The sequence below is a fragment of the Saccopteryx leptura genome, chromosome 9, assembly GCF_036850995.1.
Source record: "Saccopteryx leptura isolate mSacLep1 chromosome 9, mSacLep1_pri_phased_curated, whole genome shotgun sequence".
In the NCBI taxonomy this organism is placed as follows: domain Eukaryota; kingdom Metazoa; phylum Chordata; class Mammalia; order Chiroptera; family Emballonuridae; genus Saccopteryx; species Saccopteryx leptura.
The window spans coordinates 71,201,654-71,327,365 of record NC_089511.1 but is presented as its reverse complement, the minus strand read 5'-3'; the positions used below and the strand labels follow the sequence as shown (position 1 = coordinate 71,327,365).

The 125,712-nt window shown below is 43.0% G+C and overlaps 2 protein-coding genes, 1 non-coding gene and 2 pseudogenes across 3 annotated transcripts; 3 read left to right on the top strand and 2 right to left on the bottom strand.

Moving 5' to 3' along the window:
* The first annotated feature begins 3,606 nt into the window (after nucleotides 1–3,606).
* Nucleotides 3,607–32,026, top strand: NPFFR1 (neuropeptide FF receptor 1). The gene is given in 11 exon segments (XM_066350231.1): nucleotides 3,607–3,615; nucleotides 3,695–3,851; nucleotides 3,854–3,937; nucleotides 4,098–4,157; nucleotides 4,160–4,201; nucleotides 6,088–6,187; nucleotides 28,227–28,339; nucleotides 28,342–28,382; nucleotides 30,959–31,286; nucleotides 31,289–31,505; nucleotides 31,891–32,026. Coding segments are annotated over 11 exon segments (1,287 nt in total).
* Nucleotides 32,027–44,943: 12,917 nt separating this feature from the next.
* LOC136381597 (U6 spliceosomal RNA) lies at nucleotides 44,944–45,050 on the bottom strand. The gene has a single exon (XR_010747090.1). It is a non-coding gene; the product is annotated as a U6 spliceosomal RNA (small nuclear RNA).
* A 2,718-nt stretch (nucleotides 45,051–47,768) lies between these two features.
* Nucleotides 47,769–104,862, top strand: PPA1 (inorganic pyrophosphatase 1). The gene is made up of 11 exons (XM_066349064.1): nucleotides 47,769–47,991; nucleotides 50,572–50,630; nucleotides 71,297–71,350; nucleotides 72,297–72,416; nucleotides 74,900–74,986; nucleotides 75,816–75,942; nucleotides 98,773–98,900; nucleotides 99,155–99,240; nucleotides 102,095–102,164; nucleotides 103,888–103,930; nucleotides 104,514–104,862. Exons 1-11 carry the CDS (start codon nucleotides 47,928–47,930, stop codon nucleotides 104,543–104,545), a joined length of 870 nt encoding a protein of 289 aa, XP_066205161.1. The 5' UTR covers nucleotides 47,769–47,927; the 3' UTR covers nucleotides 104,546–104,862.
* On the top strand, nucleotides 78,871–81,762 carry LOC136381093 (insulin-like growth factor 2 mRNA-binding protein 3; annotated as a pseudogene).
* On the bottom strand, nucleotides 91,704–93,384 carry LOC136381019 (DNA-binding death effector domain-containing protein 2 pseudogene; annotated as a pseudogene).
* Nucleotides 104,863–125,712: the final 20,850 nt, after the last annotated feature.

Genomic DNA, 125,712 nt, shown 5'->3' with positions numbered 1-125,712 from the left:
CTAACTATCAATTACAGGAAATACAGGAGACAGAGAGGAGAACATGTAAAATGACACCATGAGAAAGCAATCAACAAAATCCAGTTGGTGAGAAACTCTACAAATGACCCAGTCATTTATATGACAAATAAATTTGGGGATGCGAAAGAGACAGAATGAAAACCTAGAAACTAAAAGAGAATTAAGAGCCACATCGACCAAATTCAGTGTGGAGATGGTGATAGATTTTACAGTTACAAACCTCAATGAATCATATTTCCTATATCCACATACCTTTTGCAATGTAATGTTGCCATTTCTCCTATCAAGAGGTGGTAACTATTTCACCTTTGGCTCAAATCTAGGCTGACTTCATGACTTGCCTTGGCCAACACAATGTGGTATAAACGATGATGTAAAAAATCTGGAGCCTATGTCTAAAGAAGGTTGTAGCTTCTTCTCTTGCTGTCTTGAAACCCTGAGACCACCAAGCTGTGCAGAAGCCCAATATAGCCTCCCAAAGAATAAGAGGTCATGTGGAGGACACCAAGACACCCCAGCACTAAGCACCAGTTCATCTTGAGCCTTCAGCCCTGTTGAGCCATCAGATGACCACAGCTGTATGAGGGTCCCAAGAGAAACCTGCAGAAGGACCAGGCAGACTGCCAGGCCACAGTGCTGACTACTACAGTTTGGAGTGGTTTACCACATAATAATAGATAATAGAAACAAATACTATTTGGATACTCACTCAAACCAATTATTTAAAAAATTATGTTACAATCAGGAAATTCTGAATGCTGAACGATGAGTAACTGATAACATTATGTTATAATTGTTAATTTTGTTAGGTGAGATAAGATACTGTGGTCATGGTTTTTTTTGGTTTTTGTTGTTTTTTTAATTTAAGTAAAAGGATGGGAGATAGACTCCCACATGTGCCCCGACCAGGATCCACCCAGTGACCCCCATCTGGGGCAATGCTTGCAACTGAGGTATTTTTAGCATCTGAGATGGAGGCTCCATGGAGCCACCCTCAGCGCTCGGGGCCAATGTGCTAGAATCAATCGAGCCATGGCTGTGGGATGGGGGTGGGGGTGGAGAGAGAGAAGGAGAGAAGGGAACGGAGAGGGGAGAAGAAGCAGATGGTCACTTCTCCTGTGTGCCCTGACTGGGAATTAAACTCGGGACTTCCATATACCGGGCCGACGCTCTACCACTGAGCCAATCGGCCAGGACCAGGTAGTTTCTTTTTTTTGAGTCCTATTTTTTAGAGATGCAAACTGAAATATTTATGGATAAAAAGAAGTCATGTGATATTCACTTCAAAATAATGCAAAGAGAGGTAGAAAGTATGGTGAAACAAGATTGGCCTTGAGTTGATAATTGCTGAAAATGGCTGAGGTTCTTTATATTTTTCTTTCTTGTGATGTTGATTAAACTATATACTCTCTTGTATATGTTCACTGTAATGTTCTCTTTTGTTCATGTTTGACATTTTCTGTATGAAAATAAAGATGTTTGGGTGCAGTTAGATGCCTCTGGAAGGGCCTGTGCAGGGGAGTGCTATCTCCTACCTACTGTGCACTGGAAGCTTCCAGCTTCTCCACCTCCACCCACAGTCCCTCTGCTCCCCACCAGAGTCCCTGTGGCACTTTCTGGTCCCTGTGGTCTCCCTTGTGCCAGCTCTTTGGACCTGCTCCCCTTCAGGGTCTCTATTCTCCAGGTCCCACGCAGCTAGTGGCTGAGCTTTGCATGCGACGGAAGACTCTCCGAAGACCCTTAGTCCCCGGGATCAGGCAGCATTCAGTCCCAGAAGAAGGCAAGAGGAGACTTTGCGAGACAACATTGTGAATCACTACACTTAATGACTTCTCAGGGGAGCTGGGGCTGGACACTGAACCATGTTCCTTCCAAATGTGACTGAAGAAACACACTCTGAAGCCTGGGACTGATTCTGAGGCACACTGGGGACTCTGCTGCACAGCCCTGTGCCGACCGAGCAAGTCACGGAGCCCTCTGATTCCAGTTCTCCCATTTGACATGAGGCTAACCTCTGTCCTGCTTGCCACCTGCAGTCGTGGCAGGGTTCAATTAAATAGCAGACATGGAAGTGCTGTGTTGGATGCTATGCAAGTGAAGCAGCAATTCCCATGTGGGAGAAGCGGACAGAAGGGCGGTCGCCTTGGCTCTGGATGGCCTTCTGGGGTTGCAGTCACTCCTTTCATTCCCCCTTTCTCTACTGCCTTCTTGCTTTTCCCAACTAAAATTCCACGGAGGAGATGGTGAGGATGGACATCAAAGATTCTGAGAGTCTAACAGTCAGGATCCCAGAGGAAATCAAGTGGTGCACTCGGAAAGGGTTAACTGGGAGGGTTTAACAGAGGGACTCTACAGGGGGCAAGGGGAGGACAAGAAGACCAGTAAGGGATGGTGGCATACCCCTGGGACGGGCAATCACAGGAAGCTATCTGTGCAGAAATGGAACAGTGTCACTGTAGCCACACAAGAGCTAGAGTGAAGAGAGAGAGAGAGAGAGAGCTAGCATCATGAATGATGAGTCACCTAACAGGAGATGTGCCCATAAGCAGACAGCGCCACAGGCAGAAATGGGCCAGGCAGGGAGGAAGTCAGGAGACAGTACTCTCTACCTTCTGTCTTCTCCAGCCCTTCTGTCTCCGTTGGTGCTTTCCATTGGCTGAACCCAGTCAGAAATCAGAGGGCAAGGCAACCTGGGAAATGGAGTCCTTATAGGTCAGCCTCTGGGGCAGAGTGCAGGGCTGAGAAGGATGGAGCATAGATGGGGCAGAAGGGGATTGTTCACAAATGAATAGCTGACATTGGGAAATGAGTAGCGGGAAGGACAGGGCCACAGGTGTGAAATCAGGGTTTGAGTGGCTGTGGGTTGGAAGTCTTAGATGCAGTTTTTTTGGTTTTTTTTTGTATTTTTCTGAAGCTGGAAATGGGGAGGCAGTCAGACAGACTCCTGCATGCTCCCGACCGGGATTCATCTGGCATGCCCACCAGGGGCGAGGCTCTGCCCATCCGGGGCGTCGCTCTGTTGCGACCAGAGCCACTCTAGCACTTGAGGCAGAGGCCATGGGGCCACCCTCAGTGCCCGGGCCATCCCTGCTCCAGTGGAGCCTCGGCTGTGGGAGGGGAAGAGAGAGACAGAGAGGAAGGAGAGGGGGAGGGGTGGAGAAGCAGATGGGCACTTCTCCTGTGTGCCCTGGCCGAGAATCAAACCCGGGACTTCCTCACGCCAGGCCGACGCTCTACCACTGAGCCAACTGGCCAGGGCCTTGGATGCAGTTTGAAGCGGAGTTGAGGCCCTGGCTGCGTGGCTCAGAAGATAGAGCATCTGCTTGACATGCAGACATCCCGGGTTCAATCCCCAGTCAGAGCACACATGAAAAGCGACCATATGCTTCTTCTACCCCTCCCCCTTCCTCTCTCACAGCCAGTGGCTCAATTGGTTTGAACATCGCCCTGGTGCAGAGGATAACTCAGTTGATTCGAGCATTGGCCCCAGACGGGGATTGTCGGGTGGATTTCAGTTGGGGCAAATGGAAGAGTCTGTCTCACTATCTCCCCTCCTCTTACTTAAAAAAAAAAAAAATTGAGCTCATGATCGGGGTACTAGGGCATATTCAGGGTTTGGAGCACAGAAGGTTCTCATTTGTGGTGAGAAGTCAGTCATCTCTTCTTCGCCTAGAAACCTGACCCATATGCCCCTTTGCTCCTACAGGAGCCCTTGCAGTCTCCCAACAGCAGCTGGCCCCCAAGCCATATTGGGAGTCACGCTGAGGCTACCTCAGCTGCAAACTTCACCTTCTCCTCCTATTACCAGCACTCCTCACTAGTGGCAGCCATGTGCTCATCTTCCCCCTCTGCATGGTAAGCAATACCCTGCTCAGCTTCATTCCGCTCAAGAACCAGCACATGTTGGAACGCTGAAGTCGCTGGTTCAAAACCCTGGACTTGCCTGGTCAAGGCACATAGGGGTGTTGGTGCTTCCTGCTCCTCTCCCCTTTTCTCTCTCTCTCTCCCTCTCTCTCCCCCCTCTTTAAAATGAATAAAATCTTTAAAAAATTTTTTAATTAGAAAAAAAGAACTAGCACATGCACACATCACCAACATGTTCATCCTCAACCTGGCTGTCCGTGACCTGCTGGTGGGCGCATCTGCATGCCTACAACCCTTGCGGACAACTTCATCACTGGTGAGTGTCGGCAACGGAGGCAGTGGGAGTACCTGCCCCTGAAGTCATTGCCGCCCTGGTCTCGTGGCCAGGATGCCATTGTTAAGCTCTCAAGACAGTCTTGTGGCTAAAGGATTAGACTAGAATAATAGATGTGATGAATTAATCATTTTCTTTTCCAGACATTGTGTGACATGCCCTTCCTGCATTCTCTTAATTAATTCTTACAACAATCCATTGCGTGAAGTATGTATTTTTATTATCCCTACTTTATCAATGAGGAAACTGATACTCAGAGTGATTACGGACGGGTCTGTAGTTACACAGCTAAGTGTCAAGTCCCACATTCTCACAACTACACCATTCAGTCTTACTCTCCCAGGTAGCTCCCTTAGGCAGAACCAGAACCAGTGGGAAGAAGTGGTAGGGAGGCAGGTTTGGTCTGAATAAGGACCTAAACATTCACCTATTTGAGCTGTTCTCTGAATAAAAGACAGTTTGGTCCCACAGATAGTGAGCAAACTGTCACTAGGAGTGTCTCAGTAGGGACTGACTGTTTAGCAGGGATTTTTTGGAAATTGCAAGCAGAACTAGACCACCTGACCACTAGATTCCTGCCTATTCATCTACCCTCAGAAATGTAAATGTCAGAAAGATGACTCTGTCATCTACCCTCTTCCCTGTTTCAGAATAAGGCTCCGCAGACCCTGGGACTCTGGATTTCCAGAGCTATGAGGACCCCTAGAGGTCCGAGCCTGCAGGTTCTGAGCCCAGAGCCCCATTCACAGTGACTTACCTGACTTGGGGTGGAAGAGTCACAGTCGTAGTTTCTATAGGTTCTGGAAGCCAGGAAAGTGGAGCCACAGCAGCCAGTTCCCCTCAGGTGTACTGGCCCTGCCTGATGGGACCTTTACTCATGGCTGAATCCCAAGTTCTTTCAGGGCTGCTGAGCACAAATTGTGCATCTTTCTCCCCAACACACTGAGACACACACATATACATGCGTGCACACACATACAGGCACAGACACAGGCACACGAACACCCCACTCAACAATGACATGGTGAGCTCACGGTTGATTAAGGTGGTTTTGTTAGTCCTTTTCACATGCCTAAACTTTTTAAATTGTTTGAATAGATATCGCACCCACATGGTTCAATAGTCAAAATCTCCCAAAGGTGTCCAGTTTACTCAAGTATGTATATAAATGTATACAGATTCTTAATAGAGAGAACCAGTCTCTTTTTGATGGGTATTTAGAAGTTGTTTCAAATAAAATAAAACTTTATATGGCTTTTTCTTTCCCTCCTTCCCTCCCTCCCTCTTTCCTTCCTTCCTTCCTTCCTTCCTTCCTTCCTTCCTTCCTTCCTTCCTTCCTTCCTTCCTTCCTTCCATCCATCCATCCTTCCTTTCTGTCTTTCTCTTCCGTTTGGAACACAAATGGAGATCGTTGAGTTATTCACGCACTGTTATTCATGGCACTATCTGACTTCACTCTATTGTGAAGCCCCTTGTTAATTATTTATTTGTTCCCTTCTATACCCCTACCCCACTTCAAACCCCCTTCCCTGTAGGCAAACATTCTATTAAATGTAATATGTGTCTTTTTGTTTATATGCATTGTGACTGACTGCACTGGACTGGATATATCCAAAGCTCATGGAAAGAAATCATTGGTTGATATAAAGACTGTCTCTCTAATAGTCAGAACTGCCCATGGTGGTACGAGATGATCAGTTCCTCTTTCCTGGAACTGTGTAAGCAGAGATGAGATGAGATGAGATGACCACCTGTCAGGACATGGAGGAACGATCCAAGCCACAGAGGGACTAGCTTAGATGGCCCGAGGTCCTTGACCCTTTGTGGGTGAGACATCTCTTATCCTGTGGCTGCCTCTGTCATTGCAGGGTGGCCCTTTGACAATGCCACATGCTAAATGAGCAACGTGGTGCAGGGCATGTCTGTATCGGCTTTTGTTTTCACACTGGTGGATATTGCAGTGGAAAGGTGCACGGGTTCCTGACTGGGTTATCCTGGGTTCACTGGGCCCAGCACTGTGTCCACTCCTGGGAAGGCTGGGGCTGCTCTGTGGTGGGTGGGGCTGAATCCTGAGCCACACAGGGTTGCTAGAATTGGAGAACCTGCAGAAGACACACGACCTCCTTTCAGCAGGCTTGGAAGCAGCTCCTAAGGAGGTTTAGTAGGAATTCCTGGGGCCTATGTGGAGCTTGAAGACAGTCCTTGTTTTTTGGGCAGCAGGATGCTACCACTCACGACTCTGTGTGTGTGTGGGGGGAGCAAGCTTAACAGATGGGTTCAGTATGGCAGGGGAGTAAGGGTGTACCCCTGCTCTGTTACTCCATCTCCATGGCTTCCTTGCAGTTCCCTGACAGGCCAGGCCCTACTGGCTCCCCACCTTCACCCCGTCACCAGCTACTTCTGGTCTTTCAAGCCTCAGAATCCACCGGATTCTCTCATAAGCATGGAAAGGCCCAGGAGGCTTTGCAAGCAATAAAACCCTGACCTAACTGCAATAAGTCCTCCTTCCTCTCAGTGAGCCTCTTCACTAAGTTACTTAACCAATCTGAGCCTCCAATTGTCGTCCGTAAAATGGAAAATAGCCCTCAGGATGATTGGGAGACTTCCGTGAGCTTCTGATTGTAAACCTGATGCATACTACTGGGCACAGGGTCCAAATACCAGCTATTAATATTATTTTATTTTTTTCTTACCTCATGCCCAATTCCTTATCCTCTTCCTAATACAGGCACTTCTTAGCTCTGTCCTTTCTGTTTATTTATTTTTATTAAATTTATTGGGATAACACTGAATAATAACATTATATAAATTTCAGGTGGCCCTGGCAGGTTGGCTCAGTGTTAGAGCATTGGCCCAGTGTGTGAAAGTCCTGGGTTCAATTCCCAGTCAGGGCACACAGGAGAGGCAACTATCAGCTTCTCTACCCCTCCCCTCTTCCTTTCCCCTCCCACAGCCATGGCACAAATGGTTCGAGCAAAGTTGGCCCCAGGCACTGAGGATGGTTCCATGCCCTTGCTTCAGGTGCTAAAATAGCCTGGATGCCAAGCAACAGAGCAGTGACCCAGATGGGCAGAGCACTGCCTGATAGGGGGCTTGCTGGGTGGATTCCGGTAGGGGCACATGTGAGAGTCTGTCTCTGCCTCTCCACCTCTAATTTAATTTAAAAAAATTCAGGTGTACAACTTTATAATGCAAAATCTATATACTCCATTGTGTGCTCACCACTCCAAGTCTGGTCTCTAGTCTTCTTCCATCACCACATATTTGACCCCTGTTACCCTTTTTGTCTTCCCCCCACCCCTTCTCCCTCTGATGACCATGATTCTGTTGTCTGTATCTATAGGTTTGTTTGTTGCTTTTTGTATAACATCCCCAGTACGAGTGATATTATGTAGCACTTGCCCTTTTCTGTCTGACTTATTTAATTCAACATGATGCTCTCAAGCTCCATCCTTGTCGTTGTAAATGGCAATATTCCATTTTTTATAGCTGAGTAGTATTCCTTTGTATATATACCACTTCTTTATCTTATCTGTTGAAGGACACTTTACATTGCTTCTGTGTCTTGGCTGTTCAACTAATACTGCAGTGAACATATGGGTACATATATCTTTAAGAATAAGTATTTTCAAAATTTTGGGGTAGATACTCAGAAGTAGAATGGCTGGGTCATATGGTACCACTATTCTTAGTTTTCTGAGGAACCTCCATACTGTTTTCCCCAGTGGCTACACCAACTTACATTCCCACCAGCAGTATGTAAGGGTTCCTTTTTCTCCACCTCCTCTCCAATATTTATTTCTCATTGTATTGATAACAGCCTTCTTAACAGCTGTGAGGTGGTACCTTGTTATGGTTTTGATTTGCATTTTCCTTATAACTAGTGATATTGAGTATCTTTTCATATATCTGTTGGCCATATGTATGTTCTCCTTGGGGAAAGTGTCTATTCAGGTCGTCTACCCTATTAATGTGGTTTATCACATTGACTGATTTGTATATGTTGAATCATAGTTGCTTCCCTGGAATAAAACACACTTGATGATGATGTATTATCCTTTTAACATATTATTGTATTTGATTTGCTAGTTTTTGGTTTAGGATTTTGCATCTATGTTCATCAAAGATATTGACCTGTAATTTTTTTTGTGTGTGTGTTGTCCTTGTCTTGTTTTGGTATCAGGTTAATGTTGGCCTTATAAAATGAGTTAAGAAGAATTCCCTCTTTTCAATTTTTTGGAAGAGTTTTTTTTTTTTTTTTTTTTTTAAATTTTATTCACTTTTAGAGAGGAGAGAGAGAGGGAGAGAGAGACAGAGAGACAGAGAGGAGAGAGAGAGAGAAGGGGGAGGAGCTGGAAGCATCAACTCCCATATGTGCCTTGACCAGGCAAGCTCAGGGTTTCAAACCAGCGACCTCAGCATTTCCTGGAAGAGTTTGAAAGAAAGATATTAAATCTTTAAATGTTTGGTAGAATTCACAAGTGAAGCTGTCTGGTCCTAGACTTGTTTTTTGGGAGGTTTTTGATGACTTTCAATTTATTTACTAGTGATTGGCTTATTTAGGTTTTCTGATTCTTCATGGGTCAGTCTAGGCGGGTTATATATTTCTAAGAATTTTTCCATTTCTTCTAGATTATAAAATTTGGTAGCATATAGCCTTTTATAATATTCTTATATAATCCTTTGTATTTCTGTGGGGTCCATTGTAACTTCTTTCTCATTTCTGAGATTTTTCTTGTTGCTTAAAGTACATCGATAATACTACAGCTTCTCTCTGTGTACTGCTTTTCCTGTCTCCCCAGGAATTTTTGGTGTGTCAGATTGCCATTTTCATTTGTCTCTATGTATTTTTAGATCTTTTCTTTATTTCTCCTTTAACCTAATAGTTGTCCAGTAACATGTTTAATCTCCACATATTTGTGGTTTTCCCAACATTATTATTATTATTTTTTTGGTATTTTTTTGAAGTGAGAAGCAGGAGAGGCAGACAGATAGACTCCCGCATGCACCCCACCAGGATCCACCCAGCATGCCCACCAGGGGACGATGCTCTGCCCATCTGGGCCATTGCTCTGTTGCAATTGGAACCATTCAAGTTCCCGAGGCAGAGGTCATGGAGCCATTCTCAGCACCTGGGCCAACTTTGCTCCAATGGAGCCTTGGCTGCGGGAGGGGAAGAGAGAGACAGAGAGAAAGGAGAGGGGGAAGGGTAGGGAGGCAGATGGGTGCTTCTCTTGTGTGCCCTGGCCGGGAATCGAACCCGGGACTTCCACATGCCAGGCGAACACTCTAATGCTGAGCCAACTGGCCAGGGCCCGCAACACTATTCTTGTAGTCAATTTTCAGTTTCATACTCTTTTGAGTGGGAAATACGCTTGGTATGATTTCAGTCGTCTTAATTTTATTGAGATTTATTTGCCCCAATATATGGTCTACCTTTGAGTATGTTCTGCGTAAACTAGAGAGAAATGTCCAGGGTCAGTGGTGGGCAAAGGTAGGTTTACAGTTGTTCATACACAAAACAGAATTTATTCTTGTATTATTATTTATTAATTATTGTATTATTTTTTATACTAACAACTGTAAACCAACCTTTGCCCACCCCTGTATATATATATATATATATATATATTTTTTTTTTTTTTTAATTTTCATTTTTCTGAAGCTGGAAATGGGGAGAGACAGTCAGACAGACTCCTGCATGCGCCCGACCGGGATCCACCCGGCACGCCCACCAGGGGTGAGGCTCTGCCCACCAGGGGGCAATGCTCTGCCCCTCCTGGGCATCGCTCTGCTGTGACCAGAGCCACTCCAGCGCCTGAGGCAGAGGCCACAGAGCCATCCCCAGCGCCCGGGCCATCTTTGCTCCAATGGAGCCTCGGCTGCAGGAGGGGAAGAGAGAGACAGAGAGGAAAGCGCGGCGGAGGGGTGGAGAAGCAAATGGGCGCTTCTCCTGTGTGCCCTGGCCGGGAATCGAACCCGGGTCCTCCGCACGCTAGGCCGACGCTCTACCGCTGAGCCAACCGGCCAGGGCCACCCCTGTATATATTGAGGTGTTATGTCTTAATGAATTGTCCCCTTATAAAATGTACATTTTTGCCTGACCAGGCAGTGACGCAGTGGGTGGAGTGTCGGACTGGGATGCGGAGGACCCAGGTTCGAGACCCTGAGGTCGCCAGTTTGAGCGTGGGCTCATCTGGTTTGAGCAAAAGCTTGCCAGCTTGGCCCCAAGGTCGCTGGCTTGAGCAAGGGTTACTCAGTCTGCTGTAGCACCACGGTCAAGGCACATATGAGAAATCAATCAATGAACGACTAAGGTGTCACAACAAAAAACTGATGATTGATGCTTCTCATCTCTCTCTGTTCCTGTCTGTCTGTCCCTATCTATCCCTCTCTCTGACTCTGTCTCTGTAAAATAAATAAATAAATAAATAAATAAAATGTACATCTTATCTCTTGTTTACTTTTTTCATTTTAAAATCTATTTTGTCTGATATAAGAACAGCTATATCCACTTTTCTCTGAATGCCATTTGCTTAAAGTACCATCTTCCACCCCCTACTTTGAGCCTTTGTCTTTGTTTCTGAGACCCTGGATCTCCTGGGCAACATATAGTTGGGTCTAGTTTTGTTTTGATTTTAAATTAGAGGAAGGGAAATAGAGAGAGAGACTCCCACATGTGCCTTGTCTAGGATGCTCCTGGCAACCCCCATCTGGGGCGAATGCTCGGACCAACCGAGCCACTGGTAGGGAGGAGAAGAGGGAGAGAAAGGGGAGAGCAAGGGGAAGAGAAGTAGATGATTGTTTCTCATGTGTACCCTGACTGGGGATTGAACCTGGACATACACATGCCGGAAGGCCAATGCTCTATCCATTGAGCCAACTGGCCAAGGCCTGGGTCTTGTTTTTTAATCCATCTTGCTACTCTGTACCTTTTTTATTTTTTATAAGAGAGACACACACAGAGAGAGACAGAGAGAGGGACAGATAGGGACAGACAGACAGGAAGGGAGAGAAATAAAAAGCATCAATTCTTTGTTGCAGCATCTTAGTTGTTAATTAATTGCTTTCTCGTACATGCCTTGACCGGGGGGCTACAGCAAAGTGAGTGACCCCTTGGTCAAGCCAGTGACCTTGGGCTCAAGCTGGTGAGCCCATGCTCAAGCTGGATGAGCCTGTGCTCAAGCCGGCGACCTTGGGGACTCGAACCTGGGACCTCCGCGTCTCAGTCTGATGCACTGTTCACTGTGCTACTGCTTGGTCAGGCTCATAAATCACTCTTTCTTATACTGTGTTCATTTCCAAATTGCAGAAGTTATAGTCTTTTATAAAAATGCTTTTTTCCATTTAACTCTTATGTTATAATTAAGTTTCTAATATTCTATTTTGAAATAGAGTTGCAATTTCCTACTTCTGTCTGTCTGTCATCTTCCTCAAAGTTTTGTATACTTTCATATTTTTGTTTCAGGTAGAAGAGTTCCTCGCAACATTTCTTTTAATGCAAGTCTTGTGGTGGTAAATTCCCTCAGTTTTTGTTTGTCTGGAAAAGCTTTTATTTCACATCTAACAGATAAGTTTGTTGAATATATTATTTTTGGCTGGTGGTTTCTCGCTTTCAATACTTAGAATATTTCACTCCACCCTCTCTTGGCTGGTAAGATTTCTGCTGTAAAAAATCTGATCATAGTCAAATGGGATTTCCTTTGTAGGTTACAGGTTTGTTTTTTTTCACCCTGACTGCCTTGAAAATTTTTTCTTTGTCATTAAATTTTGAAAATTTTAATACAATGTGTTTTGGAGAAGGTCTTTTTTGCATTGACATATTAGGTGTTCCATTAGCTTCTTGAATTTAAGGATCCAGCTCTTTCCATAGGTTTGGGGAGTTATCATTGATTAATTGTTTGAATTGGCTCTCTGTTCCCTTCTCCTCTTCTCCTTCTGATATACCCACTGTTCTATGTTGCTCTTTCTAATGGAGTCAAATAGTTCTCACAGAGATTTTTCACTTTTTTCTTAAACTCTCAATTCTCTCTTCTTCTACCTGAGTCATTACTAGATTTTTATCTTTGAGCTCACTAATTCTCTCCTCCATCTGGTCTGCTCTGTTCCCAGTTCTCTGATGCTTTCTTCATCTCATTTGTCGAGATTTTCTTCTCATTTGTTGAGCTCCAGAGTTTCTCTTTTTTGTTTGTTTGTTTGTCTTTTTTGTGTGTGACAGAGAGGGAGACAGAGAGAGGGACAGATCGGGACAGACAGACAGGAAGGGAAAAAGATGGGAAGCATCATTCTTTGTTGTAACACCTTAGTTGTTCCTTGATTGCTTTCTCATATGTGCCTTGATGGGGGGGGTACAGCAGATTGAGTAACCCCTTGCTCAAGCCAGTGACCTTGGGCTCAAGCTGGTGAGCCTTGCTTGAACCAGATGAGCCCACACTCAAGCTGATGACCTCCGGGTTTCAAACCTGGGTCCTCTGCATCCCAGTCCAATACTCTATCCACTGTGCCTCTGCCTGGTCAGGTTCTTTTGTTCTTTTTTATAGTTTGAATCTCTTTGGAAAGTACTCTTTGTTTGTTGATGTTATTTTTGAGCTCATTAAACTGCCTTTCTGAGTTTTCTTGTATATCATTGAGTTTTTTCATATTGCAATCTTGAATTCTCTGTCATTTATCAATCTTTCATGTCCTTAAATTTAGTTTCTGGACACTATTAATTTTCTTTATTCTTTTTTTTTAATTTTAGTTATTGATTTTAGAGAGGGGAGAGAGAGAGAGAGAGAGAGCGAGATGAAGGTGAGGAGTGGGAAACATCAACTCTTGATAGTTGCTTTTCGTATGTGCCTTGACCAGGCAAGCCTTGGGTTTCAAACTGGTGACTGTGGCATTCCAGGTCAATGATATATCCACTGTGCCACCACAGGTCAGGATTTTCATTTTCTTTCTGAGCTGCCTTGTTACCTTGGTTATTTATGGATTATTTTTCTGCCTGAGCATTTGAGGTAGTGAATTCTTTTTTTCCCTGCACTACTGACACCTCCAGAATTATGGTGGGGCAGTGTTGCCTCAGTTGTGGAAAATGCCATATATTCTTCAAGGAGGTGGGCATCCCTTTGTGTCTGAGTGGCCTCAGTCTCAAGGTACTACCCTCATGGTGGTATGTGGGGAGTGCTGGGGCTCTGAGATTGTGAGTTTTCTGTTTTTGTTTTTTGTATTTTTCTGAAGTGAGAAGCAGGGAGGCAGAGAGACAGACTCTGACATGTGCCCAACCAGGATCCACCCAGAAAGCCTGCTAGGGGGCGATGCTCTGCCCGTCTGGGGCATTGCTCTGGTTGCAACTGGAGCCATTCAAGTGCCAGAGGTGGAGGCTATGGAGAAATCCTCAATGCCTGGGCCAGCTTCGCTCCAATGGAGCCTTGGCTGCGGGAGGGGAAGAGAGAGATAGAAAGGAGAAGGGGAAGGGTGGAGAAGCAGATGGGCCCTTCTCCTGTGTGCCCTGGCTGGGAATCGAACCTCGGACTTCCACATGCTGGGTTGGTGCTCTACCACTGAGCCAACTGGCCAGGGCCAGATTGTGAGTTTTTTGTTCTGCCTCCTTGTCACCAGAAGCTACCAGCCACACTGTACTATTTGAGGTATCTCTGCTTCCTCTACCAGGTCATACCACAGTGGGTGGAGCAGGGTGGGCAGGGGGAGGCGGGTTTGAGAGTCTGTAGCTTTGCCTTCCTACAAGTAACAATGGGTCCTAATCTGCCGCTGCTGCCAGAATGCTGTGCCATATCTCTGCCTAGGTTTAGCTGCAAGTGGAGCTGGCTACTGAAGCAGAAACATTGCTTTTGGCCCTCTGTGATGCCAAATGTGAGCTGCAACTCAACTACTTCCTTCCTACCACATTAGCTGGGGCCATGGTGGGTGCCGGATGGTACCTGTAGCCCCCATCACCATCTTTTTCCCTCCACCTAGCCTTCCCTGCTTCTTCTGATATGTCCACCTTCAGATGTCTTGAAGCGTGGATCTCTCAAACATGTTTGTTTGTTGAGCAAGGAAGCCTCTGTTGAATTATAGTTATCTGACTTGTTGTAATTTTAAGAGGAGAAACCAAGGGGTCTCCTCACTCTACTATGGTGTTGAGTCTGCTCTGTCCTTTCTAGAATCAAATGTCCTTATCCTAACTTGTTGCATCTCTGCTTTTATCAAACACAATCTTTTATAACCCAGTGATGTAGGCAGCTGGGGTGATGGGACTGGGTTCCTGTCTCTGGAAGGCTACTGACTAGCTGGGCAATTGGGAGAAGTCCCTCTTTCACTGATCTTCATTTTGTAATCATGGTTAATGATTTGTGAATATGCAACCTCTTCCCATGGTGTTTGCAATATTTTTCAATTTCTTATCTCCTCCAGGAACCCTTTCTGGTTTGCCCCAGAATCCGACTCCATCCATTAACTGATATTTCATTGTAGCCAGTACTACATGCTTTCTGGCAATTTCTTAAGTGTGTAATGTTATGAAACCAGTAGGCCAAAGTCTACTTTGATTGAGACACCAAGGCATAAGATAGGCCATGGGAGAGGTAGAAGGTGCTGTCAGGCAGGGAAAGGGTGGCCAGGTGGAAGGGCGAGACACTGTTTGGTGAAGCGGAAAGAGCACTTGGCTGGGAGTCAGTTCTAGGCCTGTATTCTAGTACAGGTTCAATCCCTAAATTGTGACATGACCTTCCCATACTAATTATATTGGAATCTTTAGCTAGGAGAACTGGGCACAGGTATCTCTTAAAGTGCTTCAGGAGGTTTTAATGCTCAGTGAGGGTTTCTAGCTGCTTATTTACATGGCTTACTGGAGCAAGACAAAATTGGGTTCAAGGCTGGTCCTTGCAATTTGCTAGCTATGTGACCTTGAGCCAGGTGGTTAGCAGCCCTGAATCCCAGTTTCCTCAAATATAAATTAAGAGTTGTGAGGCAGCTGTGTTAGGCTTGCTTGCTGGTTTACCAGCTGCAAGCACTTTGCCTGATTGGTGAGTGTATGGCAGTGCCACATGTGTATGGTCTATATAAAGCTATGGGTGCTTGAACTCAGGGGGATTGCCAATGGTGGATTGCCTTTCTGCCACTGTGAGGGGCCATTCTGCTGTTTGTTTGCCTGAGAGGCGGTTTCCTTTGACTGTGTGCTTGTCTGCCATTGTGAGACTTTATTAAATGGAATGGCCCAACACTTTCTGGCTCTGAATTTTCTTTGCCATCTGCCCAAATCCAATGTGAACCAGCCTGGCCTTGGCCACCAGCATTACAAGGGTGTAATAATAATAGTCACTGTTGAAAAATGACAAGATGGCGCAGGAGTAGGCGGACATACCAACATCCACCTCCCAGAACCAAAGTGGATTACAAAATAATTTTAAGAACTATCATCTGGAAAAACCAACTTTGGACTAAACTAAGAGGACTTTTCAACCAAGGAACACTGAAGAAGCCACACCGAGACTGGTAGGAAAAGCAGAAATGTGGAGAAGGCTGCCCAGCTCCCCGGAGTGAACGGCAGCCGGGAGAGACTTGCGTGGCAGGAACTGAGTTTAGCAGAGAGGGGAGGGTCCTGAGTCCCAGGAACAAAGCCCTAGCCTGCAGTCCCAGAGCCTAGAAGAGGCGTATGGACAGTATTTAGCTGGAAACAAGTCAGGATACTGTTTGTGAGAAAGAGACTGATTTCTCAGACCCAGGATTCTTCTTAAAGGGACCACACAGAACACCTCTCTCACAACCACTCACCCCGGGCTCTGGGGGATGGGGAAAGCGGAGAGTACCAGAGTAGCAGGAAGAGAGTGTAATCTAGGAGGCACAGGGAGAAACATTTTGGGAGACAGACACCCTAACCCCTGGGATGAGTCACTCCCCAAATCTGAAGCAAATATTTCCCCTGGAAACAGCAATACCAGCAAATGGAAGCAGGACACCAGCCAAACAAGCTCTCCCATGGCACTCAGAGCAGAGTCACTTAGAAGGAGAGAGCTTTCAGGACTACAGCAGTGAGTATTAGGGTCTAAGCTGCAGCGCCCGTACCCACACGGCTGAGGGCTTGCCAGATGGCAGGCGGCAGTGGGACATGGAAGCACGGTTCTGTCAGCAAGGGCAGAAGCCGGCTGGACACCACTGGGCCCAGGTGTGAGCTCAGACTTGCCCGGCTGGGGAGGAGAGGGCGTGCAAAAGCGGTCAAGCCCTGCTGCCGGCAGCCTGTAATCCAGCCTGCGGGGAGAAGGGCGAGAACCCCGGTAGGGGTGGAGACCAGCCCTTGAGCAAGAGCACAGGAGCACAGCCTTGCCCCACCCACAGAACCGAGTCTAGTGGCTTGACTTGGGAGCCGGCTCCTCTCACAGGGGTAGAGCCAAAAACCCAGAACAGGCAGAGTCCCGCTACTGAGCATGGGCATGCAGTCCCACATGGCCTGTGGAGCCAAGGCTTGCAGCCGTCCCACGAGCGGGCTCTCCCTACAAGGGTGGGGTGAAAGCCCGGAAACAGGCAGAGACCCGCAGCTGAGCAAAGGTACTCACCACTGCCCTCAGTGCCGAGCATAATGCCACCCACGGGGGTGGGGCAAAGGCCAAGGCCACCAAGGCTTCTTCACCCGAGCACATGATCACAGCCACTCCCATGAAGGAGAGGTGGAAACCACAGCAACAGCCCCAGTGGGCAGGCACCGGCAACGCCCATACAAAAATGCCCTAGGCAGCAACAGCAGAGGGGGTGGTGGGCCTGCAGACAGACCACACCTAGGGAACAGAGGCCACACCCAGTGGACTCCAGTGACCAAAACCTTTCTTTACACAGAGAAAATGAGAAGGCAGAGAAATGCAACACAAATGAATCAAGAGAAATCCCCAGAAAAAGACCTGAATGAATCAGATATAACCAAATTACCAGATGCAGAGTTTAAAATAATGATTGTTAGGATGGTCAAAGATATTAGAACTACAATAGATGGTCATTACGAACACCTAAATAAAGAGATAGCAAATATAAAAAAGTACATTGAAATAATAAAAAAGAATCAGTCAGAAATGACAAATACAATATCAGAAATGAAGAACACAATGGAAGGAATTAAAAGCAAGATGGATGAAGCTGAGAATCAAATCAGTGAGTTAGAGGACACAATAAATAAAGGCATGGAAGCAGAGCAGAAAAAGAAAAGAGACTCAAAAAGTCTGAGGAAACTCTAAGAGAGCTCTGTGACAACATGAACAGAAATAACATCTGCATCATAGGGGTTCCTGAAGAAGAAGAGAAAGAACAAGGGATAGAGACTTTGTTCAAGAATATCATAGCTGAAAACTTCCCTCAATTAAGGCAGGAAAACATCTCACATGTTCAAGAAGCACAGAGAACTCCATTAAAGAGAAACCAAAGAAATCAACACCAAGACACATCATAATTAAAATACCAAAGCTAAGTGATAAAGAAAAAATATTAAATGCTGCTAGAGAAAAAAAGGCTATCACTTACAAAGGAGCCCCCATAAGGATGACTTCCGACTTCTCAACCGAAACACTTGAGGCCAGAAGAGAATGGCAAGAAATATTCAAAGTAATGCAGAACAAGAGCCTACAACCAAGACTACTCTATCCAGCAAGGCTATCATTTAAAATTGAAGGAGAAATAAAAAGCTTTCCATACAAAAAAAACCTCAAGAAACTCACTACAACCAAACCAAGGCTGCAAGAAATGCTAAGGGGCCTGTTGTAAACAGATCAAAGGAGAAAAAGAATATGGCAAAAGAGGAATACAGTTTTAAAAAATAAAATGGCAATAAACAATTACATATCAATAATAACCTTAAATGTAAATGGATTAAATGATCCGATCAAAAGACATAGGGTAGCTGCATGGATAAGAAAACAGGACCCATACATATGCTGTCTACAAGAGACACACCTTAAAACAAAAGATGCACATAGACTGTAGATAAAAGATGGAAAAAAAAATTTCACGCAAATGGAAATGAAAAAAAAGCTGGGATAGAAATACTTATATCAGACAAATTGGACTTTAAAATAAAGACTATAGTTAGAGATAAAGAAGGTCACTATGTAATGATAAAGGGAGCAATCCAACAGGAAGATATAACCATTATAAATATCTACACACCTAATATAGGAGCACCTAAATATATAAAGCAGACTTTGATGGATTTAAAGGGCGAGATCAACAGCAATACTATAATAGTAGGGGATTTCAATACCCCACTAACATCACTAGATAGATCTTCAAGAAAGAAAATTAACAAAGAAACAGCAGACTTATTGGAAACACTAGATCAACTTGATTTAATAGATATCTTCAGAACCTTTCACACTAAAACAGCAGAATATACATCCTTTTTGAGTGCTCATGGTACATTCTCTAGAATAGACCACATGTTAGGGCACAAAAGTGGTCTCAACAATTTTAAGAAGATTGAAATCATATTGAGCACTTTCTCTGATCACAATGGCATGAAACTAGAAATCAACCACAACAGAAAAACTGAAAAATACTCAAACACTTGGAAACTAAATAGCATGTTATTAAATAACGAATGGGTAAACAATGAGATCAAAGAAGAAATTAAAAGATTTCTAGAAACAAACAATAATGAACATACATCAACTCAAAATTTATGGGACACAGCAAAAGCAGTCCTGAGAGGGAAGTTCATAGCATTACAGGCATACCTCAAGAAGCTAGAAAAAGCTCAAATAAACAACTTGACCCTACATCTAAAAGAACTAGAAAAAGAATAGCAAGTAAAGCCCAGGGCTAGTAGAAGGAAGGAAATAATAAAGATCAGAGCAGAAATAAATGACATAGAGGCTAAAGAAACAATACAGAGGATCAATGAAACCAGGAGCTGGTTCTTTGAAAAGGTAAACAAGATCAATGAACCTTTAACCAGACTCACCAAGAAAAAAAGAGAGAGGACTCAAATAAATAAAATTAGAAACGAGAGTGGAGAAATAACAACTGACACAACAGAAATACAAAATATTGTAAGAAAATACTATGAAGTATTGTATGCCAAAAAACTAGACAACCTAAATGAAATGGACAAATTCCTTGAAACATATAACCTTCCAAAAATTAATCCAGAAGAATCAGAAAACCTAAACAGACCAATTACAACAAATGAGATTGAAACAGTTATCAAAAATCACCCCCCCCCCCAAAAAAAAGTCCTGGGCCTGATGGCTTCACAAGTGAATTCTACCAAATATTCAAAGAAGAACTAACTCCTATCCTTCTCAAGCTATTTCAAAAATTTTAAGAGGAAGAAAGACTTCCAAGCTCCTTTTATTGTTTTTTTATTTTTATTTTTTAGAAATAAATTTTTATTAATTTTATTTGGGTTACATCAATAAATCAGGGTACATATATTCAAAGGAAACATGTCCAGGTTATCTTGTCATTCAATTCTGTTGCATACCCATCACCCAAAGTCAGATTGGAAGATTTCCAAGCTCCTTTTATGAGGCAAGCATAATTCTGATTCCAAAACCAGGCAAAGACAACACAAAGAAGAAAATTATAGGCCAATATCCCTGATGAATTTAGATGCTAAAATCCTCAACAAAATATTAGCAAACCGGATCCAGCAATATATATAAAAAAATCATACACCATGATCAAGTGGGATTTATTCTTGGGAGGCAAGGCTGGTACAATATTTGCAAATCAATCAATGTGATTCATCACATAAACAAAAGGAAATAGAAAAACTACATGATAATTTTAATAGATGCAGAAAAAGCATTTGATAAGATCCAGCACCCATTCATGACCAAAACTCTCAGCAAAGTGGGAATACAGGGAATATACCTCAACATGATAAAGGCCATCTATGACAAACCCACAGCCAACATCATACTCAATGGGCAAAATTAAATGCAATCCCCTTAAGATCAGGAACAAGGCAGGGGTGCCCCCTTTCACCACTCTTATTCAACATAGTTCTGGAAGTCCTAGCCACAGCAATCAGACAAGAAAAAGAAATAAAAGGTATCCAAATTGGAAAAGAAGAAGTAAAACTATCATTATTTGCAGATGATATGATATTGTATATAGAAAACCCTAAAGTCTCAGTCAAAAAACTACTAGACCTGATAAATGAATTCAGCAAGGTGGCAGGATATAAAATTAATACTCAGAAATCACACTAACAATGAACTGTCCGAAAGAGAAATTAAGGAATCAATCCCCTTTACCACTGCACCCCCAAAAATAAAGTACCTAGGAATAAATTTAACCAGTGAGATTAAAGACTTGTACTCAGAAAAATTATAAAACATTGATAAAAGAAATCAGGGAAGATACAAACAAGTGGAAGTATATACTGTGCTCATGGTTAGGAAGAATAAACATCATTAAAATGTCTATATTACCCAAAACAATTTGTAAATTCAATGCAATACCAATTAAAATACCAATGACTTACTTCAAATATATAGAACACATATTCCAAAAATTTATATGGAACCAAAAGAGATCACAAATAGCCTCAGCAATCTTGAAAAGGAAGCATAAAGTGGGAGGTATCACACTTCCGGATACCAAGTTATACTATAAGGCCATTGTACTCAAAACAGCCTGGCACTGGCATAAGAACAGGCATATAGATCAATGGAACAGAAGTGAGAACCCAGAAATAAACCCACACCTTTATGGACAACTGATATTTGACAAAGGAGGTAAGAGTAAAGGCAGCCTCTTCAACAAATGGTGTTGGGAAAATTGGACAGCTACCTGCAAATAAATGAAACTAGACCACCAACTTACACCATTCACAAAAAGAAACTCAAATTGGATAAAGACTTAAATGTAAGCCGTAAAACCATAAACATCTTAGAAGAAAACATAGGCAGTAAGCTCTCTGACATCTGTCGCAGCAATATATTTGCCGATTTGTCTCCACAGGCAAGTGAAACAAAAGACAGGATAAACAAATGGGACCTTATCCAACTAAAAAGCTTCTGCACAGCTAACAACAATAAGAACAGAATAAAAAGACAAACTACACAATGGGAGAATATATTTGACAATGCATCTGATAAGGGGTTAATAACCAAAATTTATGAAGAACTTATAAAACTTAATACCAGGAAGAAAGACAAACAATCCAATCCAAAAATGGGCAAAAGAAATGAATAGACACTTCTCCAAAGAGGACATACAGATGGCCAACAGGCATATGAAAAAATGCTCAACATCACTAATCATTAGAGAAATGCAAATTAAAACCACAATGAGATATCACCTCACACCAGTCAGAATGGCGCTCATCAACAAAGCAACACAGAATAAGTGCTGGCGAGGATGTGGAGAAAAGGGAACCCTCCTGCACTGCTGGTGGGAATGCAGACTGGTGCAGCCACTGTGGAAAACAGTATGGAGATTCCTCAAGAAATTAAAAATCAAACTGCCTTTTGACCCAGCTATACCACTGTTAGGAATATACCTCAAGAACATGATAGCACTGTTTGAAAAGAAGAAATGCACCCCCATGTTTATGGCAGCATTGTTCACAATAGCGAAGATCTGGAAACAGCCCAAGTGTCCGTCAGAGATGAGTGGATTAAAAAGCTTTGGTATATATATACTATGGAATACTACTCAGCCATAAGAAATGATGACATCGGATCATTTACAACAACATAGATGGACCTTGATAACATTATACTGAGCAAAATAAGTAAATCAGAAAAAACTAAAAACTATATGATTCCATACATAGGTGGGACATAAAAGTGAGACTCAGAGACATGGACAAGAGTGTGGGGGTTACAGGGTGGGGGGGAGGAGAGGGAGGGGGTTGGGGGAGGGGAGGGGCACAAAGAAAATTAGTTAGAAGGTGACGGAAGACAATTTTATCAATGTCACCCCATTAAAATTAATCAAAAAAAAAAAAAAAAGAATTTGTCTCACGGCTAATTCAGGCAGTTAGAAGAATAGTATAAAGATGCTAATTCTGCTTCTCAGGCCACATCCTGCAAAAGGGGCCCCAAGCAAATTGGTGATTTGGCTACTCTGATTTTGCCAATTGGATTTAAAAAATAAATAGGTCAAGAACGCCCTGAAATGGAACTAACAATACATGAGCATAAATTTAAAGGACTTTTAGATACTAGAGCTGATGTATCTGTTATTGCTAAGTTACATTGGCCTCCTTCCTGGCCCACTCATGCAGCAGCCACAGAATTATAAGGTATAGGGCAGAGTAAAACCCCTCAACAAAGTTCTAGTTTTCTTTAAACCTTATTAAATTGGTAAGATTAAGAAGGTCATTCTGGATTTTGTCAGTTCTAATGGTTTAGTCAATACTCAGATGCTTAATCGGGGATTTTTGCCCACCAAGGGACTAGGGAAAGAACAGCGAGGAATTCTCACCCCCATAGAAGTAGCACCCAATACCAAAGGGTGTGGATTAGAATATCAATATTTTACATAGTGGCCTTGGTAGCTCCTGCTGCCTCAATAATGCATTGTGCAGACCCAATTATCTGGAAATCAGATAATCCTGTATCGGTAGACCCACGGCCCCTTTCTCAAGAGAAACTTAGGGCAGCTGCTCAATTAGCACAAGAGCAGCTACAGCTTGGGCACATTGAACCATCTTAATAGCCCATGGAATACACTTCCATATTTTGATCTTGTTGCTTCCTGGACTATCAAGGGGCATAGGCGACCCTTACAGCTTATAGGTTTTGAGCCTCAAAATTATTGTTGTTCCTTCTTTCAAAGGATCAACAACAATGGCTCTGGGAAACTTCCACTAAATGGCAAATCGCTCTTGCAAATCAATGGACAACTTTAGACTGAAACAGTCAACTTTAAATCAGCTCAAAGACTAGAATTATATGCCATTATCATGGCTTTTCAGCATTTGCCATATTCCTCCTTTAATCTATATACAGACAGCAAATATTTAGTTATGGTGTTTCCACTATAAAGACAGCGGAATACAATACAATACATTTTTAATTATACAATACATTTTTAAATAAAATATATATTTCCGATGGCTTTAGGCGACCCCTGTGTTTTGGTCGTTCGACCCCCGCTGGGGTCGCGACCCACAGGTTGAGAACCGCTGATTTACAGTAACCTCTTGTCGGGAGCCGATCTACAACTGCTGGCTGACAAGGTCACAGCGGGAGAAGACCCACAACTGCTGGCTGACAAGGTCATAGCAGGAGAAGACCCACAACTGCTGGCTGACAAGGTCACAGCAGAAGAAGATCAAAAACTGCTGATTGACAAAGTCACAGCAGAGAAGACCAACGGCTGCTGGTTGACAAAGTCACCGCAGTGAAGACCAATGGTGACCAATGGCTGCCAATGGCTGCGGGTTGACAAAGTCACCGCAAAGGAAAGGCACAAAAACGATACTTCCCCCTTTGACCTTTTTGAATTAATCTGGCCTTGTATCCCCCCTTTTCTGGGTGTGTGCTATCATTTATGTACAGGGATAATAGTTCCGTGCTTTCCCTGTAGATTCATAGTAATTTCTTTGGAAATGAGACAGAGGGTGTGAGTTCCACAGAAAAGCCTGTAAGCCCCTTGAACTGGGCTCATAGACATAAGAGGCTGGCTATGATATCCCTCGTAAAGAGTTAAGTTTGTAGGAGAATTTCTTCTTATTAATCATGTTAGAAAGAATAGATTGTGACTTTGAATAGGTAGGAAACAGTAACTATACACAGAGCACATTTCAGCCTTCACTTAATTCATCACTTTACCTCCCTAGCCTTTTCATGTGGTAGAGTAAAGAAACTTTCCTTTCTTCTTGCATACCTGACCTGCAGGTAGTGGAACACTCTGAGAAGAATAAAGTTAGAACTTAACTAGTATATGAATAGACAAGGTAGAGTTATTAATCAGTACTGACCTTTTGGAAATTTGTACCAATATTGTTATTGCTGTTCAAGTTATTGTATAATTAATTATACTTTTTTTTTTTTTCATTTTTCTGAAGCTGGAAACAGGGAGAGACAGTCAGACAGACTCCCGCATGCACCCGACCAGGATCCACCCGGCACGCCCACCAGGGGCGACGCTCTGCCCACCAGGGGGCGATGCTCTGCCCATCCTGGGTGTCGCCATGTTGCGACCAGAGCCACTCTAGCGCCTGAGGCAGAGGCCACAGAGCCATCCCCAGCGCCCGGGCCATCTTTGCTCCAATGGAGCCTTGGCTGCGGGAGGGGAAGAGAGAGACAGAGAGGAAAGCGTGGCAGAGGGGTGGAGAAGCAAATGGGCGCTTCTCCTGTGTGCCCTGGCTGGGAATCGAACCCGGGTCCTCCGCACGCTAGGCCGACGTTCTACCGCTGAGCCAACCGGCCAGGGCTGTATAATTATACTTTGAATGACTTACCACCTGATTTATAGTTTATAGAAATGAATTAACTGTTACCTAGAAAATGTAACCATAGTGAAACAAAAACAATGATTAATCAATGTATTCTGAATACCATGTGATTGTAACTTAGTGTGTGTGCATAAAAAGAAAGCTAGACCAGCATTTTGGCAGAGATGCCTGGCAGTAAATGCTAACTAGAGAATAAAGAGAAAGAAAAGAATTCTGCTCTCTCACTCAATTCGCGCCGACACCGTCTCTTCCTGTGGGACCCCTGGATTCCCCCCGGGGCTGGACCCCAGCAAACTCTGTCAGAACAGGAGAGGCTGCTAAGCAGGTTAAAGCTCATTGTCTGTATTCATTGTTCTATTTTTGGATTTCCTATACTGGTTAAACTGACAATGCTCCTGCATATGGAGCAAAAGCATTTACTGTATTTTGTCAAACCTTTCGAATTATGGGTATTTCTTACTATCGATAAAGTCAAGGTATTATTAAAGTGTACCCAGCAAATATTTTAAGGTCAACTTAAAAAAATTTAAAAGGGGGAGTCATATCCTGAAACTCCTACGGGTGTACCATACCATGCTTTTTACTTAAAAAAATTTAAATCTCTTTTGAATGCTGATGAACAGGAGACACCAAATCTTTTTCTCCTGCAAACTTCTACCTTCTTTTATTTGATCCAGCTAATAACACTGTTTTGTCTTTTTCCAAATAGCTCCAGATATACGGAAAAGGTTTATATAGGCGGATGGGGATCCTCAAACCCCTCAGCGAGATCTTCTGAGCATGGCTTTTAAGGTACCAAGCGGCAGAAAAAGCCCAATAGAGATCAGGTGAACTATCAGCTTTTAGGATATGCCCTTAAAGGCTCCAATGCCCCAAAGGAGTCTCATAGGATTCCATCTGGGTCCTGCTTCCATAGTGAATAGGAAGGTCATTGAACTAACGCCTGCCAGGCTTACATGCCTTTGCTGTGAGGAAAAAGGGACACTGGAAGGTAGGCTTCCCCCTCACTCCTCTAAGGGAGGGTTCAGTCTCTTCCAGCCCTGCTCCAGCCACCTATGACCTAACCTTGCCCAGAATGCTGGGGTTTGCCACTGAAGGCTGAAGGTGCCCAGGGCTGTCGGCCCCATCTACGACACTGTGGACGAGCCTAGGATATTTCTTCCAAGAAGCAGGTAAACTGATCTCACTTGCACAAGGGCCACTTAACTATGTCTTGCCTGAATAGTCAGGTTTTTTATTCTTCCCTCGAAGATCTCTGTTGTGGTTGTTGATAGTCCTATTTTCTGCTGCTTTGCTTAATATATATATAGTGTTTCCTTTATTCCTCTTACCTCAATGCCCCACTCATATTTCAGGCTGGGACCTACTCCTAATTTAGAGCTCTCTTTCCCCCTTTTGCCAACCTCTATTATGAATTACCTTTTCCACTCAGTTTAGTGTATCCCAAGGTTCTCTTTACCACACCACAGTAGCAGAGCTCCAGGGAAAAGCAACCTGGTTTCATCTCTCCAGGCAGAGGAGAACAGAAGCTCCATCTCCACACATGCTGCAGATGGCTTTTCCAGTCTACCTGAATCATTACCAGCTAGAAGCAGCGGTCACTGGGACTTGGACGTGAGCTGCAAAGTATAGAATTGTGACAACAAGTCCAGTGCTGTGCGGTCTTTTCCTGGATGTGGACTTTTCCTGGATTCCTGCTCCTTGTGACAGCTCCTAACGGTCTGAACTGGGGTTGGGTAGCATTTGCAGGGATTTGGAATGGTGTTGGTGTCAACTTGGACTTGGTGGACATGTTAAGGACACTACTCTTTTATGGATTCTTGCTGTATTGGCCAAGAGTTTGCTTAAAGGCTTTAATCACTGTAAAAAAAAATAGAAGACTGGATAAAGAAGATGTGGCACATATACACTATGGCAGGGGTCCCCAAACTTTTTACACAGGGGGCCAGTTCACTGTCCCTCAGACCGTTGGCGGGCTGGACTATAAAAAAAACTATGAACAAATCCCTATTCACACTGCACATATCTTATTTTAAAGTAAAAAACAAAACAGGAACAAATACAATATTTAAAATAAAGAACAAGTAAATTTAAATCAACAAACTGACCAGTATTTCAATGGGAACTATGCTCCTCTCACTGACCACCAATGAAAGAAGTGCCCCTTCCAGAAGTGCGGCGGGGGCTGGATAAATGGCCTCAGGGGGCCACATGTGGCCCGCGGGCCGTAGTTTGGGGACCCCTGCACTATGGTACACTACTCAGCCATAAGAAATGATGACATCGGATCATTTACAACAAAACGGTGGGATCTTGATAACATTGTTCGGAGTGAAATAAGTAAATCAGAAAAAACAAGAACTGCAGGATTCCATACATTGGTGGGACATAAAAATGAGACCAAGAGACATGGACAAGAGTGTGGTGATAGCGGGGGGGGGGGGGGGGGGGGGGGGTTTGGGGGGGGAGGGAAGGAGGGAGTGGGGGAGGGGGAGAGGGAGCGGCACAAAGAAAACTAGATAAAAGCTGACGGAGGACAATCTGACTTTGGGTGATGGGTATGCAACATAATTGAATGACAAGATAACCTGGACATGTTTTCTTTGAATATATGTACACTGATTTATTGATGTCACCCCATTAAAATTAATAAAAATTAAAAAAAATAATAATAGTCACTACTGAGATGATCAATTGAAGAAATGGCACAGACTTGTCCTAATATTGAAGGCACTGTTGGCAGGACACTGGGCAAGAGGACAGCCTATTCTGTAGGTTCCCAAAGTTTTGTGGAGAATCCTTAAATAGCTGAAAATTGTTTTCTTTTCTTTCTTTCTTTTTTTTTTTTTTTGTATTTTTCTGAAGTTGGAAACAGGGAGAGACAGTCAGACAGATGCCTGCATGCGCCCGACCGGGATCCATCCGGCACGCCCTCCAGGGGGCGACACTCTGCCCATCAGGGGGTGATGCTCTGCCCCTCCGGGGCGTCGCTTTGCTGCGACCAGAGCCACTCCAGCGCCTGGGGCAGAGGCCAAGGAGCCATCCCCAGTGCCCGGGCCATCCTTGCTCCAATGGAGCCTCGCTGCGGGAGGGGAAGAGAGAGACAGAGAGGAAGGAGAGGGGGAGGGGTGGAGAAGCAGATGGGTGCTTCCCCTGTGTGCCCTGGCCAGGAATCGAACCCAGGACCCCTGCACGCCAGGCCGATGCTCTACTACTGAGCCAACCGGCCAGGGCCGAAAATTGTTTTCTTTGACACACCTACTGAATCGGTTTACTTGAGGACAGAATGCGCAGGCTGATTGCTATGTGCCAGCTAATCAGTTTGCCCCCAAAAGTGTGCAAACAGAATTCCTGTTTCTCACCTGCCTGCAGCTTCCTCCTCCCCTCTTTCTTGTAAATCTTTTCCCACCTTTTGTTCCCTTGCTACTGAGACCAGAGCTGACTCCTCACAGGAGAGACCAATTTGCTTGCAAACTAGCCTAACTGACATCAGAGCTATTCTCTAACACTCGCAAAGGTGCGATGATGAGCGTAAAGTGCCACACCTGCCAGCCTTTCCCAAGGTTAGCTCTCACCTGGGAAGACTGGGACCCACCTAGACCCTTGCTCCTCTTTTCTCCCTTGCTGCAGACCCTGCTGTCTCATGCACCCTTTCCGTGAGAAGATGAGCCTGCCAAAGGCTCTGGTCACTGTGATGGTCATCTGGGCCCTGGCCCTGCTCCTCATTTGCCCCCGAGCCATCACATTCTTACACATGAGGAGCACCACTTTGTGGTGGACGCCCATGTGGGGAAGCTGTGTTAGCCTTGCTCGTGGGTTTACTGGCTGCAAGCACCTTCCCTGATTGGTTCGTGAGCACGTGGCAGCACCATGTGTGTATGGCTTATGTAAGGCTATGGGTGCTTATGCTCAGGGGGATTGCCAATGGTGGATTGCCTTCCACCACTGTGAGGGGCCATTCTTGCTGTTTCCTTGCCTGAGAAGCAGCTTTCCCCTGCCTGTGTGCTTGTCCGCCATTGTGAGACTTTTTTAAATGGAATGATCCATGCTTTCCGGCTCCGCAGTTTCTCTATTGTCTTCCCGAATCCAGTGTGAACCTGCCTGGCCTCAGCCACCAGTATTACATCTAGCATAGTGGGCAGGATTCGGAGCAGGTTGGTTTGGAGTTGCCAACACCCTTGAGGGGTGGAATAGAGGAGTGGCTGTTCCCAGTGGCTCTCCTGTTGGTGACCATGGGCTGGATGCTTTTTACAATCCTGTGAGAAGAAACTAAGAGCTCTGTGTGAGAAGCTGAGTGAGGTCAAAAGCTGCAGGATAAGCTATAGGCTGAGCACCAATGACAGTATGCACTAGAGCAAGAGCTGGAGAGGGAGGCTGACCAGGTCTAAGAGCTGCTGTGTGAGGTGGAGGCTGAGCACCAACAATGCCTGGAACTGGAGCAGTCTCTAGACAAGGAATTACAGGTTCACGAGTTGCAGTTTTCCCTAGAAGCCGAATGTTCACAGCAACAGCTGTTGGAGAAACAACTGTGGGTTCAGGAGCTCAAGTCTGAGCTTCAGGCCAAGAGCCAGAAGCCACAGTAGCCAAAGCAGGTGCAAAAGACAGAGCTGCATTCCTGCCAGTGGAGTGGCTTTGAGTTGGCAGGAGCAGGCATTTCTGACTCCTCTTCTTCTGAGGAGGAGGCTTGGGCTGCAACCCAGGGAGAGCTGATGGAGTTGGGGGCACAATTCAGGCAGAAACCCAACAAGTTGCTGGCAGCTTGCTTGCTGCAGTTGTGGGACATAGGGGTGGATGGCATCATGCTCTCTGGAACAGAGATAGACTATAAGGCTGTGAAGGCTGCTGCCTTTGCTGCCCCCTTACTAACAGGAGAAATGGGCCTATAAAGATTACCTGAACATAGATGTGGGTAGATTTGATAGCTGCCAGGGCAGGTAGGGAGAAATTAGATAACAAGCCTAATAAAGTCTTGTTGGAGCTTTGGTGGCAGCTTGAGTCAGAACAGAGGTTCCAGCTGCTGAGAAAGTGGGAGAAGCAGGTGGCCCCGGCATCTGCCAGGAAAATGGCTGATGTTCAAGTTCAGCTAAGAGAACTGTCAAGGCAGCACAGGCCTTGAATGTTTTTCACTCCACCAGGCCTTGTGAGCAAGGACCTCTGAGGGGTTTGGATGGAGCTCGTGGCAATGGACAGAGCACTTACGGAAATGTGCTGAGATCTGTCAATAAAGAGCTATATGGCTAGTTGCCTGTAATGGACTTTTTATTTTGGTGATTTGCACCAACAGCTGGGCTGTTTATCATGGACTGCTTCTCACCCAGTTGCAGAGACGCACCAAGGTCACTTTCCTCAATGGACATGGCCCTGAATTGTACTGGCCCCCCACCTATGATGAGTGGCCTTGTTGGCACCATGTGGTAAGGGGTTAGAGGTGGGCCTCCAGTTAACTCGCTGGGCAGAGTGCTCAGGGAGACATTGTGAAGTGCACCTTTGTAATTGTCATTTTTAGTATGTACCATATTTCCCTATGTATAAGACACTCCCTTGTATAGGATGCACCTTACTTTTGGGGCCTGAAATTGGGGGAAAAAATGTATTACATAAAGTTATTGAACTCAAGTTTTATTCATCATAAAATTCATACAACTCCTCATTGCTGTGCGAAAAAGCGGGAAATGCAAGGAAAAAACCCTACAACCACTGTATAAGACACACACACACACAGTTTTTAGACCCCAAATTTTTGGGGAAAATGTGTGTCTTATACATGGGGAAATACGGTATATAATGTACCTATTGTGAGGCGAGCAACCCTAAAGCTGTGGATGTGGGGCAGCTGTGTTAGGCTTGCTCACAGGTTTACCCGCTGCAAGCACTTTACCTGATTGGTGCGTAAGTGTGTGGCAGCACCACGTGTATGTGGCCTATGTAAGGCTATGGGTGCTTTTGCTTGAGAGATGGGGGATTGCAGATGGCAGATTGCGTGCCCACCACTGTGAGGGGTCATTCTTGCTGTTTCTTTGCCTGAGAAGCAGTTTTCCCCTGCCTGTGTGCTTGTCCGCTGTTGTGAGACTTTATTAAATGGAATGGCCCTAATGCTTTCTGGCTCCACAGTTTCTCTACCATCTGCCCGAATCCAGTGTGGACATGCTTGGCCTAGGCCACCAGCATCACAGCCCACAGCTGCACCTGCCTTGTCCTGGCCTGAGAAGAACACGTGCCAGGTTTGTGCCACCCGGCTCTTCTTGCACAACTACCTGGCACTACTCACGGATGCTCATCACGGTCATGTACGCCCTCATTGCCTGCCAGCTTGTCAAGGCCTTGGCTCAGCTAAGTGGCAAGGAGGCAGCCTCTGAGGGCAGGCAGGGCCCAGTCGCAAGGCCCAGGTGGTGCACATGCTGATAGTGGTGGCACTCTTCTTCACACTGTCCTGGTTGCTCATCGATTCGAGGAAGCTCAGCGAGCCACAGTTGCACCTGGTCACCATCTATCTACTCCTTCCCTTTGCCCACTGGCTGGCCTTCCTCAACAACAGTGCCAACTCCGTTGTCTGCTGCAGTTTGCAGGCTGCCCCCTGTGTCAAGCTCTGCCCACCATAGCGCAGGAGCCACAAGAAGGCCTGCTTGGAGCAGCCCCACGGGCTCCTGTCCACATGGGTCTTGGTGAAGGTGTAACCCAGCAACTCCGGCCTGCTTCTGGGTCAGCTCCCACTGTGGGAGTCCCCAGGCCTGGCCACCTCCTGCTGCGCTATGGCCACGTGGCACACTATGGCTTAGCCTGGGAGGGTCCTGGCTGCTCCCATCTGCCTCTCACCATACCTAGTGATATCTTCACTACCACCTCCCCCCGCCCCAGACAGAGGCCGAGGAGGGGAAGGGGAGATAAGTTTCCCCAAAACCCTTCTGCGTGGTAGATGCTCGAGTTCTCACAACAGTTTGGGAATAGGCTTTCCTTTCCCCTTCTAGAGAGGAGAGACCGAGACCTGGGAAGCCGTGGCCAGTCCAGCCTCTCAGCTGGAAATCTCACGACATGGCTGGTCCCAGTGCCTCTGGGATTTTACCATCTCCAGCTGTCTCCAGAGGGGCCGGGAAGGTGGAGCACAGTGAAATGTGCAGATGCTAGTCAGGCTGCTGGACAGAAGCGAAAAGCAAAGCTGGCCTGCTCATTTGATGCTTTGTGTCCATGTCCCAGAGTCCCTCAAGTGTTACTGGAGACACTCGCCTTGACTCCATCCAAGGGAAAATGGTGAGCCCATCCTGCCAGCTTCAGGTAGGTGTGTCTTCTTGGTGTCCAGGGCCAGTTACTCCTTTCCAAAGGACTACAGCAGGACTTCCCACCTGAACAGTCGCAAATGTGACCTGAAGAGCCCACACCAGTACGTGCTGGTGCTCTGGGTCTCTGCCTCTGGGTCTGAGGCCTGTGGGGAGTAGGGGATGGGTGGCTCTGTCCTCCCTTCTCTCCTTATAAGGGGCCCACCACCATCAGGCAAGAACTTATACTGTGACAGGCAGCTAGCTGCAAGGCCACAGGAAGGTGTCAGTTTATTCATGAACGGGAGGAACAGAAAGCACTGTACCTTTTCTGCCTTTGGAAACACCTCTGTTTTCTTGGGCAAGCACAAAGCCTTCCCAAGGCCTTTTTCCTGCTCACTCCCGGGAGTGGTGGGGAAAAGGTGGCAAACCAAAGCTGGTGTGCCCTTTGGGCCTCTGGGAGGACGAATACTAAATCCTTCCCAATGTGAATAATTCGTGCTCCCTAAAAAGAGTTGGGGGCCAAGAGGTCTGCTGTATACTCTGACTCTCATCCAGCACGCCTGCATCACTTTGGAGAAAATTCTCTCCAGAAAATGGGAGGAAATGGAATGGCCTTGGTCAGGGGTCCCCAAATTTTTTACACAGGGGGCCAGTTCACTGTCCCTCAGACTACTGGAGGGCCAGACTATAAAAAAAACTAGGAACAAATCCCTATGCACACTGCACATATCTTATTTTAAAGTGAAAAAAACAAAACGGGAGCAAATACAATATTTAAAATAAAGAACAAGTAAATTTAAATCAACAAACTGACCAATATTTCAATGGGAACTATGGGCCTGCTTTTGGCTAATGAGATGGTCAATGTGCTCCTCTCACTGACCACCAATGAAAGAGGTGCCCCTTCCAGAAGTGCGGCGGGGGCCGGATCAATGGCCTCAGGGGGCCGCATGCGGCCCGCGGGCCGTAGTTTGGGGACCCCTGGCCTTGGTGGTTCTTCCCTGGCTCCTATAAACTGCAGTAACTGGATATTTTCCCCTCACTGCTGTAGAAAACACGGCGCTGCTAGAATTTCAGGGAATAAAAAGGAAACACTTCTAGGAGTCTGGGCAGAGAATGGGATTCTAAGGCTTCCATTTCCTTAACCTACACACGGTGTCTTAACTTTGTTTATTCCACTTGACTTACAGATGTAGGGGCAGAAGAAAATTCCTAAACAATTGTGTAATTCCTTCTCAAGCAAGTCCCCACACAGTGTCTCCTTTGATTCATACAAATAAGGAGATGTTGTTGCCATTTTATAAACAAAGTAACTTCAGAAAATAATTTAATGTTGGGTGGGTGATGGGCACACAATTAAATCAACAGTTCAAATGCAATAGAAATGTTTACCTGAAACCTATGTACTCTTATTGAGCAAAGTTATCCCATTAAATTTAATTTCTAAAAAAAAAAAAAAAAAAAAAACCCCCAAAAACCAAGGAGAGAGAACAAAGTAACTGAGGCTCAAAGGGGCCAAGAGTACAGGCCACAGAGGGGCAGGGTTTGGAGTAGCATTTGTTTTCTGGTGGTTTCTCCTCCACTGTCTCCTGCCTCTGAAGGACAGTGGATTGGGGATAGAGGAAAGGAAGGCTGGAAATTCCCACAAGGGTTTTCTGCCTCATGATGAACCAGAATGCATGTGGAACCAGCATCCCCACCCTCTAGCACTTGGCCTGGGAAATGAGTCTATTGTGTTGACTCTTTTAATATCCGGCTTGAACTGCTCTGTGTACAATGTCTTTAAACACATGTGCTGAGCAGGGTGCCAAGATACTGAGGTCCTTCCTGACCCCACCCAGTCCAGGTATCTGGGGTGATGGATGAGGGTCCGGGAGAGGGTGTGCCCTCTTGGCACTCATTAGCTAGTGCATGTATGGCCCCCATTCTGGTGCTGTGTCAGTATAATGTGTCACATAGGCCAGAGAGCTCTCAGCTACTTCATGTGAATAACTCTGACTCCAGGCTCTAAAAATAGCCCAGTGAAAAGGTCAACTCAAACCCAAATGCATGTCCCTGTGGGTGGAATCGGTCCAGAGACACTGGTCATTTTTCTGGAGTGTGTTTCTTCGTTCGCATAGCCTCCCCAGCCACAAAATCACAGCCTCAACAGTGGGGGGAGACTGGGATGCTCACCCAAGCCAACCCTTCCACCCAAGGCCCTTTGTTTTATTTCTCCCCAAAGATGCCATGCTTTGAAAGATAGTGCCTGCCACAAAGACTATGCTAGGTCGTAACTGAGATATTTTGCTGTTATTCTTTTTCATTTAAAAAAAACAAAGGCTATGCCTGCCCATTTAAAGATTTTATTTGGATGGTAACAGGCTGACTTGATGCTTTTAAATGGGGGTAATGCCTCATGGGTACCTGTGGAGTGTTTGGTTTTTGTATATGTTGTCAAATATACACAATATAAAATTTGTCATTGAGGATGCATCTTTTTTTTTTTTTTTTAACAGAGTCAGAGAGAGGGATAGACAGACAGGAACGGAGAGATGAGAAGCATCAATCATTAGTTTTTCATTGCGCGTTGCAACACTTTAATTGTTCATTGATTGCTTTCTCATATGTATGTGCCTTGACCGTGGGCCTTCAGCAGACCAAGTAACCCCTTGCTCGAGCCAGCGACCTTGGGTCCAAGCTGGTGAGCCTTGCTCAAACCAGATGAGCCCGCGCTCAAGCTGGCGACCTCAGGGTCTCGAACCTGGGTCTTCTGCATCCCAGTCTGACGCTGTATCCACTGTGCAACCGCCCAGTCAGGCTAAAATTTGTCATTGAAATGGTTTTGAAGTGTACACTTGAGGGGCACTAAGTGCCTTCATATTGTTGTGTAATCATCACCACTGTTTCCAGAACTTTTTAAAACATCCCCAACGGCAGCACTGTACCCATTCAACAACTCCCATTTCTCCCAGCCCCTGAAATCACGACTTTACTCTCTGTCTCTATGAATTTGATTATTCTACGTACCTCATACAAAAGTAGTCATATAATACTTGTCCTTTGTGACTGGCCTCTTTCACTTAGCATAAATAACATCTTCAAGTTTCATCCGTGTTGTAGCATGTGTCAGTACTTTGTTCTTTTTTTTATTATTCTTTTGAGAGAGAGCAAGTGAGAGAGAGAGAAAAAAACATTGATTTGTTGTTCCACTTATTTATGCATTCATTGGTTGATTCTTGTATGTGCTCTGATTGGGAATTGAACCTGCAACCTTGGCATATCAGGACTATGTTCTAATCAACTGAGCTACCTGGCCAGGGCCACTACTTTGTTCCTTTTTAAAGCTGAATATATTCCGTTGTATATGTATATGCCACATTTTGTTTCTCCACGTGTAGTAGGAAGTTAGATAGGCATGAGTAGAGCAGGAACAGCGGGCCAGGTGCACAGGCTCACCAGGGTGCAGAGCCCTGGGTGCCTGGCAACAGACAAAACTACAAGCCCTTGAACAACCACTCCTTTAAGCATTAAACCCTTGGGGATGACATCTAGGCCTTAGCTGAGTTTCATCTCCAAGCCCAGAAAAGCAGCAAAACCAGACAGATTGATGCCATGGCTGATGTCAGCACCAGCTGCAATGACTAATGTCCCCTGCCCTGGTGCTGACCAATCAGTGAAGACCACAATCCTTAGGAGACACTGGGAAAGCTGATGAATATTCTATTGAGATTCTTCCCTGAGACCTCAGATAAAGCCCTCAGGATAAAGGACCCAGGGAGGCTCAATCTATGGAGCATGAGCCCCCCCCCTCCACGCTCTTCTCTTCACCCCTTGTTTTCCCAGGGTATTCTCTCTCTCTCTCTCTCTCTCTCTCCTCTCTCTCTGTCTCTCTCTCTCTCTCCCCCTCTCCCCTAAGCTCCAAGGACCCTTCTTTTGCTGTAACTTGTTTCCTGAGCCCATTTCTTCCACAGCTCACTTCTGCCTCTATGACTTTCTAAATAAACTTTCTCATATAATTTGAGTCTTGGCTCTGAATTCTTCTATTAGTCAGAACTCAGGAACTGAGGTTGCTACCGAGGCTAATGCCTAATGCCATTTTTCTCACTGTTAACCCACTCATCTGTCAATGGATGCTGGATTGTTTCCACCTTTTCACTATTGTGAATAATGTGTGGAGTTTGAAGATACTGGAGTTTTAAGTTTCTGAAAATAGTGCCTGTGTGAACCCTAAGGACAGAGACCCCAGGTTGGGAGCTGGAATTTCTCCCAACCTAGCACTTATGGGTGACAAAGCAGTCTCTGAGGGAAGCTATGGTTGTCTCCCTCCCCCATGCCCACCCCAGCTGTTCTGAGCTCCTCCTGGGCTTTCTTTCTTAACTTACGTGGCTATAAAATGTTATGTTCTCTTCATGGGATCATATTTGATGAAGCTATTTTTATAAGTATAGTTTCATTACATTCACCAGAATCCTATGTCCTGCTACCTGGGCCCTGTCAGGGGCCTAGCCCAGCTACACGAGGCAGGCAAGGGCAAGCAATGCGGACTTCTCGGGACAGTTTGTCCTCTGCCTACGGTCTGGTCAGGTCTCCTAAGGTGACTACCCTTTCAGAGGTGGAAAGTTCGGAGATGAATTGGATGTATGATGGAGGAAGAAGGCCAGTGGCCTGTTGACACTCTGTGCCCCCACGCCAGAGGGGCTCTTGGAGGGACTCTGTGTCCTGTCCTGTCATGTACAGTTTGAGAGGTCTTGCTAATCACGGGCTCCACTGATGAATGGCCTCTTGACTTCACCAAGACCACGCAACACTCAACAGACCAACATGAACTGGAGGCGGGCGCCCGGCCTGGACCCCACAAACCACAGTCTGCCCAGCCCTAGGCTGAGGACTTTCTCTTGGGGCCTGGAGGACGCATAAGTTGATTTGGGATGGAATAGAGGGCGGAGTTGGCAAGGTGGGATGAGAGCCCCCCATCATTAGTCTACTGTGTATTCATCCAAAAACCAAGGTGTGAGCCAAGCTGAGGACTAGAGGGACAAAGCATTGCTATTAAGCTCTGTACTTTCTTGCATCCATTTCCTCAGCTCACCCCTCAGAAGTGCCACCAAGGAAAGATAGATGGGAAGGAGGCGTACTAAACGGGCTTCCTTACAAGCAAACAATGTTGAATCAACAATAGATTCCTTGTTGAATAACTCAATTATTTATGTTTATGGCACTTTATTGTGTTTTTTCTTTCTCTCTCTCTCAACAAAAGCACTAGATAATTACTGTGGAAATTTGGCAAAATTTAGATAGGCAAAGAAACAAAAATAAAAAGCACCCAAATCCCTCCATAAGAGGTAAGTAAGCATAGCCAATCTTTATACATATCTACTTATATGTTTAAAATGTTTGTAACAGCTTTATTAAGGCATCATTTGCATACGATAAAATCCACCCATCTCAGTGTATTAGCTATTGGATACAGTTGTGTAACCCCCATCACACTCAAGCTATTTCCAGCCCCAGCGCGCTCTCCCTCCCAGGAGCACCCCAGGCCTTTCCCCTCTGCTCTCCTTCCCCCACAGGCACGCATCTCCTAAGCACTAAAGTTCCCCACAGACTTGCAACCAAGGGAGCAATAGGCAGTGGCAGCTCGTCCCAGGCTGACCCCCTGAACCTGTCCCCAAGGTCCCCTTTCCTTTGACTTCCCAATGAGCCTGGGCAGCCCCACTTAGGCTCTCCTGTGCCCATCCTTGTTTCACTGTCCCTAGCTTTAATAAATGTACTCTCAAAATAAAAAAAATAAAAAGATATTTCCAGCATCCCATCCCAAATTCCCTGTGCCAGTGTGCCTGCCCCCACTCCTGGTCCCAGACAACTACCCATCTGATGTTGTAATGTCATAGCCACAGAACCACACAGTGAACAGCCTTGAGCTGTCTTCTTTCACTTAGCTTGACATTTGTGAGATTCATCCCACGAGAGCACGTATCAGTAGTTTGTTTCTTTTTATTTCTGAGTAGTATTCCATTGTGTGGATGTATTGCATTTTGTTTGCCCATTCATTAGTTGATAGACATTTGGGTTGTTACTAGTTTTTATAAATGTGTGAATTATAAATAATGCTGCTATGAACATTCATATACAAGTCCTTATATGTATATGTGCTTTTGATTCTCTTGGGCAAATACCGAGGAGTGGGTTTATTGACTGTATGGTAGTGTGTAGTTTGACAGTAGGGAACTTCTAAAGTGTTTTCCAAAGTAGTTGTACTATTGTGCATTCCCATCAGCACTGTAAGAGTTCAGTTCTTCTTGCCATCATTTAGTAGTATCAGTCTTTTAAAAATTTTCCTGATGATTATTGATGTTGGGCATGTTTTCATACCCTTATTGGTCATTTTATATTTTTTGTTGTAAAGTGTTTCCAAATCTACCGTTTAAAATTATGATTTTACTATAGACACTTAGTACAAAAATTGCCTTAAATCTAAGAGGAACTTATCACTGATAGATGATTTTTAATCCTTAGGCCCTGGCCAGTTGGCTCAGTGGATAGAGCATTGGGGCCCAGTGTGCAGAAGTCCCAGGTTCAATTCTTGGTCAGGGCACATAGGAAAAGCGAACATCTGCTTTCTCTCCCCATTTTTCTCCTTTCTCTCCCTCTTCTCCACCTGCAGCTAGTGGCTAGATTGGTTCAAGTATCAGTCCTGGGCACTGAGGATAGCTCCGTTGGTCCCAGTGCTTCAGCCTCAGGTGCTAAAAATAACTCAGTTGATTCAAGCATTGGCCCCAGGTGGGGGTTGCTGGGTGGATCCTGGTCAGGACACATGTGGGAGTCTATCTCACTATCTCTCCTCTCACTTAAAAAAAATTATGAATGGGTTTAAAGTAAGATAAGAGGATAAAATGTGATAGATGTGAGAGGACATTTTTTTTTAATTTTTTTAAATTTTATTTATTCATTTTTAGAGAGGAGAGAGACAGAGAGGGAGAGAGAGGAGAGAGAGACAGAGAGAGAGAAGGGGGGGAGGAGCTGGAAGCATCAACTCCCATATGTGCCTTGACCAGGCAAGCCCAGGGTTTCGAACCGGCGACCTCAGCATTTCCAGGTCAACACTTTATCCACTGTGCCACCACAGGTCAGAGCAAGAGAGGACATTTTAATAGGTGGTTAGGAATGGCCCTTCTGAAGAGGTGACATCTGCATACAGAAATGAATAAAGTGAAAGAAGGAACCATGTGAACTGCTAAGGAAAGAACAATCCAGACCAAGACGATCTCATGTGCAAAGGCCTTAAGTTAGGAGGGCGATCAATGTAAAAGGAATTAATGCATATCAATATGGTACTAATTTCAACAATTATGTTTCTGGTCAACTCAAAACATTTACTGAGTTCCTGTTAAAATCCAGGCACAGGCCTAAGAGTTTTGTTATTTATTTCTCACAACAGATCATAAACTCCATGAGGACAGGGGCTATGTCTGTTTCACTCAGTTTTGTGGACTCAGATCTAGGACGTTGCCTGGTACATAAGAGGTACTCAGTAAATGGATGAAATAATGAAATAAACAGGTATTTATTATTATTCCCATCTTATAGATGGAAAACCAATGCTCCAAGAAGTTAAGTAACTTATTGAAGGTCATATAATTAGGAGGTGCTGAAGCTGGGATTAAAATCTCAGTTCATCTGACAAGGAAGCCAGGTTTTTGCCTCTCCCCCAAACTGCTATGGATTCTCTTTCCTATATTTGGGAAACTGAGGTTCAGAATAAAAGAAAGAGGCTGGATGGAGGTCCCCTTTAATCCTAAAAATAAAACCAGCTGACCACAGGCTCCAGACTGCTGGTTTGGCCACCAGACCATATTTCCATCATATTCAGTGGCTTCCAAAGGTTTGAGGTGGAAAGAATACCCAAAGTGTAAGTAAAAGGTGTGAATTTAGTTTGACCCAACACTGTACCAAGCCTTCAAGGCAGCAAGGGGCTGAAAGAGAGCCTTTCCATTCTTCTGCATGCGGTCACTGAGGGGCGAAAGCCGCCCAGCTGGCCGAGCTGTGTTCTCTTGCTAGCTGCAGTGCCCAGACCTTTGAATCCCGTCACCAACAAATGCTGCTGTTGTCATGTGCAAGCATGACATGTGGGTGGAAAAACCCACACTTAGTGATTTGGGCAAATTAGTTTGTCACATAGCCAGTGGAGGTGTTAAATCACTCTCTGTTTGAGAAGTAATCGCTCCCCACCTCACTCTGTCTCCTGCTCTGCAGGGAGGTGAGAACAGCCAAAGCCAAGCTGTTCCAGTGGCCGAGCCTCCTACGTTTATGTGTTTTGACCATCTCCAAGGAAGAGCATTTTGCATAGTGTATTTTGTTCTCAGAGTGTCACCTGAGGGTGCCACCTCTAATGATCATAATCATCCCCCTTTATTCTCCTCCAGTCCATGTCTTTGCTATAAATTATGGAAAATAAACTCATTATGAAAGAACTTGGTGTTTACTTTTTATTTTTGTCACATTAGTAACTTTCCCCCTTTTGTATCTTCACTCTGAATAAAAAGTTTCCAGGCAAAACAGACATCCTCCCCCAAAAAAGGTATACAATAGGCTGTTACCAACGACATAACTGCAGTATTCCCATTTTACAGATGGGAAACTGAGTTGCGGAGAAGTCAAGGCATTTTCTTGACATCCCCAAAGCTCCTAAGTGGTGAAATCAAAACAAAATTTTAGGGTGCAGTGCAGTGCTTTTGACACTAAACCGAATTACCTAGTTAATTAGTGATCCCCTTTTAAAATGTGACAGATTAGACAAAACTTAATTATGGCATGTATTTGCTCAACAAACTTGATGTCTGTTGAGTCAGAACATGAGGGACCTCCCCACAGTGCAGTGAGCAGAGTTAGAAAAGAGAAAAATCATAACATGCACTAATACTTTTCTGAGGGAGTACTGGGTTGGCCAAATGAGCAGTGGAACAACAGCCCGCGTGATGTCAGAAAAGGGTTCTCATGAAAACTTGAAATAATTTTGTTTTAAAGGCTGAGCTAGAGACAACCAGGTAAAGAGGATAGTTTGAAGCAGATAGGTGATGCACTCGGATCTTTCTCATTAAAGCTCACTCTGGCAGCAGACAGAGAATGACTTGCAGGGAGACGGAACTGGAGACCAGGGAAGCAGGAGCTATTTGTGCGAATCCAGGTGAGAAATCTCAGGATTGGCTGAGATGAAGAAGAGGCACAAGTTTAAGAGATATTTGAGAGATCCATGCAGTATTACTTGTTAACTGGTAGGTTGTGGGAGGGTGGGTCATCATCTAGGATGCTTTTAGTTGCCATTAATAGAAATATGACTCAAATCAGCTTAAACAAAACGAATATATCAGTTCAAAGACTAGTAAGTGCAAACGATTGGTTGATCCAGTGGCTCAAAAATGTCATCAAGGACCCAGGTTGTCTTTAACCCTCTGCTCTGCCATCTACAATGCAGCTATCAAGAGATAGAGAACGAGAGAGAGAGAGAGAGAACGAGAGAGAAAGAAAGTGAAAGAGAATATCTCTTTTTATGACTTTCTCCTAAGAGAACAAAGTTAGTTCTCAGAAGGAGTCAGCAAAATTGGGTGAGGTATCCACTTCTGAATCAAACTCTGTGGCTAAGGAAATATGTTTTGAATCCTATGTTTTTCAATGGGATTCCAGAACAGTTAAAGGGGCTAGATTTCAAAGGTTGATTAGGCCAATCAAGATCCCAGGAACTAGAGTCCATCTCCAATCAAATTAATCTGGAGGAGAGCGTGAAGGCTGTTGGGAAGTTGTGTCAATTAGAATGTTTTTCAGCTGCAAGGAACAAGAATACTCTGAATCAAACTGGTTTAAACACAACAACAACAATGCCATGTGAGATAATAATCTCACATACTTTTCCACTTGGCATCTTCATCATAGGTTTATCTCTATTACCTATAGGCTACCTCTCCTCAGGTTGTAAGACAGCTGGTGTTGGCAAATGCCCTGAAAGTATCCAACAAAGTAGAACATGGCCTCTTCCACTGTACGTCTCATAGCAGCAAGAGAACCTTTCCCAGAAGCTTCTATCACACCTCCCCTTACTTAACCAGAGTCAGAACTGTATCACATACCCACAACCAAACTTGGCAAAGGGAACAAAACCACTATGATTAACTTAGATTGATCAGACCCTCCCCTGGGGCCGAGATGGCACCCAATTCCCTGAAGCACATGGCCATGCAGGTGTAGGTCGGTGCATCTGAAAAACAAGAGAGTCCCATTGGGAAGGAGAAAGGGAGTGTAAACAGGTGTTATACAGGCTACTGCAGAGGTTAACCAGGAGGAGCCTAGGGGAACTTCCAGGTTGACTGACTGGGTAGTTGTGGCACCGTTAACTGAGATAGAGGACTCAAAGGGGGAAAGGCTGAGCTCATTTTCTGACTTGGTGAATATGAGATGCCAGCCAAGCAGATAAATCCAGAAGGTAGCTGCATATAAGGATTGACGACTGTTTCTTCTTAAGCCCCCTCTTCCCCTGGTTTCCAACACACCACGGTGCCACTTTGTCTACCTCCATGGCAATCCTTCTCAGAGGCCTTTGTGGGTGCTTCCTCTGACATCCTTCCCTGGATTATTGGGATTCCTCAGGGTTCTGTTCTAGGCCCTCTGCTTTTAAAAATTATTAGTATATTTTTTCTCCCATGACTTAAATTGTCCAAATCAATGACTTCAGCCAACCTTCATTTCTCTTCTGAGTTCCAGGCCTCCTATCTAACCACACACTGGGCATCTCTATTTGGAGTTTAGTCTTTCCCTACCCCCATAATCTCTATAAAATTTTCTCCATTATTTGATCACTTGGAAGGCAAATAATGTAGCAAGTAGCTTGTGATTTTAAGCAAAAAGTTTTAGAAACAGATTATTACTAGTGTGCCTTGGTTGCTTTTAGCTGCATTTGACAGGATTATATAAGAAACAGACTAGCTTGGAAAAGAACTGGGCCCTGGCCGGTTGGCTCAGTGGTAGAGCATCAGCTTGGCATGCAAGAATCCCAGGTTCGATTCCCGGCTAGGGCACACAGGAGAAGCGCCCATCTGCTTCTCCACCCCTCCCCCTCTCCTTCCTTTCTGTCTCTCTCTTCCCCTCCCACAGCCGAAGCTCCATTGGAGCAAAGATGGCCCGGGCGCTGAGGATGGCTCTGTGGCCTCTGCCTCAGGCGCTAGAATGGCTCTGGATGCAACAGAGCGATGCCCCAGAGGGGCAGAGCATCGCCCCCTGGTGGGCATGCCGGGTGGATCCCGGTTGGGCGCATGCGAGAGTCTGTCTGACTGTCTCCCCGTTTCCAGCTTCTGGGGAGGGGGGGGGAAGAAAAGAACTGGCTCTCTTGTAAGCAGGGATGAATGGGAAAAGAGAATCAGAAGTTCCAGGAATGACAGGGTCGAAAGATGCAACTGTTGTTCATCTCCAACCAATAAAGGACAGAAATTGAGAAATGTTTTGAGTAATAAGGCTGATTACATAAGGCTCCTTTTAAAACAGCCTGGGGACAGAGACCAGATCAAGGGCATGAACAGTGGCTTCCAGTATGTTGTTTGTTGGATTAAATGGTTCAGGGAAAATAGACTAAGAACATGCTATCCACTGGAGGATTGCTTTATAAGTTCAAGTTACCTTAGCAATTATACCTAGACAGGGGCATGTCTTGAAAGAATTGTATGTGTGGTGACTAGCACATGGAGCTGACTACAATCAGATAAGTAAAACATTTTCCAAGTTTTAAAGAGAGTTGTATAGCCTAGGTATACCAGCTGGAGTTAAAAAATCATACTGCTAGAGAACAACTTTTGGGCTCCCAGAATTCTGTGGACAAAAAAGAGCTGAAGGGTCAGCTCCCAAGGAGTATATATTTTCCAGATGTGGCCAAGAAGGATAATGGGGGAAAAAAGGACCTTCCAGAGAGTAAAGCCAAGAACTATGAAGAACAATAATAGGGAGTTATTCCCAGAGAGCTGAACTGAAACTCAATCAAATAATGCTTTTTACACCCAACAGGATTTTGAAATTCTAAGAATGTCCCCATTATTTTTATGAATGAGAGGGTTTATTTCAGTGTTTATTCGGTCGCTTGTTCAACCAATTCATATTAGGTATTGATGTGGGGGGGGGCAATAGATAACATTTGTTTCTCTTTAAGTTCATAAGTATCTGGATCAAGAGGAGCTATATTTTGACATAATGTAGATACTATCGTGAGAAATGGAACTTTGACTCTGATGTCATGGTTGGTTGAGAGTTTTGGGTATCACTTTCTGTAGGGAGAGTGAGTGTAGTTTTCATTCCAAAAGGGGATAAATGAATAATTATGAACAAGAAAGTAGACTGATAAAAGAGTCATAATTTTTTTCACGGTCCATCCCAACCAAACTAATGTATATCAGTAAGTGACAAACCATCAACCAGTTGTTGTAGCCCAAAACCTAGAATTCATCCTCATATCCATCTCCCAAATCTTGTACTTTGTGCAACCAATGGTCAATTTCATAAATTCTGTCTTGAATATAGCTCTGGACTCAATCTTCTCTTTTCCCACCCAAATCCAGCACCACCATCATCTTTCACCTGGGTCATTGCAGCAGCCCTTATTTTCCCTGCCTCTAGTATTGCTAAACCTCAATCCAGGCTCCAAGCTGCTAACAGAGTCATTTTTTCCCCCCTGAAGTTAGAAGCTGGGAGGCAGAGAGATAGACTCCCACATGTGCCTGACCGGGATCTACCCAGCCTGCCCACTAGGGGGCGATGCTCTGCCCATCTAGGCCGTTGCTCCATTGCATTCAAGTGCCTGAGGCGGAAGCCATGGAGCCATCCTCAGCACCTGGGCCAACTTTGCTCCAATGGAGCCTTGGCTGCAGGAGGGGAAGAGAGAGACAGAGAGGAAGGAGAGGGAGAGGGGTGGAGAAGCAGATGGGCGCTTCTCCTGTGTGCCCTGGCCGGGAATTGAACCCGGGACTTCCACACGCCAGGCCGACGCTCTACCACAGAGCCAACCGGCCTGGGCCGGAGTCAGTTTTTAAAGCAATTCTGATCATGTCTCATTCCTGCTTAAAATCCTTTTTTTTTTTTTCTTAAGTAGGGAACGCTTCACAAATTTGCGTGTCATCCTTGCACAGGGGCCATGCTAATCTTCTCTGTATCATTCCAATTTTAGTATATGTGCTGCCGAAGCGAGCACCTGCTTAAAATCCTTTTTAAGTTTCCCATTGCTCTTAGGAAAAAGTTCAAACCCTATATGAGACCTCCCAAGGCCCTCTACTATTTAACCCTGTCCACATCTCTGATTTTATCTCTTAATAATAATTCATTTCTGGCTTCTATTTTCTCTACTTTGCCTTTTTAACCCCTTCTCATTCTTCATGTCACAGATTAGGGTCACTTCCTTAAAGAATTCTCTAGTCCCATAGTGCAAGTCCTGTACTTCCTCTGTTACTCTACTTATCTACATTGATTGTAATTATTTGTTGAAATCTGTCTTCCCTTTAGATTATAAATTCTGTGAAGGCCGGGACCATGTCTTTCTAAGTGCTAGATCCTTATCACCCAGTGCAGAACATGGCTACAATAAGGGTTAAATAAAACTTAGTTTTTAAAAGTTTTCGTGTTATAGGACCTATTGATTGTAGTTGACACCAAATATATACATGAGATAACTTAGGTAGAGTATATCTAGAAAGAGAGAACATGCGAAGTAAGAAAGACAATGATGATTAAGATGAAGAGAATGCTAAGGAGGCGAATAATTAATGAGTGGCCAGAGAAATAAGAGGAATGTCAGAAGAGAATGCAATCACAGGTCAAAGTGGAGAGAGCATCAGGAAATTGGAAATATCCAATAGAGTCAACCACAGCAAGAGGACAGGAAAGGTGCCATTGGATTTGGTTACAGTACAAGAAAGATAATGTTGAGTACATCCTTTGTCAAACTAATATACTTAAGAAGATATTTCCGGCCTGACCTGTGGTGGCGCAGTGGATAAAGCGTCAACCTGAAAATGCTGAGGTTGCCGGTATGAAACCCTGGGCTTGCCTGGTCAAGACACATATGGGAGTTGGTGCTTCCAGCTCCTCCCCCCCTTCTCTCTCTCTGTCTCTCCTCTCTCTCTCTCTCTCTCTCTCTCTCTCTTTCTCTCTCCCTCTCCTCTCTAAAATGAGTAAATAAAAAAAATAAAAATAAATTGTAAAAAAAAAACCCCAAGATATTTCCTCCCTCCTCTTCATTAATCCCTCTATCCATTGGGCCAACAAAGATTCACTGAACATTTACTCTAGGCCAGGTACTGTGCTAAGCTCCAGGGAGACATGGGGAGAACAAGGTCCACTTGGACCTGTGGTGTTCACCACCCTTGCCTGCAAGGGAAAGTTACAAAGCACTGACTCATGGCCCAGTAAATCCAGGGTGTATCATTGGCTTTGGTACTGATTGGCTCTCTGAACACATTCAATGATACAAAAGTGTGCAAGTCCAGAGGTCAGCAAGACTTTACTATCTTGCTCTGAGCTGGCAGGAAGTAAAAGGGAAAGTATGTGTGGCACACTATTGCATCATTTTTGTCTGTTTTTAAATCAGTCACAGATGAGAATTTGGGTTTTATAAGAACCTTATTTTCATTTGCTATAATGTTGAAAACAGGGAGTTCAATTTAAAAAAATCTCAAAAAAATCTCTGAAGTTGATCTTGTCTAGCCCTGTTTTCTAGCTATTGTTAAAACAGTGTGGTTGTACTATACAAAGGTCAGTGAGTCATGGCCTTCTAAAAATTAGTCGAAGTCTGGATAGAGACAAGGGAGGGACACTGTCTAGCTAATTAGAATTATCTTACTAGGTTTTCACTTAATAAAGGGAGCATCTCATTTTATATAATGGACTTTATTTTATAAAAACAAAGTTTAAATCATAATGTCTTAAAGGCATATTATGATAAACCCAGGCCATCAAAAATTTTAAATAAAACTAGGCATTCTTTGAAATGTGACTAATCATTTCTTAATTTATAATTAGGATTTTGAAAAATACATATTTTTAACATATAGAATTGGGTATGTGATACAAATATCTGCCCACAACCTTAATCAGACTTTAGCTTTTGGGGTCTGGCCTGATAAATTGGAACAGAAATAGAAAAAACAAGCTCCAAAGAGCTCCTGCCTGAAAGAAATGTCCTCAGAGGACTCGGAGTTCAAGCCTGGACTTTTCCAATGCTCCCATCTAAAGTCTCTGAGGACCTGGGGTGGGTTGGGCAAGGACTGGGGGCGGAGGTTAGATTGAATCCTCCTCCACTGGAGAGGGTAGGAATAGCAAGTTATACTTCCTGAGTGCCAGGCTCTTCCTCTAACTCCTGACGTTAATCATCCCAACAACCCATGAAATAGTTACTATGACTATCTCCACTTCCCAGGTGAGAAACTGAGTCAGAAAGGTTAACAGCAATTTGCCCAATGTCATACACTTAAAAAGTGGTGAAACTGGTACTTAGCTGGTAGCCATCACAAGTGTCTGTAATAAGCCTTTGCTTTGCTTAAACGGATTATAAAAATGCAAATGCACGCTATTATGACGGCAGACAGGGCCTGTCTGGTAGAGCAGCGGGTAATAAACTACTTTGAGATAAGGGAAGGGTGTGTGAGAATCAAAGGTGAATTCCCAGTGTGAGAGGTCGCGGCCAATTCCTCGCTAGTCCGAACTGAGAACTTGAGCTTTTACCCGGCTCTGTCACAGCCCTAAAGCTCACAGGCCAAAGAATAGAGCCAAACCCGTCGTCAGCCACGCGGCCAGCTGGGTAGCCAGGGGGCAGGTCTGCGGAGGTGGAGCCGAGGGGGCGGGGCTGGGATTAACGGACGCGCGGCCCGGGGGGAGTGCGCCTGCGCATGAGGTGGGCGGGGCAGAGGTGGAGCAGACATGTGAACACAAGCGGCGTTAAAGGCAGCTCGGGGAGCAGCTCCCTAGTCCAGTTCTAGCAGTGCGCAGGCGCGGAGCTTTCTCCTTGTCAGTCGGCGCCGCGTGCGGGCTGCTTGCTCTGTGGTGGCGGCGGCGGCGGCAGGTCATCTCCGGCACTATGAGCGGCTTCAGCAGCGAGGAGCGCGGCGCGCCCTTCACCCTCGAGTACCGAGTCTTCCTCAGTGAGTGTCGGCGGCCCTGCGGCCCCTCTCCGCCCGCCAGTCCATTCATTCCCGGGCCTCGCCTCGCGTCCCACCAGGGCGCCTGCGGCCCGCACTCGGCCTCTTGTTCCCGGCGCGAGATGGGCTCCTCCGGCTGGTCCCGGGGGTCTGTGCTAAATGGGTTATTCAGTTTCACGCATCCCGCCCGCGGGCGGAACGGCATGGGCTCGGTTAGACCCGAACTTGAGGCAGGCTAGTTGTGCAGGTGCTCGGCTCGGGCAGTGTGTGATGGGAGAAGGAAATCTCTCAGTCACCCTAGAAAGGTGCCTAGAGGTAAACTAATCCTCTTAAGAGGATTGCTTAATTTGGAGGAAAAGGATGGGGCGGGGGAGACTCCCTAAGACCTTAATTCCTTCACTGTAGCTTAGACTTTGGGCACCAAAATCTGGAAGGCTTAAATGCAGCCCTTATTGTACAGATGGGGAAGGTGAGGCTCGGATCAGGAGTGGTTAGTAGAGGATCGGACCCGCTCGTCCCTAGGGGTCGGGTCCCCGCGGTAAGGGCGGTGTGTGCGGCGGGGAGGAGTGTCCGGCTAGCGCTCCTGCCTCTTTGGCGCGTGTTTGCCCCAAAGCACACTGATGCTGGGAACTGGCTTTATGAAACAGAAAGCTAATTCCCTTCAAGTCAAACAGGTGACGTCAGTCTGGCAAGCACAGTAAGAAAGTGCCGAGTTTTTACCGTTGTGCCAGGAGTGGGCGTCTAGGGGGTACCTACCCAAGTCCCCACTTAGCGCAGAGGAGGCGGCAGGCTGGCGGCGCTCCGCTCTCCTTGGCGCACCACCTTTTTGCCTTGTACGTGGAGGAAAGCTACCTCGTGTTTATCTTTACGCTCTGCCACTCCTTCCCGAACTAACTACTAGGAATAGGTTATTGGAGATAATAGTGGCGTTCGAAAATGTGTCACCAAAGGCGTTTCTATTTTAACTTTTTTACAGTTTTATTTGGAAGGAAATGAGCAGGTGCACTGAATTCTGTGTTATCTACTATGTGAAGGGCAGACAAGACTGGGTTTAGAGGGGACAAATGGCAATACTGAAAGAATGAATAAAACTCCTGTAAAAAGTAGTACGGAGTGGGAGGAAAAGTAGGTGAGATTCAAGTTTACACATCTAGCTGAACATTAGATTACCATGTACCTAGGAGGGCTGAGGCTCCTGTTTTGTTTATTTCTGGAAATAGCTTCAGTAAGGGCAGTACGGGAACTTTTGACAAATAAGTCACTGAACAATTTTTTCCTGAGTTAGTGCTGGCACAAGAGTTTCTCTATAGGAGGGATTTAGAGGGGTGACTCGTTTTAAGGGTGGGGTACTATGGGTTGGATAATATTCAAGCTATATTTGGAGAGCAAATATATTGGTAGCGAATATTTGCTAGTCGTGGAAGACCAAAGCCATTTCTCGACTTTGGCACTGGCTAAAGTAACTTTTTATTTGATGGAACACTCTGGAATTTAAGAAATACCAATAATTTTTAAAAAGTGTTTATTTTATTGACTTGAGAGAGACAAGAACATGGATCTGTTCTTTTATATACTGTGACCGGGGATCAAACCAGAACCTCTGTGCTTCTGGATGATGCTCTAATCTAACCAACGGAGGTATCTGGCAAGGGCAAGAAATACCAATAATTAGATTCAGCTATATATATAATTTTAAGTATTTTTTAAGTCATACATTTCTCAGATTTCTTCCTTAATAGAAGATTTTTTTTTTTAACCTCTGAAGTTACATTTGCTAGTCTTTTAAAATTGAGAATGAGTTGGACCGCAAAGTTAGTTGACTTGATGGGACTGGGAATCGTCTTTGCTAAATTTTTCCTATTCCACTTTGGTTTCTAAACCTGAAGGGATGCAATGTGGATTGACCCTTAGGTTTCTTGAAGAATAATAAGGACGTTTTTAGGTGACTTTTTGCGTATAGTAGTGAAGTCTCTAGAATATAGAAATTTCCTGTAACAGTGTTGTTGCAATTTGATTATCCTAAAGAAAAATCATAATCTAAGATGGCTCTGTCCTCCTGGAACATCATTTAAGGCAACATGGTGCCCCCCTTCTTTTTGAGTTCAGATATTTCATTAGTTTTGTGAACTGTTAACTGATGTAAGATCAACCCAAAACAATTTGATCACCTTTGTATACTAGACATTGTTAGGCTTTGGGGATACAAAGGTATATAGGCAGTCCTGCCCTCATTATGAAAGTTAGTACCTCTTTGATGCCTAAGGAATGCGTAGGGTGAAAACTTAACCCAATCTTGAAGGAGGGACAGGAAAGGTGAAGTATACAACCAATTTTTTGTGTGTGGGAATAAAATCTTGGTATAAAAACGTGTACATGACCATTCTGGTGAGTGCTGTTGATAATGGGAGAGGCTATGCATGTGTGGGAGCAGTGAGCGTGTGGGAAATCTCTGCACCCTCTCAATTTTATTGTAAACCTAAAACCGCTCTTAAAAAATTAAGTATTTTTTTAAAATATACTTCATATATCTGGAAATATAATTAACCAAAAAAAAGTAATAGCTTTTTCTAATTTATTTTGCAGAAAATGAAAAAGGACAATATATATCTCCATTTCATGATATTCCAATTTATGCAAATAAGGTAAAGTATTCTTATCTTTTGAACCCAGTTTCTTTGCTGAGATCAGTTAGTTCCACTTGTGGATTTTTTTGACATCTTAACAAATGCTTGAAATGCCTCGTTGTGCTGTGAGTTAAAGGGGCATTGATTAAATAAGAAGCCAGTCTTACAAATAAGTAAGTCAGTCAGTCTTAAATCCAGATTATTCAGTTAAGGAAGTAAATATAAATTGGGAAAGGAGTAGAGAAATAGAAGCAAATGTTTTAGAGCTGCCTCAGTTAACAAGAAATTGCCTCGGTCTTTTCTGTATGTGTATTTAGAACTAAAATCTTAGTATTTAATTAGTGGTTTTAAAATTAACCAAGTAGCCAGTGCAAAATTTGGGCTGTGGAATATTTACTAAAACTAAACAGTAAAAATAAACTGGATTATTCAGTGAACACAGAAAAATTCAGTACTTTTAATGGACTGGTAGAGTTAAAATCTACAAATAGTGTTAATAGTGTTAATAAAGGCAAGTCCACAGACTTCTAAAAGGAGATGTCTGTTCCTGTATGTACCAGTGAGCCAAAGAAATCTAACTTTAGCACAAACTGCTAGGTTTATCACAAAATGGTAAGAATCTTTACTTTCCTAGGGGAAAAAGTTTATAACTACATATTCCAAAATATTCATAATCCATAGGAAGTAGAATTAATTGCTAGGGACTCTTTGTTTTTACTTTGTTTTGCCTTTTTATATTTTCTAACCTTTGAATAAAAGAGCATGCATTATTTGTACAAATTAACTAGTTATTTAAAAAGAAGAAAACAAAGCTTTTTTAGCCTCCTTCCCAAAAGGAGAACTTTATATTGTCTTTAGGAGCAACACAAGGACAAATGTTTGATTCTTTTTCTCTACCTTAAAACTTTTTTTTCCATTTATTCAGGAAGCTTGATTCACAGTGAGTACAAACCTTTTTGATTGTAAAAGCTGCATAGGTTATTGATCTTTTTCTAATGCACATCTGGAATTTGATCCTTGTATATGCTGTCTTATATTTTTCTGTGCTTGACTATTGGAGAGAAATAGACAAATTCATTTTACTTCTACCAGGAAGTTTGCTGCTTTTATATTGACACTTGGACATTAGCAGAAAATCCAACCTGTGTATTGCTTCTGTGGGGCCTACCTGAGCTGGGCTCCCAATGGAGGCAGTGGAGCAAACAGCCCCAGGCCAATTGTGTGCCACAGTTACAGGAGGGACCTCTAATTGACATGTGTTCTCCTGTGTGGTTGTTTTTTTTTGTTTTGTTTTGTTTTGTTTTTACAGAGACAGAGAGAGGGATAGAAAGGGACAGACAGGAACAGAGAGATGAGAGGCATCAATCATCAGTTTTTCATTGTGACACCTTAGTTGTTCATTGGTTGCTTTCTCATATGTGCCTTGACTGTGGGGCTACAGCAGACCGAGCCAGCGACCTTGGGTCCAAGCTGGTGAGCTTTGCTCAAACCAGATGAGCACATGCTCAAGCTGGCAACCTCGGAGTCTCGAACCTGGGTCCTCCACATCCCAGTCCGATGCTCTATCCACTGCGCCACCGCCTGATCAGGCTGTGGGATTCTTAAAGTTGTATTTACTCAGAAAAATCTTTGTTACACCTGATTTCCTGGTAGTTGATATGAACTGCAGGATCATTCCTGCTTCTTGAATTGGCATCATTATGTTGGCTTGAACGTTTGTTGTAAAATTAGTATTATAGCAAAGTACTTCACAGTAACATCTTAGACCATTTTGAGTAATGAAGAGGTATACAGTGATGATCCCAAGTTTATTGATGGTACCTTGGCATACAGATGTACTAAGGAAGGAAAACATTTTCTGGAAATATAGCTGTTATTTGTGTGTATGTTCGTGTCTTGGTCCATTTGGGCTGCTATAACAAAATACCATAGATTTGGTAGCTTATAAACAGCAGAAATTTATTGCTCACAGTTCTGGAGGCTGGAAATCTGAGGCCTGGAAATCAGGGCACCAGCACAGTCAGGAGAGGGCCCTCTTCTGGTTAGACTTCTCGGTGTATCCTCACATGGCAGAAGGGTCTAGGAGGTTCTGTAGAGCCTCTTTTCTAAGGCACTAATCCACTCAGGAGGATTCTACTCTTATGTCATACCCACTTCCTAAAGGTCTTACCTAATATACCATTATCTTTGAGGATTAGGATTTTGACATATGAATTTGGGGGGGGACACAAACATTCAGATCATAGCAATAAGTGATTAGACAATATTCTAGCCAAGAACCAGAATGATCATTGCTATTGCGGTACCTGATCTTATTGCTGCTTCAAGTTACCTCAGAATAGAAAACTGAAACTACTTGGTGTCGTGTAAAACACCTTCACTCATAAAAAGAAAAAAAATTATTCTGTGACTCCTAGAAGTCTCATACGGGATTAGTTGTGTCTGTAATCTGGAATTACTCAAATGAAGACTGCTTTTGTTCCACCCAAAGCTGACTCAAAGGCACAAGCTCTTGCAACAGCTTTAGTTCACTAGTGGGACAGACCTCAGTGAACTTGAGCATTTCAGATTCCTGTCTGAGAAGCAGGAAAGTGTTCTTTTGTTTAGTTTTTAAGGAAGTTCATTGTGTACAAAACAAGTCAGAGTGTGGTGCACAGAAATTATTTTGGATTATAGCCTAAATCGAAGGTCAGAATGATTCAATTGGTTATAGAAGAGTGTGGTTTTTAAAATATTACAATATAGTTAATTTATATACATTATTTAGTGTGTGTGGCAATAAACCTTATCCCTCATATGATCATCCATTTACTTAGTCAGCTCTTCTGAGGAAAAATGCCCAAAGGCTTATCCTACTCCAAATCAGGACTTTTCAATGTGGAGAACATTTGATTTGGTATTTAGGCCATTAGGTAATCAATCCAGCCAATTCTGGGAATCCTTGTAACTCGGATACTTTGCTTGAATTATTTCCAAATCATTAAGAAGGCAAAGGCAAGGACTCACTGGCCTTTTTTTTTTTTTTTTTTTTTTAAAGATTATAATGTCCTTTACTCCAGGTCCATTTGGAAATTGAATATCAGAGCACCTGTAGCTCAAGAGTATATTCTTGGCCCTGCCGGTTGGCTCAGCGGTAGAGCGTCGGCCTGGCGTGCAAGGGGTCCCAGGTTCGATTCCCGGCCAGGGCACACAGGAGAAGCGCCCATCTGCTTCTCCACCCCTCCCCCTCTCCTTCCTCTCTGTCTCTCTCTTCCCCTCCCGCAGCTAGGCTCCATTAGAGCAAAGATGGCCCGGGCGCTGGGGATGGCTCCTTGGCCTCTGCCCCAGGCGCTAGAGTGGCTCTGGTTGTGGCAGAGCAACGCTCCGGAGGGTAGAGCATTGCCCCCTGGTGGGCAGAGTGTAGCCCCCTGGTGGGCGAGCCGGGTGGATCCCGGTCGGGCGCATGCGGGAGTCTGTCTGACTGTCTCTCCCCGTTTCCAGCTTCGGAAAAATACAAAAAAAAAAAAAAAAAAAAAAAAGAAAAAAGAGTATATTCTCCATAAAACTTTTAAGATACCAGAAATTTTAAAAATCTAAAGCATAGCATACACAGTATGAAACATTGGGTAAATTAAAGCTTTATCTAAATATGAATGTGTTCAAATATTATGATTTGATGTTTAGTTTTAGAATTTTGGTATTCTATCCCATCTTAAACTTTGATGTTAAATACTAGTTCTAACAATATGGGCTTCTATTTGTTTTTCAGATGACTGTTTGGAGCATGTATAAATATGGAATTATGTTTCTTTTCTCTCCTAAAAAAAGTCAAGCTTCTCATCAGATAGCTTGATGCTTGAGAACTGTAACAGAGTATTTTTTGCAGTGTGTATTGTTCTTGACTTTTTAAAGGTACTATCTCACCGTACCCCAGACTCCTAAAACTACTGAAGTAGATGCTTTTTAGATAATTTCACTTTTTTACAGGGTTTGCTTTTTTTTAAATTTTCTATTTCTTTTTATAGACAGTTCCATAAATTGAAGTTTTAAAAATATCACAGAACTAATATAAACACTGTTTGTCTTCCCCAACTTATTTACATAGAATGGTTGGGTTTTCTGGGTTGTTCTGTTTTATCTTTTAGTTTTGCATTTTTCAAAGCAAAGTTAGAACTAGAAACATGGATGAAAGTTGATAACAAGTAAACTTAATTGACATGTCACAACTAAAAATAAGTTTTTATATTTTTCCCTTGATGAACTTTATTTTTTTTAATTGAGTTTATTGAGGTGATGCTAGTTGACATACACGTTCCAGGAGTCTCTCAGATGAGCTTTAAGATGACTGAAATTTGAAAACCATTATTTTAACTGTAAACTCTGTAGTTTATCAACTTTATAAAAAAAAATTAAATTGTGATGATTAAATATGCATAGAATGTGCTTATAGCAAAATCAGTACACAATAACCAAACAAATAAAAATAGAACGATTATGTTAACCATAATGACTGGTTATTCTTAAGTCTTTGAGAGCTTTCTCTACTTAATGGAGTAAAGATCACTGAACTAGGAGTAAGAAATCTTGATTTTAGTCCTGGTTTTATCACTCACTGGTTTTGTGATATTGAGCAAGTTACTTTACCTCTGAGCACTATTGGTCTTAGTGTAGAAGTTTGTTACAGTCTACACTGACAGCTCATGATTCTGTATATTTAACTGACTGATGAAATCTCACTAAAGATTATTACTTAAAAAGTCAAATGATGTTGTTAATATTTATTTATATTTGGGAGAGATAGGGGGAGAGAGAGAGAGAGAGAGAGACTGGAACATCAAGCTGCTCCTGTGTGTGCCCCAACTGGGGAATTGAACTGCATCCTCCATGTTCCGTGCTGACACTCCAACCAACCCAGCTATCTGGCCAGGGCTTAGTTTTTATTGATTTTTAGAAAGACAGAGAGAGGAAGGGTGAGAGAGGGAGGGGGAAAGGAAGCATTTGTTGTTCCACTTACTCGTGCATTTTTGGGTTGCTTCCCCTGACCAGGGGTCGAACCCATAACCTACTTGTGTCGGCATGACAATATTAACTGAGCTAACCGACCAGGGTCATAATATTTATGGAATGATTCCTCTACCTTACACACTGTGTTAACGCCCTCAAGTGGGCAATCTCATTTAACCATCATGTCATTCTCTGAGCTAGGTTCTTTTATTAAACCCATTATCTGGGCTCACCAGCTAGAACTCCTAAGCAGTGGTCAAGCATTCTGGCCCAGACCTGTGGTCTTAACCACTGCTACACTGCTTCCCATGAGGCATGTATGTGGGGTGGATTTTAGTTGGTGCCTTTTTGTATTTTCCACATTTTCTATAGTAAATATCTTTTTGATAATGCAGGAAGGACTTCTTTAAGTTTGTTTTGTTTTAGCTTAGAATTCAAAGGAAATAAGAGTTTTCCTTCTTTGGGAAGGTTATATGGTTTTATAGTCCAGGGATTCTTTTTTTTTTTTTTTTTTTGTATTTTTCTGAAGCTGGAAACGGGGAGAGACAGTCAGACAGACTCCCGCATGCGCCCAACCGGGATCCACCTGGCACGCCCACCAGGGGGCAACACTCTGCCCACCAGGGGGCGATGCTCTGCCCCTCAGGGGCATCGCTCTGTTGCAACCAGAGCCACTCTAGCGCCCGGGCCATCTTTGCTCCAATGGAGCCTCGTCTGCGGGAGGGGAAGAGAGAGACAGAGAGGAAGGAGAGGGGGAGGGGTGGAGAAGCAGATGGGCGCTTCTCCTGTGTGCCCTGGCCGGGAATCGAACCCGGGACTTCTGCACGCCAGGCCGACGCTCTACCACTGAGCCAACCGGCCAGGGAGTCCAGGGATTCTTAATGGCCCTGAGGCCCTAGAACGCCCACTGGTGGCTCTGAGGTTCTGTGGATTCTCTGAAATTTCAACTTGCTATAAATAGTTGTTGAAAGTCAAGAAAAATTTGACAACTGGAAATATAGACTCTTTGCTTGATTTTTATAAAAAGAAGGAAATAAACTGATTATGGTTAGAATATCTGTTTTCAAAATTTAGTCATTTTAAAGCTCATCTGAGGAGACAAAAATAGGAGCTTATTCTTAGTTATGACATGCCAATTAAGTTTATTTTCTTTCTATAGGTACGTATGGCAGAAGGTATTACCAAATATAAGAGTTTGTTGCAACTACTATAAGTAGAAAATCTGTAATTGGAAAACAAATGAGTATTACTTAAAGGTATTTGTTTTGAAATTTTAATGGAGTTACTATATTCCTGGACTCTTAGCACGATTTGTTAAATAAGCAAATGATTGGTTGATATAAGTCATGTTTTCCTTTGCAAAGTTATAATTCTAATAAATGTAGGGCACACAGTATCAACGTTGGTCATTATATTTCTTTTTGTAAGCTCAGATGGACTTTCATCCCTTGTCAATGAAATAATTCAGGAACCCATTTACTTTTTGTCTTTAATTAAAAGATTTTGACTTTATTGAGGTATGATTGACAAGTAATCATTGGGCTTATTTAAGATGTACAATATCATGTTTTGATGCACACGTTACATTGTGAAATCATGCTCCTGATCAAATGATGCTCTCAGTCAAGCTTATTAACCCATCTACTATCTCACATTTTTACTCTATTTTGCTGGTGAGAATATTTAAGTTCTACTCACCTAATAAATTTCATAGAACCTACTGTACATTAGATCTCTAGAATTTATTTTATAACTGAAAGTATGTACCCTTTGACCAATAACCTCCCCTCTTCCCTACCTCCCGGACCGTGGCAGTCACCATTCTATTTCTATGAGTTCAACTTTTTTAGATTCCATGAGCTTATAAGTGCTTGTCTTTCTGTGTCTGGCTTATTTCACTTAGTATAATGTCCTCCAGGTTCATTTATGTTATCATAAAGGATTTCCTTTTTTAAGACTGAATAATATTCCATTCTGTGTATGTATATACCACATTTTCTTTATTCATCTATTTATAGATATTGTTTCAATATCTTGGCTATTGTGAATAATGCTACAATTAACAGGGGAGTGCAAATATCTCTTGGAGATCCTGATTTTATGTTCTTTGTATATATTCATCAGTGGGATTGTTGGATCATATGGCAGTTCTATTTTAGTGTTTTAAGAAGTCTCCATTCTGTTTTCCACACTGTACCAATTTACAGTTCTGCCAACAGTGCAGAAGGAGGAACCTATGTACTTTTAACAACTTAGAGTATATCTTATAATTACAAAACTGACTTTGAAGCTAAAATTTAAAACTAAGGGTTAAGAGCCACTGTCACTTGGTGAGCACTTAAGGTAAAGTGTTATTGGAATGAAGAAATGTACTACCCTTTTCAGAAGAATTTTTATGGGTGTAGAGCAGTTCCTTATTAGCTACATGAGCTCTACTGATGGGGGTTTAATACCCAAAACTCCTCTAGGAGTTAAAAAAAAAAAAGACAAGATGCTCTTGTTTCTTATTAACCTCTTAATAGTTAATCTATAAATAAATATAGAAGAATATTCTCTCTGCCACCACTGTTCTCCAAATTTTATTGCAAAACAGAAAAATACAAGAAAGGTTAGAGCCCTGGCTGGATAGCTCAGTTGGTTAGAGCATCATTCTGAAGCACAGAAGTTGCCAGTTCAGTCCTTGATCAGGGCACATACAACAGATTGATGTTCCTGTCTCTCTCCCTTCCTCTCTACCTAAAATCAATAAAATAAACACTAAAAAAAAAAAATAGGAAAGAAAAGGTGGAGAATCATGATTTCTGTATTTCTTCCTAAGTCTGATAGTTACTTCACTTCTGAAATTATCTAGAGAAGTATGTGATGAGTCAACCTGAAAATACTAATTAAGCCACTTATGTGATTTTGCAGTACAGCATGCCCTGTTTACTAGGCTTCACGGTCACTGTTGGAAACAGATCGTAAGTCGTGAGGCATTCATAAGTCTCCATAAAGATACTTAAGTTTACCGCTAAGATTCAGAGATGGGATATAATTAATTAAGAGCACGTTGCATAGATACATACTTAACTCTTACTAATAATATCCTATTACATAGTTATAGTCTGTCCATTAGTTAGTGACTTATTATACTACTGATTTGATCCACAAGAAAACTAGCCAGTTTGGAGATGAAACTTATGATCACCTTACTACTGTAATATTTCTGTTTAATCAATGAAATTATATAGGTTTCTTGTTGGGTATATAACAGTTGATCCAACAATCCACTTTGAGTATAATCAAAAGAAATGAAAACAGGCCTGACCAGGTGGTGGCACAATGGATAGAGCATAAGACCGGGACACGGAGGACCCAGGTTAGAAACCCTGAGGTTGCCGGCTTGAGTGCGGGCTCATCTGGCTTGAGCACGGGCTCACCAGCTTGCGCACGGGGTCACTGGCTTGAGCGTGGGATCATAGACATGACCCCATGGTCACTAGCTTGAGCCCAAAGGTTGCTGTCTTGAATGCCAAGTTCGCTGGCTTGAGCAAGGGGTCACTCGCTCTGCCTTAGCCCCTGAGTCAAGGCACATATGAGAAAGCAACTAGTGAACATCTAAGGTGTTGCAGGGAAGAATTGATGCTTCTCACCCCTCTCCCTTCCTGCCTGTCCCTATCTGTCCCTCTCTGTGACTCTCTCTGTCAAAAAAAAAAAGAAACGAAAACAGAATATTGGAGACATAGTTGTACTCCCGTGTGCATTGCAGCATTATTCATAGTAGCCAAGATTTGGAAATAATCTGTGTCCTTCGACAGGTGAATGGATAAGGAGAATGTAATATATATAAAAGTATGACAACATGGGTTACCCTTGAAGGCATTTTGCTAAGTGGGTGGGACAAACCAGTCACAGAAAGACAAATACTGCCATGGTATCACTTACATGTGGAATCTTAAAAAAAAAGTCAGTCATAGAAACAGAAAGTAGAATGGTGGTTGGGGAGGATAAGGAAAGGTTGGTAAAGGGTCCATACTTTCAGCTCTAAGGTGAATACGGGCCTGACCAGGCGGTGGCGCAGTGGATAGAGCATCAGAGAGGGACACAGAGGACTCAGATTCGAAACCCCCAGGTTGCTGGCTTGAGTGCAGGCTCACCAGCTTGAGCGCGGGGTTGCTGGCTTGAGTGTGGGATCATAGACATGACCCCGTGGTCACTGGCTCGAGTCCAAAGGCCACTTGCTGGCTTGAGAAGGTGTTGTCAAGACACATATGAGAAAGCAATCAATGAACAACTAAGGAGCCTCCACGAAGAATTGATACTTCTCATCTCTCCTGTCTGTCCTTATCCGTCCCTCTCTGTCTCTAACACAAAAAAGAAAAAGAAAAAAATGATGAATAAGGTAAAACATGGTGACTATAATCGATAATATTCTATTGTATAATTGAAATTTGCCAAGAGAATAGATCTTAAATGATCTCTCCCCCCAAAAAAGAAAAAGAAGGAGAGATGAATATGTGAGGTGACAATATGTATTGATGAACAAGATGGGGAATCCTTTCACAATGTTTATGTATGTCAAATCATCATAGTGTACACTTTAATTATCTTATAATTTTGTCAATTATACCTCAGTAAAGCTGAAAAAATAAGATGTTATATTTCTTCTATCCCTAAAATTTTTATTTTAAATCTTATTAATTAATGAAAGTTTATATTAGATTATATTAGATTTGTTCAGTTTCCTATCTACTTAGAATATGGACATCTTTAACATTAACATTCTTTAAAAATATTTTTTTAACTTATTGATTTTAAAGAGAGAGAGGAAGGGAGAGAGAGAGACATTGACTTATTGTTTCACATATTTATGCATTCATTGGTTCAATCCCTGAGCAGGGATTGAACCCACAACCTATTTGGGTGATGCTCTAACCAACTGAGCTACCCTGCCAGGACAACATTAGCATTCGTGTCTTACTGATTTTTTTGTGTGTGTTTGACAAAGACAGAGAGAGGGACGGGTAGGAACAGACAAATAGGAAGGGAGAGATGAGAAGCATCAATTCTTTGTTGCAGCTCCTTAGTCCCTTAGTTGTTCATTGACTGCTTTCTCATATGTGCCTTGACCAGGGGCTATAGCAGAGCAAGTGACCCTTTGCTCAAACCAGCCATGTTGAGCTCAGGCCAGTGACTTTGGGCTCAAGCCAGCGACCATGGGGTCATATCTATGATACCGCGCTCAAGCTGGATAAGCCCGCGCTCAAGCCGGTGACCTCAGGGTTTTGAACCTGGGTCCTCCGCGTACCAGTCTGATGCTCTATTCACTGTGCCACCATCTGGCCAGGCGATGTATTTCTGACTTTGAGAAGTCAGAACTAAAGCTATAGTTTGACTTTTTCCCACCTCCTACAGGCCTGTCAAAATCAACCTACTAGGGATACTCAACTCTGTCTTTCTTTTTCTATAACTATGAACAGGGATCTGAGAGCTTTGATGCCAGGGCAGGGATTGAGAATCCAAAGCATAGTAGAGTAGAAAGCAGAGTTCTGAGAAGTCCTAACAATGGGGGTAATAAAACCATAAATCGAAGATTGAGCTATCGAATAGTTGAAACCATTTAGAATTAAAGAAAACAAGCATGCCTGACCAGGTGGTGGCGCAGTGGATAGAGCGTCGGACTGGGATGCGGAGGACCCAGGTTCGAGACCCTGAGGTCGCCAGCTTGAGCGCGGGCTCATCTGGTTTGAGCAAAGCTCACCAGCTTGGACCCAAGGTCGTTGGCTCAAGCAAGGAGTTACTTGGTCTGCTGAAGGCCCACAGTCAAGGCACATATGAGAAAGCAATCAATGAACAACTAAGGTGTCACCACGAAAAACTGCTGATTGATGCTTCTCATCTCTTTCCATTCCTGTCTGTCTGTCCCTATCTATCCCTCTCTCTGACTCTCTCTCTGTCTCTGGGGAAAAAAAAAAAAAGAAAAAGAAAAAGAAAAAGAAAGTAAGTATGCCCTGGCTGGATAGCTCGGTTGGTTAGACTCTAGAGCATCATTCTGAAGCACAGAGGTTGCTGGTTCAATCCAGCAAGGTACATACAGGAACAGATATTTCTATCTTTCTCCTGCTTTCTTTCATTCTCTCTAAAATCAATAAACATTTTTAAAAAAGGAAAGAAAGCATAAAATTTCTGGGTGGTATTAAATTTTCTGAAATTTTTGTCTTGGTAGTTTTAAGTGCATAAATGTTGGAAATAATTAGAATGCATAATTTTACCCCAAATTTTAAATTATGAACTACATGTAACATAAAATTTACTATTTTAACTATATTAATATCCAGTTCAGTGGTATTAAGTTCATTCATATTGTTGTGCAACCATCATCACCTTTCATCTCTAGAACTCTTCATCTGGTAAAACTGAAACTCTAGACCCATTAGACAATAACTCCCCATTCCCCCCACCCAACCCGTTACTTTAGGTATTTCACGTAAGTGTAAGCATACAGTATTTGTATTTTGTGTCTGGTTTATTTCACTTTGCATAATGTCTTCAAGGTTCATTTCTGTTGTAGCATGTTTCTGAATTTCCTTCCCTTTAAGGCTGAATGATATTGTATGTATATTTTACATTTTGCTTTTCCATTCACTCATTGGTGCACACTTGGGTTGCTTTCATGTTTTACCTATTGTGAATAATGCTGCTATGAACTTAGGTGTACAAATATCTCTTCAAGATTCTATTTTCAGTTCTTTGGGGTATAATCCCAGAAGTGTAATTGCTAGATCATATATGTTATGTAAAAATTTCACAGGGTCAAGAGACCAGAGAAAGAGGCTGACAACTCCATCATTACATTAAGAGTTTATTAATAGAATTTATATGAGGTGTGTCTTGGGTGTTGGCAAGAGTCTTCATGCCTTCCTCCCCTCTCCATTTTGGAGCTAATATATTATGAGACCACGTCAGTATGCACTGTAGAACCCCACAGAAAATGTCCTCACCACCCTGGTTGGCTAGTTCAGTGGTAAAGTGTTGGCTCAGCATGTGGAAGTCCCAGGTTAGATTCCTTGCCACAGTACACAGGAGAAACACCCATCTGCTTCTCCACCCTTCCCCCTCTCCTTTCTATCTCTCTATCTCTCTCTTCCCCTCCCACAGCCAAGGCTCCATTGGAGCAAAATTGGCCCAGGCGCTGAGGATGACTCCATGGCCTCCACCTCAGGCGCTAGAATGGCCCTGGTTGCAATGGAGCAATGCCCTGGATGGACAGAGCATTGCCCCCTGGTGGGCATGCCGGTGGATCCCAGTTGGGTGCATGCAGGAGTTTGTCTCTCTGCCTCCCTGCTTCTCATTCAGAAAAAAAAGAAAAGAAAAGAAAATGCCATCATCAATGAATGAAGGCACAGTTCCCATCCCTGAACAAACATGATATAGGGATAGGTCTACCTGAGATAATTCTTGTGTATGAACTGCAATGGCCATACATAAGCCCGGACAGACATCATCTTCTGGTTTGGAGATGTGTACACAGGATGTCCAGGTATTGCTGTAATGATGGTAAGTTATAGAGGTGGACTCAGAAGGTCTCTAGCAGTCACCCTTGGCATATGGTGGGGCTAGGTATATCAGTGGTTTTCAACCACTGGTCCGGGGAGTCTATAATCATTGGGTCTATAATCTTCATACATCAGGGTGGTTAACTCTTTTATGGACTGGCAGTTGAAAAATACTGATAAATAGCCTTAGGGGAGCACTTGGATGGTATATACCCCAAGTGGGAAACATATTTTCTAACAGTTTCTTTGTCACAGTGAGGATGTAGCCTTGTAGCAAGAGACAGGCTTCAAGCCATCCAGAGAATATACACAAACAACAAGAACATATACTAAGTGGCAGTTGAATGAAGTTCAGCTTAAATACACTGGTGCATGAGGAATACAAAAACCAAATAATGGAGCTTGTCAGGGAGCTTGGGAGAACCAGGTAGCCCACTTGAGTTCCCCATATCTGACTATTCATTTAATTTACAGTCGTTGTTTATCCATCTTAGTTTCTCTGATTCAGGGGCAGACTGTTACCTTGTTACAAGGACGTCAGGATGGCAGACGTCTGGTGATGAGGGGTCATTTTTGCAGGAACAGAATGGACTTGATCCACATATGCCTCACTGATACTCAGGCGTAGTCCTTTCTGTATGTCTCATTTCTGATGACAGACATCTTAATGCCAGGACATCTCAGATTTCCAAGAATTTCTCATAATATCTGGGGCACCTATAATATGCACAAATACAACATAAAAAAGGCTCAATGTTATTTCTTCTTTGACAATGTTTCTCATATAATTTCAACATACCAAATAAGCCTAATTAGTTTAATATTTCTCTGTTAAAAAGAGAAAACAAATCTAAGGTATTCCAGGGGTCCTCTGGAATACCCCAAAGCCCTCTCCAGGTCAAGAAAAAGACTAACTTTGCATCAGCTTACTTTTGATATTTATATATATGTACTTAATTTCATAAAGATTGAAATTCATTCCATTCTTAATTTGGAATTTTCTCAAGATATTTTCTTATACACATTCTACAACCTTTTTTTTACAATAGATTTTATTGTTTTTCTTCTTTCCCATTTTGAAGTAACCAGTCTCACTTTAGGACAAAATTACTTTACTTCTCTTATAAATACATCTCCATACCTTATTATACCTTTTATTACTTAAAAAAATTTTGTTTTCATCTTAATTAGAATTTTTAACCCTTAAGTCCTTAATTTCTAGTGACAACTAAAAAGTAAGTAATTAGTAATTTTTAGATTGGCAGATTTACTAATACATTTTATAATTTTTGAAACATAGGTTTTTATTGGCAAATGTATTTCATAACTTTTAGAAATGTATGCTTCCTGAACAAAGAAAGCATAAGAAGTATTTATTAACATCCAAATTTATCTTTTAGTTTCTACTAAAGATTAATCTTAGATCATTAGAACTTGAAAAGTGTTTAGATTAGCTTCTGTATTTTCAAGAATTTTAAACTAGCCAGTCCAAACAAAGTACTTGTTTGTTTTTCAGATCAATCAAGTAGAAGTTTTAAGAAATAAATAAATAAAAATAACAAATTAGGCCCTGGCCGGTTGGCTCAGTGGTAGATCGTCGGCCTGGCGTGCAGAAGTCCCGGGTTCGATTCCCGGCCAGGGCACACAGGAGAAGCGCCCATCTGCTTCTCCACCCCTCCCCCTCTCCTTCCTCTCTGTCTCTCTCTTCCCCTCCCGCAGCCGAGGCTCCATTGGAGCAAAGATGGCCCGGGCGCTGGGGATGGCTCTGGTCGCAACAGAGCGACGCCCTGGAGGGGCAGAGCATCGCCCCCTGGCGGGCAGAGCGTCGCCCCTGGTGGGCGTGCCGGGTGGATCCCGGTCGGGCGCATGCGGGAGTCTGTCTGACTGTCTCTCCCCGTTTCCAGCTTCAGAAAAATACAAAAAACAAAAACAAAAAAACCCCAACAAATAATACCATCTGGAGGTAGAAAACACTGCACATCTACAATACGAGTATATATAGAGACACATGACCACATAAGCTGATGCATACAGAGACTTAATGGCTACCATACAGGATGTGGGCTCTGTCCACAGGACCTTTCCTGCCAGCCATCTCAGTTAGCCAGGACCATGCTAGCAAAGTTGTAGCTATCTTTTTCAAGTTTCAGTTTGTCTCATTTTCAAAACCTGGCTCCTGCCTCTAGCTTGCTTTGGTGGCCAGCTAAACCACTCAGAAGAGGGGCCAGACCACAGCTGTGGCCATGTTGTTTTATTCCTTGCCACCATGTGTAATGTGTACTTTTTCAAACAAATGCATACATTAACCAGTGTTTTGGGGATGCCATCATACTCACGTGGTAGTGGTCTACAGGAATCTTGTACATGGGCCACCCACATGGAAGTAGGTGGCCAACCCTGGGTCTCCCCTATCGATGCCACTTTATCTACAGCCCATTTCTTAGCTCTCCTGTCTGGTTCACTGATTGTGACTTAAAATTTCCCAGAGCTGAAAGACCAGAGAGAGAGGTTCACAACTCCATCATTACATTAAGGGTCTATTAAGGGTACTTACCCATGAGGTGCGTCTTAGGAGGTGGCAAAATGGCGTGGGTATCCTCTGTGCCTTCCACCCCCAGACACTATTTTATAATAAAAGCACCGAGGCGAGGTACTGGGAAAAGAATGTGTGTTTAATGTAAGGGAGGGGGCCAGCAGGTGCCCAGAGGCTTTGATGTCAGAGCTGGTTAAGAGACATAATTAGGTCAATGGCAACTTGCTACAGAGGTTTTATATACATTTCCAAATTGGGGGTGGGGTGGGGGAGAGGAGTCAATATGGCATATTAGCTTCAAGACTGAGTCAGTTCTGTCCACAATGTACAATATACTAATTCTATTTTCAGTTTTTTGAGGTACCACCATACTGTTTTCCACAGAGGCTATGTCATTTTACTTACCTACCAAATGTGAACAGAATTTCCATTGAGGCCCTGGCCAGGTAGTTAGTTCAATTGGTTAGAGTCACCCCGACATGCCAAGGTTGCGGGTTCCATTCCTAGTCAGGGCACATGGGAGAAGCAACCAAGGAGTGCACGAATAAGTGGAACAACAAACAGGCTGATATCTCTCTCTTCCTATCCCTTCATCTACAACAGTGGTCCCCAACCTTTTTTGGGCCACGGACCGGTTTAATGTCAGAAAATATTTTCATGGACTGGCCTTTAGGGTGGGACGGATAAATGTATCACATGACCGAGACAAACGTCAAGAGTGAGTCTTAGACGGATGTAACAGAGGAAATCTGGTCATTTTTTAAAAATAAAACATTGTTCATACTTAAATATAAATAAAACGGAGATAATGTAAGTTATTTATTCTTTCTCTGTGGACCGGTACCAAATGGCCCACGGACCGGTACTGGTCCACGGCCCAGGGCTTGGGGACCACTGTTCTACAATCAATAGATTAAAAGAAAGTTTTAAGTTCCATTGAGAATGTGTTTTAACAGTAAAGGTTTTTCTAGTAATGGAGTAATTTGGTTGAATTTCTCACATCCATTGTCTTGAAAACCAAGTATAACTTTCACCTTGTGGCAACCCCCTGAATTATAGTCATGTTGTCTAGAAGAAATAAACTGTTCTTTTGTAGTAGTTCCCTAAAGTATGAGACACTCCCCTTCTTTTTATATCAAGATACTTAAAAACAGGGCCTGACCTGTAGTGGCACAGTGGATAAAGCGTCGACCTGGAAATGCTGAGGTCGCCGGTTCGAAACCCTGGGCTTGCCTGGTCAAGGCACATATGGGAGTTGATGCTTCCAGCTCCCCCCCCTTCTCTCTCTCTGTCTCTCCTCTCTCTCTCTCTCTCTCTCTCTCTCTCTCTCTCTCTCCCTCTCCTCTCTAAAAAAAATGAATAAATAAATAAAAAAATTTTGTTTAAAAAAAAAAGATACTTAAAAACACTTTTCCTTGTGATAATAATTATTGGAGAAAATAATCACTACTATACATTCATTGCTTTGCTTTTTAAAAAATATGGTAATTAAAGCCCTGGCTGGTTTGCTCAGTGGTAGAGCTTTGGCCTGGCATGTGAATGTCTGGGATTCGATTTCCGGCCAGGGCACACAGGAGAAGCGCCCATCTGCTTCTCCACCCCTCCCCCTCTCCTTCCTCTCTGTCTCTCTCTTCCCCTCCCGCAGCCAAGGCTCCATTGGAGCAAAGTTAGCCTGGGCGCTGAGGATGGCTCTGTGGCCTCCACCTCAGGTGCTAGAATGGCTCTGCTTGCAACAGAGCAATGCCCCCTAGTGGGCATGCCAGGTGGATCCAGGTCGGGTGTATGTGGGAAATCTGTCTCTCTGCTTCCCCACTTCTCACTTCAAGGAAAAAAAAAGGTAATCACTACAGCAGTGGTTCTTAAACTTTCTGAAGTTGGGACGTATTTAAAATCCCACAAATAATTGTAGGCACACAATATACAAATTTCTGAGACACACGTTATAATAATTAAGTTAAATATTAAAGAAAAAAATATAAAGTCCAAGCGTGCTTTTATGGTAATTTTTTTTTTTTTTTTCATTTTTCTGAAGCTGGAAACAGGGAGAGACAGTCAGACAGACTCCCGCATGCGCCCGACCGGGATCCACCCGGCACACCCACCAGGGGCAACGCTCTGCCCACCAGGGGGCGATGCTCTGCCCATCCTGGGGGTCGCCATGTTGCGACCAGAGCCACTCTAGCGCCTGGGGCAGAGGCCACAGAGCCATCCCCAGCACCAGGCCATCTTTGCTCCAATGGAGCCTTGGCTGCGGGAGGGGAAGAGAGAGACAGAGAGGAAAGCGCGGTGGAGGGGTGGAGAAGCAAATGGGCGCTTCTCCTGTGTGCCCTGGCCGGGAATCGAACCCGGGTCCTCTGCACGCTAGGCCGACTCTCTACCGCTGAGCCAACCGGCCAGGGCCGCTTTTATGGTAATTAAACAAAATAAATATGACAAAATTAAATTTTTTCTGACATTAAAAACCATTCTTATATTGCATTTTTTGAGTTATACTTTTTAGAATTCATAAAAACGAGGGGTTAAAAAATAAAAAAAAAACGACAGTAAAGTTATCTTTTCATATGTATAGATACATTCTTAGTAAGATTTAGTAAATTAGGCAGGTCCCAGTGTGAATGTGTTAAGTTTTTTCATTCTTGTGTTTATGAGAAACATGAGCCTGATGTATCCTAGCGATTTCTTCAATGTTTGGGCATATATTTGAAAGGCAAACTCTCATTTCCTCATCAATACATTGAAAAATTCCTCTCTTTTTACTCTTGTGTTGGGTGTAGAAAATCCTAATTCACATAAATAGGATGTTGAAAATTTTAGTAAAATGTTCAAAGCTTTTAAAGATATATTCTTTTATAGAAATCCAAAAGGCTTCAAGAGTCAATTCTTATGTTTAATCATCAATCCAAAACCCCCACCATTTGTATCATCTTAACTTGACCCCAAACAAAGGATAGAAGAAACTTGCCTCCAGTCTTTCCAGGGAACATGGGGTAGTGTAAACAATCCAGCACCACAGCTTAACAGCCTTTTGCAACCTAATCAGGCGAGTGAGGTGGGGTGTGTTGGGCAGACTGTCAGCTTACAGCCAATTCCTCACACCTCTGTCCCCCAAAAATCTAAACTCCAAAGACCCTGTTGGTTTTTTGGTTCCCAACAGGCACATATTTCTCTGGAATAACATAGGGCACACCAGTGTGCCCTGGTGCACATTTTGAGAACCACTGCACTACAGCATCTACATAGGTTTGAAAATGTGCTAAACATTTATTTTACAGACTAGACCTCATCTAGGTTTGTGGACCCCAAGGTGTAGGCCTACAAGCTAGAAGGATCTGGTTTGGAAACCCAACTCTTAGGGAGTTAAAAGCTTTTGTTTTGTTCACTAATAGTCTTCAAGGCCTAGAGAAGTGTCCCACACATAATGGTTGTGCTCAATAAACATTTGTTGAAAAAAAATGTATAAATTGGATATAAGGCTACTTGCAGGATAATTCTTGCTATTTTTGGCCCAGCTAAGGTTGGGTTCTTTTGTTTGTCGGCTTGCTTTGTGTTTTGTTTCCACCTGTTATGCAGGTTTGTAATATTAGGTGATTTTGAGATCTGGCTGTATTTATCATTTAATTCCATTGAAGTGTTTGATGTAGTTTCCAAGCTTTGAATTAGTGACTTCAGCTCTATTTGCTACTTTGTTTTCTTGAGGCTACTTTGTTTTCCTCGATACATTTTCTCGAATGTATTCATTTTGTAATATTTTCTTTTTAAAAATCAACAGTCTCCTTAGCTTCTCCTTTTTCTTTTTAATCTTTCATGTAGTAAGAGCACCATCTTGTGAACCTTTAGGGTATTGCCGCTGAAAACTTGAAAAACCCTCTATTTGTTCCAGGATCATAGATTTACAGACATTTTCATTCCAAAGCAGTGGTACTAGATAGATGCAGTTCTTGAGAACTACCCTGAAAAACTAGTGTTACTTTTTCTAAAACCATCCATTATTTATTTACAAGGATAGATCAGTTTATTCAGTCCTGGGTTTAAATAATATCTCCATTCTTTGTGCTTTTTATGTTGTTAGCAGTAGGTATCAGGAGGCTTAGAATAAAAAGCTCAAGGAATGTTTTAGTCTCCCTTGGTTTGACCAAGAACTGAAATATAAGTGACTGAAGTTTTACCCTCCTGAATATAAATCTGTGTAGCTTTTCTGTTTAAAGTCAGCATGTTAATTATTGGCTTGAAACCTTTGACATATTCCCTGTAGCTAGCTCATCAGTCCCTAGTTTTGTTTGTTTGTTTTCAATTGGATTTACTGGGGTGATATTGATTGATAAAACTATATAGGTTTCAGATGTCTTTTTTCTTTTTCTTAGTTTGGGAGTGGGACAGACAGGGACAGAGAGACAGGAAGGGAGAGAGATGAGAAGCATCAACTCATAGTTGCAGCACCTTAGTTCACTGATTGCCTTCTCATATGTGCCTTGACTGGGGAACTCCAGCCAAGCCAGCCACCTTGGGCTTCAAGCCAGCTACCTTTGGGCTCAAGCCAGCAACTATGGATGGGGCATGTCTATGATCCCATGATCCCACACTCGAGCCGGAGACCTTGGGGTTCTGAACCTGGGTCCTCAGTGTCCCAGGCTGAGGCCCTATTTAAAATCAACTTTTAAAAATACATATTTTATAATAGAGTATTGTCAGATTTGGCTTCATTTTTGCCTTTATAGAGGCTATAAACTGAAAATGCTGAATTCATAGTTTTTTTCCTTGGTAAAATTAATTTTCTGACTCGTTAAAGCTCAGTTTTAATTAGAGACCCTGTGTCAAGTTGATATTTGACTTGAGTGTACAAAAGGAGATGACCACAGTCTTCTTTGATTGTGTTTTAAAACACGAAGCACTTGGAAATTTAAAAAATCTGTCATTCATTTTAAAGTAGTCAATTTAAGGCTGTAAACTAATTATACTAGAAATGCTATTGGTTAAAATATTTTTGGAACGTAATATTTTATTTTAGTGTCAAACTTTTTGTCCTTTTGAGGAGTACTTGATTTTTAAAACCAGCCAAATTGGGAAAATAACGTGGGTACTCAAGCTGATTTTTGTTTGAGGGTAAAAATAAAGTATGACAAAGTAGCTAAACTGATTTGGGATTTGTCTTAAAGCACCTCTGAAATAGGTGATCCAAAACCATTTTGAGTAATTGCAGAGTCACTGTAGAAATGAATAGACATTGGATATGATTGCTTTAAAGATGGACTTCCTCTTGATACAAGTTCTGTTATGTTTAGAAATTGTTCCCTTTCTTTATAGAAATTCTTTCCATATAACCCACACCCCAACTATTTTAATATGAAAATTTTAAAACATCCAGAAAAGTTTGAAATATTACACAGTGAACAACCATATGCCCACCACCTAGATTCTGCAATACTTTTGCAGAATAGTATTTTGCAAGAATATTATTCTGTATTTGTTTTGTCTCTTCATTCATCAGTTTGTCTTATTTTTAAAATGCATTTTATTGGAAGTCCATTATTTTCAAAGATCTGATATGATGAGCAGTTTAACTTTGGGGAAACTAGGGCATGCTCATTGAAGAGAACAAATTAGTTCCTGTTACCATCTGACCTTCTGTTTTTCAGGATGTGTTCCACATGGTAGTTGAAGTACCACGCTGGTCTAATGCAAAAATGGAGGTATGTTTTGCCATAGATTAAAAAAAAATTATTGAATTTATTGGGGTGACATTGGTTAATAAAATTTTATAGGTTTCAGGTGTACAGTTCTGTACTACATCATCTGTGTGTTTCATCTTTGATCAATCGTCAGATGTAGGATATTAGTTTTGATCCAGGCACACTGATTTGTTCAAAGGTTAAACAGCTAAAGCCCAAGGTTTTCCCCTTTCTAGTCCCAATTTATTTTCCTGTTGAATCCCCCATTGCCTGCCAGTCTTTCCTCTGTTCTCCTACTATACTCAACCATTTACAGTTTACACGTATGTTACAGACCTACCTTCCTTGCACCTTTGCTTCTGGAGTTTCCAAAACCTGGAATTGTCTTTTTCTCCTCTGTCTTGTTCTTTTTCAGTTCATCATTGATTTCATAGAGTCAACAGGCTTTCCTTGGTCACACGAGCCACAGATGGATTTCTGTTGCATTTTGTTAATGTTCTTCTGATGACACTTAGGATATTTGGCTTTTGTTAGGAACATTTATTATGAGTTTTATATTACTTAAGCTTTTTTAATGTAACCACACTTTGTATGTAATACACTCATATATTTCAATAATTTGAAATGCTTTAAAGGAAAGCCAAATTTGGTAATATTTATATTGCCCTTTTAATACAAATATTTAATTTCTCAAATGTTAGGATTTATTCCAGGTAAGTTTAGTGTTTGCTTTCTGGAATTAGTCAATGTTCTTTCTCTTCTTGATAGTTCTTACATATCTCAAATGTTTTCCACTTAAAGGCTGACTATGGAGAAACTTCTATTTCAAATTATAAAAATGTTAGGAGTAAAATATATCATTACAGTAAAACTAGGGGATGTGTATTCTATAATCAATTTCCTCAAATTCTTATTTGAATAGTATTTTGCATCCAAATATGCGATGATTTGAAATTTTTTATTGCAGATTGCTACAAAAGACCCTTTAAATCCAATTAAACAAGATGTGAAAAAAGGAAAACTTCGTTACGTTGCAAATCTGTTCCCTTATAAAGGGTATATCTGGAACTATGGTGCCATCCCTCAGGTATGTCTCTATGCAATTGTTAGAAATGTGCTTTTTAGCTTACAAAGAAGATTTAAATACCCTTCAGAAAGTTTTTGCTATAATAGATTTTAAAAACATAAGGGAGAATTAACTCATTTTAATAATTCCTTGAGTAACTGATTTTCAAGATAAACTGAAAAGTAAATATTATAATGTTTAAATTCACATTCAAAAGATTGCTCTATTTTGAAATACATACTTATCTTTCTATATGGACTAGTTAATAAACTATACAAATTCTTTTTTTTAAGAACGAGTGGTAAATCTATTAAGAGATTTGCTAATGATTATAAAAGCACTTATTTTAGCTCCAGAAAGACTAGGATTCAAATTCTAAGGCTGCCACTTCCTAAGTTACCTAATTTGTCTTTGTCTCTTCCTCCCTGAGACATGACTGTCTCCCCCTGAGATATTAATAGCACTTAGCTCATATGGCTACTGTGAAGAATAAAGCACTTAGTTCACACAGCTGTTGACTTTTATGTTTAGAATCCTGATTCCTTCTTTAAGCCAAGGTCTCTGTAGTAAAGTAAGAATAGGACTTTATTTTCCTAAACAGTCATCCTTTTGAGGAGGAGGGATATCTGCATTGTTTATGAATTGATCCCCAACACAATGCCAGTGTATATAGTAGGTCCTTATGTAACATTTGAATGAAGAATCACTAGAGTTATATCTGTTATGAATAAATGATGGTTTGAATTCTGGTTTGGCTAGACTAATGCTGTGGAACTTAGGAGTTTTTTGTTTGTTTGTTTTTTTAGAGAGAGTCAGAGAGAGGGATAGACAAGGACAGACAGACAGGAATGGAGAGATGAGAAGCATCAATCATTAGTTTTTCGTTGGGCGTTGCAACACCTTAGTTGTTCATTGATTGCTTTTTCATATGTGCCTTGACCGCGGGCCTTCAGCAGACCGAGTAACCCCTTGCTTGAGCCAGCGACCTTGGGCTCAAGCTGGTGAGCTTTTGCTCAAGCCAGATGAGCCCACGCTCAAGCTAGCAACCTCGGGGTCTCGAACCTGGGTCTTCCGCATCCCAGTCTGACGCTCTATCCACTGCGCCACCGCCTGGTCAGGCGCACTTAGGAGTTTTATACAAAATATTCAAATTATTTTTTTCCTATTGATAAATGACTCGGTTTGATTAACTATTAACCCTATTAAAGTGGAATCCACTGTGAAACAATCTACACATTACCAAAAGTTGGCCAAACTCATCTAGCTTGTTAGGTAATTACAAAGACACTTGTCTGCCTTAATTATAGCACTTGTACTTCAATTGATTCAGTATTTAGCCTTGAAATATCATCCCTGTGGGAAAACATTGCTGAAATTCTTCTTTTGTAGGCTGGTTTTGACTTTGTTGGATCTGGGTTTCCTTTATCACCCTTCCTTTTTTTTTTTTTTAAATCTTTTTGCCTTTACTCCAGCTGAGTAGGCAAACAAATCCAAGTAATATGTTCTGGATTGGGGGAAAAAAGAACCAAAACAACAGTTACATTTTAAACTTGACTTCTTAGCAAACATGGGCCGTCTGTTCTTCTATGCGATACTGTGCCAGGGCTCTCTCTTGCAATTTAGCAGGAAAGAAGCCAGCAATTTAAAGCTTCAGAAAATCCTGATTAAGCTCTTCAGTCTTGGCTCCTGGTCAGCAATGACACTTTTACCATCAGCACACATTGTTTCTGTTTTAGTGTCACTGCCTACCTCCCTTTGCTTCGGGAATTGATTTTAGAGAAAATCTAGTGAGTTGATAATAAGTACCAAGATTTCCACAAAGCAGTATTTTAAGTAATATATTTTTAAAGTAAATATTTGGGCCTAATTGAGATGAATGCACAATTCATCTCAATTAGGCGATTTATTTATTTATTTTTAGTGAGACAGAGAGGGACAGATAGGGACAGACAGGCAGGAAGGGAGAGAGATGAGAAGCATTAATTCATTGCGGCACCTTAGTTGTTCATTGATTGCTTTCTCATATGTGCCTTGATGGCGGGGGTGGGGACGACTCCAGCAGAGCGAGTGACCCCTTGCTCAACCCAGCAACCCTGCGCTCAAGCTAGTGACCCTGTGCTCAAGCTGGTGAGCCTGCTCTCAAGGCGGCAACCTCGGGTTTGAACCTGGGTACTCGGTGTCCCAGTCCAATGCTCTGTCTGCTGTGCCACCACCTAGTTAGGCAGATGATTGAGTTTTGTTTGTTTTAAATAGATCATTACCTATTTTGAAGTTTAAATTTAGTTTAGCATTTTATGCATTATAGGAGTCCTAGCATTTAATTAAAATTATTTTGCAGTTAAGATTCTTAAATGTGAAGAATATTTTTTAAATGAGAAAAAATAGCTGAAGATGAATATTTTTGCAGAAAGACTCATGTGATGTTAACTTTTAACGTCAAATATGATCCATTCTGTCAGGAGCATGTATAGGAACGATGTTTTCTAAGTGGTTTTCCCCCCTAGACTTGGGAAGACCCAGGACATGATGACAAACACACTGGCTGTTGTGGTGACAATGACCCAATTGATGTCTGTGAAATTGGAAGCAAGGTAATGGAATCTGAAATGTGTTTCTTAGTACTAAGATTATATAAAGTTCATACTTTAAAAAATATAAATAATGATGTCACTTCGGGTGATTAGAAGCTTTCATTTCATTTATATATTATAATTTGTACAATTACAATTTGTATATTTAAACCTTTCCTAGAATGACTGTACATACATGTGGAAGAAGTGGATGTAGTCTGCATTGCTTTACAGGCAGGTGACTGGTCAGTAGGTGCAGGGTACTAGGAGGCAAATGTCATCTCAACACAAGGCAAACCTTGGAACTGACCTAAGCCAAGTAACCTCATGGGTAGGAGAGTATGGCAGGGATTCCTCTATCAGCTAGGGTTGCTTTAAGATTCTGACTGTAGTGCTAAGTCTTCATGATATTTCTCAAGCTCAGGGAAATAGTAAACTGAAAGAAAAGTTGTCATTCAGTTTATTAAGTTCTAAAGTTCAGTTATATTGTATGATGTCATATGGCTTCTATAAAATGAAGGGTAGAGAAAGTACATTAAAATATACATTTGAAACAAATTATGGAGTGTTTATTCTTTGGCACAATCAATCACAGTTTAAAAAGTACGAATTACCCTGAACTACGTTACTGATTTTCTTAGGACCTATGTGTAGTAAGGGCACATTTTTGACCTTGATCAGACTGATAGGCATTTGCTTGTTTAGCTTTTAAAAAACTGCTTAAGGGAACAATCTTCAGGTAAGTTGCAGAAGCTTGGCATCATCCTTATTTCTACTATACACCAACTTAAGCTTTTCTTCCAAAGTTTTATTCTGTAGTATTGTCCTGACTGTGGTCATTGACTCTCAGATATGTGCAAGAGGTGAAATCATCAGGGTGAAAGTCCTGGGCATATTGGCTATGATCGACGAAGGGGAGACTGACTGGAAAGTGATTGCCATGAACGTGGATGATCCCGAGGCAGCCAATTATAATGGTAAGAAAATTTGAAGAGTCTGAAGTTGTTGTGTCTACATCTGATGCACCATTTCACCTGCAATGGTAGAATTGTATGCCCATGCCTTCAAACGGTTAAAGAATGGGGGAGCAAAACATTTGACAAAGCATTGTTCTTTCTAATGCTGAACTTCTATAATTAACTAAGTAAACTTTCCCCTTAATTCCAGGAAAGAAAAAATCTGATAGTTTGTGTTTACTGTTTTCTCCTTTCCTTTCCCACATACTCATTTCAGTTGCTCTATTTATTTATTTTTAAAATTTTGTTTTATTTAAAATGTAATCCACATATCATAAGTCATCTTTTTTTTAACATTTATATCATCACAGGAATATTTATTGGACAGAACTGTAGAGAGTCCCTAAGGACTTCTTACTTTTTAAATAATTTTTAAATATTTTAATTATAGTTGACATACAATGTTATATTAGTTTCAGGTATACAACCCAGTGATTAGACATTTATATAACTTAAAAAGTGATTACCCTGACACCATACATAGTTATTACAGTATTATTGACTATGTTCCTTATGCTGTACTTTATATCCCCATGACTATTTATACTTCTTAATCCCTTTACCTTTTTCACCCATTGTCCCAACGCACCCCTCCACCCCCACCTGGCAACAATCAAAATGTTCTCTATATCTGTGAGTCTATTTCTATTCTGCTTGTTGATTTTGTGTTTTAGATTCCACATATACATGAAATAATGGTATTTGTCTTTCTCTGATTTATTTCCCTCAGCACAATACTTTCTAGGTTTATTCATGTTGCAGATGGCAAGATTTCATCTTTTTTTATGGCTGAGTCAAGTCCATTGAATATATACATTACTTCCTCTTTATCCACTCATCTACTGGTGGACACTTAAGTTGCTTTCAAATCTTGGATATTGTGAGCAATGCTGCAGTGAACATATGGATGCATATATCTTTTTGAATTTATGTTTTGGGTTTCTTTGGATAAATGCCCAGAAATGGAATTACTAGGTCCTTCTTAATTTCTTATAGCCTTTGTTTTAAAGTTTATTTGATCTAGTATAAGTATTGCTACCTCAGCTTTTTTTATTCTTGTTTCCATTTTTATGAAATATCCTTTTCCATCCCTTTACTATCAGGCTTTGTGTGTCTGTCTGCTGTGAGTCTCCTGTAGGCAGTATGTGTAAGGGTCATACCTCTTAACTATTCAGTCACCTTCTTTCTTTTGATTAAAGCATTTAATCCATTTACATTAAAGTAATTATTGATAGATATGTAGATATTGCCATTTTATTCATATTTTTCATCCTTTTTCTTCTTCCTCCTTCCTTCTTTCCTCTTCTTGATCCTTTAACCTTTCTTGTAATTCTGGTTTGGTGGTGATGAACTCTAGTTTTCTCTTGTCTGAGAAGCTCTTTATTTGTCCTTTGATTCTAAGTGATAGTTTTGCAGGGTAGAGTAATATTGATTGTAGGCTTAAGCAAGGGGTCACTTGCTCTGCTGGAGTCATTCCCCCCCAGGCACATATGAAAAAGCAATCAATGAACAGCTATGGTGCCGCAATGAAGAATTAATGCTTCTCATCTCTCTCCCTTCCTGCCTGTCTGTCCCTATCTGTCCCTCTCTCTGTCTCACTAAAAAAAAAAAAAAAAAAAAATCAATCACCTAATAATTGAGATGAATGCACAATTCATCTCAATTAAGCCCAAATATTTACTTTAAAAATATATTATTTAAAATACTGCTTTGTGGAAATCTTGGTACTTACTATCATCTACTCACTAGATTTTCTCTAAAATCAATTCCCGAAGCAAAGGGAGGTAGGCAGTGACACTAAAACAGAAACAATGTGTGCTGATGGTAAAAGTGTCATTGCTGACCAGGAGCCAAGACTGAAGAGCTTAATCAGGATTTTCTGAAGCTTTAAATTGCTGGCTTCTTTCCTGCTAAATTGCAAGAGAGAGCCCTGGCACAGTATCGCATAGAAGAACAGACGGCCCATGTTTGCTAAGAAGTCAAGTTTAAAATGTAACTGTTGTTTTGGTTCTTTTTTCCCCCAATCCAGAACATATTACTTGGATTTGTTTGCCTACTCAGCTGGAGTAAAGGCAAAAAGATTAAAAAAAAAAAAAAAAAAAAGGAAGGGTGATAAAGGAAGCCCAGATCCAACAAAGAAAGTAGTATTGGATTATAACCCAAAGTATAAAATAAATATTCATGATTTCATACTGATATGAACAAATGATTGCATAAATAAACAATTGGGGAAGAATAGACAAATCTCCCATGCAGAAGAATTCCAAATAACTTATGTAAATACTTCCACCCTCAAGAAAGTGGAGTATACTCCTCATTCCTGAAGTATCTGCTGTGCACAGTGAGATCCTTCAAAAGAGTCTAGTATGGTAAAGGGGCTGGAAAGAATAACTTGACAGCTGAAACTTAGCAAACACTACCCAGCCAGGTTATTAAGGTCAACATCAGTAGTGATGAGTTGTTATACCGTGACCAGCGAGTTCCACAGAGACACCAAAGTTTTAGAAGGATTTCAAAGAGGAGTTTATTATTAAGCTGGCTGGCTGCACAGGGTTTCAGACTCCTAATCATGCAGCCTCGAGGAGTTGGGGTACAGAGTTTATAAAGGCTAAAGTCACAAGGAATTTTTAACAGCTGCAAGTGACAGATTACAGAAGCAAAACTAGCAGTTAAAGCAAAACTAGTAGTTAAAGTAAAACTAGCAGTTAAAGCAAAAATAACAGTTAAAGCAAAACTAGGTTATCAGGAAGTTCGAAGTTCCTGCTTGCTCAGTTTGCAAGTTTGCACATACAAAATTTTCAAAATTTCAAAATGGTGATTATTAGAAGGCATATAAAATGTTACAGAATACAGGTTTCCATGTAAGGGGCTTATGATCCCTTCACTCTCATGACTCCAAAATGGGAGGGTGAGTCAGAGGATTAGTGTAGGAATTTCTAATTAAGGTACGTAAACATTGTTTCTTAAAGGCTTTTAAGAAAAGAGGAGGAAGGGGTTTTCAGATAAGTTCTATCTTCTTTGCTCTTTGTAGCAAGTGGTGCCAGTCCTTCCAGAGAACTATAGGAAGTAAACTGTGACTAGCTGACTCAGTTAACCCTGCAAGCTCTTCTTGCATTCTTTTTGTTAGAGGCAGGGTAGCGGGCCTGACTTTTCCTCTTTAAAATGGTGTTGCTAATGCTAACAGTTTTACAGTTCCTTGGCACCTTGTCACAGAGTCATCTTAAGAACCTGTACTTTTAGCCTGACCAGATGGTGGTACAGTGAAAATAGATCATCCACCTGGGATGCTGAGGCCCCAGGTTCGAAGCCCTGAGATCGCCGGCTTGAGTATGGGCTCATCTGGCTTGAGTGCAGGCTTACCAACTTGAGCGTGGGTCTCTGGCTTGAGTGCAGGATCATTGAAATGATCCCATGGTTACTGACTTGAGCCCGAAGGGTCTGGCTTGAGCAAGGGATCACTGGCTCAGGTGGAACCCCCAGTCAAGGCACATGTGCGAAGCAATCAATGGACAACTAAGGTGCCGCAACTACAGGTTCTCATCTCTCTCATCCCCATTTCTGTTTCTATCTCCAAAAAAAAAAGAATATACTATTAAAATACATTTTTAAATGTGGCCATCCTCCCCCAAACTCATAATCTAGTATAATCTTGAGAAAAAGATAAGTCCAAGAACTCCTCAAAACAGTCATGGTCATGAAAAACAAGTTTGAGAAACTCATACCCAAGAGGAGACATGATGACTAAATGTCATGTGGGATCCTGGAATGAAAAATGGACTTGAGTTAATACTAATTCATTGCTATTGATTCACTAATTATGACAAGTATCTTTATATAAGGTACTAATAATAGGGGGATACTAGGTACAGGGTATTTAGGAACTCTGTAGTATCGCCATAACTTTTCTATAAATCTAAAACTGTTTCAGAGGCTTACAGTGACTACGCAGGAGCAGGCTTAGGAAGGAATTTGATGCTTGGTGGACTGGCCCAACTGTTAATGGGAGTAGCTGGGTGGGGATCATTTCAGGGATTATCATTGTTGAGTTAGGTTCAGAACAAGTTTAGCTGCTAATTACCAAAATCTCAAGGGAATGTGGAAGGAATGTTGCTTTTCTGCATTAGGCTACTCCTTCCTCAGTTGGGGTGGGTTATAGCTGTGCTTCACAGAGTTCGAGGTCCCCTGTATCCAGAATGAAGAGAGGACTGCACTGGATATTGGTGACAGTGTTGCACCATCTGTTCCAAATGTAAAAGGTATAGAACATGAAGACTTGGCTTCACTCGAGGGGCTGGATAGCTGGATAGTGAGCTATAATCCAGTATAGAGTGGTGGAAAGCTGTGAGCAGGTGAACACTAACTTGATTATTGCCATCGTAAATGGTACCTATTTCAGTAGGGGCCAAGCTAGACAAACTTCAGAAAAATGGAATGGATTCTAGTTGGAGAACTTCACGTTAAAAATGGCCTCTAGTCTAGTTGAAATGATGTTTTGAAGGGCATTGTGACCAGCGGGACCCCTCATAGCAGCCCAGAGTTTATCATTGGTTTGGGCAGAGGAGCTCATAGAGGCAGGAGTCTTCCAGGATCAGTGTTCAAGCAGAAACTGTGTGACTTGCCTGTACATCTGCTGGGGCCCCCACCCCCAATTCATAGGAGCCATTAGAGGAAAAGAAGGTGTCACCACTCGGAACACCATGTAAAACCGATGTTCATTGTAAAGAGAATACGGGCGCTGCTGAGAACTCAGTTGCTGTTGTCTTTAGCCCTGAAGGCACCTCTTGGCTTGTAAGAGGTTCTGGAGGTTATGTATAAGGAAGCTCAAGATAAGAAATTCTCAGAAGAGAGTCCCTTGAAAATTTTAGCCCATAATAACTTTGGTGGCCATTTTATTGGTTAAAAAGGAAGAACTCTTAAAAAATATTTGAGCAAGACACACACTAAAATCATGATATCCATTGCAGGAATTGACGCTGTGTTAACTGCACCATTACAATTAATGACAATATTCAAATGTGCCAACGCTGAGGAGGAGATAATAAAGAAAATCAGAGAGTCTTAGGAAAATGATATTCTATGAATTTTCAAGTACATTTAATTCCTGGATTAAATCCGAATGTCTTAGGTCTGTCCCCACACACCTCAGGGATGCCAGCTCTCACCTTGGGGCCTCTTTCAGCTGTGACTCCTCCCTACCCACAGTTTGAGCAATCGGAAAGAGACTGTTCACCTACAATCCCAGCTTCATTTATTGGTGTGCCGTTATCGGTATATCAAGGAGCTCTCTTTGCAGGAGCTCCCACTAAGACTGCTCCAGCTAAAGCCCCAGATGTTCAAGTGAGGGTGGCAATGATCACCTGGCCTCCAGAGGCTTGGGCGATGGCTCAGGCCAAGGCTTAGGAAAGAATTTATGAAAAAATTGAAGAAGAAAGTTTGGTGAGCCCTAAAGAAGAGGTGAAACTCGAAGCTCATTCAGAGTGCCATCCTTACTGCTAGCAGAGCTATTGGAAAAAGAGGCAATACAGTAAATGAGTTCCAGAATTTGTCAAGTGCAGAAGTTGTCCCTCATGACCAGATACCTGATGAGAATAGTAGTCAAAATAACTGGTCATTTCTATGCTTGCCAGGTTTCCCCCCCAAAATTTTGACTTAGGTAAAGCAACACCAATAGCAGAAAGCTCAGCACCTCAATCCAGATAGAAATAAAGGCTCAGGAAAAAACCCACCGCAAAGGCTGATGCTAAACTGCAGGCAGGTTGCTTAACCAACAGACAGGTGCTGAACCCCTACCCAGAATCACAGGCACGAGGTTATACCTGGCCACCTGTTACTGAGGACCAGGTGATTTTTGAACCTCTATCTCTGTGAGCATATATACTTTATGCTCTCTGAAATGTATGACACTCCACTTTCAAGTTAAGGGGGGAAGGGATGGAAGGAGAGGAGCTTTGCACTTTCCTTTTGTTGTATTCTCAGTGTAACAAATTTTCTCATTTTTTTTAGTATTTCCCCATAATGCCAGAAACTGGCTTGGCTTAATGATGTATTCACTAAATGTATCAAATAAATAAAAATAGATTGCTCCTATGGCCAATCATTAAAATTGGGCCAGAAGAGAATTATTACAGGAGTTTAAAATGTTAAGCTATTAGCATAGAAGAATTCTTCTCAGTTTATTTTTATGTAACATTAACATGGATAACCTAGGGCAAAGGTCCCCAACCTTTTTTGGGCCACGGACCGGTTTAATGTCAGAAAATATTTTCACGGACTGGCCTTTAGGGTGGGACAGATAAATGTATCACGTGACTGAGACAAGCGTCAAGAGTGAATCTTAGACGGATGTAACAGGGAATCTGGTCGTTTTTAAAAAATAAAACATCATTCATACTTAAATATAAATAAAACGGAAATAATGTAAGTTATTTATTCTTTCTCTGCGTTCCTGTACCAAATGGCCCATGGACTGGTACCGGTCCACAGCTCGGGGGTTGGGGACCACTGACCTAGGGGAAGTGCTGAATGGTGTTTGCAGGGCTATTAAATGTTCATTTGTATTCAACTCCCTCAGGCATTCAGCAATGCAATGAAAACAAATTTTTGGGTTTTTTGAAAATTGCATATACTTTATAAAGATAAAAGTCTAACTTTTTTATTTTAATGAACAAAATTTAATTAGCTAATAGGTAAATAATGGAGAAGAATTTTACTTCTGGCTGGTGACAGTATAGCTGGAATAGTATTTTCAGGTTTTTTGAGGCTTTTACATAGTTATTAGTTGGAAAATCTAAGAAATGTTCAATGATATGGAGTAGCACTTACATGTGAAGAGCAGCAATACCATTTTTGTTTGTTTGTTTATGGTGGGGAGGGTTTTTGATGGTATTAACCGCATAGTAGTTGCAGGAGGTTTTGGAATGTCTGGTTAAAATGGCTTCAGGAGACTTCAAGTTATTTTGTTTGGCTGCATGATGGAATGAATAAATGCTTTATGTTTTTTACTATCAATACCTGGGAAAGTGCATCAGTGAAGAGATGTAGCCCTTGTGGACTTAAAGCTGATCTGCAAGTGTCCAATGGATGGGGTGCTTGGTCTGCCAGCTCACCTCAGACCAGTTGGTCTCCTTTGCTTTCTGAAGACCAGTGGGGCAGTCAGCTGGTGTGACAGTGCTTAAAGGCAATAAAAGGCTACCTCTACATGTGCCAGGCACTGTCATGAGCCTCATTAAGCTATTATGAATATTTTTAAACAATGATAAATCAAGAAAAATGAAAGTTCTCCTAAAATATTACATAAAATGCATTGGAATTTCTGTATTCTTTGCAACTAGTTATTTGAAAATCAAAAGTTAGAGAATACAAAAAATAATAATTTTTAAAATGTAATTTGAATGAGTATGATGAAACATTTAACCTTTGATACCAAACTCATGTGCCCATTCCATACCTTACTGGCAAAGCCCCGTATGTGTGCCTATGTGAACGTGTGAGGTTGCCAAGGCCACGGCTTCTCAGAATTGTTTCTGTGTCAGCCACTGAGCTGAAGGGCATAAATAATCTTTAAAAATCATTTTGGCTCATTTGTATTTCAAAATGAATTTCTTTTTTCTTTTCCTTTTTAGATTTTATTTATTGATATTTTTGGAGAGAGAGAAAGAGGAGGGAGAAGTGAGAAGCATCTACCCGTAGTAGTTGCTTCCTGTATGTGCCCTGACCGGGCAAGCCCAGGGATTTGAACCAGTGAAAAAGCGTGCCAGGTTGATGCCTTATCCACTGTGCCACCACAGGTTAGGCCAAAATGGATTTCTAAAGGCTAGATAAGTTCTCTGAAGATCAACATATCAGACATTTTGAAAATGATTTGAAATTTTTTTAAGTGTTTTCAGAAAACCAGTTTATGTTGTTGTCTGAACCTAAAAGTGCTCTTTTTGTTATTAAATTCATCTAGCATTTATTTATTTAACTGAAAAAATGTTTTTTAATTTTTTTTATTTTAGTGAGAAAGGGAGAAAGGGAGAGAGACAGGAACATCAGTGTGTTCCTGTATGTGCCCTGACCAGGGATTGAACTGCAATCTCTGTGCTTCAGGATGATGCTCCTACTGAGCTATCTGGCCAGGGCAGAATTCATCATTTTTTTTTAATTTTTTTTTTAGTGAAAGAGACAGACAGACAAGACAGGAAGGAAGGGAGAGAGATAAAAAGCATCAACTTGTAGTTGTAGCATTTTAGTTGTTCATTGATTGCTTTCTCATGCATGCTTGATGGGGTGGTGATGGAGCTCTAGCTGAGCCAGTGACCCCTTGCTCAAGCCAGTGACCTCGGGCTTCAAGCTAGTGACCTTTGAACTCAAGCCAGTGACCATGGCGTCATGTTTATAATCCCAAGCTCAGTGAGCCCGCCACTCAAGCGGTGACCTAGGGTTTCAAACCTGGGTCCTCAGTGTCCCAGATTGATGCTCTATCCACTGTGCCACCACCTGGTCAGGCTCATCTAGCATTTATATATATATTTTTTCTCATACAATGAATTACCAAAAAAACCCTGTTCTAACATTAAGTATATTAGGAAAAAAGTCAACTAGAGAATGGGTAACAGGATGTGAGGGGCGATTGACAAAGCCTAAAGACTGTAAGCCAGGTATATTTGAGTGTCATCTCTAAAACAGTTCTGTAGATGTTACAGGTCTGATGGCTACACATCAGTCATTGGGAAGAACATTTTAAGTCAGACTATGAAGTTTTGTTGTTTTTATTTAACTTTCGTTTATTACAGTTGACATTTAATGTTATTTTATATGAATTTCAGATACAGAAGAATAGTTGTCAGACAATTGTTTAATTCTGAACAATTATTCAGTACTCACTAATTCTAGTACTCACCTGGAATCATACATAATTATTATAATATTATTGATTATATTCCCTATGCTAACTACCACTTTGTATTTTTCTTTCTTGATGTCTACCAAATCCCCTTCCCAGGCAGTTTTATTGAAGCCATTTATGAAAGACCTTTCCCATCAGCCTGTTATATCTGGACAGTGAGGAAACAAATGTTTTTGCCACACAAGCAAGTAGTTAGATTAAGGAGTCTTTATTCCAAGGCCAATGACCATGAGTGGATTCACATCCCAAAGAACTCATGGCTCTGAATGAACTCAAGGGTTTGCTTTTAAAAGCACAAAGAAGCGAGGGGAGGGGGTGAGCACCTAGCCAAAGCAGTTTTACAGAAGCGAAACAGGCTTTTGGTTATCGTTGGAACAATCTAGGGAGAGTGCTCGGTGAAGCATTTTACAAAAAGCAAAAGAATGTGCTTGGTTATCCTGGCCTTTTACAGAGGTTGTGAAGGCAGCACCCTGAGGGCTTTCTGGAATCTAGACATTAGTGAACATTTATGGCCTTTATGGAACTCTTTTCATTTACTCATCTGCAAATCTTGCAAAACTTGTTCTATGGTCAGGGATATGGTGTTTCTACATTTCATTTCTTACTGGTTTTACTTAATTTTTAATCAAATCCTTGATTCAGTTTCATCGCTATTGTCTTAGATAATTGTATATTGCCCTTTGTCATTAATTTAATAGAATTTACCCTTTCTTGAACAAACCTTGTTATAAAATTGATTAAACATGGTCCTAATATTAGACAAGAAAATAAGAGGGCTGGTCGCCACAGACAATAGGGTTGTTAGTCAGGGTGACTAATTAAACATTCTCTGAAACCAGTTTTTCGACTGTTCAAATTCTTTTCTTTTCTTTCTATGTTTTTCCTGACCACAAATAGACTTTCCTTAATTATTCTAGAATTATTAGCATAGAAGCAACAAGTTTCTCCTAATACTGCACATAAGCCACCCTGTTGGAGGAACAGTGGAGCTAAACCTTTTCTATTTTGTAAAACTACTTCCTCTGTATAAATAAACGAGACATAACATATACTAGAATATATAATAGAGGCTTATTCTGTTCTCTAAACCTGTTTTTTTTTTCTCTTTATACAAACCTCCTACAACCTGCCCAAACCTTCTGCAAGTTACATAAACCCTCAACTTTCATGAACTTTCTTATCTATTCAGAAATAACTAGCTTTTATAATAACTTAATTGTTCTCTTTTTTTTCAAAAGTATCTTTATACCTTATACCTTTCATTACTAAAACTATATAATTTCTTTCTAATTAATCAGAACTCTTATTTCTAAAGATCTTAACCTTTAGTGACAACCAAGCTAGCAACAAGCAATTATCCTTTAAAATATACGTTCTTCCTTTTAAAGGTGTCCTCCCCCTAAGTAGCCTATCGGACATATGACTAATATTTACAGGTTACTCTACAGGGGTAGCTTTGAGCATAATATATTTTTCTTTCACCTTGTAGCTTCTCTTCCAGCAAAGGGACCTACACCCTTTTCTGTATGACTCGTAGTAGCACATGTATTAAACCTTAAGATGACTTGTTCTGGCTTTTTTTTTTTACCTTAGTTTCCCTCCCTTCTCAAAGTTCAATTATAAGGAGTCCCACGGCGAGGTTCCTCAGTCTTCTGTCATACATAGACCAGCCAGCTTCTGGTTTGTGGCTGGAGCAGGGCATGTCGTCCTTCTCAGGGTCAACTTACAGGGGTTGGTGAGATCCAAATGCGCCATCTACGAGGGAGTCTCTAAGGGAGCTTAGTGAGAAGGGGTGTTGCCCTGCCTAATACAATTTTATATAGGGTGAATTCTGCTTGGTAAGGGGTACACTGTGTTTTCAAAATAACAAAGGGAAGGAGATTGACTCAGTTTTCACCCATTTCTAAAATGAATTTAGGACTTCTTTCCGAGTTCAGTTCATTTTTCTACTTTCTCTCAGAGTAAGGCATTACTCTGAGGCCTGTAAGCACAATGTAATTTCTAATTAATATTGAGTGCCTTTTCTACTAGCTATGAGATCTTGGATACAAATGCAAGCCCATTATGAGACCTAATATTAATGGGCAAGCTAAATCTGGGAATAATTTCATATAGAAATTCCTTAACTGTTACTGTGGTCTTATTTCTAGTAGGAAAAGCTTCTACCTATCCTGAAAAGGTGTCAATAAAAACTAATAGGTATTTATATCCCTATGCTAATGTTCTCCTGGAAAAGCTCTTCTTCCCTATTTCTTAAAACTTCTCTACTTTGTTTAGCATTTACTTGAGTACAGACTAAACACTTGAACACTATGCTTTCTATAATAGATTCTAGGCCTGACAAATAGTAATTTTAAAAAAATAATTCTATTAGCTTAGTTTGGCCTAATTGAATAGCTGGCTGGTAATCCTAGGGCTTCAGGTAAGAAGAGTCTCTTATCTGGTAGTTTTAACTATCCTCCCTTAATTTTAGATATTCCTTTCTTGTTAGCAAAATCTTCTTCTAGTTGGTTGTAAAAAGGAGCCTCTGGCAACAAGGGTTCGGGTAAAGTCACTAAAATTTCTAAAGGTCCTACTGGTTTTAGGGCTACTTCTTATTAGCTGCCCGATTTCCTCTTGCCTCTAGTGAATTTCCTTTCTGGTACTCTGGGCGATGGATAAGGGCTGCAGTCTCTGGTAACTAAATGGCTTCTAGTAAGGCTAAAATTTCTTATTTGTTTTTAATGTCCTTACTAGCAGACGTCAGAAATCCTCTCTCTCTGTAGATTGCTGTATGAACATGAGCAAAAGTGTACCTACTGTCAGTATAAAGTTGACCTTCTTTCCTTTGGCCCACCTTAATACCTGAGTGAGAGCAATAAGTTCTGCCCGCTGAACCAAGGTCCCATAGGGCAAGGGCCCAGATAACCTTATTAAGAGTCACTACAGCTGCTCCCGCATGTCGAACCCCGTCCAAGACAAAACTGCTACCATCTGTGAATAGCTGTTCTTTTACCCCATCTAGGGGTTTATCAGTGAGGTCCGAACTTACAGTTTGAAAAGAGTCTAGTACCTCAGAGCAGTCATGCAAGGGGTTGCTAGGATCCTCGTCAGGCATTAGGATTGCTGAGTTGAAGGCTTGCGTCTGGACCAACTTGATGCGAGGCTGATCGATGAGCAGAGCCTGATACTGTGTGATTCTAGTGTTGGACATCTACCTTTCTGGAGTCCCATTAAGCAAAGTCTCTACTTTATGGGGGGCTGTTAAGAATAGTTCTTGCCCCATAGTCAATTTATCTGCCTCTCTTACTAGTATGGCAGTGGCTGCTATGGCTCGAGACAGTTTGGCCATCCAGATGCAACAGGATCTAGTCTCTTGGAGAGGTAAGTGACAGGCCTGCGCCATGGCCCTAGTGTCTTGTGTCAAGACCCCTTTTACAATTTCTTTGCTCTCATGAACAAAGAGCTGGAAAGACTTTGTAATGTCGGGCAGAGCCAGGGCAGGAGCCTTAGTGAAGGCCTTTTTGAGGATTTCAAAAGCCTTACCTGTAAGTTCCTTACCTGTCCAAATTAATTCTTGGGTTTCTGCCATGCAGGAGTACAAAGGCTTGGCTTTCTCTGCAAACCTAGGGATCCACAATCTGCAGTATCCAACTGCTCTGTGAAATTCTCAGAATTGTCTCTTGGTGGTGGGGGTTGGGATCCGAAGGATAGCTTCTATATGGCTGGAGGAGAGAGTACACTTCCCTGCCTCAATGTGGTAGCCTAGATAAGTCACCTTGGAAGTGCAGAGTTGTGCCTTTTTAGCTGACAGTTGGTACCCAGAGTCTGCAGTGTTTGTAAAAAACCCTTAGTGGCTGTCTGGCAGCTTACCTCCGTTTCCGCAGCTAAAAGCAAATCATCTACGTACTGTAGCAGCGTGCATTCTGGATGTTCCTGGTGGAAGGCGAGCAGGTCCTGATGCAGTGTCCCATCAAAGAGGGTTGGTGAATTCTAGAAACCCTGTGGTAATCTGGTCCAAGTTAGCTGTTCTGAGATGCCTGCTTCTGGGTCATTCTATTCGAAGGCAAAGATGGGCTGACTTATAGGGGCTAGGGGAATACTGAAGAAAGCATCCTTTAATAGTCTCTGGTGCCTGGCTTCTGAACAGGCAGTAAAGGGGTATATCCCATGGGAATTGACAAGGAACAAGAATACTAGCTTCTAACAGTCTCTTAATATGAGGAGTTACTCCCTTTTTAACTTCCCTTTCTTTTCATTCTGGTGTTCTAGAACAGCTACAACTACCTTAGTCATTTTCTCAGTTTCTTCTCTAAGGTGTCTGTCTCTATTATTGTAAACTTTCTGAGCTATTTCTAACAGTTGAGAAATTACCATCCTTGGGAAGCCTTCTAATTTTTGTAGCTTCCTCCTAATATCTGGAGCTGACTGGGACATGAAAGCTAAGTTAACTGCCCTAGCATTTTCTGATGCCTCTGGGTCTAGAGGTGTATAGACCCTGCAGGCTTCCTGCAGTCTTTCTAAGAAAGCCACAGGAGTCTCCTGAGGATCTTGAATAACTTCTGACACCTTAGACAAATTCATGGGTTTCTTAGCAGCTACCCGATCCCAGCTAACAGAAACTGGTGAAAATGTTCAAAGCTTCCTGTCTGGCTGTGGTGTTAGGGTCCCATTTTGGCTGGGTATCCTGGAACACCTTCTTGAGGTGGTCTCGGTTATCCTCCTCAGACTTATTCATACCTAACATAGCAGCTTTTCTCACCTCAGTTTTGATTCTTTCCCTCTCTTCGGCAGTGAACAAGGTAACCAGAAGCTGCTGACAGTCGTCCCAAGTGGGGCAAAGTATATACAATACAAATTCTAACAGTCCTATTGGGGCCTGAGGCTTCTCTGAGAAAGGAGGATTCTGAGCCTTCTAATTATACAAGTCACTAGAGGAGAAAGGGACATAAACTATGAAAGGTGACTTCCCTCAGGGGCAAAATGGGTTTAGAAGGGGCAGTATTCCCTAAGTCTTCTCCTCGGGTGTGGCTCTAGGTATGAGGTGGTGATTCCCCGGAGCCAAAGCAGAGGAGGTGGGGGGGGGGGGCTGTAGCAAGGGGGTGGCAGCCCTGAATTCCTCTAGCACTCTCTTAGGTCTTTATTTAGTTTTAGCTTTAAGCAATATAATATTTCTGTGACTTTTGCTTTGCTATTATTATTTTTTTTTTTATATATAATTTGTGGGCTTTAGAACGGTTTTCTCAGAGTTGCTTTTCAAAAGTGACGACCATCTGCTGAGTCCACCTTGGGATATTCGCTCTCCTTAGTATAGGCCGGTCAGTATACACCCCTGACTAGGTTGGACCCGGAGATGGAAGAGGTTTCCCTCAGCTCTGGTGGATGGCCACTAAACCATAAGTTTACGAATTTCCCTTCACTTTTGCCCTCTGGTTTTAAGCCAGAAATTTCCAACTGAAATTGCACCAGAGATTTTCCTGACAAACGAAGAGAACCTACAAAACAGACAATTTACTATTTACATTACACTTGACTTTTCAACACAGTTTAATGAACAAGAAAAGGGGTTGCCCCGTGAGGGGCTACTTAGGTGCCCGTCTGGCAGTGTCCTTCGTGGGAGCTTAGGCATCTCGTAGCATTGGTGGAGCCACAAACTGGAAACTCAGGTGCAGGCACCAGAGATACCCTGTTCACATTAATCATTCAGGGGTTTTCAGTGTAGAGACAGAATAACAAAGCAAAAGCAAAGAATGAGATCTCAGCAAGAACAGACAGCACAAATAGACGTGTCCCAGGAAGCCTGAGGTGGGACTTAACTTAGTCCCTGCAATGTCTTCCCTGAGAGCACACTTACTTTCTGCCAATGTCTTGGACCTGGAGAGCCTGTTGTGTGAGTGCGATTGCATCCTATCCTCAATCACAACAGGTGCCAAATGGCTAGCACAGCAAGTTACGAATTGAGGAAATAGCAAATTTGCTCTACTCCTGGAGGCTTTCTAGATGACTCCAAATGGGTGGATGGACATGCTGATTGTCCACGGCTGACTGTTGGCCAGACAGAAAAGACCAGCAGGGCCCTGGAATGTCTCAGGTGGCACCTCCCCTGCTGGGTTTCCATTCCCGGCAGTCAGGCTGAGGAGGCTAGTTGCCTACGTGTGGCAAAAAAACAAATGTATCCAGAGATTGTGATCTCACTGGGGCCTCCAAATGTTATATCTGGACAGTGAGGAAACAAACGTTTTGCCACACAATCAAGTAGTCAGATTAAGGAGTCTTTATTCTAAGGCCAATGACCATGAGTGGATTCACATCCTAAAGAACTCATGGCTCTGAACGAACTCAAGGGTTTGCTTTTAAAAGCACAAAGAAGCGAGGGGAGGGGGTGAGCACCTAGCCAGAGCAGTTTTACAGAAGCGAAACAGGCTTTCGGTTATCGTTGGAACAATCTAGGGAGAGTGCTCGGCGAAGCATTTTACAAAAAGCAAAAGAATGTGCTTGGTTATCCTGGCCTTTTACAGAGGTTATTAAGGCAGCACCCTGAGGGCTTTCTGGAATCTAGACATCAGGGAGCATTTATGGCCTTTACAGAACTCTTTCCATTTACTCATCTGCAAATCTTGCAAAACTCGTTCTATATGGTCAGGAATATGGTGTTTCTACATTTTACCATCAGCTCTCATGTTTTGGTCTTTTTTGTTCTAAGAAGGCAGTGGCGTCTGGTCCTGGCCTCATGGGCAAACAGTAGTATACTTGATCTGATACCGCTGGTAACACATGTGTGACAGTGGGTGTAGTCCTTGTGCAAGTCCACATTCAGTTTTGGAGAGTGGAAGGTCTGTGTGAGGATGGTGGGCAGAGCCTTGGCTGGCTGTAGAGATGTGTGGGCAAGGTGAGCGGCCTGCATGTGGTGTGGCCGAAGCCCAGGGTGGGGGCCATAAAAACCCAGGCTGGGCTTCCACTTTTCCTGAGAGAAGCCCTTAGGCCAAAGAACTGTGTGGAGTAAGCCAGGGCAGATTTCCATGGGGGCAGCGTGTGCACATGGCCCTGAGTCCAGGACACAATGTGCAAGAGGCCTTTGGTGACTGTGTAGCCAATTTCCTTCCCTTGGGACCTGCATACCTGGCCTCCTGGATCTGAAGGAACACACCTGAGGCTGGGGATGGTGGGAGCTTGGGGAAGGAGACAGCTGGAAGTGGTGTAGGCCTCAGAGCCCACATCCTATCAGAGGAGCTGTCAAGACAGGACAGATGTGAGGGGGCCTGGCCATCTGTCTGCGTGTCTCAGTCTTCAGAGCTGCTGGAGTAACAGTCCCTTAAAGGCAGAGATGGTCTTCATCCTCTTGAGGAGAAGGTTACCCAGAGGTTAGGAGTTGGGGTCAATCCTGCCAGATCTAGGGTCAGGAGGCCTCCATTGGGTACCATACCCCCTCCTCCTCCACGACCAGCAGGTGGACAGCCTCCTGGCCCTTGACCTCCGGCAGGGCCTCAGTTAGGAACACGCCTCGCAGGGCCTGCAGCAGAGCACCACTTAGGTAGTCCTTGCAGATGGCATCCAGACAGGAGAGCTCCGAGAACTAGATGTCACACACCATGGAGTGCAGGTCCCGGAACGTAGCACTGCAGTGGTCTGCCTGAACATGTTTAGCTTCTGCACCACTGCCTGGAGTTGCAGAAATGCCACACCCTGCCCCAAGGCGGCATGTTCGCAATACTCTACTTGCACCCTGAGCCAGATGTCACAGGTCACTTTGCCTTCTGAGGTGGGTCTGGCCTGCTCCTGCTGCTGCAGGAGTGCGACCTGGCCCCTTCTCTGCCAGAGGACCACTGGGCCGGCCCTGATTCTGCCAGTGCCACTTGGGGCAGGAAGGGGAAGGGGAACCTGCCTCCCACTGTCCCTGCTGAGCTTCTGAAGAACTGCCTGACTGCCAACTGGGACGGCAGCTGCCCTGCGCCCTCTGTGGAAGAGCTGTAGGTGCCATAGTTGTCGTTTCTGGAGACATCAGCATCCCTGCTTGTGTGGCAGTTGTGGCAGCAAGTCATGCTGGGCCAGCACCTGCAGGAGTTGCCCCAGGAGCAACAGGTTGCTCTTGCAGCACTGCCTGCGATGCTCCAGCTCCAGCAACAGCTCCAGGTTGCTATGGGCATGGACGGGCCCAGGCCACTGGTGGCGCTGGGGACCTTGTCCAGCAGGGAGGCCAGCAGATCCAGTTTGTACCCGCTTAGCTGCCTGCCCACCACCTCTAACATACAATGAAATGACAGCACCCAGAGTAATCCAGACACTCATCCTCCCAGCTCAGAGCAGGGGTCGACCCTGATAGTGCCATACCCAGGGGAGGGGGTGGAACAAGCTCAACCAGGGCTGGAATCCCGTGTCTGATGACTCCTGGGCTATGGCCACAGCCACCTGTTTTTTCTGTTTCTTAATACCTTCACCTTTATTTTTTTGTATTTTTCTGAAGTGAGAAGTGGGGAAGCAGAGAGGCAGACTCCCGCATGCGCCCGACAGGGATCCACTGGACAAGTCCACTAGAGGGCGATGCTCTGTCCATCTGGGGTGTTGCTCCATTGCAACGGGAGGCATTCTAGTGCCTGAGGAAGAGACTATAGAGCTGTCCTCAGCGCCCAGGCCAACTTTGCTCCAATGGAGCCTTGGCTGTGGGAGGGGAAGAGAGAGATAGACAGAAAGGAGACAGGGAAAGGTGGAGAAGCAGATGGGTACTTCTCCTGTGTGCCCTGGCCGGGAATCGAACTCAGGACTTCCACATGCCAGGCCAACACTCTGCCACCAAGCCAACCAGCCAGGGCCCTTTCATCTTTTTTTTGTCCAGCCTTCCACCTCTCTCCCATTTGGCATCCCTCAGGTTGTTCTCTGTTTCTATTGGTCTATTTTAGACTGTGAAATTTCTATTGGTTTTCTTGTTGGAATTCTACAATGAGACGTTAACCTGAATATCATTAATGCTAATGCTTTTTATTTATTTATTTTTTTTTTTGTATTTTTCTGAAGTTGGAAACAGGGAGGCAGTCAGACAGACTCCTGCATGCGCCCGACCGGGATCCACCCAGCATGCCCACCAGGGGGCGATGCTCTGCCCATCTGGGGCGTTGCTCTGTTGCAACCAGAGCCATTCTAGCGCCTGAGGCAGAGGCCACAGAGCCATCCCCAGCGCCCAGGCCAACTTTGCTCCAATGGAGCCCTGGCTGCGGGAGGGGAAGAGAGAGACAGAGAGGAAGGAGAGGGGGAGGGGTGGATAAGCAGATGGGCGCTTCTCCTGTGTGCCCTGGCCGGGAATCGAACCTGGGACTCCTGCACGCCAGGCCGATGCTCTACTACTGAGCCAACCAGCCAGGGCTAATGCTTTTTAAAGTACTCTGCTCCTGTCACTCTCTAGAACATCTTAGGCTGGGGACAGATGTCTTCATATGCCCTTGCCGGTGAATCTTGTATTTCATACCTATTGTTACCAATGGTTAGAAAACAATGTTTTATGGACTCCAAAGATTCAACCAATGTAAAGCAACTGGTATACCAGGGTCTTGATGAGCTTTGAGGCCATTTATCCCTAACAACTTCAAGTTCAGTGTTATCTGCTCATTAATAAGGTGTATATATCAAAGATTTAAGTGTTTTAGGAAATTACATGATTTCTGTGCTTCAGCACTGTGGAGGACAGCTTTGTGATTTAGCTGGTAAGTTGCAATGTGCTTGTTGGGTTCTTAGGTCTAATTCTGGTAACTAAATTAAAATTTGAAATTTCTTATGCAAGAGTCAACATCTTTACATTCATTCTGAGAGGAGTGTTGATAATCATGGATGTGTAATGGGATTACAGCAGCCAGTTTACAGCCATCTAGTGGTAGAGTCTGTACCTGGTTTCAGATACCCTGGCAGAGGTCCATTCTTCTTCGTAGGCATTGTACTTTCTTAATCCCAGTTGTGTAAACTAGGACATCTCACAGCACTGTTGTTCTGCCATTATCATGTAATGCCAAGAAAAGTGTGTTTTTTTTATTTTAATCTTATTAAGACTGAGATGTGGATTCTTTGACTTATTAACCATATAATAACTTTGGTTAAGTTCATAATTATCTGTAAATACCATGATTTTATGGGGATAAATGAGAAACCACAGACGAGCAGGCTTTGTAAAGTAAAAAGCACCATAAGAAGGGAGGATACATGCCACTTTCACCCTCTACACAAGAAATAGTTTTCCAATATCCCAAATAAGATTGGTTTTTAGAACATTTATATAAAATTGGTATTATGGTCAGTATCACTTTGACCCAGCAATTGTACTTCTAAGTATCTATTGCATGGACTTCCTCATAAATATATACAAAGATGTATGTACAAAGATATTCATTGCAGCATTGTTTATCGTAGCAAAAACCTAGAAAGAGCTTAAATAGCCATCAACAGTTAGATGGAAATATTATTGTCTGTCCAGACAATGAAAAACTGTGTGGCCAATACAAAAGGTGAGGAAGACCTGCATGTACAGATGTGGAGAGAGCACTAAGGGGAAATGGTATTATTCCTTTCTGTTATTTTTGCCTTGCAGAGTATGATCTCATATATGTTTGAATATATGCATATTTGCATATGTATATAAATTCACTTAAAAATGACTGAAAGAACACCAAATCTTTTAATAGTGCAATGAGAATAAGGATGAAGAGACATTTTTTGTTTCAGATACTTTTGTGTTTCTTTAAGTTTTAGTACAGCGGGAATGCATTCATACCATTTGTTAACCCCTTGGTGGTCAGCTCTGATTCTGCTGATCTCTGTCAATTTTCACGTGTGCTGCTTACATAAGAGCACACATACTACAGGGCATACTCTGGTCACAGGGAAGTCATGCCTGTCTTTATGTCAACACCATTCTGCTAGGGTGTCACTTTCCTGAAGTAGGAGTTATTAGAAGCCTAAAACTTCCTCGGAGGTTGGCTCCATGGTGCACATAGTAAGCAGCTTTCCCAAAATGTCAAACCAAGGCAACGTCTGTTGCCGTCACTTACTAGCTGAAGAGTGTATTGGGAGTTTCTAGATAGAGCTCTTGACTAGCCACAACTTTAGAGGGGACGCACACAGAGCCATGTAAGAGGACAGCCTATCTACTGAAGCAGCCAGTTGGCTATATTGATGCTATTTGTCATTGTGGGACCCATGATCACTAGATCCCCTCCCACCTCAGTTGTGAATCAGTGACAGTGAGCATTTCATTCTCATGCTGTGAGCTGCCGCACTCCCTGGCTGGTTAGAAGCTGAACCCAAGGACCAGTACATAATTGGTAATCTTTGGTAGGAGCTCGGTGTGGCATCAGGGGGCAGTTTTGGTGGCCCTGCAGGCCATTGGCTTTGTCTATGTATACATAATGGACATCACTAGGAACAAAAATTGACTTCTTTTTTTTTCTGCTTTTTTTTCTGGGTCTGGTAGTTAGGGTTCCTTAGTCTAGACCAGCATAACTTTCGGTGTCCGGTATGGTTCACATCAGAGAGTTAATCAGTTCTTATAATTTTTCTTGCTATGTTATAATACAAAAACATATTTGATCTTTGTCTCCAGTTCTGGGAAAAGGTTCCTAAAACCCTTGGAATTTCCTAAATGATGAGTATCTTTTGTTATTCAGGATGAGCTCCTTTCTTCAAACCTGGGTTTACAATAAAGTGACTTAGGGTAAAACCAAGTGATTCAAGGGTAGGAGCTTTCGATCTTACCCACCACTTTGTGGGGAGGGACTATATACAGTGTGTCCATAAAGTCATGGTGCACTTTTGACCGGTCACAGGAAAGCAACAAAAGATGATAGAAATGTGAAATCTGCACCAAATAAAAGGAAAACTCTCCCAGTTTCATACCTATTCAGTGCAGTTTGATGTGGTCTCACGCACAGATTTTTTAGGGCTCCTTAGGTAGCTATCCCGTATAGCCTCTACAGACTCGTCACTGACTGATGGCCTACCAGAACGGGGTTTCTCCACCAAACTGCCAGTTTCCTTCAACTGCTTATCCCACCGAGTAATGTTATTCCTATGTGGTGGCACTTCGTTATAAACACACCAATATTCACGTTGACTTTGGTCACGGATTCGAATTTAGGGAGCCACAGAACACACTGAACTTTCCTCTGTACCGTCCACATCTTGACTGGCATGGCCGTGGGCTGCTCCGCTGTATACACGGTGTTACGTCATCATCTGCGCATGCGCACATGCTGCCACATCATCCTACAGAAACTGGGAGGGTTTTCCTTTTATTTGGTGCAGATTTCACATTTCTGTCATCTTTTGTTGCTTTCCTGTGACCGGTCAAAAGTGCACCATGACTTTATGGACACACTGTATATTGAGCTCTTTAAAAACTTCAGAATGCCTGACCTGTGGTGGCGCAGTGGATAAAGCGTTGACCTGGAAATGCTGAGGTCGCTGGTTCGAAACCCTGGGCTTGCCTGGTCAAGGCACATATGGGAGTTGATGCTTCCAGCTCCTCCCCCTTCTCTCTCTCTGTCTCTCTCTCCTCTCTCTAAAAAAATAAAAAATAAATAAATAAAAATAAAAACTTCAGAATGATGACATTTGGAGCCCTTCTGAGTTGGTGAACACATTAAAGTGCAGGGAGGGTGGCATGCCAACCCTGAGGACATGGAACCTCTGCAACCTGCCTTTCTCCATACCTTGCTCTATGCATCACTTCTCTATTTGGCTGTTCCTGAGTTGTATTCTTTGTAATAAACTAGGAAACTTAACTAAAGTGTTGTCCTGAGTTCTGTGAGTCATTCTAACAAATAAACCCGAGGACATAGTTGTAGGAAACCCTGATTTATAGTGGCTTGTCAGAAGTATGGGTAACTTGGGATCTGCCAGAAATGGGGTGAGTCTTTTTGCATTCAGCCTTTTAACTTGTGGGATCTGATGCCGATTCTAAGTAGGGTCATTATTAAATTGAATTATTGGACACTCACTTGGTGCCTGAAGAATAGGAGAACTGGTGAGAAAATTTGTTGGAAAATACCCTGTGCTTACATGTTAGATTTCTGGATTTTCAAATTTGTTCTGTATTATATGACACATTTTATGTGAATTATAAGTTCCTTGAATTTTGTCAGTGTTTAAATAGTTCCTAGTTCACTTTGTAAACTTCCCATACTTTTAGTGGTGCTATGAAACAAAGTGCACAATACTCTTTTATTATGGATATTATAAATCTGACTTAAAGTTATTTTATACAAATATCAATAAACTTCTGTTGTTGAATGTGTTCCTCCTTCCAAAAGTACTTTTCCTAATTAGTTTTTTAAGCACTTGTGTGTTATATTTGCTTGGATTGAGTGGCAGCTTGGTCATTTAAAGTTGAGTTTGATGGCATTGAGGCTAGCCATTGTTGATGGCTATACAGAAAGTTTAAAAAGTTTTTTAAACAGAACACCATGCTGTGGGCCAGAACTAAAGCACTGTGATGTGGAATGCCAACACTATAGTTAGACTAGTTTAATCACATTTAATATGTAACACATCAATGGATTAGTGTAATCCATTTTTCTTGTTTTTAGTATGATCCTCTTGAATAGAGCCTCAAACTGTCTTTTTTGGTATGTCTATTCTTCTCATAGAAATTATCCACACTTGCCAAACTGTTCTGTCATTATATAGTCCCAATCACTTCTCTTCCCACTTCTATCGAATAGAAATTACTGTTATACTGATTATTCTCTTCCTAATGTCAGAGCTATTCTAAGACATTGGATACCTCCCTGAATGTGTGTGTGTGTTCCCTTCTCAGCAAGGTGGTTAGCTCAAACATTATCTTGAACGTTTTCCCTAACCATCCCATAGCTCTTTCAAAGTAAATGTGTACTTGATGTCTTTATTACATAAAAAATTGCATATGTGTCTTGCAATCTGTTTCTTCTAAGATATTAATGATGTCAAGCGGCTGAAACCTGGCTACCTAGAAGCTACTGTGGACTGGTTTAGAAGGTACAAGGTTCCTGATGGAAAACCAGAGAACCAGTTTTCTTTCAATGCAGAATTTAAAAATAAGGTAATGTGTCTTTCAGAACTGTAGCTTTAGGTCTCTTTGTATTGAGACTTGTAATTTATCCTGCTGTTACCGTTTAAAGACTATGTGATCATTTAAAAAATGTCTAAAGATGTGACAGTCTTGATATTGATTTATTCATTTAAATGTTTTCTTCCATTTGTGACCCAAGGAAGTGATTCAAAAGAGACAAAATTATCAGGCTTTGGGGAAATGATTGATATTATCATTGTAATGCATATATCTTCAAATTATAGGACTTCGCAATTGATATTATTAAAAGCACTCATGACTATTGGAGAGCATTAGTGACAAAGAAAATCGATGGAAAAGGAATCAGTTGGTAAGTATTGACTCTTTGCATGTTTAACACACAAAGCAGACCAGCTTGCTCCAAAGGTTTTAGTAACACACTGTACCATTGCTTTCACTTAGAAAAGGTTTTATCATTCAGCGCTTAAATGAGTGGTAAGGTAGATATGCTGAAGAAGGACAAACTAAACCTCTAAGTGGGACAGTGAGATCAGGCTGCTAACATCAGGGTGCTCAGAATGTAATAGGTAAAATAAGGTTGCGCAGTGGATAGAGTGTCGGACTGTGACACGGAGGACCCAGGTTTGAAACCCTGAGTTCGCTGGCTTGAGCGCGGCCTCACCAGCCTGAGCACGGGGTTGTTGGTTTGAGTGTGGGATCATAGACATGACCCCATGGTCGCTGGCTTGAGTCCAAAGGTTGCTGGCTTGAAGCCCAAGGTCACTGGCTTGAGCAAGGTTGTCACTCACTCTGCTATAGCCCCCCCAATCAAGGCACATATGAGAAAGGAATCAATGAACAACTAAGGTGCCGCAACGAAGAATTGATGCTTCTCATCTCTCTCCCTTCCTGTCTGTCTATCCCTATCTGTCCCTCTCTCTATCTCTCTCTCTCTGTCACAAAAAAATAAAAGGTTATTAATTTCTGATGTAACTGTAAGGTGTATCACAGCTAAACCAATATCTATTATGCACACGAAATTTACTGCCGCTAATATTTATTGAGTGGTAAATGTTTTCCAAGTATGTAACAGATATGGGGAGATTAAACTGAATTAAAGTGATCCCACAATAAGTGTTTCAGAGGTAGGACTCATATCCAAGTCTATCTGGCCCCCAGCCCATGTTCAGGACAATATAATTCTTCTTAGGTGTTTAAAGATTTAGTAGAGAATTTCCTCTATCATCACTTTACTAATGTTGTTCTGGAAATAGTAGTCAATGAAGAAATGATGTGTTTTGATGCAGGAATATTTGAAAAGGGGGAGCATGTTGTGGCAGGTGATATGATTGTGTACCCAGAAAACCCTAGAAAAAATAAAGAATTCAGCAAGGTAGCCGATTACAAAATAGGTGTATGTGTATAGTTGACTCTTGAATAGCATGTGTTTGAACTGCATGGGTCCAGTTACATGTGGATTTTTTCAATAAATACATGCAGTTACCGTAGAGTTATTTTCTCTTCCTTATGATTTTCTTAACATTTTCTTTTCCATGCCTTTATTGTAAGAATACAGTGTATATAATATACATAACATATAAAATATGTTTAATAAACTTTATGTTATCAGTAAGACTTCTGGTCAATAGTAGGTCATTAGTTAAGTTTTGGTAAGTCAGAGGTTTTATGTGGAATTTTGACTGTGTGGGGGGAGTTGGCATTCCTAAAATCCATGTTGGTCAAGGGTCAGCTATATAAGTGAGATCATACAATATTTATCTTTTTCTGTCCGACTTCTTTAACATAATGCCCTCAAGGTCCATCCCTGTTGTTATAAATGGCAAGATTTCATTCTTTTTTTTTTTTAAGTGGGAAGAGGGGAGATAGTGAGACAGACTCTTACATGTGCCCTGACTGGGATCCACCTGGCAACCCCATTTGGGGCCTATGGTAGAACCAACTGAGCTCTCCTCAGCACCTGAGGTGAATGCTTGAACCAATCAAACCACTGGCTGCAGGAAGGGGCTAGGGATACAGGGGAGAGAAGCAGATGGTTATTTCTCATCTGTGCCCTGACCGGGGATTGAACCTGGGACATCCGTACGCCAGGCTGATGCTCTATCCACTGAGCAAACTGGCCAGGGCCAGTGCAGAAACTTTTTAGTTTGACGTGGTCTCAGTTGTTTATTTTTGCTTTTATTGCCTTCGTTTTTGGTGTCCAATCCAAAAACTTATCACCAACACTGATATCAAGGAGCTTACCATCTATGTTTTCTTCTAGGAATTTTATGGTTTCAGATCTTACATTTAAGTCTTTAATCCATTTTGAGTTAATTTTTGTGTATGGTGTAAGATAGTGGTCCAGTTTCATTCTTTTTCAGGTGGCTGTCCAGTGTTCCCACTACCATTTATTGAAAGGCCTGTCCTTTCCCCATTATATTCTTGGTTCCTTTGTCATAAATTAATTGACCATATATGCATGGGTTTAATTTCTGGGCTTTCTTTTCGGTTCCATTGAACTCTGTCTGTTTTTATGCAATTACCATACTGTTTTCTCTATATAGGTCTTTTATCTTCTTGGTTAAATTTATTCATTTTTACTTATTTATTTATTTTTCTGTTTACAGAGACAGAGAGAGAGTCAGAGAGAGGGATAGATAGGGACAGACAGACAGGAACGGAGAGAGATGAGAAGCATCAATCATTAGTTTTTGTTGCAACACCTTAGTTGTTCATTGATTGCTTTCTCGTATGTGCCTTGACTGCGGGCCTTCAGCAGACTTAGTAACTCCTTGCTCGAGCCAGCGACCTTGGGTCCAAGCTGGTGAGCTTTTGCTCAAACCAGATGAACCCGCGCTCAAGCTGGCGACCTCGGGGTCTCGAACCTGGGTCTTTCGCATCCCAGTCTGACGCTCTATCCACTGCACCACCACCTGGTCAGGCTAAATTTATTCCTAAGTATTTCATTCTACTTGAAACTAGTATTTCATTCTAGTTGTAAATGGGACTACTTTTAAAATTTCGCTTCCTGATAGTTATTAATGTATAGAAATGAAATAGATTTATGTATATTGATTTTTGGATCCTGCAACTTGGGTAAACTTGCAGTTCAGGTAAACCGAACTTGAATCTCATCTGGCCTACCATCTTCAGTTTGTTTTTTAACTCTTAAGAGAGACATTTTTGTTAATGCAACTTATGACTACTTTTGTTTTATTTAATAGCATGAATACCACAGTGTCTGAGAGCCCCTTCAAGTGTGATCCTGATGCTGCCAAAGCCATTGTGGATGCTGTATGTAAAAGTTTCCTTCAAAAAGAACATACCTGGTGGCTAAAAAATATGGTGCTAAGTGGGGAGAGAAAGTACTTCTTTCTTTCTTCTTTTTTTTTTTTTCTTTTCAGTGAAAGGAGGAAAGATAGAGACTGCCATGTGCACTCTGACCAGGATCCACCCAACAACCCCTGTCTGAGGCCAGTGTTCTGCCTATCTGGGGCCATGCTTGCAACCAAGCTGTTTTTAGCACCTGAGGCAGAGGCTCCATAGAGCCATCCTCAGCGCCCCAGGCTGATGCGCTGGAACCAGTTGAGCCATGGCTGCGGGAAGGGAGAGAAAGAAAAGGGAGGGGAAGGGATGGAGAAGCAGATGGTTGCTTCTCTGTGTGCCCTGACTGGGAATTGAACCCAGGACATCCACATGCTGGGCCAACGCTCTACCACGAGCCAACTGGTCAGGGCTGAGAAGGTACTTCTTTCAACAAATGTTAGAGTACCTCCTATATGCATATTACTGTGTCAGGTCCTGAAATTACAAACCATGAACACTTGTACTCAGACATTTGACTTCACATACAAGCTGAAGCAGGTCCTGGTCTAAATTGGGCAGGTAGTAAAGTGGTACAATTTGTCCTACTATACCAAGAGCCTATGTACTTATCATAAGCCATTTTTCACAAAAGAATCAACAGGAACTTACTTAACTTGGTTATAGCAAGTTGTGGGAAAGTTATCACATTTTAGGTACTGTTCATTAATCCTAGAAAAGACTCATGTAAGGTAGTAAACTATTTATCAAAGAAATAAGTTTGGTTTTGTCCTTTTTTTTTTTTTTTTTGTATTTTTCTGAAGCTGGAAACAGGGAGGCAGTCAGACAGACTCCCGCATGCGCCCGACTGGGGTCCACCCGGCACACCCACCAGGGGGCGATGCTCTGCCCATCCGGGGCGTCGCTCTGTCGCGACTAGAGCCACTCTAGCGCCTGGGGCAGAGGCCAAGGAGCCATCCCCAGCGCCCGGGCCATCTTTTGCTCCAATGGAGCCTCGGCTGCAGGAGAGGAAGAGAGAGATAGAGAGGAAGGAGAGGGGGGGAGGGGTGGAGAAGCAGATGGGCGCCTCTCCTGTGTGCCCCGGCCGGGAATCGAACCTGGGACTTCAGCATGCCAGGCTGATGCTCTACCACTGAGCCAACCAGCCAGGGTTGTTTTGTACTATTTTTTATCTGATTTGGATTAACCAGAATGGTGAACTAGTTCATCTTAATTTATTCTCATTTACAATATTAAATAAGGAAAACAAAAGACTATATCTTACTTTTTACTGCTCTGTAATTGAGTTAAAGGAAAAATAACCATTTAACGATGAAGTCAACACATGTAGAGTTATCTTTGTATGTGAATTCTGACAAAATTGAAATGGATAAAAAAATTAGAAGGGAAAAGGCATTGGTTAGTAATCACAACTTTATATATATGTATGTGTGTATATACATATGAAATCATATGTGTACAACAAATCAACTTTTATTTATTTCAAAATATTTTATTTATTGTGTGTTATTAAAAGAGGCTTGAATTTGTTAGCATTTCTTAACAGTAGATAAAACCTTGCATTGTTCCTATAAATTATTTTTATCTTAAAAATTAGGATCATCATCTTCTGTTCACATTCATTTTAATTTTTTTGTTAGTATACTTTTTTAAAAATAGGGTTTGGCTAATATATTTTAATATTTTATTTTAGTTACCACCACCATGTGAATCTGCCTGCACAATGCCAACAGATGGTAAGATCAATATTCTAGTAAAATACATTGAGCATTATGTGTCTGTGTGGGAAAATTGTATATGTAGATATATCTTACATACCACATCCATACAGAGAAAGAGAAGGAGAGGAAAAGAAATGTTTGTAGAGTTCCATAGTATGTGTGGGAAGAAAGATGGCTGTATACATCACCTTTGGTGCCAACTCTAGTCTCAGCCATTTCCAAACCATGACCCGCTGTTCTCTGGGTCCTGGGTAGATGCTTCATGGACATTGGAGCAGCCTGGGCTCTGGTTCCTAATCCAGCCATAGGCTTCTTCACCCGGAAATCAGTTCTCTCCCTCTATGGATAGATTTAGGATTCACCATAATGTTCTTCTGGTGAGAATCACATGCTTATATGATTCTTATCAAGAGTAAGGAAGAAAACACTGATAAATTACCTGTTTTTGCCGTAGGGAAACTTTGCATGTATGAAAGTTTGTTTTAAGGTAATGCATAATAGGATACATTAAAGCAAGTATATTATTTTTTGTTATAGGTTGTATGTATTTTGATTCTTAATGAGAACTTCAATTTGTTTTTCTTTTTTCTGAATATAGTGGATAAGTGGTTTCATCACCAGAAAAACTGAGGACATTTCTCTGGAACACAAGCTGATATTGCTGCACCCTAGTCATCTGGAAGTATTAGATGCAAAAGTAGTGTCTTTTCAAAGCTTTAAAGTTATAGAACTAATCTAACTGATAAAACAAATTCTGCTGTGACCAATCCAAAATACTTAGTGTGTTATCCATATAAAAGCATTTTTTCATATCTCAACTAAGATGACTTTTAGTACATGCGTAAATGTCAAAGCAGTCAATGGAATTGGGAAGTCATTTATGAATGTGCAAGATATTGGATGTATATGTTTACTGTGAGTTAGGAAATAAAATTATTTTGCTGAAACTAGGCTCATATTTTTATTTTACTCTGAAACCAGAGTGAAGTCTGTGAATGAAATTCCTTATTTTTACAGTTGTCTTGATACTGTGCTCTTACCTAATTCCTATCACCCCACCATAAAGCAAAAGCTTTTTTTCTTAAGATTTTATAGAGAGAGGAGGTTGGGGGGAACAAGTAGCTGCTTCACTCTACCTGTCCACTGGTTGCTTGTCACCTGTGCCTTGACCAGGCAAGCCCAGGGTTTCCAACTGGCCACCTCAGCATTCCAGGTTGACACTACCCACTATGCCACCACAGGTCAGGCTGGCAGAAAGCTTTTAAATTTATATATTAGCAGAAAATACAACCTTGCTCACATTTTGAAATGATATACTTTTTTTATTTCTCTAAGCAACTAATTGAACCCTTAAATCATTTAAATTATCTTCTTATCAGCCAGAAGAGTTTTGTGATTAACTTCATGGGCTGTGGACCTATGCAGACCTAAATTTTTAATCCTAGCCCATCTACTTACTAGCTCTGTAATCTTAGGTTAGTTACTAACCATCCAACTTCAGTTCCTTCATTGTGAAACTAAAGAGCTGTTATACATGTACTATATTAAGCATTCAATTTTTTTTTAATTTTAATGAGATCATTGTATCACAGGCAACTGTGAGAAATAAAAGAGAGATTCTCTCTATACCTTGCCCTGTCTCCCCCAAAGGTAAGATTTTGTAAAACTGTAGTATAATTATCACAGCCAGGACACTGGCTTTTATACAATCCATTGACCTTACTCAGACTCTCCAGTTTTACTTGTACTTATTTGAATGATACATATATTGCTCTCTACAAGTTAATCACCTATGTAGGTTCCTGTATCCTACAATATACTGATCTCTAAAAGCTTCATAATTTTATATTTTATATTTAAGTCTGTTATCCATTTTGAATTTATTTTTGTATAAGTTGTGTTGGGAGGTTTAGGTCAAGGTTCATATTTTCCCCCTGTGGACATCAATTGCTTCAACACCATTTGTTGCAAGGTTATTCTTCATTAAATTAGGCTTGTGCTTTTGTTAAATGTCAGTTGTATGGGTCTATTTCTGGGTCCTTGTTCTGTTCCACTATCTATGTGTCTGTCCCTCTGTCAGTACCACACCCTTGGGATTACTATAGCTATATGGTAAGCCTTACTCCCAGGTAGAGTACTTCCTCCCACTTTATTCTTTATCAAGATTGTTTAACTAGTCAAGGCCCTGTGCCTCTTCATTTAAATTTTAAAATCAGTTTTTCCTATGTCTTGTCTATGCTAATAAAAAATCTTAGAGATGTTGATAGACATGGCATTAAACCTATAGACAGATCAATGTTAGCTGTGTTTACTTTCCTAATGTGTTTGTTAGTGATTTCTAGTTTGATTTCATTATTGTCAAGAAAACACACTTTGAGTGACTTCAGTACGTTTTATATTGTTATGGATGTTATGGCCCAACATGTGGTCTGACTTGGGGAATGTCCCACAGATATTTAGAAAAAAATGTGTAGTTTGGTGGTATTGGGTGGAGTATTGTTTATGTTAACGCAACTCCTGTTGATTGGTAATGTTCAGATTTTCTCCAGTGGTCCCGAACCCCCGGGCTGCGGACTGGTACTGGTCCGTGGGCCATTTGGTACCAGTCCGCATAGAAAGAATAAATAACTTACATTATGTCCGTTTTATTTATATTTAAGTCTGAACGATGTTTTATTTTTAAAAGATGACCAGATTCCCTCTGTTACATCCGTCTAAGACTCACTCTTTATTTATTTATTTATTTATTTATTTGTATTTTTCTGAAGCTGGAAACGGGGAGAGACAGTCAGACAGACTCCCGCATGCGCCCGACTGGGATCCACCCGGTACGCCCACCAGGGGCGACGCTCTGCCCACCAGGGGGCGATGCTCTGCCCCTCCGGGGCGTCGCTCTGCCGAGACCAGAGCCACTCTAGCGCCTGGGGCAGAGGCCAAGGAGCCATCCCCAGCGCCCGGGCCATCTTTGCTCCAATGGAGCTTTGGCTGTGGGAGGGGAAGAGAGAGACAGAGAGGAAGGGGGAGAGGGGGGGTGGAGAAGCAAATGGGCACTTCTCCTATGTGCCCTGGCCGGGAATCGAACCCGGGTCCCCCACACGCCAGGCCGACGCTCTACCACTGAGCCAACCGGCCAGGGCTAAGACTCACTCTTTTTTTTTTTTTTTTCATTTTTCTGAAGCTGGAAACGGGGAGAGACAGTCAGACAGACTCCCGCATGCGCCCGACCGGGATCCACCCGGCACGCCCACCACGGGGCAACGCTCTGCCCACCAGGGGGCGATGCTCTGCCCATCCTGGGCGTCGCCATATTGCGACCAGAGCCACTCTAGCGCCTGGGGCAGAGGCCACAGAGCCATCCCCAGCGCCCGGGCCATCTTTGCTCCAATGGAGCCTTGGCTGCGGGAGGGGAAGAGAGAGACAGAGAGGAAAGTGCGGCGGAGGGGTGGAGAAGCAAATGGGCGCTTCTCCTGTGTGCCCTGGCCGGGAATCGAACCCGGGTCCTCCGCACGCTAGGCCGACGCTCTACCGCTGAGCCAACCGGCCAGGGCAAGACTCACTCTTGACGCTTGTCTCAGTCACATGATACATTTATCTGTCCCACCCTAAAGGTCGATCTGTGAAAATATTTTCTGACATTAAACCGGTCCGTGGCCCAAAAAAAAAGGTTGGGGATCACTGTTCTAGACCTTTATTTATTTTTATGAGTTTTATCAGTTGCTGAAAGGAAGGTGTTGAAGCCCTCAATTATGACTGGATTTGTCTTTCATTTTTCAGTTCTATCAAGATTTTTCTTTATGAATTTTGAGGCTGTCTTGTTTGGTTTGTACACGTTTTGGATCTTTATCCTCCTGGTGGATTGATCCTTATATCATTATGTAATGTTCCTCTTTGTCACTAGTAATGTTTTTTGCTCTGAAGTCTACTTTATCAGATTTTTTTTTTTTGTAGTTTCCGAAGTTGGAAACGGGGAGGCAGTCAGACAGACTCCCGCATGCGCCCGACCGGGATCCACCAGCACACCCACCAGGGGGCAATGCTCTGCCCATCTGGGGCATCGCTCTGCCGCAATCAGAGCCATTCTAGCCCCTGAGGCAGAGGCCATGGAGCCATCCTCAGCGCCCGGGCCAACTTTGCTCCAATGGAGCCTCGCTGTGGGAGGGGAAGAGAGAGACAGAGAGGAAAGGGGGGGGGGGTGGAGAAACAGATGGGCACTTCTCCTGTGTGCCCTGACCAGGAATCGAACCTGGGACTCCTGCATGCCAGGCCGACGCTCTACTACCTAGCCAACCGGCCAGGGTATATGGCCAGTTTTTAAATTGTTTGCAAGATATACCTTTTCCTATTCTTTTACTTTCAACCTATATCTGTTGTTGAATTTTAAGTGAATTTCTTTTTTTTTTTTTTTTTACAGGGACAGATTCAGAGAGAGGGATAGTTAGGGACAGACAGACAGGAACCGAGAGAGATGAGAAGCATCAATCATCAGTTTTTCCGTTGTGACACCTTAGTTGTTCATTGATTGCTTTCTCATATGTGCCTTGACAGCGGGCCTTCAGCAGACTGAGTAACCCCTTGCTTGAGCCAACAACCTTGGGTCCAAGCTGGTGAGCTTTTTTTGCTCAAGCCAGATGAGCCTGCGCTCAAGCTGGAGACCTCGGGGTCTCGAACCTGGGTCCTCCGCATCCCAGTCTGACATTCTATCTACTGCGCCACCTCCTGGTCAGGCTTAAGTGAATTTCTTATAAGTAGCATATAGTTGAGTTGTATTTTTTATACACTCTTCTAATCTTGTCTTCTGATATATGTATTTAGACCAGCGATTTTCAACCTTTTTTATTTCATTGCACACATAAATTAATTACTAAAATTCTGCAGCACAGCAAAATATATATTTTTTACAGATCTGACAAAATAGGCATAGTTTTGATTCATTCACACTGGATGACTATTGTGTTGACTGTTGAAATTTTTTTGTTTGACAATCTAAGGAAAAGAGGTCAGTGCCCCTGACTAAAGAGTCAGGTATTGCATGTTTAAAAATTCTTGTGCCACACCAGTGTACCTCTTACACACACCAGTTAAAAATTGCTGATTCAGAATGTTTACATTTAAGATAATTATTGCTAGGATAGCACTTTATTCTGTTTGCTCAGCTTCTTGGGTCTTCCACCAAATTTGTGTCTTTCACTGAATTTGAGTTTTGTTTGTTTTTTTTTTTCATTTTTCCGAAGCTGGAAATGAGGAGGCAGTCAGACAGACTCCCGCATGTGCCCGACCGGGATCCACCCAGCATGCCCACCAGGGGGCGATGCTCTGCCCCTCTGGGGCGTTGCTCTGTTGCATCCAGAGCCATTCTAGCGCCTGAGGCTGAGGCCATGGAGCCATCCCCAGCGCCCGGGCCATCTTGGCTCCAATGGAGCCTTGGCTGTGGGAGGGGAAGAGAGAGACAGAGAGGAAGGAGAGGGGGAGGGGTGGAGAAGCAGATGGGCGCTTCTCCTGTGTGCCCTGGCCGGGAATCGAACCTGGGACTCCCGCACGCCAGGCCGACGCTCTACCGCTGAGCCAACCAGCCAGGCCCGAATTTGAGAATTTTTTTAGCTACATTTCTTCAAATACTGTTTCAGCCCCACCCCCAACCCTCCTCTCTTTCTGAGACTCTGATGATAGGAATGCTAGGTCCTCTGTTACTGTCCCGCAGGTCTGCAGGCTCTGCGACCCACCCCCAAGTCTGTTTTCTCTTTTTCAGACTGGGTGGGTTCTATTGTGTTGTCCTCATTCACTGAGTCATCAGTCATCTCCACTAATATTGAAACTACCCAGCCAGTGTTTCATTTCTCTTACTGCAGTGGTTTTCAACGGTTGGTCCATATTGGTGGTTGAAAACCACTGTCTTAGTGTACTTTTCAGTTCTAGTATGTTTGAGTCTTTTATAACACCTATTTCTTCGTTAAGAGATTTTCTAATTTTTTTGCTTATATCAAGGGAATTTCTAATTGTCTAATTGCAGATTTAACATGGCTGCTTTAAAATTCTTGTCAATATTCATCTGTATTGGCATTCATTGATGTCATTTCTCATTCAGTTGTGCTTTTCGTGGGTCTCGGTATGGTGGGTGATTGTTAATAGTGTCTGGGACATTTTGTCTGTTGTTAAAAGACTCTAGGACCTATTTAAATCTTTATTTTTGCAGGCGTCACTCTACTTGGGATTAGTTATCACATGGGCCTTGGTCTACTTTCATGGTTTCAACAGCAGTATAATTTCTAGCAGCTTTACAGGGTTTGGGGCTGCTTGGTTACCTGGTGCTGCTGGGGCTCTGTTGATCCTGCAGGTGCATGAGAGGGCTGGGTATCTTTTGGTAGAAGAGGGGTGTAGAGGTCCCCAACTGGTTCTCCCAGGTCATCCCACTACCCTAGTAGTGGATAAGGGAGGACAGCCTTAGGCCAAAGGATAAAAAGGTTTCCTATTCTCAGTCTACCCCCTACAGCTGGATCTCTCTCAGGTTCAGCCGACCCCCCACCCAGATAACTCTAGGTGGAAAAGGAGAGTGTCCCCCTGGTGCCTCACTTCTGATGTGGCTCCAAGGATCCTCCTTGCTAGGTGGTGGCATGCTCATCAGAGGGACCCCCGTTCTCTCAGGGGAGGAAAGCCTTTCTGGGCTCCCTTCTGTTTCTAGGTCGGGGTTCGGGAAGGACTCCTCTCCTTATGCTGGGGGGCAGGATGCATGTGCCCTTCCTCCTGTGTGCTGGTCCTGAGTCCTAAACCAGCTCGCCTTCGTACCACCTTTCGGCGTTCTCCCTGGGTTGTCCCTTTACTGTTTCCAGGGTTTATAGCTGTGTGGAGCAGGGAGGAGCAGGGAAAGGGCTCTACGCCATTTTGACTGGACCGGAATCAGAAACATCAGCATTCAGATTTTAGTAAGAAATTTTCAGTCCTTTTGTAAGTCCTGTTTTTAAGTGCTCCCTCAGTCATTGTTATATGTGATTTTATTTCTATTGGGGTGACATTGGTCAATAAAATAATAGGTTTCAGGTATACAATTCTATAATACATCATCTGTACATTGTACTGTATGTTCACTAACCCAAGTCAAGCCTCCCTCTTTCACCATTTATCCCCCCAACACTCCTTTGTAACTCCCCCTACCCCCTATGGTAATCACTGTACTGTCTGTATCTGAGTGGTTTTTTATATATTGCTGTTTAGGGAAACAGAGAGAGAGAGAAGAAAGCATTCATTTTTGTTCCACTCAGTTGTGCATTCATTGGTCGCTTCCCATGTGTGCCCTGACCACTGACCAGGGATTAAACACACAACCATGATGTCGCAGGATGACGCTCCAACCAAGTTAACCAGTCATGGCTTTTCCCCCCCTTAATCCCTTCATGTTTTTCACCCAGCCCCCCAATACCCATCCCCTCTGATAGCTGTCAGTATGTTCCCTATGTGACTGCTTCAATTTTGTTATTTTGTTCATAGATTCCACATATGAGTGACATCATATGGTATTGGTCTTTCTCTGACTAGCTTATTTCACTTAGCATAATGCTCTGCAGGTCCATTTACACAATGGAATACTGAAATCTTACCCTTTGTGACAGCATGAATGGACCTGGAGAATATGTGATTTCTGAAGTGATTTGTTAGATAAGAAATATGTATTTTAGTGAAAGATTATATAATGTGGCCCAATAGATAGGACCCCCCCACACACACACACTCATATTTATGAAAAGAAAAGGGGATAAAACACTAGCAGGAGGAAAGATCAGCAATAGTTCTGTACAGATCCTCTATAGAAAGCTGCTGCTCCTCTGTTAAAAGCAAAGTCTTCTTTGCTAGGGCTGCTGTAATTAAGTATCACAAATTGTATGGGTCAAACGACAGAAAGTTATTGTCTCAGTTCTGGATTCTAGAAGTCTGAGATCAAGGTGTCAGCAGGGCCATGCTCACTCTGAAGGAGTTCAGGGAGGATCTTTTCCAGGTTTCTCCCAGCTTCTCGTTCTGGGACACATGACTTGTGGCAGCATAACCCTAATCCTCACATGGAATTCTTCCTGTGTGCTTATTTGTATCCAAATTTACCTTTTATAAGGATGCCAGTCATATTGGATTAGGGGCCCACTCTAATCCAGTGTGATCTCATCTGAAGTCATAACATCTACAACAATCCTATTTCCAAACAAGATCACATTCTGAGGACTGGGGGGTTAAGACTTCAACACATAAATTTTTGTGGGACACAACCTGTAACAACTCCCAAGAAGCTTTGTGTATTTGGAAAGCTCTCCATCATTGATGCTGGATTAAAGTTATCTGCATATTAAAGCCAAAAATAAATCCCAACCCTGAGGACAACAGCCATTCCACAACCATTTCATGAGATCGGACTTTGTGCCAGGCATTGTTTTAGATAGGGTGGGATACAGTGTTAGGACAGGTGAGGTTACGCTGTCTCAATAGGTCAGTTATGTTCGGCAATGCTCAAATCTCAGTGGTTTTAAGAAGAGTTTATTCCTCATTTACACAAAGTTGGCAATTGCCCTCTATGTGATAGTTCAGCATGGTGCCTCCATATTAACATGTGCTTTCTCATGTTGGTCACCATCTCAGAAGAAAGTGTTGGGAGTCTTGCACTAGTGATTAAATGCCTCATCCCATAACATATGTCATAGATGTTCTCATTTTTTAAATATAATTCTTTATTTACTGATTTTAGCTACAGAGGAAGGGAGGGGGAGAGAGAGAGAGAGAGAGAGAGAGAGAGAGACAGGAATATCAATCTGTTCCTGTATATGCCTTGACCAGGGATCAAACTGGCAACCTCTGCACTTCTGGACAATGCTCTAACCAACCGTGCTATCTGACCAAGGCTAGATGTTCTTATTTCATTGGCTAATGCAAGCAAGCCTCGTGGCCATGCCTAACCACGGAATGAAGTCTTACCATTTACATTTAATGAGATTGCCAAATACTTTTGAAACATTATCTGATTTAATACACAGAAGAGTAATTTTTTTTTAATAATGAGAAAGAGATTCAGAGAACCTAAGTAACTTGCCCAGAGTCTCTCAGCAAGTTGGGGGGAGGGACTTAAACCCAGTTATCTGGCTTTGAAACGGGGTTTTCCCACTATTTTACATTGTTTCTCAGTCTTCACAATCAATATGAATGGGTACTTAATAATCCATCAAGTTGATTATTTACTTAGTCATACCTCTTGTTAAACTTTGTTGTTTCTAATGTTTGGCTCTTTGTTGTCTTTGGGCATAACTTTTTTCCTTTGGGATTATTATTATTATTATTTAGATTTTATTTATTCATTCTAGAGAGGGGAGACAGAGAGAGAGAGAGAGAGAGAAGAGGGGGAAGCAGAAAGCATCAACTCCCATATGTGCCTTGACTAGGCAAGCCTGGAGTTTTGAACCGGTGACCTCAGCATTCCAGGTGATGCTTTACCCACTGTGCCACCACAGGTCAGGCCCTTGGGATTATTTTCTTTAAAAGATTATTTATTTATTTATTTATTTATTTATTTATTTATTTACAAAGACAGAGAGTCAGTGAGAGGGATAGACAGGGACAGACAGACAGTAACGGAGAGATGAGAAGCATCAATCATTAGTTTTTCGTTGTGCATTGCGACACCTTAGTTGTTCATTGATTGCTTTCTCATATGTGCCTTGACCGCGGGCCTTCAGCAGACCGAGTAACCCCTTGCTCGAGCCAGCGACCTTGGGTCCAAGGTGGTGAGCTTTTGCTCTAAACAGATGAGCCTGCGCTCAAGTTGGCAACGTCGGGTCTCAAACCCAGGTCCTCCGCATCCCAGTCCGTCGCTCTATCCACTGCGCCACCGCCTGGTCAGGCTGGGATTATTTTCTAGGGATAAATTTCCAGAGGTAGATTGTAAGGTCATGAAATACAGACATTGTAGTTACTCTCATTTTCTGCAAGCATTTTTGCCAGTTTTCAAGGCAGCATGATTATATTTTTCCCTCCATGGGCTTGGAAGTCATACAGAGCTGACTATGTTACCATAGTTATGGGTTAAATACTTAACCTATTTGAGCATTAATTTTCTCATCTGTGAATGTAGATGAAGGACTCAGCCCAGTCCCAGCATCATAGTAAGTGCTCAATGAAAGGTTGCTCATAGTAGGCTGCTCATAATTGGAATCTCAGCACTGACTGTGATCAATGCATTTTTTCAGGACTATGAAGCATTGCATTGGCTCAGTTGTGGAAAGGGTCTGAATGAGAACTCAGATTGGAAATTCAGAATTCATTCTCACCATCACTCAGCCCAGGCAATTTTGTCCTACATGATCAGCGTATTTGCTCTGTTGGGGCTTAAATTGTGCTTTTGCACAGAATGTTCTTCACATTTAGGAACAGCAGCCCCTACTGCTTGCTGGGAGCCTGGGCAGAGGGCATTTGCTTTTACATTGACAAGAATGCTGTACAAATTGCTTCACAGTGGACAAGTACTTATTGAAGAGTATAAACTTGAGTCAGCTATCACATGGTTCATTACTTCCTCTGTTAGGCTTTGGGATCTTTTCCTTAGTTATTACAAAATCTTTAAATTAACAGAAAGTATTCACAGGAGTAAGATTAAGCAATGAAAATCACAACGTTATGTGGCACTCTGACTTCAAAAAGAAGCCAGAGTAATTTGGCAAGCTCTATCAAAGTGTGAAATAGCAGTTCTGCTCTAGGAATTCATTCCAGTTGACTAAATAGTCAACCAACCATATGATAAATGGCAGCTTTGTTTAGTATAGCAAAACTTGGAAAAAATGGCCCTGGCCGGTTGGCTCAGTGGTAGAGTGTTGGCCTGGTGTGCAGGGGTCCCGGGTTCGATTCCCGGCCAGGGCACACAGGAGAAGCGCCCATCTGCTTCTCCACCCCTCCCCCTCTCCTTCCTCTCTGTCTCTCTCTTCCCCTCCTGCAGCCAAGGCTCCATTGGAGCAAAGTTGGCCCAGGTGCTGAGGATGGCTCCATGGCCTCTGCCTCAGGCGCTAGAATGGCTCTGGTCACAACAGAGCAACGCCCCAGATGGGCAGAGCATCGCCCCCTGGCGGGCGTGCCGGGTGGATCCTGGTCAGGCGCATGCAGGAGTCTATCTGACTACCTCCCGGCTTCTAACTTCAGGAAAATAAATAAATAAATAAAATAAAAAGAATTAAAAAAAAAAAACTTGGAAAAAATATCTAACTGTCCAATTGAGGAGTGGCTAAATACATTATCTGTATGATGTAGCCGTTAAAGAATGAAGTCACTGCATGGGCTGATATGGAAGAGTTTCAAAATATGTAAGTGAAAGATTTGTACTCCACAGTAGTCAACTATTTTGGCTTGTGGGCCAAATCTAACCTGCCTTGTTTGATAATTAAATTTTACTGGGACACAACCACACCCACCCATTCATTTACGAATTGCTGTGGCTGCTGTTAAGCAATGATGGCGAATTTAGTAGTTGGGATAGAGATTAAATGGCCCACAAAGCCAAAAATATTTACTATTTGAGCCTGACCAGGCGGTGGCGCAGTGGGTAGAGCGGGATGCGGAAGGACCCAGATTCGAGACCCCAAAGTTGCCAGCTTGAGCGCGGGCTCATCTGGCTTGAACAGAAGAAAAAGCTCACCAGCTTCACTGGCTCAAGCAAGGGGTTACTCAGTCTGCTGAAGGCCCGCAGTCAAGGCACATATGAGAAAGCAATCAATGAACAACTAAGGTATCGCAATGAAAAACTGATGATTGATGCTTCTCATCTCTCTCCGTTCCTGTCTGTCCCTATCTATCCCTCTCTCTGACTCTCTCTCTGTCCCTGTAAAAAAAAAAAAATTTACTATTTGATCCTTTACTGAAAATGTTTGCCAAACCCTGTTCTACCCACAATTCTATTTGTGTTTTTCACAACATTGAGGGGAAAGAGATATGCTAATAGATTTGCTTGTATGAGCACTGAAAGTCTCTAGAATCAAAAACTGCAGTTAATGATTACCTCAGGGTGGCAGGAATATAGAGTTAAGTGTGGAAGAAGTGGGGTCCTGCGAATTTCCTTCTACTTTATAAGCTTCTGTGCTCTGAATTGTTTTTCTAAAGGCAGGCATAATAGCCTTGGCTGGTTGGCTCAGTGGTAGAGCGTCGGCCTGGCGTGCAGGAGTCCCGGGTTCGATTCCCGGCCAGGGCACACAGGAGAAGTGCCCATCTGCTTCTCTACCCCTCCCCCTCTCCTTCCTCTCTGTCTCTCTCTTCCCCTCCCGCAGCCAAGGCTCCATTGGAGCAAAGATGGCCCGGGCGCTGAGGATGGCTCCATGGCCTCTGCCTCAGGCGCTAGAGTGGCTCTGGTTGCAACAGAGCAATGCCCTGGAGGGGCAGAGCATCGCCCCCTGTGGGCATGCCAGGTGGATCCTGGTGGGGCGCATGCGGGAGTTTGTCTGACTGCCTCCCCGTTTCCAGCTTCAGAAAAATACAAAAAAATTAAAAATATATATATAAAGGTAGGCATAGCCTGACCTGTGGAGGCGCAGTGGATAAAGCGTCGACCTAGAACACTGAGGTCGCTGGTTCGAAACCATGGGATTACCTGGTCAAGGCACATATGGGAGTTGATGCTTCCTGCTCCTCTCCCCTTATCTCCTTTCTAAAATGAATAAAGTCTTTTAAAAAAAAAAGGCAGGCATAACTTAAAATTATTTTTGTTGTTTCTATTTCTTTTTTTTTTAATCTATTTATTTATTCATTTTAGAGAGGAAAGGGAGAGACAGAGAGAGAGAGAGAGAGAGAGAGAGAGAGAGAGAGAGGAGAGACAGAGAGAGAGAAGGGGGGGAGGAGCTGGAAGCATCAACTCCCATATGTGCCTTGACCAGGCAAGCCCAGGGTTTCGAACCGGCGACCTCAGCATTTCCAGGTTGATGCTTTATCCACTGCGCCACCACAGGTCAGGCTGTTTCTATTTCTTAAGTAAGAGGAGGGGAGATAGAGACAGACTCCTGCATGTGCCCTGACTGGGGTCCACCCAACAACTCCGTCTGGGGCGTCTGCTCAAATCCCAAGCTATCCTCAGTGCCTGGGGCCAACGCTTGAACCAGTCAAGCCATTGGCTGTGAGAGGGGAAGAGAGAGAAAAGGGGGAGATAAGGAGAGGGAGGGTAAGAGAAGCAGATGATTGTTTTTCATGTGTGCCCTGACCGGGGATCAAATCTGGGATGTCTGTACGCTAAACTGATGCTTCACTCACTTATCCAACCAGCCAGGGCCTACTTAAAAGATTTTTTAAGGACAATCAGGTGAAGCAGGAGAACACTAATGGATGTTGCTCAGCACAGCTATTGGCAGAGGGCTCCCCTGGCTCAAGGTGGCCTCTCTCCCAGTGGTCCCTGAACCAACACGGAATTACCTGAAATATTTGTCCAAAAGGAAGAGAGAAAGAGAAGGGGGGGGGGAGAGGAAGGGAGAGAGATGAAAAGCATCAACTCATACTTGTGGCAACTTAGTTGTTCATTGGTTGCTTTCTTGTATGTGCCTAGAGCTGGGGGCTCCAGTGGAGCCAGCGACCTCTTGCTCAAGCCAACAACCATGGGGTCATGTCTATGATCCCATGCTCAACCTGGTGACCCTGCCTCAAGCTGGCGAGCCCGTGCTCAAGCTGCATAAGTTCGTGCTCAAGCCGATGACCTTGGGGTTTCAAACCTTGGTCCTTAGCATCCCAGGCCGATGCTCTATCCACTGTGTCACTGCTTGGTCAGGCAAAAAATATATTTATATAACCTGAATTAGAACTGGGAGGGGTTAAGCCCTGAAATCTAATTTTTAACTAATTCCCTATGTGATTCTAATGATGATGTTCAAGACCACTATCCCTTGCCTAACCAGGCAGTGGCACAATGGATAGAGTGTCGGACTGGGATGTGGAGGATCCAGGTTTGAGACCCCGAGGTCGCCAGCTTGAGTGTGGGCTCATCTTGTTTGAGCAAAGCTCACCAGCTTGAACCCAAGGTCGCTGGCTCGAGCAAGGGGTTACTCGGTCTGCTGTGGCCTCACGGTCAAGGCACATATGAGAAAGCAATCAATGAACAACTAAGGTGTCGCAACGAAAAACTAATCATTGATGCTTCTCATCTCTCTCCATTCCTGTCTGTCCGTCCCTATCTATCCCTCTTTCTGACTCTGTCTCTGTAAAACAAACAAAAAAACAAACAAACAAACAAAAAAACACCATCCCCTGTCTGACCAGTGGTGGCGCACTGGATACAATGTCAACCTAGGACGCTGAGGTCCCAGGCTCAAAACCCCAAGGCTTGAGCACTGGCCCATCTGGCTTGAGTGTGGGGGTCACTGACATGACCCCATGGTTGCTGGCTTGAGCTTAAAGGCCTCTGGCTCGAAGGCCAGGTCACTTGCTTGAGCAAGGGGTCACTAGCTCAGCTGGAGTCCAGCTCCCCAAGTCAAGGAACATATGAAAAGCAATAAATGAACAACTAAAGTGATGCAACTACAAGCTGATGCTTCTCATCTCTCTCGGTTCCTGTCTTTTTTTCTCAAAAAACAAATAAAAGAAACACTGTTCCAGTCATAAATCTCAGAGATCAACAAAAGATTTCTCAGGGGGTTGTGATATAATCTGTATGAGAGAACACCCGCCACAGCAACAGCAGCAGTAATAGCCCCCATTTGTGAGCACTTTCTAAATGTCAGGCCCTGTGCTACCAACTTTGTGCCCTTCATCTCAGTTAATTCTGCAACTCTGAGCTAGGCAGGCTTAGTGACCTGCCCGAGGTCTCTGAGCACCCTGCTGCCAGGCTGGAGATGCAGAAAAAGACACCATCCCAGCGCCACTGCCATCCTGCAGTGACAAGTTAGTTTCCTTTCACCTGACACGCCATGTAATGCTGGTTGCATTTCATGAGATGGTCTTGAGAGGCTAACCAGCTGAGTCACCTTCAGCACACAATGCTCACACTTGTAGAATGAGGGGCTTGTACCTGGGGAAGGGCTCCGGCTCTGACACCCACTCCTCCAGCTTACAGCAGCCCGGCTGCTCTCTGAGCAGTGTGATGTTTCATGGTGAGCTCTGGCTCCTAGCTGTTGCACCCAAGCCCCAAGGCCATCCTCCTCTGGCCTGCCTCTGGCCTTTGCTGTGGAGGCAGATGGAGTCGTCCTGCATTCCTGCTTCACGTCTACTTCCCTGGCATTGCTGTCTCCGCCCACCTTATTAGAATACATGAAAAGTGGAGGACTTGAATCCCTAAACAGCCTCCCAGCTCCTCACTGGCAGAGGCTATTCCATGCTTATGTTTATTTATTATTATTATTATTATTATTGACAGAGAGAGAGAGAATCAGAGGGATAGATAGGGACAGACAAGAAGGGAGAGAGATGAGAAACATCAATTTTTCATTGTGACACTTTAGTTGTTCATTGATTGCTTTCTCATATGTGCCTTGACCGTGAGGCTACAGCAGACCGAGTAACCCCTTGCTTAAGCCAGTGAGTGACATTGGGGCCAAGCTGCTGAGCTTTGCTCAAACCAGATGAGCCCGCGCCCAAGCTGGCGACCTTGGGGTCTCGAATCTGGGTCCTCCGCATCCCAGTCCGACACTCTATCCACTGCGCCACCGCCTGGTCAGTCCATGGTTATGTTTACAACCTGTTGTCTAGCATAACACTGAGTCCATAGTAGGAGTTCACTAAATAACTTCTGATTGCTTCTCAACTGGCTTTTCAAACAGAAACATAACCACATTGTCCTCAAGTTACTCGAGCCAGGAGCTGGTGCCTGTTTGCTTCTATAAAGAGGGTTCTGAGTACATGCCAGCGTGGAGTGCTGCATGGCCTTCTACACAGAGACTACAGCACCCCAGAGATACAGCCTGTGCCAAGGTGTGCTAAAGCCATGGGGTAGACCAAGCAAAGCCCTGAGGCTTCAAATTTACCAGATAGTGAATAATTACAAGATCATACATAGGTTAAAAAAACACAGGTATGCTAATAATTCTGAAGGCTAGTTTTTCATGCTATTCCAGGGCAATTTGCTCTCTGTGGCTTGAGTCAAAGTTGATTCTCTTCTGATTTTGAATTCAGAGGCAAAGTGTCCAGGAAACAGCTCTGTGCTGGGAGTCATACCTCCAGCTCTGTGTGATATAAGCAGACCTTTTTGTGAGGTTAGTTGGCAATGGGGGAAGGTCATGTGAGGAACCAGGTCTGGGGACTTTGGCTGGAATCACCCACATCCATGCCCATCAAAAGAAACAGCCCAGGGGCACTTTGAAAAAGAACGGCTGTCTGTCAGCCAATGAAATTTTGCCAGGACATATCAACCCACCACCACCCTACGGACACTATAAATTACCCCCCAGGCAGGAGAAACTGTGCGACTTCCCTGGCCCCTGTCTTGTGGACCAGTGAACCTTGCCCGGGATGCGCTCTAAATAAAGCTTTTGCTATTCCACACTTGGTGGCTACAACCTTTCTTCCTTGGTGGGAAATACCTTACATTTGGTGCCGAAATCCGGGAGGAGCTTGAAGCCCGCCGGGGGCCTGCTCCTCTCCCCTTCCTTCCTGAGGAAGAACAGGACCTCTGACCTCCTACCCACTTTGGCACATGGTGCAGTATGTCCCCTGCCTCTGGCCTCCCCTCAGTTGTTTCCACTTCCGAGACTCCCTGTCTGTAATCGCAGCTGCATCAGGGACCTCCTACCTGTTCCGAGTGCGTGTGTGTCCATGGAGACATCCCGGACACTCCCACTCTACCTGACCGTCGGTGGCCAGAGATTGAGTTGCGGCATGCCAATTCTCATCTCTGATCACTCCGAGGCTGAGGGTGGCCATGGGGGCACAGGAATCTAAACGGCTCAAAAACACCCCTGGGGTGCCTTATCTGGAATCTCTCAAACATTGATCCCTCCCTAAAGAGGAAGAAACTGATCTTCTTCTCCAATGTGGCTGGGCCACAATACCCACTGGATAATTGAACCAGGTGGCTGCCTGAAGGGACTTTGGATTTTAACACCCTTATTGATTTACAGAACTGGGAAATGGTCGGAGATCCCTCACATTCAGGGCTTCTGGTATATGCACTCCTGTCCTAATCTCTGTGCTGCCTGCTCTACGGTGCTGGTCCTTTTAGCCAGAGAAACTTCAGCTAAACCCTCTGCTCCTGATCTTTCCTCCTTCGCCAACCCCCCCTAAGGAACTCTCTTCTTCTCCTTCCCCTTGCATGGTGCCATTACTGCACATCCCATCCAAATCACTTCCTAAAACTTCTGTATCCTGCTTTGGTGTCTCTACGTAAACCCGTGGAACGCTACTTTACAACATTTGGGAACTTGTCTGGAATGCCGGTGTTCCGCGTCACCGGATAGAGACACCTGAATCGGCTGGTCTCTCCTGGAGGGTTGCCTGACCCAGCTGGAATCTCGAGGAAAGGCTCCACCTGAGATGTTCCAGGGGTCCCATTTTCCTGTGGCGTTTGGACAACTCTTCGGCAGACACCTCCGGTCCCCAAATTTGACAATTTGGCAGAAAGATCAAAGAGTATAAATTCTGACCTCCAGAGGTAAGTGAGGCAGATATCTGACTTTGCTATATTCTGTTTGGGACTAGTCAACTTGAAACTATTGAGTGGGGACATTTGGTGGTGCTCTCAGGAAGAAACCTGAGTAGGGACTGAGTTAATCAGTCCTGTCTCGGACTTCCAGGGACACCTTTGTGCTTTCTGAGATCTCATTCTTTGCTTTTATTGTTTCTGTCTAAAACCCCTGAGTGATTGGTGTGTGAGTGAGGATCTCTGATGCCTGAGCCTAAGTTCCAGGAACATGGCCTGCGAGCACCTGAGAGGCCCCTGACGGGGAACCGCTTCCTTTGTCTGTTGAACTGTGTGCCTAAAAGTCAAGTGTAGATGCAAATAGTAGATCAGGTGTCCCCAAACTATGGCCCATGGGCCACATGCGGCCCCCTGAGGCCATTTATCCAGCCCCCGCCACACTTCTAGAAGGGGCACCTCTTTCATTGATGGTCAGTGAGAGGAGCACATTGACCATCTCATTAGCCAAAAGCAGGCCCATAGTTCCCATTGAAATACTGGTCAGTTTGTTGATTTAAATTTACTTGTTCTTTATTTTAAATATTGTATTTGTTTTTTTACTTTAAAATAAGATATGTGCAGTGTGCATAGGGATTTGTTCATAGTTTTTTTTATAGTCCGGCCCTCCAACAGTCTGAAAGACAGTGAACTGGCCCCCTGTGTAAGAAGTTTGGGGACCCCTGTAGTAGATGGTCTGTTTTGTAAGTTCTCTTTGTTTGTCAGGAAAATCTCTGGTATAATTTTAATTGGAATAAGTAAAGTGCACTCATTTAAATTTCTTGATTTGTGTGATTGTGAAGTCTTTGTTTAATGTATAAATGTGTCTGTTTTTAAGGCCTGAATTAAGTTCTTGCATGCAAAAATTTGGAAATTTCTGGCTTAAAACCAGAGGGCAAAAGCCAAGGAAAGTTCTAAGGTTCTGGACCTTGAAGACTGATAGGGCCAAGGCGGGTGTTGGGTTCCTTCCTCTACCCTTCCCCAGTTCCTTCGTGTGGCATGGTTGTTGTCTGACGTGGGAGGCATGGGGTTCATGGGGGAGACCCACTGCTTTAGCCATAATGGTGGAAAATTGTAAGAGAGGGTTCTCAGGGAATTGCGGGGGTGCTATGTCCCTGAAGAAATTGAAAACCTCATGTGGGCTAGAGTAGCCCACTGTTGGGAAGGTGAATTTGTGAAATTTGTATTTTTTTGGTTTGCTGCTTTTGTTGTGGGAAATGGCACTAGGCAGCTGCTCAGAGTGGGGCAGTTGGTTGCAGGTGGTGGATAGGATTGAGTTCCTCCTTGGGAGGGGCCATTGTTTTGCTAATGGCTGCATGAAAAAGCGGCTGAAAAAAATAAAAATAAATAAAAGGGGCAGGCTCATCTCACAGCTCCCAGTGCCTGTTCCCCCTCTGGCACCTGAAGCCCCAGGCACCCTGACCAATTCCCTTATATTGACTTCATAGTGTAAAGCACTGTGGGCCAAGAAGAGGGTTAGCATCTTTTTGCCATCTGGGTAGTTATGAAATAATGAGTGCATTTTTACCATTCCTTATTTTTCTCAGAAAATCAGTGGTTCATTGAGGATAGTAGTTTACAATCCTCTTATTGTAAATTGTACTAAAATTGTACTAATGATAAGGCATATAGAATTGTATAGTCTGCCAAATCCAAAGACTTCCCTTTTGTACCAAGTATCCCTTGTTGTGTAAAAAGTATTTTCTATATTAGAAATGTATTTGTTATTTCAAGAGACTTTTGTTAATTCTTCTTTTTATTTGCTATTTCATAGCCCTGTCATGTTGAAATCTTGGTTTAGGAAATAATTTAAATCCTTTTTTCCCCCAAGTAACCTATAGAATTAGAAAACTCAGAATTCCCTTTATCAGGGAAGCCTCAAGCCCTAACAGGACTGTTAGAATCTGTACTGTACATACGCTGCCTCACTTAAGACAATTGAGACCACCACAAGAAGACGTTTCTGGTTACCTAGCTTAAGTGAAATTCTAGCACCCAAACAAGTAAGGATATTTTGGACACTTTCCACCAATTTCTGTTAGCCAGAATCAAGGAAGATAGTGAGGCAGTCAACTTAGCCTTTACATAACAATCAGCTCTAAAAATTAGAAAGGAAATGTATTGTAAAATAGCATCATCAGCTGCTAAGAATGAATAAATGAATAAAACTAAGTATTTCAGAAGGGACATTGCTCCTCTCTCAATCACATAACTCTGTGTGGCCCCTAAGATGGCTGGTTAGTCAAAGACAGGTAAGATTCCTGAAAGCAGGGACAACCTAAGACAGGCACAATAGAAGAGGGGCCATCAGAAGAAGGCTTAAGAACTAACAAAGGTGAGGCTCAAACCCTCACCCCACAATGCAGGAACCTGCTCCCCTGAAATAGTGGCCTTCATCCACTGTCCAGGGCACCAAAACAGAAGGACTCTGCCCCCACTTCCCCACTCATTAACTGAGGGGGCACTTACCAGGCCAAGATTGGCAAATCGAATTCACTCACATGCCCCCTCACAAAAAAACTCTGTTATCTCTCTCTCTCTCTCTCTCTCTCTCTCTCTTTTTTTTTTTACAGAGAGAGTCAGAGAGAGGAATAGACAGAGACAGACAGAAATGGAGAGATGAGAAGCATCAATCATTAGTTTTTCATTGTGCGTTGCAACACCTCAGTTGTTCATTGATTGCTTTCTCATATGTGCCTTGACCGCGGGCCTTCAGCAGACCAAGTAACCCCTTGCTCGAGCCAGTGACTTTGGGTCCAAGCTGGTGAAGCTATGCTCAAGCCAGATGAGCCCGTGCTCAAGCTGGTGACCTTGGGGTCTCAAACCTGGGTCCTCTGCATCCCAGTCCAATGCTTTATCCACTGCGCCACCATCTGGTCAGGCAAAAAAAACCTCCGTTATCTCTTAACTTTTGTTGATACCTTTTCAGGGTGGGTAGAAGCCTTTCCCACCTCTTGAGAGATGGCAGACACCGTTGCCTCCATTCTCATTGAAAACATCATCCCGTGGTTTGGACTGCCAACTACCATCCAGTCAGACAACGGCCCGGCCTTCACTGCCCAAATAGTCCAGCAGGTTGCCACCTCTCTCAACATTACCTGGAGACTCCATATACCCTATCACCCTTAATGTCGGGTAAGGTGGTAAGCGCCAATGGCATCCTGAAGGGTCAGCTAACCAAAATTTCCATCGAGACCAGACTTTCCTGGCCAAACCTCCTCCCCCTGGCTCTTACCAGAATCAGGGAAACCCCATGAAACCCCACTGGACTCAGCTCCTTTAAGCTGGTTTATGGTAGACCATTCCTAATCAATCACAACTTACCTATTAACCCCCTTCCTCTTGCCATATACTTCCCCTTTCTGTCTTTACTCTGCTGTCTTCTCAGGGAACATGCAGACTGGACTCTTCCTCCCATAGGGGGTCCAGATGAAGCACACCCAGTGGTCCCCCTCCAGCCAGGAGACAGGGTTCTTCTGAGGGAGATCCAGCCTGGCTCCCCACAGTCCAAATGGACGGGACCCCATCCAGTAATACTGACCACTCCTACTGCAGCCAAGCTCCTAGAGAAAACACCTTGGTACCATGTCTCTCGCCTCAAGCTAGCCCCCATGCAGGACCGCTGACCGTTGGAACCACTGGGCCCCACCCACCTTCAGCTCACCAAAAGGTTGAGCCCTGTAGATCCTCCTGGTACTCTTGTCCCTCCCACCGGGAACCTGCCGCCAGAGTGAATTAAAGCAGGGAGCAATGCTGTTACTATATCAGTGAGACTGGTCTGAGGGAAGAAAACATCAATGTCCTCAACCACCTGCAAGAGAAACTACGCAAGGACCTCTCTTCCTACAACCCGCTTAACTCCTGACGGCAGTCACCCATCCTCACCTGAGTTACCCCTACCCTAGATCCTCTCCTAATTATCAACATATTACTCAAGTTTGCTCCTCTTTCTCTTAAATTCTTACAGGGCCACATCCGCGAGGTTTCTCCAGTCACAGTCAACCAGATGCTCTTACACCCATATATGCGACTCCCCTCAGAGCCACCACCTTCCGACCTCCCCTCCCCATGATGCCCCGAACCAGCAGGAAGTAGCCAGATGAATAGCGGCGCCCCTATCTAACATAAAAAGTCGAAATGTGAGGTCGGTTGGCAATGGAGGAGGGTCATGTGAGGAACCAGGTCCGGGGACTTTGGCTGGAACCACCCA

Coding starts and splice junctions, on each gene's coding strand:
- PPA1 (XM_066349064.1), top strand. CDS start 47,928: ATGAGCGGCTTCAGCAGCGAGGAGCGCGGCGCGCCCTTCACCCTCGAG. Junction 71,351..72,296: donor GGTCTAATGCAAAAATGGAG/GTATGTTTTGCC, acceptor TTTTTATTGCAG/ATTGCTACAAAAGACCCTTT. Junction 74,987..75,815: donor TCTGTGAAATTGGAAGCAAG/GTAATGGAATCT, acceptor ATTGACTCTCAG/ATATGTGCAAGAGGTGAAAT.